Genomic DNA, 120,409 nt, shown 5'->3' with positions numbered 1-120,409 from the left:
AGATGATTGTGAGCCACCATGTGGTTGCCAGGATTTGAACACAGAACCTTTGGAAGAACAGTCAGTGCTCTTAACCACTGAGCCATCTCTCCAGCCTGTTTCTCTACTTTCAATACATGGGTCTTAGTGACTCACGGAGCCATCTTGCTGGCCCACAACTGAGGTTTGGTTTTGTTTCTGCCATCTCAATTTCTCTTTCTCTACATTGCCTGAGCGCTTGACAGATTTTCACTGTGCACGTGCTCCGGGACCAGCACTCAGATGACTTCAGAGCCTGCAGAGGTAACCTTAGAACTTGTCCTCAGGGGCCCTCGTCCAGGTGGGGGCAGGTAGAGGGTTAGGGATTGAGTAGGGAGGTACAAGAGGCAATTGACTGTAACTCAGAGAGGGCATCTAACATGTGGCCTCTGCAGGCACTGCATGCAGGTGGTACAGACACATTCATATACACAAAATTAAATAAATCTTAAAAAGTTAAAGAACAATAACTGGTAAATTATTCTCTCCCAGTGAAATGAGCCAATTCAAGCCAGATTAGAGTATATAAAGGCAGGTTTACTGGGAAGCTGCTCTTGGGCAGGTGGTCCCAAAGAAGGAGGCCAGAGAAGTCACCATGGAAAGGAAGACTCAGGAGAAGGAGGGAGGGGAAGGAGGAGAGGGAGGGAAAGATAGAGAACAGAGGGAGGGAAGGAGGGAGGAAGAGGTAGCGAGGGAGGGAGAGAGAGAGAGAGAGAGAGAGAGAGAGAGAGAGAGAGAGAGAGAGAGCGAGCACAGAGCACAAAAGACAAAAGTTTGGATTATATAAGGATGAGCCTCTGGGGGAGGGGAAGCCCAGCCCCTGGTCCAGAAAGTTCAGGGTAAAGGGCAGGGGTAGGCCAGGTAGGCACTGAGGGATGCTGGGAGAACCTGGAGGCCAGGTCCACTTCGGTATGTTAAATATGCACCTGAGCTGTTTGTCCTGGATCTGAATCCAGGATGGCATGGACCAACTGTGGTCAGAAGGCTCTGGAGTCTAAGATCGCCTACCTATGCATATCACGGTCCAGGGCTGTGGGGGTAGTAAGTGAATAAAGGTGCTTTGCCACCAGGCCTGATGTTGCATCCCTGCCTCCCATGGGCTGGAAGGACTCTCTCAAATTGTCACCTGACCTCAACATGCATGTCACGGTACACATAAACCCAAAATAATACGTTCTATTTTTAAAATAAATAAGTTCCTGGCCAACCTGGGCTACATGAGACCTCAACTTGAAAGCAAAACAAAGAGTTGGAGAGAGGGTTCAGTGAGGACCCAGGTTTGATTCATAGCACCTACTTGGTGGCTCACAACTGTCAGTAACTCTCCCGGGAGATCTGATGCCTCTGACTTTTGTAGACACCAGGTATGTACATGGTGCACATACATACATGCATACATGCATACATACATACAGTCAAAACACACGTGTAAAATAAATTAAAAAAAAAAAAAGCAAAACCAAGAGAGTGGTGGTGGCCCCGTGCCTTTAATCCCAACATTTGTGGGACAAAGGCCAGTCTGGTCTAGAAAGTAAGTTCCAGGACAACCAGAGTTACACAAAGAAACTGTCTCCAAAAAAAAAAAAAAGCATTAAAAACAAACAACTAAACAAAGCAAAATCAAGAACATTTGAAGAACATCTGAGAGTCTGGCTGTCTCACTGTTGAGAGTGTGCCTTGAATTGGACCCTTGCAATAAGATAAGGGAGAAAAGCCCTGTGTTTATTTCTTAGGAGGTATTGGAAGCCATCTTAGAAAAACTGAAAGCAAGCTAGACAAGCTGGTAATGCCTAAATCCTAGCACTAGAAAACCGAAGCAGGAAGATGAAAGATTCCAGAACAGCTTAGGCTACAGAGCAAAACCCTGTCTCAGAAAACAAACAAAAAAGTGGCTGGGGATGTAGCTCAGTGATAAGAGTACTTTGGCTAGCACCACCTCGGTGTTCCGTCCCCAACACCACAAAAACTAAGCAAAAGGAATTTTCCGAAGGGACACACCTGCAGCTCCAGGAATAGCGATATGGAAGCCAAGCCTGATTAGAATTTCAAGGCCCTTGTCTACACTGCAGTCCTGCTTCACGAGACTGCCTAAAACAAAAAGAATCCGAACGTGATCCTAGAAAACAGGAAGGAGGGTACCAGAGACCAAATAGTGAAGAGCAAGCCAACCCTTCACTACGAAACGAAACCGTAACACAAAATAAAAAAACACACACACACACAAAATTTTGAATCTTAGCTCAGTTCTACGGTGTTTGTTCAAAAAGCTCAAATGTTAAATCCCCAAAACTAAAAAAAAAAAAAAAAGTTTGAGTTTGTTCCCAGAGTTGTGAGAAGTCATTAAGAGAGAGCAGCAACGGGCAGACAAAATGCGGAAAACGAAAGAGTTGCCTGGGATCCAGGAGGTTCCCCCAAACAAGCAGCAGACCCCTCTAGGTTAAGCGCAGGCTCCTCCTACAAAACGGGTTGGGGGTGGGGAGGCAGAGCTCCGCCAGCTAAGGGGCGGGGCTGCGGTCGTTCAGGCAACGCGAACCGCATCATGCTATTGGCTGCTGTCCAGTGCGTCATTCCCCCCTCCCCCGCCCTCCGGTTTGACCCAGCCTTCGGAACTCCGGGGGGCGTGGCCTCCACCATCTGCCCAGCCTGCAAAACCGCAGGGAGGGGAGAATGGTGTCACCCGGTGTCACTCTGGGGTCTGGTATAAGGGGTCTGCAGTGAACCAGAGGAGTGAGAAACACAGCTGGGTCCAAAGTAGCAGTTCTGACGGCGTTACCAGACTCCACCATGGAGACTCCGCCCCGCCCCCTAACCAGTAGCCAACCTAAACCGGACCCGGCCCAGTGATGGACGGGGCCTAGCATCCGTGGCTCCTCTTAGCCAATGGCGCCCCGCGGCGGGCAGGATTCCAACCAATCCTGGCTTGCGACTGGCCTCCGGGGAGGAGCCGAGTGGCCCCCAGCCAGACCCAGAGGCCCGGGGAAAGTGAGCCCGACTTCTACCCAGCACTGGTGGAACCCAACGCTGCAGGCTTGTCGGAGGTAGTCGTGGCGACCCTGGCAGCCGAGGTGAGGAGTGGCCGCCTGTGTGAGATTTCCCTGGAGTTAGAGGAGGAGGGGGGCGCGCCCCCGCGGTAGGCGGAAGCGGGGTATCCCGAGTGGAGAGAGCAGATTGGTGTGATTGATGGACATTGGAGAGTGGAAGGCTGAATTCCAGCATCAGCACCGAAGGGGAAGCAGGATTACTCAGGAGTTGGAGTTTGGAGAAGCCAGGAAAACGGAGAAAGAACTTTGGAGGAGAGTGTAGGACAGCTTGAGTCTCGAAGAATGGGCTGAGTTTGGAGTTCCACGGTGTTCTGGACAAAGTGAGCGTTTTAAGGCTAGGATATGAAGCATTTAGAGGAACCCGGGAACTAGAGGAACCGAGTATTGGATTCTGAGACGCCGTCGTGAGAAGGGAATGCCGGGGAAGAGTTCACTGACGGGGTCTCGGAGCGGGACTGGGTATTTGGAAAGTAAAGGCCAGAGTCATTTGAAAGTGGAGTCGAATTAGGGGAGATTTGGGACGAGGTCTCAGAATTGCGATATCCAGTTTCGCCGGCGGAACTATGTACCCGAGAGTTATTTGTCGTCTTTGGGCGATGTGATGGGATTTGGATCTCTGCACACCGAGGACAGTTTGGGGAAGAATCCAGAACTTCCCGGGGTGATAGGGACCCAGAGAAAACAGGTTTCTGACTGAAGCCTGGTGGGGGAGGGGCGCTCGGGGCGTGGAGCTCGGATTCACCGCCCCGAAGGCAGTAGAGGGCGGGGCTCGGCGGCCGCTGGGCAGCTGAAGTCCGGGTTCCCTTCCCCCACCAGCCTGAGCTCCCGTACGCATGCTCTCAGGGAGGGAGGGCGTGTCCAGTCTCTTGGGTGTGCTCGGCCTTCTGGGGATTGTAGTTCCAACGCGACCGCCGAAGCTCTGCCTGGAGCCTTTGGGTCCACAGTTCCCAGAAGGCCCTGAGGATACATTGAGGTGTTCTTGGGTCTGGTCTAGCGACCCAGGGAAGGGCGGTGCCTATAAAAAGAGATGATTGGGTTGGACTGGTCGCTAGAGGGTGCAGTTTGTGGTTAGTTTCTCTCTAGCTGGCTTTCCTTTGGGTCGGAGTTTGGGAAATGCTCCCTCTCTTTTGAGAGGTCATAGACTTAATTGTAGGAAGCAGGTATGGACAGAAATATTCTTGTTAAAAAAGAAAAAAAAAAAAAAAGAATTTAAACACACACGTCCCAGCCTCGTCTCACACACATTTAATCCCAGCCTTCAGGGAGGAAGAGGCAGTACGATATGAGTTCGAGACTCAGCCTGATCCACATAGGGAGTTCCAGAGCAATACAGAGAAACCCTGTCTCAAATTTGGGTTTGGTCCATTACTCTGTACTCCATACCTTTGTCCTGTGACCTGTTGGGAAAAAAGTATTGTGGGAAAACAATAACAAGATCTGTTGAGACCAGAGTTAGGATTTTCACTTTCCAAATGTTGAAAATGATTACCATAATGTAAATTCAACGTTGTGCCTACCACAGACAAGTGATACTCAAGCCATGCCCGGGTGTTTTGGTGATTTGTTTTATGGCTTTTTTGTTTTTCTGAGACAGGTTTGTCTGACCATATTACTGTGTCTGGCCTGAAACTGGCGATGAACAAACACCAGACTGGTCTTGGCTTACAAAACTCTACCTGCTTCGGCCTCCTGGATGGGTGCTGAAATGAATGGCATCGAACACCATCTGCAAATTTTTTTCTGTTCATTTTCCTATTTTAAATTTTATATGTATGGGTGTTTTGCCTGAATGCTTGTCTGGGCACTACTTGTGTGCCTGGTGGCAAAGGAGGCCAGAAGCAGCCATGGATCCTCTCAAAGTGGAGTTTTAGGCAGTTCTGAGCCATCCATGCAGGTTCTGGGGATCGAACTTGGATCCTCTAGAAGAACAGGCAGTGCTCATAACCACTCAGCGATTTTTTCCAACTCCTTTTATTTTTGAGACACTGCCTAGCTGAGGGTGACCTTGAACGTCTGAACTCTCTGCCTCCTTAATACAGAGGAGGTGACAGCTGCAGGCGTCTCTCCACCCTCACTACTGCCTGCTCCCACTCTGTGTCCTGTGCACCCCTCCTCACACTCACTTACCAGTCCCAACAATCCTATCTACATCTTGTTCTCTCAATCACATTGCATGCATTAATTTACCCATTCTTAGCCTTGGGGGATTCTGTGTGCACTTTAAATGGAGGTTCTGATGAACAAACACACACACACAAAAGCTTCCCATAGCTACACAGGCTTGCTTGAAGTAAGACCCCAAGGTATCTGACTCCACTTTTTTTTTTTTTTTCCACAGGACATGGGAGGCTTAAAGAGGAAACATTCTGATTTGGAAGAGGAAGAAGAGGAGAAGTGGGACTGGAGTCCAACAGCTCTTCGGAGCTACCAGCAAGCCCTGCTCCGAATCTCTCTGGACAAAGTCCAGCGCAGCCTAGGCCCCAGAGCACCCAGCCTCCGCAGGCACGTCCTCATCCACAACACGCTCCAGCAGCTCCAGGCTGCCATTCGCCTAGCTCCAGCACCAGCCCTGCCCCCGGAGCCTCTCTTCCTAGGTGAAGAAGATTTCTCCCTATCTACCACCATCGGTTCCATCCTCAGGGAGCTAGATACATCCATGGATGAGATGGAGCCGCCTCTGAATCCAGCAGCTTCCTCGAGTCCCCAGAATGAGATCATGTCCCAGGCTGATCCTGTATTCTTAGAAGCTCTGAGCTCAAGGTACCTGGGAGACTCTGGCCTGGATGACTTCTTTCTGGACATTGATACATCTGCGGTGGAAAAGGACATTGCACTTCCACCTCCGGAGCCGCCTCATAGCCTCTTCTGTAGCCCAGGATCCTGGGAGTGGAATGAACTGGACCACATCATGGAAATCATCCTGGGATCCTAAAGCTGATGGGATCCTTCCAGGCGCCAGCCTCAGTGGGCCTGGGGCCTTAGATGGGACTCTTGTATGTGTGTGTGTGTGTCGGAGGCGCTAGACAGAGACTGTGTGGCCTCCTTTCCTCCTATGTCAGGATTCCACAAACTGTCCTGCATGTGTGCGTGTCTGGTGGCCACAGCCTTCCGTGAAGGTGCGTCTTCCTCAATTAATTTATCTCTTCCAAATGCCTTAAGGAGACTCTGTTTCAGGGAGTCTAGATTCCTCGCTTACACATTTCTTCTGCCTCCAGTTCCCACTGTTCTTATGACCACTAGGGTCTCAGGGAAGATAAAACTGAACCTGTCAAGGGGTGATGGAGGGGCTGGTCTCCAGACAGACTCAACCTCTTGGCAGGACCCCAGTACCAGCAGCCTCCTGATTCATAACCAGGCCGGACCATGTGCAATAGGGCAGAAGTCTACCAACTCCATGCTGTGCTACTTAAGAAGAAAGAGGAGGTGGGGTTTGCAGAGGTGTATGTTTGAGGCATATGTTTGTTGGTTGGTTGGTTGGTTTTGGGGGATTTTTTTGAGTGAAATTTTTTGTTGTTGTTGTTCTTGTTTTTTGGGGGGTTTTTTTGTTGTTTTTTGTTTTTTCTAATAAAAACATTTTGGAAAGATTGGAATTGTAATTAAATCTGTAAACATCTCTGGGGTGATCTGGGGAAGAGCCTGCTAAGTTTCTCCAATACTTAACATCCTTTTCTTAACAAAAGTAGAGCAGCTGGGTGGTGGTGCCATTAATCCAGGCACTTGGGAGGCAGAGCCAGGCGGATTTCTGAGTTCCAGGACAGCCAGGACTGCACAGAGAAACCCTGTCTCGAAAACACAAAAACAAGTAAACAAATAAACAAAAGTAGAGCAAGTGTAACATTGTATAAAGTGTAACAGTTGCTGGTTGCTTAAGGATATGGTCAGAACCACTTTATGCAAACTAAACCCTTTAATCCTCAGGATTAGAAAGAAACATATACTGTGTCAAATTCTACATTTACATAGGGAAAATCTCAAATTTAAGGGCTTAGAGTACATAGTTGAATGAAGTCTCGCTTAGTATATGTCCTGGGGTTGAACCCCATCTGCAAAAACAACTGTTTGTTTTGTTTGAAATGGTCTCACAGTGTAGTACCAACTGTCCTTAAACTCACTGAGATCCAATTGCCTCTGCCTCCCAAATGATGCACACCAACACCTTGCTACAATAGCGTTTTGAAGCCTGAAGTTTAGAGACAAAGAGGAAAGGAACAATAGGGGTAAGATTCACTCTTTGCTGGCCCCTGCAGCTAGTTCTTCCTTTGAATACTAGCCAGCCCATGGCTAGTGGACAGCCATGTCAGACACCATACTGCCGAGCCATTCCCTACAAGTGAACTTTAGGCAAATACCCTTCAGGTGAGCAGTGCTCTCGTCCCCTCACTAGAGCTCACACAGGTGCTCTGCTACAGTGCTGGGGCCTCAGTCAGAGCCCTGTTTACCCACAGTGTTTACGATCCTCTCCAGTGGACTGCAACCCAGTCATATGTGTGTAGGTGTGCGAGTGGAGCATGTGTCAAAGGCTGGGGCTCTTGGGAACTGAAAAGTCAATCTTTTATTTTGGAATGTGCTCTTGAGGCCCTAAAGGGAAGCAAAAGGCCCAAAGACCCTCTAGGACCTGTGAACATAAATCTCTAAAATGCTGTTCTTGAAAGCCACATGAAGTTTGGATTCAGGAATTCACATCTGGCTTGAGAGGTGCAAAGCAAGGCTGTGGAGAGTGAGGGTAAGAAAAAGGAAGGCCAGGGAAGGAGTGTCACACATCAATGCCCTGCCCCTGCCAAGTGAACGTACCCTGCATTAGGGACTTTTCTGGAAGGGTTTCATGGCAAAGATGGGGATTTCTGTTTGTGGTTTCTTGGCTTTCCGACAGAAATCGCCTTTGAGGGAGGTGAGGGCGTGGCCTTGTATCTAAGAAAGTGCACAGGTTATCTGAAAGTAAGACCAACCCAAAGAGAGATAAGGACACTATAGGAAAGTGGCATAAAAAGTCTGTATCCTGGGCTGGACAAATAACTCAGTGGCTAAAGGCACTGACTGCTCTTCCAGAGGTCCTGAGTTCAATTCCCAGCAACCACATGTTGGCTCACAACCATCTGTAATGGGATCTGATGCCTTCTTCTGGTGTGTCTGAAGACAGCTACAGTGTACTCATATGCATAAGGTAGCCTGCAATATGTACAGGTGGACAGCAAGAGATTCTGTCTTGTCCGTGGACAACAACAAAAAAGGGTGCTAATTAAATAACATCTTTCTCTTCTTGAAACTTCTCCCACTCAAAATAAAAACAAGGGTCTGATTCAGTCTCACACTCTACAACTTCCTCAGTTTCAGCCCCTACTCTCCTTCACTCAACTCTATATTCAGGTTGGTCTCCAACCTTAAGCTCATTTCCACCCCAGGACCTTTGTCTAGGATAACTTTCTTCCCAAAGGGTACTTCTCGCCTAGCTTCACCAGACCAAATGTTCCCTGCTTTTGCTGGCTCAATGTCCCATGAGTGCCACTATCCTGTTACATCCTGATTGATACTGTTGTTGCTATCAGTAACAGCAGTGGCAGTAATAGGTCTGGAACCCAGAGCCTTGCACATGTGTAGCAAGGGTTTTACCACGAAGCTACACTTTAGCCTTGTTTGCCTTTCCCCCCCCCAAAATGTTTTATTTTATTTTACTTTATTTTGAGTGTGTATGGGTATTTTCCCTGCATGCATGTCAGCGTACCACATGTATGCCTAGTGCCCTGGTACTGTGGTACTCTTGGAAGCTGGAAGAGGGCGTCAGATCCCCTTGGAACTGAGTGACAGATTGTGAGCCACCATGTGAGTGTAGAAATGGAACCCTGGTTCTCTGGAAGAACAGTCCTGTTCTTCACCACTGAGCTGTTGCTCCAGCCCCGTTTGACTTTTTCTCTTTTTTGAGATGGGTCTCTCTATGTAGTTTGACTGCCCCAGAACTCATTCTATTGGCCAGGCTGGACTCAAACTCACTCACACAGATCCACCTGCCTCTGTCTTCTGAGTGCTGGGATTAAAGGCACGAGCCAACACAATAGGTTGTTTGACTTTTTTTTTTTTAATATCACCTGTGCAACTCCAGATTATTTATTACCTGTTCATGGTTAGCCTCCAACACTACCAGAAACTCTCAGAGGGACTGTGTGGGACTTTGCCCAGTTGTACTCTCACCACCTCTGGTGCTAGACACTGGTGGGTGCTGAAAAACTGCTGGGGTGAGAAACTGGCTCAGGAAGTTAAACACTTGTCATGCAAGCATAAAGACCTGAACTTGGGGCTGGTGAGATGGCTCAGTGGGTAAGAGCACCCGACTGCTCTTCCAAAGGTCCGAAGTTCAAATCCCAGCAACCACATGGTGGCTCACAACCACCTGTAATGAGATCTGATGCCCTCTTCTGGTGTGTCTGAAGACAGCTATAGTGTACTTACATATAATAAATAAATAAATAAATAAATAAATAAATAAAAAGACCTGAACTTGGATCTCCAGAACCCACAGAAAAAGTTGGGATGGCATACCACCTGCCTCTTCTCCCAACATGCAGGAGCTAGAGGTGCGGGACCCTCAAAGCAAGCTGGCTAGCCAGATTAGCCAGGTTCAGTGAGCTCTGGGTTCAGTGAAAGGCCCTGGGCCCTGGAGAGTGACAGAGGAAGACACCTGCGCTGACTCCCAACTTCCACAAGCATGTGAACACAATGTTTGTACACCCTGTGCACATAAACACAAATGCAACATACACACAAAAAGGAAAAACCGTTAACATAAAAATGAACTCCAAAGGGGCTGGAGGGAGGGCTCAGTGGTTAAGAGCACTGACTGCTCTTCCAAAGGTCCTGAGTTCAATTCCCAGCAACCACATGATGGTTCACATCCATCTGTAATGGGATCCAATGCCCTCTTCTGAAATGTCTGAGGACAGCTACAGTGTATTCATATAAATAAAATAAAATAAAATAAAATAAAAGAGACCTTAAAAAAAATAAAAGAGCCGGGCGTGGTGGCGCACGCCTTTAATCCCAGCACTCGGGAGGCAGAGGCAGGCGGATTTCTGAGTTCGAGGCCAGCCTGGTCTACAAAGTGAGCTCCAGGACAGCCAGGGCTATACAGAGAAACCCTGTCTCGAAAAACCAAAAAATAAATAAATAAATAAATAAATAAAAGAACTCCAGGCTTAGTAATGGCCATGCCTCCCTCTCCCCTCTTTGGATATACACCCTTACTCCAGGGAGTCACTGCACACCACCTCTGGACCACTTCCAGATCTGAATGGTTGGAGCTGGGGTGAAGGTGTATGCCTTTCAGTCAAGCGTATTAGAAACTGAAGCAGGAAGATCATGAGCCCTAGAAGGGAAGAGACAGTGTTTGGGGAGGAGTCGGGGTCCCTATTTAGAGGAGAGGACAGAAGATAGGCTCATGGACGGGGTGACATTTGGATAAAGTCCTGAAGGATAAGCCATGCTGGGGAAATAACCTCTGCAAAAGGCCCTGAAGTCAGATTGTGCCAGCACGGCTCAGTGTTGCTGCTGCAGCATGAGCAAGGGGCCTGAAGCCCAGGAGCAGAGATAGAGAGAGGGTGGGTGCCTCCATGGAGGGGATGGAGGCTCTGGGACTGGGAAGACTTGAGCTATGTTTCCAGCTAAGGAAGGAGGGAAGACTCTAGGAGGGCGTTCAGCAAAGGCGATGAGATCTGACTCACCTTTTTCTTGGAAGTCTTTTTACTTCCCTAAAGCAAGTGAGAGAAGCTGGGCATGGTGGCACCAACCTTGTCCATCCCAGCACTTGGGAGACCGGCAGGAGGATGGCCAGTAAGTCTTGGTTACAAATACAGAACATGTTCAGAAAATAAATACATAAATAAATAAATAAAAACAAAAAGCAAACAAACAAACACCAGAGAACCAAAAACCAACAAACTCCTCCAGGAGGAGGTGGGAAAGAAGGAAGATGAGGAGGGGAGCTTGACAGTAGTAGCAGCAACCAGCCAGTCTAAGAAACACCCCCAATTTCCAGGTGAACATACAGAGGCTCAGAGCGGCCCGGCTCCTTCCCTAATTAAGAACTGGCCCCAGAAGTGGAAAGGCTGGCCTTGCAGAGGGACAAACCCCAGAAGCCAGAGTCCACCTTTCCCCAACCCGCCCTCCCCAACGGGACTACAGTGGGGGGATGGGCCGCGGAGGCCCTGGGCGTGGCCCTAAGGCTGAGTCCCACCCACCTGCCCACCCTCGGAACGTGCTGGCCAGCGGGCAGGAGACCTGGGAGGCAGCAGCGGAGGCCTGCAGCCCGCCTGGCGCCTCCTCCCTCCCCAGGGGCCGGGTGGGGTGGCTGGCTAGGGGCGGGACGCTCCCCCTTCCCTCCCTCTCTGCCTCCCTCCCTCCTCAGCTGGCGAGGTTTCCTCGTTTCTCTTGCCTGCCAAGCCCCGGTGGCTTAGCCTCTAGTTTCATTTTTCAAGGCCCAGTCTCTCTCTCTCTCTCTCTCTCTCTCTCTCTCGATAAGTCCCTGCCCCAATGTCACCTCCCACAGACCACTAAGGAGACAGGCCCCCCTCTCCCTAGGACTCTGACATCTCACCCTGATCAAGTTGCTTATCAGAGGCAGAAATTATTTTCTTTTCCTTTCTTTTCTCTCTTTATTTCATCTTTCTTTCTTTCTCTTCAAGGGTCTTGTCACCTTACTTTGTTGAATGTGGACACAGGTTTAAAACTTGTATCGCGAATTCTTCCTTCAGCGGTCTTCCTCTCTCACTTTGCTGACAAGTCTCTGCTTAAATATCACTTCTTAGTCTGTGGGTCAAATGACCCTTTCATAAGGGGCTCACCTAAAACCATCAGAAAATAGATATTTACATCATGATTCACAACAGCAGCAAAATTCCAGTTATGAAGTAAAAAATAATTTTATGGGCCGGGCGGTGGTGGCACACGCCTTTAATCCTAGCACTCGGGAGGCAGAGGCAGGAGGATTTCTGAGTTCGAGGCCAGCCTGGTCTACAAAGTGAGTGCCAGGACAGCCAGGGCTACACAGAGAAACCCTGTCTCGAAAAAACAAAAAAAACAAAAACAAAAACAAAAAAAATAATAATTTTATGGGCAGGGCAGTGTTGGCTCTTTAATCCCAAGGCTTGCTCTGGAGGCAGAGGCAGGTAGATCTCTGAATTCAAAGCCACCCTCATCTACAGAGTGAGTTCCAGGAAAGTTGGGGCTACACAGAGAAACCCTGTCTTGAAATACCAAACCAGACCAGATCAAACCAACCGAATTCAAACATAAACCAAACCAAAATAAGAGAGAAATTTTTATGTCTGGGGATCACCACAACATGAACTACTGTATCAAAGGGTTGCAGCATTAGAACCACCATCTTAGTCTGAGATCCTAGCACTAGAGAGCTAAATGCAGGGGGGTCAGAGTTTAAAGGTAATTCTCCACAACACAGTTTTAGGCCAGCCGGAGCTTCAGGGACCCTTTATCAAGCAAACCATCAAGCATCATTACTTGAGACATCCCGATTCCCTTCTCCTAATTGCATACCTTTTATTGTTTGTTTATTGGGGGGGGGGCTTTAAAAACATCACTGTGTATCTGAAGCCAGCTTTGAACTCCTGCACCTCCAGTCTCCACAGTGCTGGGGCTACTGGAGTTCTCCACACCTAGTTTATTTTAGACTGTGATGTTTGGTTATGAGACCAGACTTTAATGGCTAAGCCATCTCTCTAGTACTACGTTACTTTATTTAGTTTGTTTAGTCGGGTTTTTTTTTTTTCTTCTTTTTTTGAGATAGGGTTTTTCTGTATAGCCCTGGCTGTCCTGGAACTAGCTAGCTTTGTAGACCAGGCTGGCCTCAAACTCACAGACATCCTCCTGCCTCTGCCTTCTGAGTGCTGGAATTAAAGGCATGTGCCACTATAAATCTTGTTTGTTTGTTTGTTTGTTTGTTTTTAAACAGTCTAGCTGTCTAGTTTGAGCTTACTTTAAACTGTGCCTTAGCTTCCTGGGTGGTAAGTCAACCTAGCTAAGTTTCCTTTCTGCCTTTGCCCTTTCCCCCTGACCCAAGAAATACAAGACCATGTAGCCTATGTCGGTTGTTATGTTTGTTGTATACAGTCCACCCATAAGACATAGTCAATAGATGTATATTAAAGAGGTGGCTCCTGTCTTTAGTTAGGGTTTCCGTTGCTGTGAAGAGACATCATGACTGAGACAACTCTTACAAAGGACATTTACTTGGGGCTGGCTTACCCGTTCAGAGGTTCAGTCCAGGATCATCAAGGTGAGAACATGGCAGCATCCAGGCAGGCATGGTGCTAGAGGAGGAGCTGAGAGTTCTACATCTTGACACAAAGGCAGCCTGTCTTCTAGGTAACAAGAGAAGGGCCTCAGAGCCCACCCCCACAGTGACACACTTCCTCCCACGAGGCCACATCTCCTCATCATGCCACTCCCTGGGCTAAGCATGTTCAAGATCTCCACAGGTTCCACTAGCTGTTCAGTATGTGGTCTGTAGTGAGCCACTTGAACTGTGAGCAGACTCTCAGCTGTGTTTTTTAAAATATTTTATTATTTTTAATACTATTAATGAAAAACACCTTTGTGCTGCTATAAAGCCCACGCTAACCTTGAACTCCCGATTCTCTTGCCTCTGCCTTGTACATGCTGGGATGACAGCAGTCATGACTGCCACCATGCTGAGTGCTGAGCTCTTCCTAAGCCTCTGTGATTGGTCAGGCCATAGAAATAGACTGTAGAGAGAATGGAAATAGACTGTAGAGAGAATTATGTGCATTTACCTTCCAGAATCCCCACTCCAATTAGAATTGTTATCTTCCTTTCACAATAAACCAAAGGCCAACAGGCAACTACTAGTCTCTTTTTTTGTTTTTGTTTTTTTGTTTTTTTTGTTTTTTCGAGACAGGGTTTCTCTGTGTAGCCCTGGCTGTCCTGGAACTCACTTTGTAGACCAGGCTGGCCTCAAACTCAGAAATCCGCCTGCCTCTGCCTCCCAAGTGCTGGGATTAAAGGCATGCGCCACCACGCCCGGCTTACTATTCTCTTTTTTATTTTTATTTCATTTATTTATTTTTAAGACCGAGTTTCTCTGTGTTGTACTGCAACTAACTCTGAAGACCAGGCTGTCCTTGAACTCACAGAAATCTGCATATCTCTGCTTCCCAAAGGCTGGGATTAAAGATATTCGCCACCACACCCAGTTTAGTTTGTTTTCTAAAGAAAGATAATGCTTAAGGATTGAAGAGATGGCTTGCTGGTTAAGAGCTCTGACTGCTCTTCCAGAAGACCTGGGGTCAGTTCACACCTGTCCTTAATTCCTGTTCCAGGGTTTCTGAAACCCTCACATAGATAGACATACATGCAGGCAAAACACCAATGCACATAAAATAAAAATAGTTAAATAGGGCCAGGCAGTGGTGGCTCACGCCTTTAATCCCAGCACTTGGGAGGCAGAGGCAGGCGGATTTCTGAGTTCCAGGCCAGCCTGGTCTACAGAGTGAGTTCCAGGACAGCCAGGGCTACACAGAGAAACCCTATCTCAGAAAAAAAAAAAAAGTTAAATAGAGGATAGTGATTGAACCTTTATTGGTTACATAATAGCTCTTCTAAAAGATTTATCTTACTTTGTATACATGGGTGTTTTACCTACATGTCTGCCTATGTACCACATATGTGCCTGGAACCCACAAAAGCCAGACTAGGGCATCTAGAATTATAGATTATCGTTGGGACTCCTATGTAGGTGCTAGGAATCAAACCCATGTCTTCTGGAAGAGCAGACAGTAGTCTAACAGTTTGACCACCTCTCCAGCTTCACAGACTAGCTCTTTGTTGATTGTTTGTTTGTTTGTTTGTTTGTTTCTCCACACACGGTTTCTCTGTAGCCCTGGAGACAGAACTCAGTTTGTCACTTAGCAGCACAGGTGTCTTTACCCACTGAGCCACCTCCTCAGCCCAGCATTCTACTGTTTGGATTTGTGTTTGTGCTTGCTTGGCTGTTTATGTATTATGTGTATCCAGTGCCTGAGAAAGTCAGAATAGGGTGTTGGATCTCCTAAAACTACAGTTGTAGGCAGTCATGAGCTGCCATGTGGGTGCTGAACTGAACCTAAGCCAGAAACCGAGCCTGGTCCTCTGCAAGAGCAACAAGTACTCTTAGCCACTGAGCCGCCTCTCCAGCCCTTAATGTTCTACTCTTAGTAACTCATCAGGCTATTTTATTTTATTTTATTTTATTTTATTTTTCAGTGCTGTAACCAAGTGCAGGTGCTTAACACACTGGAGTGTGAGGCAAGCACTCTTTCACTAAAGTGTACCTTTCCAGGCATATTTTAAGAATTGCTGAAGGCCAGGTGTGGAGCGCAGGCCTTTAATCGCAGCTCTCAGGAGGCAGAGGTTGGTGAATCTCTGAGTTAGAGGTCGCCTGGTCTATAGATTGAGTTACAGGACAGTCATGGCTGTTGCCCAGAAAAACCCTGTCTCAAAAAACGAAAACCCAAAACCAAGACAAAGAGACAAACAAAAACATACACATGCACAAAAACTAAACTAAAATCCAACTAACCAACCAAACAAACAAACATACAAACAAAAAGAGTATTAGGTGTGGAATAAGTCTCTGCTTCCAGTCTCTGATAGGCTGAGGAGGGATGATTGCTGTTTCCAGGCTAACTTGGACAACTTAGTGAAACTGTCGCAAAAAAAAAAAAAAAAAGTTCGTTGGGTTTGTTTGCTTGGTGTTTGTTTGTTTGTTTGTTTGTTTGTTTTGTTTTGTTTTAAGACAGGATCTCACTCTAAGGTCCAGGTTGGATTGAAATCCACTAAGTAGTCCGGCTGCAAACTCAAAGCAATCCCCCATACTTTAGTTTTCCCATACTGGGGTTATGGGTGTGAACAACCACGCCCCGCAGGAAATTATTTTCAGGGACTTAAACTGCTGCCCAGAGTCACACAGCTCCTCCGGAACTGATGCCCAGGACGTGACTCCGGTGTCGTTCCGTAGTCTCCCCACCCCCCTTACTCCCGTCTTTAATCACAGCAGAATCCAGTTGTCTCACTGTATTGAGTCCAGTATCCTAAGCCCTACTGAGAAAACTGTTAATTTTGTAACTCTCAAGAAGTAGGTCCTCTTCCAGAAGTCATACAGTTTTCTAAAATAACACATGAAGTGACAGGCCTGTACTTTTTAAAGTACAAAACCCCTACCTGTCATCGCCCCACAAGGGAAATCGCTACCAGAGCTGTCCCTTCGCTCAGGCAGTCCGCCTGGGCATGCGCTTTAGGGACAACCTCCCCCCTCCCTCTGGAACGGCCTCGCTCAGGCTCCGCCCACCGCCACCGACGAGAGCCGATCCCTGAGCTGCAGGGCGGGGCTGCCACGCGAGTGGGCGGGAACTAGGGATAGTCGAGTGTCTGGAGTCGTGCGCCGGAGTCAGAACTGCGCCTACCGTCCCAGGTGTCGGTTGCTGGAGCAGAACGAGCTAGCGATGCTACGGCAGCCGCTTCCTGATTGGCTGCGTGTGGCTCCCTCTTCGTTCTGATTGGCCGCGAGTGATCTGTGTATGTAAATGAAGGGGCCTGGTGGGGAAAGACTGGGGTACGGGGGGCCGGGTTCTTTAGGGTGTTCGATACCTCAGCTAGGTAGATGGTCGCCGGGGCTGACCGGGATCGAGCGCCCAGGGCCTGTATGTGTCGCCCGCCCGGGCCGGGCTGGGTGAATCACGTCCGAGCCCGAGAAGGGGGCGGAGGCGCCGGCTCCCTGGCTCCGGCTGCGTGACTCACCCGCCCCCGCCGCCGCCGCTCCGGGAGGAGCCGCCTCCGCTGCCTTCCGGAAGCGAGGGAAGGCCGGGCTCACTGAGCGGCCCGCGGGGGTCGCGGCTCGCTGTGGCCCGGGAGGGACAGGCGGGACCCTGGGGAATCCAAAGGATCCCGGGGTCACTGGGGCCGGAGTCCCCGGGGGAGCCCAGGTCGGAGTACCGCTAGGGGGCGCCGGGACTCAGGGGGGCGGAGTCGGGGTGGGGGCTGAATTCCTGCGGTTCCCGGCTCCCGGGTCTTCAGCGAAAAGGGCAAAGACTGGATTTTTAGTGTCTTGCTAGGTCTAGGCAGCGTCTCCGGGACTGAGACCCTGCGGCCTTTATGCCCCCGTTAGATTAGGCTAGGGGCTCCAAACTCTAGTCCTCTTGGAAGAAAGTACCGATTTTCAAACTTCTGTCAATGACTTACTCCCGCGGCCCTTCAGGGTTTCCCTTGTCTCTCTCTTTCCTCAATAAGTTCGGGACCCTTACTTCCTTGAGTGACTACTAACAGCTTAGGCTTTAAACTCAAGCGGTCAGCATCCCAGTGAGTACAGCAGTCGGAAGGCAGGCATTCAGGCCCACTTCTATCTCCAAACCTACACACACACACACACACACACACACACACACACACACACGATGCTGCCCCGCCACCAATCTTTCCCCAGGCAACAGCTACCGGGGATCCTCCAGAGACCTTGCCAACTAACGTCACCATTCATCTTCCTGCCTAGACCCTCCATGACTCTGTCCTGACACTCTGAAAATCCAAGCCTCCTATTCCTGCCCGCGCCTCCTCCTGCCTGCTCCCCACCCCCACCGGGACTCCTACTGTGTCACTCTATGCGCCTGCTCCTAGTGTGTGGTGGCCTTTTTTTTTTTTTTTTTTTTAACTCCCCAGTTCAGGTTTACCTCTCTCTCCGTCTTCCTTTGGCTCTTTCAGGAAAGCCTGGCCCTGCTTCTCCATAGCCAACACTGCAAACATCAGGACTCAGTTTCAATGTACTTATCTTTCTTAGAAAAACCTGCCTTGACTACCTCCCAGGATGGCATCTTCCTACCACTTTCTGTACATTTGACCATAGAGTTCCATGCATAGCAGATTCTCTGTATTGAACTGTGTAAGATGGATGCATTTGTAATCAAGGAATGGAACACACCTGTAATCCTAACCCTTGGGAGACTGAGACAGGAGGATTGCCTGGAATGGCTGGTCAGCCTGGACTACATACAGTGTGGGGCCCTGTCTCAAAAGAGCAAAACCAAAAAGTGCTTATAAATAAGAACTAGTTATGTGGTTTTAGAGCTTGCTGTTCCTACAAAGGACCTGATTTCAGTTCCCAGGACTCACATCTGATGGTTTGCAGTTACTTTAAAACCAGCTCCAGGGATTCCAGCAGCTGGCTTCTCTGGACACCTGCACTCTCATGTGCACACACACACACACACACACACAAACACAAAAATTTAAAATAAAAGTAAAATTTCAAGTACTAATGACCATGTTGCAAGGGCTTTTTGTTCTTTTAATCTAATCTGTAGTAGCAACTTATAACAGATGCTGTCTGTATCTCAGAAGTTCACTGAGGGAGCTGGGGATATAACTCAGTTGGTAGAATGTTTGCCTTCCATGCAGGAGACCCAGGAAGTTCCATCCCCAGCATCAAATACACCAAGTATGGTGGCACACACCTGTGATCCCAGCACTGGGAAGGGGAAGAAGGGAAGAGCAGAAGCTGGCTACATAGCACATTTGGGGTCAGCCTGAGTTACCCGGTACCCTGTCACATTAGAAACATAAGAATTTGCTTAGAAAACCTAGACCTGGGGGTTAATTGACTGGGCAGGATCCCACTGACAGCAGTTGTCAGAGCTGGGTGTGAACTGAGTATTGGCTTCCCATAACTGAATGGCTCCTTCCTCCCTGCAGAGGATGCTGAGCAAAGGTCTGAAGCGCAAGCGGGAGGAGGAGGAGACGATGGAAGCCCTCTCCGTGGACTCGTGCTGGTTGGATCCGAGCCACCCGGCAGTGGCACAGACCCCACCGACAGTGGCTTCTAGCTCTCTCTTTGACCTCTCAGTGGTCAAGCTCCACCACAGCCTGCGGCAGAGCGAGCCGGACCTCCGGCACCTGGTGCTTGTGGTGAACACACTGAGGCGCATCCAGGCGTCCATGGAACCTACAACTGTCCTGCCACCTGAGCCCATCCAGCCCCCAGCCCCCTCTGTGGCAGACAGCCTTCTGGCTAGCTCAGATGCTGGCCTCTCAGCCTCCATGGCCAGCCTCCTGGAAGACCTCAACCACATTGAGGACCTGAACCAGGCCCCCCAACCCCAAGCAGATGAGGGGCCTCCAGGCCGCTCAGTCGGGGGGATCTCACCCAACCTGGGTGCCTTGGACTTGCTAGGCCCGGCCACTGGCTGTCTGCTGGACGATGGACTGGAGGGCCTGTTTGAGGACATTGATACCTCCATGTATGACAGTGAACTTTGGTTACCAGCCTCTGAGGGTCTCAAGCCTGGCCCTGAGAATGGCCCAGCCAAGGAGGAAACTCCAGAGTTGGATGAGGCTGAGCTGGACTACCTCATGGATGTACTAGTAGGCACACAGGCACTGGAAAGGCCACCAGGGCCTGGGCGCTGACCCTTAAGACCCAGGGAGGAATGACTTGGATCTGAGTTGAGCCTGGTGGTTACACCAATCCACTTTGACACGACACAGGTGGCGTCCCCTCACAGAGGAGAGCCGGGGTCACTTTGGAGAGACAGTACTGAGTCCTGGGAAATTCACATCCATCCACCTGTCTTGACCAGTGAGGGAGTTGGAAATGAGCCCCGACTGGTGAAATGACAGGACCCAGTGACAGTAATGGTGTTTGGGCCAGGCTGGGGTTGAACTGGGATAATAGTTTGGGCTATCCCATCCCATTATCCCCAGTGTGGGAAGAGACCTCATAATTTTTTGAAATTAAAACCAGCTTTGGGAAATACTAAGTGTGTGTGCTTCTTTGCATCCGTGCCGATCAAGGATAAAATAACATCAAACTTGTAATCCCGTGACACTCCCACGGTTATAGTGGAATAAATTGCACTCCCGGTATGAGATATCTTTGAGCAAAGGGTGGGAGCTTTCAGGAGGTCTCCCAAAATAAAACCACTAAGTTTAGTGGAGAGAAGGCAGGACCTTCAGGGGCAGGCAGCTGGCTTTCCATCTAGAAACTATCCAGGTCCGGGCAAGCCGGGGCCACCTGCCTGCCTGAGCGGAGCATTGGGCCTGGCCGGAGCCGGGTGTCTGCGGCCGCCCCCGCGGTCCAGCTGCATTCCTGGCCTGGCTGGGAGGGGCCGCACACTCACAGCCCTGGCACGGGACCCAGGCTGCGTCCTTCCTGGCGGCCGTGGGGGCAGGGCAGGGCAGGGCCCTGAGAGCGGAAGGATGGTGGGGAGGGCAGGGAGGGAGGAGCCGGGGCGGGGCTGGGGGGGGGCTGGACTGCCACCCAAAGGGCAGGATGGGCCCTGAATCTGGGGACTGTGACACGGGAGGGCCACTCCTGGGCCTCCCCAGGGGCCGGAAGCTCCAAGACTGCGGACGGGGTGGGGCTGGAGAGGCGGGAGCTGCTCGCAGCCCCAGGGGCCTGGAAGGGGTAGGCGGAGCTTGGTTTCCTGGAGGAACAGAGGAAGCTGTGCCCATTTCTGGAAGTGACTGAGGCGGGCCACCGAGAGAAGCAGATGGGCATGGCTTCAGGCTAGCTGGTGCCAAGTTAAGGACCCTCCAGGCTCCTGAACCCAAACCCTCTTGGAGACTCCTGTGCCTAGGCCACAGGACATCGACGGCCCCTAGCTGAGGCTGAGACCTAAGGAGCCCGGGCTGAGCTCTGCGGCGCCCCCTTGTGACTGGTTAGGAAACTACGATGTAACCGTGATCAGTCTGGTGCCGGGCCTCTCGCTTTTTATTTTCTTAGAGGATGCTTCTGTATCCTAGGCTGGCCTCTAGCTCACTCTGTAGTGGAGGCTGGCTTTGAACTCCTGATCCTTCTGCCTTTACTTCCTTACAAGCTGGAATTACAGGCATGTGCAACTGTGGTTTTTGAGACATGCTTTCACTACGTACACCAGCAGGCTGGCCTTGAATTTATTATGTAGCCCAGGCTGGCCTTGTTATTGCTTTGTGCCCCACTAGCCCAGGTATTAATTATGCTTTGTTGTTGTTGTTGGGTTGTTTGTTTGGGTGGTTGTTTTTTCTTTGTTTATTTGGTTGGTTGTTTTGGGGGGGTTGGTGTTTTGTTTTGTTTTTTGGTATTCCTGATTGTCCTGAAACTCCCTAAGGATGGCCTTGAATTCATAGTGCTTTACCTGTCTCTGTCTCCAGAATGCTGGCATTAAAGCTGTGTGCCACCACAGGTGGCTGTTTGCTTTTTGAACAGGGTGTCCATAATGGAGTCTAGACAGACCTTGAACTCATGTCAGTCCACCTGCCTCAGCCTCCCGCTAAGATGTACCTTTCACACAGGGTCAGGTACACAGCAGGTGTTCCTAACTACTGAAATAAAGAGGGAGGAAAAGGTGGCTGAAGACAGTTTATGTTGGTGGCGAATGCCTGTAGAGGGGAGCTGCCCTGGGGTGTCATAGCCTGAATACACAAAGGCTGCCTGAAAAGAAGCCACAGCACCAGCCAAGGCTGGCACTTAGCTTGGAATGCAGTGGGCCCTGGAATCTGCTGGCTGAGGAGGCGTGTCCTTCTGGAGTAGAACCTGGGCATCAGCTGTACCAGAGTCCACACAGGCATCCTGAGCTCAGATGTCTGGAGAAAGGGATGGGACCTTAGATACAAGCATATCATAAAGGCCCCAGGATGACGGTACTGACACAGTGCCTTTTGTACAGAACTTGAGCTTTTTCCTTTTGGCACTTGACCTTCATCGGCAGAGATGTAAATGCGTGGTATCTGGGACATGCCTCTTAAAAACTGAGCACATGCACAGCATGCAATGCACAGCATGCAACGCAGTCTGGGCAGCTATAGGTAAGAGGCACTGGGGCCAGGGAAAAAACAGGGAGCACCAGCCAGCAGGGGAAATGTAACGATGGCACAGACATTGTCGAAGTGATGAGTTTCAACCAAAGTGCAGGAAAGACAGGAGGTGATTAAAAGCTGGATCTCTTAGGTCTGCTTATTAATCTGTTGATTGTGGTGTTAGAAGCCTAACCTAGGGCTTTGTACATGCTCGAAATAACACTGTACCACTGAGCCATACTCTCAGCCTCCCATGCCCTCCTCCCCACTTTTTGAGACAGGCTTTCTCTGTGTAGCCCCTGATATCCTAAAACTCACTCTGTAGACCAGGCTGACCTCAAACTCAGAGATCTGCCTGCCTCTGCCTCCCGAGTGCTAAAATTAATGGTGGCTGTCATCATGCCCTATTTTACCTTTTATCTTGAGACATGCAATAGTCTTTGTAGTCTCGGCTGCCATTGAACTCTTAATCCTCCTGCCTCAGCCTCTCAACCAGTTGGAATTACAGTCCTGCACCACTAGACCTGGTTCCCACCTGGGTTTAAACCCCAACTCTGCCTGCCACTCTGGGGCTAAGTGATCTAGCCTTGCTGAGCCATCCAGTTCTCTGTAAATTGGAATAGTTAGAGGGTTACTGCTCTAGAGAGAAAGGGAGCCACGTTTGTAAGTGCTGAGACAATGGACCTTAACGTTTTCAGGAGTCTCTAAGCAGCTGGGTTTGGCTAGAATGAGGAAGGGAAGCCACCAATTCAATGAAACTAGGAAGAGAGAGAGACAGGGGCCAGGCACACCGGCACAAGCAGGAACTTTACTGTGAAAGTGGCAGGGAGCCAATAATTTCCTTATTGGATGCTGCCAGCTACAAGTGGACATGGGATATGAGTTCACAGCAGCCTAGGGTAGAGGCCCTAGGGAGGAGTGGAGCAGGCATAGGGAGGGGAGGGTGACAAAGGGACAGCAAGGACACCCATGGGGCCAGCTGTAGGATGGTGATACTAGGAGACTGTAGGAAGAGTAAGTACCAGACGTAGGTCTAGGGTTGGTGCTGAGCCCATGAAGAGACACCATGTGTGAAGGAGGCTATGAAAACCAAGGAAAGGCATTGGGCCCCTGAGACTGAACTCTAAAGAGAGTCATGGGAAGGTAAGGGTCCGACGGATGGCTCAGGTTGGGTCAGGAGAGGGTAGTCCCAAGAGGGCCACTTCTATCTCACCACATCCCTTCCGTTCCACCGGACGTCCTGTGTTTATGGAGGTGGCCTGGGCTGGTGCCACCCCCATAAACTCAGCTTCCCATGACCACACCCCTGTAGGGCATGGAAAACAAAAGAGAGAGAGAGGAAGACACGGAGCTGGACAGACAAGAACAGAGGAAACAGGCATGGAATAAGGACAGACATGAAGGACCATGATCTAGACAGACACAAAGGCATCATTCAGAAGTCACAGCAAGCCAGGGACAGATTCAGACCACTGTAGGACAGATGGACTGACAGTTACCAACACAACAATCCCAGGGCTCAGGAGGCTGAGACAAAAGGGTCACAAGGTCAAAGTCAGCCTGAGCTACACAGCAAAGCCCTCACTCAGACACAGATAAACATCTGGATATGGTGGCTCATGGTTGTAGTTGCAGAATTTGCACTTTGAAGGCCTAAGCAGGAGGATTGCTGTGGTCTTGAGGCTAGCCTGGGCTACATAGTGAATTCTAGGAAAGCCTAAGCTAACAGAGACCCTATCTCAAAAAAAAAAAAACAAACCAATAACAAAAATGATAGCTGCCACTAAGTCTTTTTATTCAGGGGCATTTACTTATTTATTCGGGAGGGTGTATATGTGTCAAGGTGCATATGTGGATGTCAGAGGACAACTTGAAATGATTCTTGCCTTCAACCCTATGGATCCTGTGGATCCTATGGATCCTGGGAATCAAAACAAAGTCACAGTCTTTACCTGCTGAGCCATCTTGCTGGTCCAAGCACCAAATCTTTTTGTTGTAGCTTGCTTTGTCTTATTTATTTATTTATTTATTTAGTCATTTGTTGAGCTAGAATCTTGCTCTATTGCCCAGATTGGTGTCTAACCCCTAGACTTGGCCAAGTGACTTGACTGCCCCAGTCTCTGCAGTGCTAGAACTATAAGATGATTGAGTGGACTCACCATTAGCATAATTTCTATTAGTTAAAGACAGAATGCCAAGGATTAGAAGTGGAGCTCAAGCCGGGCCCTGGTGGTGCACACCTTTAATCCCAGCACTTGGGAGGCAGAGGCAGGCGGATTTCTGAGTTCGAGGCTAGCCTGGTCTACAGAGTGAGTTCCAGGACAGCCAGGGCTATACTGAGAAACCCTGTCCCCTGTCTCGAAAAAAAAAAAAAAACAAAACAAACAAACAAACAAACAAAAAAACCAAAAAAAAGAAGTGGGGCTCAGCAGTGGAGCCCCTGCCTAGAATCTCCCAGTGAGGGGCTGGGGGCGTGGCTCAGTGGTAGAGCCTATACCTAGAATCCCCCAGTGAGGGGCTGGGGTGTGGCTCAGCAGTGGAGCCCCTGCCTAGAATCCCCCAGTGAGAGAAGGGCTGAAGGCTCAGTGGTAGATTACCACCTGCCTGTCATGTTTAAGGGCCTAGATTCCATCCTCATTATCATGCAGGTTGGAGGCAGGCAAAGTGTTGAAGTGTTGCACACCCTTGCCTGTCACCCCAGAACTTGAGAGGCAGAGACAGGAGGATCTTGATTTCAAGGCCAGCTTACACACTAAGAGAAACTAAGTGCCTTTGTCTGAGACTGAGAAAGGATGTTCTGCTGGGATGGTTCAGCAAGTAAAGCCACCTACCCTACCGGTGAGCCTGACCTGACGGCCTGAGTCGGGGCCCTCAGGTCTGCAGCAGAAGAGAACCGACTTCTGAATGTTGTACTTTGCCTTGTCCATGAACATTGTAGTGCATGCGCGCGTGCGCGCACACACACATACACCCCACAGAGTACATACAATAATAATAAATACACATCTTTAAAAACATGGAGGGGGGGAAGCTGGAGAGATGGCTCAGAGGTTAAGAGCATTGACTGCTCTTCCAGAGGTCCTGAGTTCAATTCCCAGCCACCACATGGTGGCTCATAACCATCTGTAACGGGTCCGATGTCCTTTTCTGCCCTGCAGGCATACATGCAGGCAGAATAATAAATAAAATATTTTTTAAAGATTTATTTATTTATTTATTTATTTATTTATTTATTTTATACATATGCGTACACTATCACTCTTTTCAGACACACCAGAAGAAGGCGTCAGATTCCATTACAGATGGTTGTGAGCCACCATGTGGTTGCTGGAAATTGAACTCAGGACCTCTGGAAGAGCAGTCAATGCTCTAAACCGCTGAGCCATCTCTCCAGCCCATAATTAAAATCTTAAAACAAAAACAAACAAAAACCAAAAATCTTGAGGTGGCTGGGAGGTTTAGCACACATTTAATTTCACCACTTGGGAGGCAGAGGCAGCTGGAACTCTGAGGCCAGCCTGGTCTACAGAGTGAGTTCAAGGACAGCCTGGTCTACAGAGTGAGTTCAAGGACAGCCAGGGCTATACAGAGAAACCTTGTCTTGAACTTCCTACCTCATCCTGACCCCAAAAGCTCTGTAGAGCAGGTTGGCCTCGAACTCACAGAGATCTACCTGCCTGTGCCTCCTGCGTGCTGAGATTAAAGGAATGTGCTGGGTTGGAGAGATGGCTCAGCAGTTAAGAGCACCGACTGCTTTTCCAGAGGTCCTGAGTTCAATTCCCAACAACTACATGGTGGCTCACAACCATCTGTAATGGGATCTGACGTCCTCTTCTGGTGTATCTGAAGACAGTTACAGTGTACTTCCATAAAACAAATAAACAAATCTTTAAAAATAGGTAAATAAATAAAGGCATGTGCCACTACCCCCAGGCTTAAAACCCTGTCTTGAAAAACCAAAAAGAAAGCAAACAACCGTAAGGAAAGTGATAAATCTGAGTGTGATGGCCAATGGCTTTATTTCCAGCACTAGAAGCAAAGGCAGATGAGGATCTGAGTTTGAAGCCATAGTGGTCGGCGGGGGTTTTGGGGCGGGGGGAAGCTCCATTTTTGAGCAATGGAAGGGAGGTCATGTCCTAATTTCTTTCATTTTTTTGTTCGTTGTTGAGGTTTTGGAGACAAGGTCTCATGTAGCCTAGGCTGACCTGAAACTTGGAATATAGCTGAAGATGATCTCGAACTCCAGACCTCCTTGCCTTCACCTTCTAAATGCTGGGACCGTAGGTCTCCACCACTGTGACCGCTTCTTGGATGAATAAATGCACCACTGAATAAATACACAGTGTTTCTCTGAGTACGTACGTGATAGAGTGGTGTAGTTAGGTAGGGTCTTATGCTCAGCAGCAGCCACCCCCCTCATTTCCAGGATGGTGCTGGCTATGTCCTGGCCACACCCTATTGCTTGGTGCCTGCCAGAGCTGGAAGGCATTTCCCGGAGCTCAGCGCATTCCAGCCTTCCCTGGTGGCTCAGAGTGGGCAGGGGGCATTTCACAGAGGAAGGGGGCGGCCCCAGCATGTTAGGATCCTGCCACCCTGTCCCTGACCCCATACCCTCAGCAGAGGTTCAGATCCCTCAATATGGGGTGACAGGAGGGTCCACAGAGAGGCCACCCAAGCCAGTGTGAGGGGCCGGCGTGCAGCCCTTGGTCCTGGCCATCCAGGACAATAGAGCAGAAGCTGCTGACTATAGCTTTGGGGGTAATCCCCCAGCCTCAGCCTGGCCCCAGCTCTAGGCCTCTGCTCAGAGAGCTGAGAGCATCTGAGGCAGCGGCCTTGTGGGTGACAGAGGCATGTGGGGGTACCTGTGTTTCCTCTGCCGCTCCCCGGGGTCTGGTGAGTCAGGGCAGGCTGGGGGCTGGGCCAGGGGGTCAGGAGAGTGGGAATAAGGCCTTGAGACATTGGTTTGACTGCTGAGCAGGAGTGGCTCTAAGTGTACGATACTGTGCCTTGCTGTGTGATCTTGTGAAAGTTACCGTCCCTCTTCCAGTCTCAATTGAGAGGCCCGTAGGGGACCATGGCATCTTTGGGGTCTGGCTGAAGTGAGGTTGGCGGTCAGCTTCACCACCTCTTTCTTGAGTAGTTATGAATTGAACATAATGAGCCCTCCCTAAGGCAGAACTTGCAATACAGTGTCAGTGATGGTGATTTTGTTGAACAATAAGCAGGAGTTCTACCGAGCCCAGCAAAAGTTCAAAGTCGCCCCCCCCCCCCGCCGCCCCCCCCCAGGAGAGGCCTGTCCCGCCCCCCGCCCCCCAGGAGAGGCCTGTCCAGCCCTCTCATTTTGGTTGCTGTTGCTGTTTGTGTTTTTAAGGCATTATCCCATGAGCCTGGCCTCAAATTCAGTAGATAGCCAAAGGGGCTACACAGAGGAACCCTATCTCACAAAACAAAACAAAACAAAACAAAACAAAACAAAAGGGTAATTTATCCCTTTTGCCATTTATTTATGTACTTTTGTGAATGGCTTTGGCTTGTTTGTTTGTTTGTTTGTTTGTTTGTTTCATTGGGTAGCCTTAGTTGCCCTAGAACTAGCTTTGTAGACCAGGCTGGCCTCGAACTCAGAGATCTGCCTGACTCTGCCTCCCGAGTGCTGGGATTAAAGGTGCATGCCCCCACCACCTGGCCTGCTTTTGTCTTTATTATTTTTATTTGTCTTTATTATTTTGAATCATGTGTAAGTAAGAGTGTCTGCATGTAGACATGTGAGTGCAGATAGACGCCTGCTGAGGCCGGCGGAGGTATCTGGCATCCCGGAGCTGAGGTTGCTTACTAATGATTGTAAACCACCGGAGCTGGGAATGGGAACCAAACTGGGTCCTCAGGAAGAACAGGAAATGATCTCAGCTGCTGAGTTCTCTCTCCAGTCCCTGCCTTAGTCTTTTTTTTTTTTTTTTTTTGTAGTTTTTTGAGACAGGGTTTCTCTGTGTAGCTCTGGCTGTCCTGGAACTCACTTTGTAGACCAAGCTGGCCTCGAACTCAGAAATCCGCCTGCCTCTGCCTCCCGAGTGCTGGGATTAAAGGCGTGCGCCACCACGCCCGGCTGTCTTTTTTTTTTTTTTTCAAGTACATTTCTTTATTGTGTGTGCGTATGTATCATAGGATATGCACATGCATGTGTGTGTGTATGTACGTACATGTGTGCCCTTGTGTGTGTGTGTGCATGTGTGTTGGACTGTGTGCCTGTGTATGTGCACTCATGTGTGCCTGTGCATGCGTGCATGCCTGTGTGTGCTCACGTGTGTGTGTGTGTGTGTGTGTGCACATGTGTGTGTAAATCAAAGGACAATTGGCATGAGTTAGTTCTCACTTCCCATCACATGGACCCAGGGACTGAATTTAGGTCCTCGGGCTTAATGGTAAATGCCTTCATCTGCTGAGCCATCTCACTGGGCCCCACCATAGATTTTAAAACTCATCTGACTCCATTACAACCTTCAAGAGGTAAGCATTCTTACTACTACGATTTCAAAGACAAAGAAACTGAGGCCCAGTGATGCCCTGTGATTGCTGAAGTTCCCGGAGCCAGGAATGCCTGAGCTGGGACTTGAACCCAAATTATCAAGGAGACAGTGTTAAGAGGTTGTTTTGAGAGTCTCAGGGACTATGTGAGTTAGGCCTGGGTCCAGGAGCCCACAGATGATGGGGGTGGGGTGCTGAGTATTCGAATGGGGGTGGTATGCAAATTCTTGAACTAAGGCTGGGGTGGAGGTCTGGGCTCTGGCAAGGGAGAGGTTCGAGTTTCCAGATCCCCACCCCCTTGCAGATGGATGTAGTGCACAGAAGGGGATGTTTGTTTCCCCACCACCCACCCTTTGGGTGACATCACAGCAGGACAGCCAATGGCCAGGGTCCCCCTTCTGCCCCCCCCTTCCCATTCCTTTTCCCTCCCAGCCCAAGGCTGGGACTAAACAGACAGACCAAGGAGCTCTGGAGGTGTCTGGAGGCCCACCGGTAAGAAATGATCAGCTGGCCACTCTGGTGTGGACTGGGCTCAGCAACCCTAGGAACGCAGCCTAGGGTTCTGGGAGGTCTGGGAAGGGAGATTAACATAGGAGTCAAATTCATGGACTTCAGAGCCAGGCTCTGGGTTCAAATTCTATGCTCCCATGGGGTGGGGGTGGGGTCCTTTGATCTCTTGTGGTTCAGGATGGGCTCCAGTTTATGTAGCTGGATAGAACTGAGCTTGTAGGCTCCCTGCTTTCCACGCTGAGTATTAGTGTGCTGGAGGTGGAACCCAGGGCCTCATGCATGCTAGGCAATCCTCTATCTACCCAGTCTACGTTCTCTGTAGCCCTTCCTTTAGTGCTTTTGGAGACACAGTCTCAGGTTCTTTCTATATAACCCAGGCTGCCTTTACACTCCAGGAAAGCCCCTGAGTTTAGTCTCATGAGTTCTGGCATTATAGGTGTGCCCACCTATACCTGCCTGGGCAGCTTCAGGCTATCCCTTTGTCTTCACTTTCCAATATGTAAGATGGGCAGATAAAGGCCCCTTTGGTGGAATATGTGAATTGCTGAGAAAGGGTTCTTGGTCTTTGAAGGTGGATGCTGGAGAGCTAGCATTGATCCCATTGGTAGGAGACAGGACTCAAAATTTAGTTGCTGCCTCAACTTGATGTTCCCTTTTGATTGGGAGGAATTGGGGGGCTGCTGTGGTACAAAGGCTGGGTATTGAAGATAGGTGTGATGGGTCATGCCTGTAACCCCAACATAACAGAGGTGGAGAGAGGCAGAAGGATCAAGAGTTCAAGGTCACCCTCAGCTACACAGGGAGTGTGAAGCCAGCCTGCACAACCAGGAAACTTTGTCTCAAACATACAAAGATGGCTGAATCTGAGAAACAGGTGCATAGCCCCTGCTCTCTGCACTCTGATGTTGCCAGAAATTAGTTTATAACTGAACACTTATATGATGAATAGTCAAAGTACCTGTTGGTGTGTGTGTGTGTGTGTGTGTGTGTGTATTGAAGACAGACTCCAGGCTGGCCTCCAACTCACAATCCTCTGACCCCAGCTTTCCAAGTGTTGGGATTACAAGCTGGCACCATGCCAATGAAACTACTTTTATTGGATGCATACTTCTTACTGGTAAGAAAACTGAGGCCCCAAAGAGAAGGTTTTTTCCCATGTACTCAGACTGAGGAAACACTGGAGCTGGGCCAACCTAAGGGGCCATAGGCTACACTACCTGGGCACCTCCTCTTAGACTCATTACATGGTCTTAGATAGTGTCCAGGGGCCAGGCTGGGCTGGGCATTGGTGAGGGCTGCAGACCATAGATGGCTTACGGAAGTCGAGGCTCTGAAAGAGCAGAATTCACACATGAGGTAGACAGCAGCTCTTGGGGGGAGGGAGCCAGAAGAAAAGAATCCTTAGCTGGGTCATGGGAAGGCCCCAATGATGATATATGCCTCTGAGCCACACTACGGGTTTGAATGGCACCTAAAACAGACAAGTAGATCTGGGCCTGATGGTGTTAGCCTGCTAAGCCAACTCAAGGCCATTCTAGGCAACTTAGTGTGACTGTGCCTTAAAATGAAAGGGGGAAAGAAGGCTGGGATATGTTAGAGAACACAGACCAGTTGGTAGAGAACTTTGCCTAGCATGGGAGAGGCCAAGGGCTCCATGTCCAGCATCCCATAAAGCCTGCTGTGGTTGAGCCTGTAATCCCAGCACTAGGGAGTGAGGTAGATGAAGGAGGCTCAAAGGCTCAAGGTCATCCTGAGCTACGTAGGGAGCCAGAGGCCAGCCTGGGGTACGTGAGACTTTGTATCCCCCATACAACAAATAGAGTAGAGGGATCAGAGGGCAAACGCTCAGTGGTAGAACACTTGGCCAGCAACTATGAGCTCCTAGGTTCAATGCTCAACATTAATAAAAAGACATTACATTTCTGTTTTGTTGCTGTTTTGTTTTGTTTTGTTTTGCGAGACAGGGTTTCTCTGTGTAGCCCTGGCTGTCCTGGAACTCACTCTGTAGACCAGGCTGGCCTCGAACTCAGAGATTTGCTTGCTTCTTGCCTCCTGAGGCCAGGGATTAAAGGCGCTCGTCACCACCGCCTGCCTAAGACATTATATTTCCAGACCTTAACACATAATAAATGTGTTTTAGAAACAGGGTCCTTGAAAAGTTTGGATGAATTTCAGGCGTATGCTAGGGTAGTGTCTCAAGAAATGAGCTGTCAGCCTCCAGAAAGTTCTGCCAGGCCACAATTCAACGGGAGAACCTCATTCCCTCTTCCCGTGACACAAACCGGGGACTCCCCGGAAGCCTGTCCTCCACTTCCTTACCTAGTGGGATGGGCAGGTCTGAGAACAAAGGGTGACGGCAGAGGGAACATTTCCTTCGGAAGCTGCCCCCACCCCTGCCCAGGAGCTGGGCACGTGGCTCAGGAAGGGCTCAGAGGCCTAAATATAACCTGGGCTGGGCAGCTGTTCCAGGGACAGATGAAAAGGGGAGGGATGAAGAAGGGGGACACTGTGTTGCCCGTCCTGCCTAGGCTTCCTGTGTCAGGTTCTAGGTGCTGCCTCCTTGCCTGGGATCAGAGCAAGAGTGTGGCCTTCAGCATCCTCCTTGGTATCTGCCACCACGTCAGGTCAAGGTTCTCCACCGAGGTTCCCCACAGACCTTATTGACTCCCTTTTTTTTTAAAAAAAAAATCTATTTTTATTTTATGTGCATTAATGTTTTGCCTACATGTATGTTTGAAGATGCCAGATCCCCTAGTACAAACAGTTGTGAGCTGTTGTGTGGGTGCTGGGAATTGAACCCAGGTCCCTTGGAAGAGCAGCCAGCACTCTTAACCGCTGAGCCATCTCTCCAGGTCCCCAGCCCTTTTGTTGTTTTTGTAAATTTTTCTTTTCTTTCCTTTTCTTTTCTCTCTCTCTCTCTTTTTTTTTTTTTTTTTTTGAGATGGTCACATGCTATAGCCTAGGATGAAGCCAGAACACGTTGGCTGGACATAAAGCATAAATCTCCCTGCCTTCCAGTATTTTTTCAGTATTTTTGAGACAGGGTCTCATGTAGCTCAGGCTACATTTTAACTCATAATCCTATTTGATTACAGGAGTCTCTGACCACACCCAGTTTACGACAGTCTGTCTTTAACTTTCCTTTACTTGTCAGCAAACTAGGGTCCCGCGGCCAGGCCTGGCACCGACAAGGTCCTCTGGAATTTATTCAGTTTGACTCCTCTTGCTCACCTCAACTCTCCCCCAGCAGCTCTGCAAATGAGTTAGGTATAGAACAGAGGTCAAGGGTACTCTGCCTCATCCTGGCTTTGTGACTCTGGACAGGAAACTTCTCACCAAGCCTTAATCTCTGCCCCTGTGCCAGGGCCTGGTTCACAGGGAAGCCATCTTAGGAGAGGTGTTCAGCTTGTGTGCAAGAGCCAAAAGGGTTCACAAGGGAGGCTGGGCTTAGAGACAGAATCTAGGATTCCTAGGAGTTGCTGACAGGAGCTTTCAGCTACTGGGGGCCAGTGGTGGGCTTCAGGGGGTGTGATTACAGCATGTGTGGATGCGTCCAAAGGGTTGTCTAATTCAGCCAATTGTGACCTAAGTTTGTTGTGTTGCATAGACCCATTTCATGTAGTTGGCCTAGGGAGCTAAGAATGGCCTTGAATTGTTTCATCTTCCTGTCTCTACCTGCCAAATACTGGGATTATCGTTGTGTGCCACCATGCCTGGTTTAGGAAGTGGAGAACTGACCCCAGGGCCTTTGTGCATGCTAGGCAAGCACTCTACTGACTGATCTCCTTTGCTCCAGGGCCGAGCTATGAAGGGCCATTGTATGGCAGTGGGTGGGTGGGCGGGTGGGCAGGGGCAGAATGTGACTGGCACAGCAGACGGGCCATTGTGTGAGGGAATGTGCCGCATGAGCCTGACCTTTTCCTGTGTGGCAGGGGTTGGCGGGCTGGCATGCCAGGTGGGGGCCAAAGCTCAGAGACAGTCACCTCCTCCATGTCCCCAGGAGGGCCCGGCTGGAGGCTGACTTCTCTGTGCCTTCTTCTTGGGTTGTGTGCGCCACACTGGTACAAATTTGCATGACTTCTCTGAGACGGCATATTTTCAGTAAAGTAGCTTTCTGGTAAACTAAAGACAGTGACATTTGCCTGTGACCCCGGTATTTGGGAGGCTGAAATGGGGTGGGAGGAGGACAATAGTTCAAAGTCATCTTCAGCTACCTAGAGAATTTGAGGCTAATGTGTTCGAAAACCCTGTCTCAAACTCAAAGCAAGGCCTGGGAATATAGCTCAGGTGGTAAAATGGTAGCTTTGCATGTGTAAAACCCTGGGATTGACTCGCTAGCACAGAACAAACCAGACACGATGGGACTGCCAGTGTGTACTACTGGGCAAGCGTTCCTGGCTCTGCATTCAGGCTTTTGAGGCAGTGTCTCACTACAGAGGCTATCCAGGCTGGCCTGGGAAATAACTGTAAGGCACTTGAGCACAAAGAATTGTCAGAACGAGCACAGGGGATATGAGGTAATACTGCTATGTGTGTTGTTCTTCCTAGAGCCCCAGACCCAGGAGGCCCAGGGAGCTGGAAGTGACCCTCAGGTGAGAGCTGGCTGGTTCCACATGCCCCTCTCTATCTTCCCTGGGTCTGTCTGATGTCCCACACCCCTTGTCTCTCCATGGCAGGCAGCAAGACCTCAAAGGAAGAGTGAGATTCCCGCTTACAGCTGTGCATCACCCCGAGTGGGGCTCCTATCAGGAGAAAAGGCCATCACTCAAGAAGCGGTGAGGGGCCCTACTCTCCGCCCGCCTGATGCCATCCCTGCACTTGCACTTGACCTCTCTGGCAAGCCCCATCTCTACCCGACAATCCCTCCTTGCCTCAGGCCTCCATCTTATACCCCCAGGCTCAGTGGCAGCTGCTCCATGAGGAGCTGAAGGTGGTCTTGCAGCAGAAGGAGGAGAGGACACGGGAGCCCGAGCCCCAGGTGACTCTCTGCAGAGCTATGGAGGCCAGGAGCCGCAGCGCTGAGGTGAGTATCCACAGGTTAGGGTGCCAAGAAGGCATGTCCCGGCTTCTCTGGGCCTTGGTATTCCCACCTGGAAGCTGGAAATAGAATAAGTGAGGGAGAAATTAACATGTCAAATGCTCAACACAAAGCGGGGCCTACTGATGGGTGTGGTGGCTTAGGCCTATCATTTTGGCTTTCAAGTTCAAGGTCAACTTGGGCAATTTAGTAAGGTCCTATCCCAGAAAGATTAAAAAAAGTGTGTCACTCAGGGGTAAAGTACCCTAATATGCACAAGATCTTGGAGTCAGTCCTCGATGATGATGATGATGATGATGATGGTGATGATAACGATGACAAAACCCAGCAGAAAGAGGGGTCAGCAGATGGGCTCAGTGGGTACAGGTGCTTGCTGCCAAGCCTGATGATCTGAGTGCAATCTTCTGGAAGCTACATGGTAGAGGAGAGGACCCGGATCCTAAAATTGATTCCTTTGACCTTCATACATATACACATACATAAATAAATGTAAACAAACAAAACAAACAAACAAAAGGAAACCTTGGCTGGACAGATGGCGAAGTGGTTAAGAGCACTGGCTGCTTTTCCAGAGGATTCATTTCAATTTCCAGCAACCCCATGGGGGTTCAAACCCCTTAGAGATCTGACACCCTCCTCTGACCTCCACTGACACTAAGCACGTATGTGGTGCACAGACTTACACGCAGGCAAAGCACCGATGCACACAAAATCCTTTGTTTATCTTGTTGTTTTGCTGCCTCTCTCCTAACTTTTTTTTTTTTAATAATAGGGTTTCTCTTTGTAGTCTTGGGTGTCCTGGAACTGTCTCTGTACTCTGTAGACAGAACAGGCTGGCCTGAAACTCAGAGATCTGCCTGCCTCTGCCTCCTGAGTGCCAGAATTAAAGTGCACCACCACTGCCCAGCTCCCAAGTCATTTTAAAATAAATTTAAACATACCTGGGTGTGATAGCACAGGCTTTTAACCCTAGCTCTTGGGAAGCAGAGGCAGGTGGATCAGTGAGTTCAGGGTATTCATAGTGAGCTTCAGGACAGACAGACAGTGCCTTGAGACCCTGTCTTGAAAAACAAAAACAAAAAATTCAACAGAAATATTTAATCAGAAGAGACTAGTTATAACCAAGCATGGATACATGCTTATGATCCTAGCACTTGTACTCAGGAGGCTGAGGCAGGGGGACTACTGTGAGTTAGAGGCCAACCTGAAATACAGAGTAAGACCCTGAGTCAAAACACCCCACTACAGATAAGAGCTGACAAAGTACAAAGTCACTGTAGAGGACCCCACAAGGCAAATCCAGTCCTTTCCTGCTTTATGTACAGCCTTAAGCAGGTGACCTAACTTCTTGGAGCCCCAGCTTCCCCACTGGTGAGGTGGGGTGATGGTCCCCATCTCTGGGAACTCCGATGGTTCACTTTTTGGACTACTGCATAGTCTGGTACCAAGAGAACACCCTCAGTCACTGCCACAGCTTTCAGATTCAATGTTAGCAGTTTTTTAACCTCTTCTACTGAGTACCAGGCTGGGTGGCTCTACTTACAAAGGAGCCTCATTAAGGCTGAGGGTGACAGGCAATGGGGTCACAGCCTATAGAGTCCTGGGGTGGAATACCTAAGACAAGGCTTGGCTGTTAATGTGCTTTGAGGCATTAAGTAACTCACTTTAGCTTCCTAGGCTTTACTGCCTTCCTGTGACTTCCCAAAAAACACGGGGAGACACAAGATGCTGTCCAAAGGGGAGTGGAAGGACCCTACTGTTCCAAGAAGCTCCCCCCACCCCAACTAATGTTTCATATTCTCCTGCTCTAGTCCCACTGCAGTAGGGCATCTAGTCTAGGCCTGATTTTCCCTCTCCTGGCTGGTCGCAGTGCCTTGCATTCACCCAGGTCCAGCCATGCTTGGTCAGGTCTCAGTTCACAACCAGACTTTCCTTTCACACCACCCAACTTTGCAGTACAGCAACAGGCCCAGAAGTGCAAGGTGCTCCACAAAATCTTGTGGTTTCCTAGACAGAATCAGACCTCTTGCTTCCCCTTCTGGGAAGCAGATGTGAACCCTCTAGCGTGTTTCAGAGCCAGGGCCAGCAAATACCATGAATGCCACTTCTGCTGCGGTCACCATTCATTACCCACGCACCCCCCCCCCTTCATTGGATTCCCTTTCCCGGGGGAGTTATGCATGTCTTGGAGTTAGAGTTCACAACAGCATTCTCACACATATTCAAGCCCACAGAGGGCAAGACCCCATTCTTCCATCCCGCATGGCTTATGGGTGCCTCCCTTTATTAGAAGCATGCCTTTGTCCTGTAGGAATAACTATTATCAAGTTGAATATTTTATATAAATGTTTTGGTTTGTTTAGTTTCGTGTTGGGAATGGAACTCAGAACCTCGTGCGTGCTATGCAAGACTTTTACCACTGGGTTAAATCCCTAGGCTTGTTGTGTAGTTATTAAAGCCCCATTTGGTCTTTCAAATATAGATATTGGAATTGGCATTTTGTCTTATGACTTTAGTCCCAGTACTTGAAGGAGGATCTCGGGGAATTCGAGGCTTTCTAGGACGTTCTGGGCTACAGGAGTCTCTGTCTCAAAAATAAAATGAAAAAAAGGAGCCGGGCGTGGTGGCGCACGCCTTTAATCCCAGCACTTGGGAGGAAGAGGCAGGTGGATTTCTGAGTTCGAGGCCAGCCTGGTCTACAGCGTGAGTTCCAGGACAGCCAGGGCTATACAGAGAAACCCTGTCTCGAAACCCCCCCCCAAAAAAAAATGAAAAAAAAGGAAGAAAGAATGGAAAATTAATAAGCTTCTCAAAATCACCTAATTTGGCACTCCTAGTCCCGCCCCGTGATCTTGCCCCGCCTACTCATCCCCTCTTCTTCCAGCCCCGCCCCGCCCCTTGCTTTTCCGACCGCGACCCTCCCAGAGAGCGAGCGGGAAAGGAGAGCTGTTTAACCACAACGCGGGTCCTAGAGAAGGAACGCCATGGCGAGCTCTGGGCGAGTTGCCGTCTTGGAGTTCCATGGCGACCCCTTGCTGCCCCTCGCAGGAGCTGAGACGGGCGGAGTTGGTGGAGATTATCGTGGAGACCGAGGCACAGACCGGGGTCAGCGGCTTCAATGTAGCAGGCGGCGGCAAAGAAGGAATCTTTGTCCGCGAGCTGCGAGAGGACTCACCCGCAGCTAAGAGCCTCAGCTTGCAAGAAGGTAGGCGTGGTCTGCATATGGCAAGGCGGAGCCGGCCTATGGGGGCGGAGTTAAGAATCTGCCTTGGCCACCGCGCTGGGGGCGTGACTGGGGGAGGGCGGGGCAAAGCCGGACTGTGGAGGCGGAGTTAGGAATCTGCTTTGGGTCCCGGGCCTGGCGGGGGCGTGGCGGGGTGGGGCGGAGTCTGAAGGCCTGGTGGGTCAGGGTTGACCTGCAAGGGTGTGGTTAGGTATCCGCCTAAGCGTGCTGGCAGGATGAAACTGAAGTTGTGCTTATTTGCTAGGAGGCGGGGTTAAGAGGTTGTGGTGAGGCTTTCCTTGTTCTGAATCTAGCTCCTCCAGCATGCCAGGCCCTCGCTCTACCACCGAATTACATCTCATTCATTGTTTTGGGGGCTCGGGCTTGCCTGAACTCGCTGTACAGCTGACGATGAACTTATTCCATCAACCAAATGCTGGGATATAGGCATGCACCCCCATGCCCGTCTTTCTATTCTTTTTTAATTTTTGAGTCTAAATTGTTCGAGTTGGCCTTGAACTTCTTGTGTAACCCTGGCTGGGTTTAGACTTTAAAAATAATTAGTTTATTTGTATGGATGTTTTGCCACCAACTATGTCGGTGTGTGATGTATCTGTTGTACCCCTGGAGGCCAGAAGAGGGCTCGGAATCCCCTGTGCGCCACCAAGTGGGTGATAGATCCTCTGGAAGAGCAGAGAGCAATCTTAACTGCTGAGCCATCTTGCCAGCCCTTGGCCTTGAACTTTTGATCCTTCTGCCTCAGCCTCCAGGGTAGCTGGGATGACAGGCCTGAGCGACCATGCCCAGCTGGCACTATGATTATTTAGGGCCGGCTCATTGTCTGTGTTGGACTCCCAGAACCCTCGTGATATTTCTGTGTCTCCATATTTTCATCTTTAAATGGGAATAATTAGCACTGACCTCATGAGGTTATTATGTAGCTTAAATGAGTCAGGTTTTGAAAACAGCACACAGATAAGTGTCACACAGTAAGCACTATGTAAGTGCTAATTAATGTGTTATTGGGACAGGAAAAGGGGTGGAGTTAACTTGAGATGGAGAGAGGAACTTAATTAAATGAAAGATGAAAGATGTTTTTAAGAAATATGGATAAAGCTGTTTTACCTTATGCATTGCATGTAACAATTATTCTTTCTTTAATTAATTATTTTAAAAATGTATATGTTCTTTTTTGTCATACTGAGGATGGAACCCAGGGCTTTTTGGATGAATGCTAGGTGAATGCTCTATGAACTGTGCTCCCAGCCTCTCACTCGTGAGCTCTAGGCAAGCATTCTACCAATGAAGTACATCCCTGTTCCATAACAGTTATTTACTAAGCATCTTACTGCTTTGGCTACAATGGTGAACAGAACACAGAAAGGTCCCTACACTTAAGAAACTTACAGAATAGTGGGGTGAAACTAGTGAGAAGGTAGGGGCAAGGGCAGTTTTGAAGGGCTCATAAGGACTATGACTTTTATTCTGTGACATAAGCAGAAGAGAAGCAGAAATGAGTCTTGTTTAGCTGCTTTATTTACAGTTGGCTGAAATGTAAGAGGCAGCATCAGGGACAAGATCAATTAGCCTCTAAGAAGTGATGGATGGGCAGGCTTAATATGGTGTTGTTGGAAGGACTTGACTCTCAGATATTCAGGACTAGGTGTGGGGTACCATAGAGAGGGAGGCCTCAAGGATGCTTCTAGGCATCACTGTTAGGTGATAGAGTGACTGGCTAGGTTTCCCTTCGTTGGTTGTGGGGAATCTCCAAGGAGATTTTACCTGAGGACTGAGTGGCCTGCTGATACCTGTTTGGAGAAAGACAAGGTGGGAGTGTTTTTAAAAAAAAACAAAAACAAAAACAAAAAACCCAAGGACAATTTTATTACAACAGACTGGGAGAAAAACCCCAGTGCAGGCAGTAAGTCTTAGCAATTGCTGAGTGGGGGAGAGGAAGAGAGAGAGCCAGGTCTTTTAAGTTAGGGTCCAAGAAAGCAATGGAGAGTAAGTAGTCACATGGCTAAAGGGATGGGGGGAGGGGTGTGGGGAGCCTCAGAGAAAGAATAAGAAAACACAAAACACTGTGCCAGGGAAAGCATGTCCAGGCTCTGAGCAGTATCCAAGAGAAACAGAAAGGGATAAGAAAGAAGGGGAACAGTTGCCAGGCTTCAAAGTGCTACCTGATAGAAGCTTGGCAAATGTGGCCTTTAGTCTTTCTTGTTTGGTTGGTTGGTTTGGTTAGGTTTTTCGAGACAGCCTTTCTCTATGTAGCCCTGGTTATCCTGAACTCCCTCCGTAGACCAGGTTGGCCTCGGACTCACTTACTACTGCCATTTGCCTCTGCCTTCCAAGTGCTGGGATTAAAGGCATGTGCCACCATGTCCAGCTTGTTTTCTTATTTTAATTTCTTGAGACAAAGTTTCCCTTTGTGGTCCAGGCAAGCCTTTGATTCTTCCTGCTCCAGCCTCTGGAGGGTTGGGATCGCAGGCAACCTGGGACCCATCAAATGCTGCAAATCAAAGCTGTCTCTTGCACACTGACTAGGGGTGTGGAAGGGCACCTAGGTAGACAATCTACCCTTCACATTTCTGAATTCTGCATCTGAGGATTCAGCCGATCAGAGACTGAAATTATTTGTGCCTGTGTTGGGGGGAAGTGCCCATACTGAACATGTCTGGACTTTCTTCTTTCATTATTCCCTAAGGGGCTAGAGATATGACTCTGCAGTTCTGAGCATTTGCTAGCCGTGCAGAGAACCGGGGTTCAGTTCCCAACACCCACACTGTGGCTCACAACTGTCCCTTACAAGGGTCATATGCCCTCTTCTCGGCTCTGCACTGTCATGCATGGAAACAAAGTACTCAAACACAAAAGAATAAATCTTAAAACACAAAGGAATGACTATTATATAGTATTTACATTGTATCATATATAATTTGGAGTTTGTAGTGCTCGCCTATCATTCCAGCAGCCCTTGGGAGGCTGGGGCAGGAGATTCTTGAGTTTAAGGCTAGTCTGGACCACACAGGGAGATTTTGTATCAATCAAACAAATAAACAAAATTATTTAAGTGTCTAAGGCAGGAGAATGGAAAGTTCAAGGTCTGCCTTGGCAACTTAGTAACATCCAGTCTCAAAGATAGAGAAAAGAGGACTAGGGCTCTGGCTCAGTGGTAGAGCACTTGCCTAGAGTTCAGAAGTGAGAGCCTTGGGGTGTGGCTCAGTGGTAGAACATTAGTCTAGAATGCATAAGGCCCTGGGTTCAATCTCCAGCACCATTTTAAAAAAAAAAAGCCCAGAAGTTAGAAAGTTAGACTGAGAAGATGGCTCAGCATTTAAGAGTGCTGGTTACTCTTCCAGAGGACCCAGATGATGAGGAGGAACATGATGACGGTGATGATGATGATGATTCTTTTCTTTTTCTTTGGAGACAGGGTTTCTCTGTGTAGCTCTGGCTGCCTTAGAACTCACTCTGTAGACCAGGCTGGCCTCAAACTCAGAGCCATGCCTGCCTCTGCCTCCCAAGTGTTGGGACTGAAAGCATGAATCACCATGCTTAGCTTTAGACCCAAATTTTATTCCTAGTGGCCACATGGTAGTTCAAAATAACTCTGTGACTCCAGTCCTAGGGGATCCAACACCTTCTTCTGGCTTCTATGGGTACCAGGTGCACATGTGGAGCATAGACATGCATGTAAGCAAAATGCTCATACATTAAAAACAAACAAACAAAAAATCCCCACTAAAATATAATAATAAAACTCCAAAATTTTACCTAGAGATGAAGTACAGGGAATGCAGGGTGAATGTATATAGGTTTTATGCAAATATTATGTTTACATGAGATTTGTACATTCACAGTTTTTAATACTTGGGTGAATAGTGCTCAAAAACTTCCCTGCAGAGATTGCGGGACCACTTATAAGTGTAGAGGGGAGAATTCAAGGATGGAAGCATAAATGTGGGTACCTTACTAAGCTTCACAAAAATTCCCCAAACTGGGGTACTATAATCCTAGTACTCAGGAGGCTGAGGCAAGAGGATTGATAGTTTGAGGCTAGCCTTGGAGTCATAGTGAGAAAAAGATCAAGACTAGCCTGAGCTACACAGGGAAACCCAGCTTCAGGAAGCAAAAACAAACAAACAAACAAACAAACAAACAAACAAACAAGGTTGGAGAGCTAGCTTAGTGGTTAAGACACGAGCTGAACAGAGGACCTGAGTTTGTCTCTGACACTGACACCCTTTTTGGGCAGCTCACAACTATCTGTAACTCCAGTTCCAAGAAATCTGAAGCTCTCTCTGGTTTCTGTGGTAGCCAACATACATACATACATACATACATACACACACACACACACACACACATACACACATACAAATATACATACACTTACACACACATACAAAAACACACATACACACTAAGACAAACATAAACACATATACTCAAACATGCACACACACATACACACTCACACATGCACACATACAAACACACACAAACACACACACACACAAACATACACATACACTCACAGTCACATACTCACTTAAACAAAAATAAAATAAATATTATTATTTTATTTATTTATTTTTTAAAGATGTATTTATTATATGTAAGTACACTATAGCTGTCTTCAGACACACCATAAGAGGGCATCAGATCTCATTAAAGATGGTTGGGAGCCACCATGTGGTTGCTGGGAATCGAACTCAGGATCTCTGGAAGAGTAGTCAGTGCCCTTAACTGCTGAGCCATCTCTCCAGCCCCGTATTTATTTTCGAAACAGGGTTTCTCTGTGTAGCCCTGGCTGTCCTGGAACTCACGCTATAGACCAGGCTGGCCTCGAACTCAGAGATCCGCCTGCCTCTGCCTCCCAAGTGTTGGAATTAAAAGGCATGTGCCACCATTGCCCGGCAATAAAATAAATATTAAAACAGACACAATAAAGAGATTACCAGGCTGGAGAAATGGCTCAGCGGTTAAGAGCACTGACAGCTCTTCCAGAGGTCCTGAGTTCAAGTCCCAGAAACCACATGGTGGCTCACAACCATCTGTAATGAAATCTGATGCCCTCTTCTGGGGTGTCCGAAGAAATCTACATTGTACTTCCATAAATAAATTAATTAATTAAAAATTAAAAAAAAAGAGTATTACTAGAACCTGGAAAGATGGTTCCATGTTTAAGAGTGCTGAGTTCAGCAGGGCTTGGTGGCGCACGCCTTTAATCCCAGCACTCGGGAGGTAAAGGCAGGCGGATTTCTGAGTTAAAGGCCAGCCTGGTCTACAAAGTGAGTTCCAGGACAGCCAGGGCTATACAGAGAAACCCTGTCTCGAAAAAAACAAAAACAAACAAACAAAAAAAGAGTGCTGAGTTCAGTTTCCAAAACCCATATACACACAGACATACATTAAAAGCAGGGGAGAGAGCAAGTGTAGCAACACACTTCTGTAATTCCAGCACTTGGACAGCAAAGGCAGGTAGATCTCTGTTAAAGTGAGGCCAGTGTCTAGGCAAAGCCAATTCACGGCCTGAATCTTCTGTCAGCCTGTCTGTCATATGGACAGACTGAACATACTGGAGACTGAACCCAGGACACCCTTCGTACTAGACAAGTGTGCTCTGTCGCAGAGCTACGTCTCTAATTTCAACAGTGTATTCTTATGAATTCAAGAAGCTGGGGAAGGAACCATCCACAGCGGGTAAGGTACCTCCCTATAGGTTATCAGCTTCATAACCCATAGCAGGGTGTGGTGGCAAATGCCTGTAATCTTAGCCCTTGAGCTGGAGGAAGAGGGTCAAGGGTTTAAGATCATCCTTGGCTATATAGTGAACTGAGTTACATGAAACCCCTGTGGGTGCTCAAGGATGCTACTTTTTGATTCTGATCTCACAAGGAACCCTCTGCTTGAATGATGAGGATGGAAAAGGAGAGTGAAAAGACAACCATAAGTGGCCCGAGTGGATCGGTTCCTTCCGGAAAGGGGCGGGGCTAAAGCCAATGGGACCAGTTTCGCTCTTCGAGCCATAACCTCTGAAATTTCCTCTCAAGTTAGAGGCCTATGATATGCAGGGTCAAAATCTGGGACTGGGCCTCTGCTTACTCCTAAGAAGTGGGTGGGCCCAAGTGTGGGTGGAGTCAGGAGACACTCACTCCAGACCCACCTCCACCTCGTTTGCAGGGGACCAGCTGCTGAGTGCCCGTGTGTTCTTTGAGAACTTCAAATATGAGGATGCACTTCGCCTGCTGCAATGCGCAGAGCCCTACAAGGTCTCCTTCTGCTTGAAGCGCACTGTGCCCACCGGGGACCTGGCACTGAGGCCCGGGACGGTGTCTGGATATGAGATGAAGGGCCCGAGGGCCAAAGTGGCCAAGCTGGTACGCGTGCTTAGCCCAGTCCGGGTCCAGGACAGCCCCAGTGACCGGGTCGCTGCTGCGCCGTAAACCCTACTCCCTTTCACCGTGGCCCACTTTGGCCCTCTGTATGTCACTAACCTGACACTAATTCGCCCTCTGCCCCTTGTTCTCTGCTCCTAAACTCCACTCCTGTCAAAGGGTGCACCTATCGGCAGGTGGTTCTCACCCATCCCCACCATGCAACCCGGGCTCATTAGGGGTCATGGAGTCCTGGAAGGCCAGATTCTAGCCCAATGGCTGTTGAGTTACTGAGTGACCCAAGTTTCTTTTCCTCTCTGGGTCACAATTTCCCCAACTCTACAATAAAGATGTTGGGGGAAATTCCAGAATCAGGGCCTGGTATTTTTGGGTTCCCATTGCCACATCCCTGTCCACTCACTGTGAGATTCTGAATGTCTGTCATTGCCTTCCTGAAGTGACAGGCAGGAAGGTGGATGTGTTTTGGGATATACTCTACCCCAAACTTCTCCCAGCCTGGTATACTAGGTGGGTTATTTTTCTATCTACTCCCAGCCTCCCACTGTCCCACAGCCTCCTGCCTCTCTCCTCTCTCCTCAGAACATCCAGAGTCTGTCCCCTGTGAAGAAGAAGAAGATGGTGACTGGGGCCCTGGGGACCCCTGCAGATTTGGCCCCTGTTGACGTCGAGTTCTCTTTTCCCAAGTTCTCCCGACTGCGTCGGGGTCTCAAAGCCGAGGCTGTCAAGGGACCTGTCCCAGCTGCCCCTGCCCGTCGCCGCCTCCAGCTGCCTCGGCTGCGTGTCCGAGAAGTAGCTGAAGAGGCCCAGGTAGCCCGAATGGCTGCTGCTGCTCCTCCCCCAAGAAAGGCCAAGGCAGAAGCTGAGGCAGCCACAGGAGCTGGGTTCACAGCCCCTCAGATAGAGCTAGTTGGGCCTCGGCTGCCTAGTGCCGAGGTGGGTGTCCCTCAGGTCTCAGTTCCCAAGGGGACCCCATCAACAGAGGCAGCCAGCAGTTTTGCCCTTCACCTGCCAACCCTTGGGCTAGGTGCCCCAGCTGCCCCAGCTGTGGAGCCCCCAGCCATGGAAATCCAGGTTCCACAAGTGGAACTCCCCACCCTGCCCTCTCTACCCACTCTTCCCACACTTCCATGCCTAGACACCCAGGAAGGGGCTGCAGTGGTAAAAGTCCCTACCCTGGATGTGGCAGCTCCGTCTGTGGGGGTGGACCTGGCTTTGCCGGGTGCAGAGGTGGAGACCCAGGGAGAGGTTCCTGAAGTGGCCCTCAAGATGCCCCGGCTCAGTTTCCCCCGTTTTGGGATTCGGGGGAAGGAAGCCACTGAAGCCAAAGTAGTCAAGGGCAGCCCTGAGGCCAAAGCAAAGGGTCCCAGACTTCGAATGCCCACCTTTGGGCTTTCTCTCCTGGAACCCCGGCCCTCTGGCCCTGAAGCTGTTGCTGAGAGCAAGCTGAAGCTACCCACCCTCAAGATGCCCTCTTTCGGTATTGGTGTGGCTGGGCCTGAGGTCAAGGCACCCAAGGGGCCTGAAGTAAAGCTCCCTAAGGTTCCTGAGGTCAAACTCCCTAAAGTGCCCGAGGCAGCCATTCCAGATGTGCAACTCCCTGAGGTACAGCTGCCCAAAATGTCAGACATGAAACTTCCAAAGATCCCTGAGGTGGTTGTACCCGACGTTCGCCTTCCGGCAGTGCAGCTGCCCAAAGTCCCTGAGATGAAGCTCCCGAAGGTGCCCGAGATGGCTGTGCCCGATGTACACCTTCCAGATGTACAGCTCCCGAAAGTTCCAGAGATGAAGCTACCAGAGATGAAGCTTCCGAAGGTGCCCGAGATGGCTGTGCCCGATGTACACCTTCCAGATGTACAGCTCCCGAAAGTTCCAGAGATGAAGCTACCAGAGATGAAGCTCCCGAAGGTACCCGAGATGGCCGTGCCCGATGTACGACTCCCGGAAGTTCAGCTGCCCAAAGTGTCTGAGGTGAAGCTCCCAAAGATGCCTGAGATGGCCGTGCCCGATGTCCACCTCCCGGAGCTGCAACTTCCCAAAATGTCTGAGGTGAAGCTCCCAAAGATGCCCGAGATGGCCGTGCCCGATGTTCGCCTCCCGGAAGTTCAGCTGCCCAAAGTGTCAGAGATGAAACTCCCTAAGATGCCGGAGATGACCATGCCCGACATTCGCCTCCCGGAAGTTCAGTTGCCCAAAGTGCCCGACATTAAACTTCCTGAAATGAAGCTTCCAGAAATAAAACTCCCCAAAGTGCCTGACATGGCAGTGCCTGATGTCCCCCTTCCAGAGCTGCAGCTGCCCAAAGTGTCGGACATCCGGCTGCCTGAAATGCAAGTGTCACAGGTCCCAGAGGTGCATCTTCCCAAGATGCCAGAGATGAAGTTGTCCAAGGTTCCTGAGGTGCAAAGGAGATCTGCAGGGGCGGAGCAGGCAAAAGGGACTGAATTTAGTTTCAAGTTGCCCAAGATGACCATGCCCAAGTTGGGAAAAGTGGGCAAGCCTGGGGAGGCAAGTGTTGAGGTTCCAGACAAACTCATGACACTTCCCTGTCTGCAGCCAGAGGTGGGCATTGAGGCGTCCCATGTTGGTGTCTCTTCCCTCTCTCTCCCCTCTGTGGAGCTTGACTTGCCTGGGGCCCTGGGCCTGGAGGGACAAGTCCAAGAAGCTGTCCCAGGCAAAGTGGAGAAGCCAGAGGGCCCCAGGGTGGCAGTGGGTGTTGGAGAGGTGGGCTTTCGTGTGCCCTCTGTGGAGATTGTCACTCCTCAGCTGCCCACAGTTGAAGTTGAGAAAGAGCAGCTAGAGATGGTGGAGATGAAAGTCAAACCCTCTTCCAAGTTCTCTCTGCCCAAATTCGGACTTTCAGGGCCCAAAGCTGTCAAGGGAGAGGTGGAGGGGCCTGGGCGAGCCACCAAGCTGAAGGTTTCCAAGTTTACCATCTCACTTCCCAAAGCTCGAGCAGGGACTGAGGCCGAAGCGAAGGGAGCTGGGGAAGCCGGGTTGCTGCCAGCACTGGATCTGTCCATCCCACAGCTCAGCCTGGATGCCCATCTGCCCTCAGGCAAGGTGGAAGTAGCTGATAGCAAGCCTAAAGCGTCCAGATTTGCTCTGCCCAAGTTTGGGGTGAAAGGCCGGGACTCTGAGGCTGATGTACTGGTGGCAGGGGAGGCTGAGCTTGAGGGAAAGGGTTGGGGCTGGGATGGGAAGGTGAAGATGCCCAAGCTGAAAATGCCATCTTTTGGGTTGTCCCGAGGAAAGGAAGCAGAAACTCAGGATGGACGTGTCAGCCCCGGGGAAAAGCTGGAGGCCATAGCTGGGCAGCTTAAGATCCCTGCAGTGGAATTGGTCACACCAGGAGCTCAGGAGACAGAGAAGGTCACCAGTGGAGTGAAGCCGTCAGGCCTCCAGGTGTCCACCACTGGGCAGGTGGTTGCAGAGGGCCAGGAGGGTGTGCAGAGGGTGTCCACACTAGGCATCTCTTTGCCCCAGGTGGAATTGGCCAGCTTTGGGGAGGCAGGCCCTGAGATTGTAGCCCCTTCTGCAGAGGGCACAGCAGGCTCTAGGGTCCAGGTGCCACAGGTGATGCTGGAGCTACCTGGAACCCAGGTGGCAGGGGGTGATCTGTTAGTGGGTGAGGGCATCTTCAAGATGCCCACAGTGACAGTGCCCCAGCTAGAGCTGGATGTGGGGCTGGGCCATGAAGCCCAGGCTGGTGAAGCAGCCAAGAGTGAGGGTGGGTTAAAGCTGAAGTTGCCCACACTGGGGACCGGAAGCAGAGGAGAGGGCGTTGAGCCCCAGGGCCCTGAGGCCCAGCGGACCTTCCACCTCTCATTGCCCGATGTGGAACTCACGTCACCAGTGAGTAGCCACGCTGAGTACCAGGTGGTTGAGGGCGATGGGGATGGTGGGCACAAACTCAAGGTTCGGCTGCCCCTGTTTGGTCTGGCGAAGGCCAAGGAAGGGATAGAAGTTGGAGAAAAGGTTAAGAGTCCAAAGCTCAGGCTACCCCGAGTGGGCTTCAGCCAGAGTGAGTCGGTCTCCGGAGAAGGCTCTCCCAGTCCTGAGGAGGAGGAAAAAGGCAGTGGGGAAGGGGCTTCGGGTCGCCGGGGAAGGGTAAGGGTCCGCCTGCCTCGGGTAGGCTTGGCTTCCCCTTCTAAAGTCTCTAAGGGACAGGAGGGTGATGCGACCTCCAAGTCCCCAGTTGGGGAGAAGTCACCCAAATTCCGTTTTCCTAGGGTGTCCTTAAGCCCCAAGGCCCGGAGTGGGAGTAGGGACCGGGAAGAAGGTGGATTCAGGGTTCGACTGCCCAGTGTGGGATTTTCAGAAACAGCAGTTCCAGGCTCCACCAGGATTGAGGGAACCAAGGCTGCTGCCATCTGAAGCCCCAGGACAGCTGTGGATTCCCCCTCTTGTCTTTCCATTCCCCAGCCTAGCTCTCCATTTTGTGTGTGACATTACTAGCACTAATCCTCAGAGGGCTTAAAGGTGGGCAACTGACTCAGGCAGGAGCCAGTGGCCTGTGTCACCTCATTGGCCAAAGTGCCTGTATATTATGTCAAACTATGGGAATAAAATAATTCAAAAGTTGTCATGTGTCTTGGTTCTCGTGTGGGACACAAGGTCTCTTTATGTTTCCTTCATCTGGCTTGTGCAGTGTTACCTCAGCTTGAACTTAAAATCTTGCAGCCTTGGGGGCTGGAGAGATGGCCCAGAGGTTAAGAGCACTGGCTGCTCATGCAGAGGTCCTGAGTTCAATTCCCAGCAACCACATGGTGGCTCACAACCATCTATAGTGAGAACTGGTGCCCTCTTCTGGCCTGAAGGCACACATGCAAACAGAAAGCTGCATACAGCCTCAGCCTCTCAGTGCTGGAATTACAGGCAAGCGCTGCCCTTGCCCTTCACAGTTCCCAGAGGCCTTTGCGAAGCAGAGCACAGCAGGGCACAGCAGGGCCCCTCTGTGGAGAGCCAGCTGTCCTCTGCAGTGAACTCCTGTCCATCTTCCCTTCCCATAAGCAAGACTTGACTTGACTTCCGGTGGAGTGTGCCACCATGCCTGGTTTACATGGAGCTGGGAATTTAGCTTGTGGTCTCATCCATGCTAGAGGAGTGCTTTCCACCACCCGAGCTACCTCCCAACTCCATAACTTTTCATTTCAAGTTCCACAAAGTTCCGGGAGCTGGCTTTGATCTCACTCTAAATTCCCTTTCAGTTGTTTTCAATCCTCCTGCCTCAGCCTTCTGAGATTACAGATTTCTGCCAGCAAGGCCACCAGGCTAGGTTACATGCCCCCTTTCCTGTCTTTCTGGTTTGACTGCCCTGTGCACTTAGGGCTCCGCCCCAGGAGGCTGGCTCTTCCTGCTTCCTTCTTTGGAATCAACATTTCAGAGCCTCGGCTTCAAATACTTGGCTGCCTTTTAGGACCAAGCCCCAGGCTCCAGAGCAGCCAACACTGCTGGGCCCTCAGTTCCCGGGGATGGTAGGCCACACTTTCTCTTGGCTTCTTGGTACTGGCAGGGATCTAGGTCTCCAGTCTTCAGTGTATGTCTGTCTGTGACATCCACTCCAAGTTCAGCCCCAAGTCTTTTCTACATGTGTCACTGCCATTCTCTGCATACACCACCACCACCACCACACACACACACACACACACACACTCATGCAGTTGTGAACTTCCATCATAGAAAAGGAGAGTAAGGGGCTCTCACCCACTCCCGCCGTGGCTCCCCACTCAAGTCACTGGTCCTTTGTGTCCGTCACACTTTACAGGTCTTCCTCACCTTTGGCGGACTCCCCCACAGCATTTGGACTTTCGGCACCAGTACTTTAAAAAAAAAAAAGTCTCACTATGTCTCCCTGACTGGTCTGGAACTCAATCTGTAGACCAAGCTGGCCTCAGACTAACAGAGCCACACTGACCTCGGTCTGGTCCTCTGGCTGTTGGGATTAAAAGCATGCACCACCAACATGTGCCACCAAGGTCACTGCCACCAAGCCTCCCTCGGCATCCCCTGAGTGTTTTTCTTCCCCTCTGACTTCTCACCAAAATGTCAAGCTTCTTTTTATTTTATTTTTATTATTTATTTATTGGTTTTTCAAGAGAGGGCTTTTCAGCCTTGGATGTCCTGGAACTCAGTAGACCCAACTGGCCTTGAACTCACAGAGATCTACCTGCATCCCCCTCCCGAGTGCTGGGATTAAGGGCATGTGCCACTACTGCCTGGCAAGCAGCCAAATCTTCTATGGTTTCCATACCTAGCTTCAGAGCTGACAACAATCAGACAGATCTCCATTCCTGGGGGTGGGGGGGTGGGGGGGAATCAGACATCCCTCCATTCCTGGGGTGGGGGGAGGAGCTTCTGGGGATGCCTCCATACACCATATATGCCATATACACCATATACATCATATACACCATATACACCATATACATCATATACACCATATACACCATATACACCATATACATCATATACACCATATACACCATATACATCATATACACCATATACACCATATACACCATATACACCATATACACCATATACACCATATACACCATATACTGGAGCTGTGTGTATGGCAGTTCCCATCCTGTCTCTGAGTCTCTGGCTCCCAAATGACTGACTTAAGCATAAGCGCTCTAAAAAACTTTTTGTTCCCTGCTAGGTAGGGCTTGTGCTCACCTTTAATCCCAGCACTCTTTAATCCCAGCAGTCAGGAGGCGGAGGCAGGCAGATCTCTGTAAGTTTGAGGCCAGCCTGGTCTACAGAGTTCCAAGATAGCCAAGGCTACACGGAGAAACCTTGTCTCGGGGGGAAAAAAACCCAAGAGAGCATTTATTGCTTTTTCAGAGGACCCAGGTTGGATTCCCAGAACCCACCTTGAAGTTCACAACCGTCTGTAACTCTAGTCACAGCGGATATTTTTTTTTATAGCCTGGGAATGGGGCAGTAAGCGGGATGTGAAGTGAAAAAATAAAAATTAATTAATTAATTAATTAATTAGGGGGCTGGAGAGATGACTCAGCAGGTAAGAGCACTGACTGCTCTTCCACAGGTCCTGAGTTCAATTCCCGGCACCCACATGGTGGCTCACAACCATCTGTAATGGGATTCTATGCCCTTTTCTGGTGTGTCTGAAGACAGCTGACATGCAGTCATATAAATAGAATAAATAAATATAAAAAAACAAAACAAAACCATATATTGAATAGAAAAACATATGGAAGAGAAAAACCAAGACAAGGAGAAATGCCTTTTGTTTAACATCCATTTCCGGAACCTGATCTCAGTGTCTTCTCCCAGCTATTGTCCCTTGTCCATGTCACCTTCTCAGGGACTGTTCTACACCTTGTCGTAGATGGTTTCTTCCCTCCCTGATCTTCTCAGGACCTCAGCCTGCCCTCCTGCCTTATGGAGGGTCTCACCCAGTCAGGGCCTGAACCCCTCACCAGCCTCATCTGCCTGGGTCCTGCCTTAGCCTTCTTGCTGGGGTCTGGAGCCTCCACCCTTGCCTTCTACAGTTTGCCTTTCTTCATGTCTGACTGAGTGGTCGTTCCCTTACCTGAAGCCCTCATGGCTCCCCAGTGTCCGGTTCAAATGTTTTAGCCTGCATTCAATGCCTCTCACAACCTGGATCTTACTTTATCTACATATCCCCTCCATGCTTCACACACACACACACACACACACACACACACACACACACACACAGAGTCTCTAACTTTCTTCACTCTCATATGCCTGTAGGTATGTCCCACTTCTGAACTCCCAAGGTCAACCATTAAAATCTCACTCAGTCCACCCTGTCCGTGCTTCTCCAGGATTCCGGTCAGCGGGTGGGGGAGGGGTCCCAGCCTGGTACCCCACCCCCTCCATTCCAGCCTAGGACTCGGGTCTCTAACAACAGAATCAAAGCCACTTAGCAACGCTGGAACCCATTCAGGGGGGCCTGAGCCCCCTCGTCCCAAGCCAAGAGGGCTTTGGGGGAGGGGTGCAGCCCCTGGTAGACTCACTGTGTGGCCAAGGGGGTCAAGGGGCGTCAGGGAGACCGGGGCTGAACTCATATAAGGAGAGACACGAGTGTGGTTATCTTTCCCCTGCTAGGAGGACTAGCTAGGGGCCATCATCAGGGTGGGAGGTCTAGGCAACCAAGCCAGTTGTTGTAAAGGCAGAGTAGTGACTGGCAGCCAAGGTACCATGGCCACCATCCAGTCAGAGACTGACTGTTACGACATCATCGAAGTCCTGGGCAAGGGCACTTTTGGAGAGGTGGCCAAGGGCTGGCGTCGGAGTACAGGTGAAATGGTGGCCATCAAGATCCTGAAGAATGATGCGTACCGAAGCCGCATCATTAAGAACGAGCTGAAGCTGCTGCGCTGCGTGCGAGGCCTGGACCCTGACGAGGCCCACGTTATCCGCTTCCTTGAGTTCTTCCACGATGCCCTCAAGTTCTACCTGGTCTTCGAGCTTTTGGAGCAAAACCTCTTTGAGTTCCAGAAAGAGAACAACTTCGCACCCCTTCCTGCCAGGCACATCCGCACGGTCACACTGCAGGTACTAAGAGCGCTGGCCCGGCTCAAGGAACTGGCCATCATCCACGCTGACCTCAAGCCTGAAAACATTATGTTGGTAGACCAGACCCGCTGCCCCTTCAGGGTCAAGGTGAGTGAGGCTGCCTGGGAAATGGCTTTGCTTAGTCCTGGGATGCTCTGCTAACACATGGGTCTCCCTAGTCAGTTCCGTGACACAGCTCTGGGTGTCCCTGAACCCCAAGCTGCCCCTCCTTGCTGCTCTCTGGCTGTCTTCTGTATCCCATCCCAATTCTTGCTTTGTTTTGTTTTCGAGACAGAGTTGATGTGGCACAGGCTGGCCTTGAACTCGCTGTGTAGCTGAGGACGACTTGAACTCATGACCTATCTGCCCTCCCTGCCTCCACGACCTAAGTGCTAGTAGTCACCTAAGTCACCACAGCCAGCTCGCTTTGTTGTGTTTTGTTTTTTGAAGACAGGATCTCAGGGAGTCCAGGCTGGTCTGGAATTTGAGTGGGTTTCCCTTCCCAAGTACTGGGATTACAGGTATTCACCATCATACCTGGCTTATCCATCTCAACTCTGAGGTCCTTTCTATCGAAGACTGGAGGTCTTCTGTGCCTCCCCTCTAGGCCCTGAGTCTGCCCAACCCTGCCCATTTGGTTTACTTCTTCTGGCTCAGGTCTGGGCCTCGTGGGTCTGGCATTCTAGTGGGGGAGATGGTAGCAGGGTAAGAAGTAAAGTGTGTTGTGGATGTGAGACCAGAGAAAACAGGAGAGAGAGGCTGTGGGGAACTGCTCAGACATGGGAAGTGGTAGACAGGGAGGTCACACTTCAGGAGGTCTTGAGGGGAAGAGAAGGCCATGGAAGAAGGGATGAGTTTCCAGGATGAAGGAGGAACCAGCACAAAGGCCCGAGGTAGGAGCATGTCTAAGTATTCTAGCAACACACATGGTTTCACAATGTATTCCTGGCTGGCCTTGAACTTGCTATGTAGACCAGGCAGGCTTCAAACTCATGGAAGATCCTCCTGCCTCTGCCTCCCAAACAATGGGCTCAAAGTTACACACCAACACGCTATGCTTGCAGAAGAATTCAGAGCAGCAGGATGGGCTCTGACTTAGGGGCTCATCTTGGGGGGAAGTAGGACCAAGAAAGCAGATGGGGTGATCCAAGAGGAGTCCCAGGTAAAAGATGTTACTGGGGCATTCGTGGATTCCGGGCAGATTTTAGAGCTAGAGGCAACAGAGTTAGAATTGGTTGATGGGTTTCACAGTGTAAGGGAGAGGGGCTGGGGAGATGCTCAGATAGTAATGTCCCCGCTGAACAAGCATGGAGACCTCAGTTCAGACCCCTACCCTCCCCATAAAAAGACAGCTGTGGCAGCACATCTGTAATATCAGTGTAGGGGAGGTAGAGACAGGAGGATTCCTAGAGCTTGATGGCCAGCCAGTCCAGCCAATCAGCAGGCTCAGTGTTCAAGGAGGGAAGGGATCTTATCTCATATATAAATTAGAGAGCGATAGAAGACATGCGATGCATGTGTGATGACACACATGTGCACACGCATACAAACATCTACACACACACATTTAGAAAAAGAAGGGCCAGCAAGATGGCTCAGCCAGTTCAGGTGCTTGCTGCCAAGCCTAAGGACTTGAGTCCAGTAGCCAGAACCCATATGGTGGGAGCAGAGAACTGACTTCCTGACTCTGGAAGTTGTCTTCTGACCTCTCCACATATACCACTGCATTTGCATATCCCTCCCCCCACTAAATTCAGTTTAAAAATGAAAAAGTGTGAGGGGCAGCTGGGCATTGTGGCAGCCTCCTATATTTCCAGCACTGCACAAGTGGAGGCAGGAGGATTAAAAACTTCAAGGTCATCCTTGGCTGTTAAACATGTTCAAGGTCAGCTTGCATTTTCAAGGTCTGTCTTGAATTACCTGAGACCCCGTCTTTAAAAAAAAGATGTGAGAGAGGTAGAGTGGACTCAAGTTGAACCAGAGCCTGTGGATCTAGACAAATGCAAGGTGGTTCTAGCCTCTGTTCCTGACCCTGGGTGGGCACCTAAGCTGTCCCCTGTTCCCCCTAGATCCCACTTCTGCTGAGCCTCTGTCTGGGCCTCATCAACCTACTCGGACACCCCTCTTGTGCCTCCTCCATCAGAGCTCAGACTCCTCTGCCTGCTTATCTGTCAGCAAGGCACTGGTGATGACTGGGCTGGCAGCAGCACCCAAGGGCGGGGCTGGACCAAAGCTGCCTATACTGTGCCTCTCCCCGTGCCCCACTGAATGTTAGAGACACAGAGACAGGAAGAGATGGGTATTTCTGCCCTGTTGGATGGAAGGACAGTGAGCCGAGAGGAAGAGAGCGCTGTAGACCTAACAGGGCTCACACAACACCTGGGGGTCGCTGGCTCCCTTCAAGTGCTTTCAGAATGAAGGGACTCCACATACACTGGCTCAACTCTCAGTGTCACTGAAGTCCTAGGGGGCGTTGAGTCCAGACTAATAACTATTTCATGATTGGCCTTGTGTGCATGGAGGTAAGGGGTGGCTAAATGAAAGGCTGAGAGGAAAGCTGCGGCCTGTCACAGGAATTCACAGTGAGACTGGAAGAGCGCCACCTGGTGGCGAGAGGAAAGACGGGCGCCTACCCATGGCCCATGGATTACCAAGAAGCTTGGTAATTACATGCTGAAGGCCTTCGGGTGTTGTCAGTGTCTGATGGTAAAGATCTTAGAGGACTTGGTTTTAGGATGGTACCTTTCCAGTCCATGACACAGAAACAAAGACAGAGACGCTGGAAGATGAGGATTAGCTGAAGAGGCAGTTGGAGAGAGAGAGAAAAAGAGAGAGAGAAGAGCCACTGGGTGGTGGCGGCACATGCTTTTAATATCAGCACTTGGGAGGTTCAGGTAGAGGCAGAGAGGCAGAGAGGCAGAGAGAGAAGCAGAGGCAGGTGGATCTCTGAGTTCTAGGCCAACCAGGTCTACAGAGTGAGTTTAAGGACCACCAGGGTTACACAGAGAAACCCTGTCTTGAAAAACCAATACACACACACACACATATACATATGCATACATACATATATATATATGAAGGCTGAGAAGGGAGCCAGACCTGGTGATACACACCTATAATCCCAGATTATTGTACCTTCTACATTTCCTTTCTTATGAATGACCCTGCCTGAAGTTCAATCTCTAGGACCATGGAAGACAGACACACAAATCAAAGGGAGGACAATACTGATTGGTGTAAAATGCCTACTAGTCCCAGGCCTCCAGAGACACAGCCTTGAATAAAATACAAAGCTCTTGTTGTCATAGGACTGGAGTTCTATTTTTTTTTTCATTTATTTTCTTTTTATGTGTGAGTGTAAATGTATGGATGTATGGTGTTCCAAGAGGCCAGAGGGCTTTGGATTCCCCCTGGAACTAGAGTTCCAGACAGGTGTGAGCTGCCATGTGGGTGCTGGGAGCCAAACCTGGATTCCCTGCAAGAGCAGCCAGTGCTCTTTACCACTGAGCCATTTCTCAGCAGGTTAAGTGCTTGCTGCACACAAGCAGAAGAGCCCAAATTCAGATCCCCAGGGACCCCATAAAAGCTGGGCTTGCCTTTATAATCCCAGGGCTGAGGGGTTGTAAGGGAAGACAAGAAGATCCTGAGGGCTCAGTGGCCTGGCTATCTTGCCAAAGTTGTGAGTTTCAGGTTCAGTGAGAGACCTTGCCACACAAAATAAGGTTACAGCGGTAGAGGAAGATAGAGGACCTTTGGCCTTATACATGCACACATGGGGGATGACACCGACATATGCCTATAACACCTCCAGCACACACAATGCCCCTCCTCCCCAAGGGAAATATATAGTATGTGAAATGATGTTAAAATCATAGCTGGGAGCTGGGTGAAAGAACAGGAGTTCAAGGGCATCCTTGGCTACATAACCAGGTTGAAGCCAGCCTGGGCCATATGAGACCCTGTCTCAAAACTAACCAACAGCCGGGCGTGGTGGCGCACGCCTTTAATCCCAGCACTCGGGAGGCAGAGGCAGGCGGATTTCTGAGTTCGAGGCCAGCCTGGTCTACAAAGTGAGTTCCAGGACAGCCAGGGCTACACAGAGAAACCCTGTCTGGAAAAAACAAAAACAAAAAAAAAAAAACAAAAAAAACCTAACCAACAAAAAGGACAGAGGATATGGGTGAATACTTGCCTACTATGCACTGCAGCAGGGGGAGGGTCCCAACTATTATAGGCACAAGTTCAAGCAGAGAATCAGACAGAGCCAGACCTGATACCTGACACAGAAGCAATAGCTAGAGGACAGAGGCAGGGCCATTCATAAGAAAGGAAGTGTAGAAGGTACAAGAGCTAGGCAGACACAGGAGAAACACGGGGGTAAGTCCCAGGAGGGGCCTATCCTGTCATCTCTACCACTCCACCAACCCAGCTGCCCTGTGCTCCCTCCCCTCTGCCCTCCACAGGTGATCGACTTCGGCTCGGCCAGCATATTCAGTGAAGTACGCTATGTGAAGGAGCCTTACATCCAGTCCCGCTTCTACAGGGCCCCAGAGATCCTGCTGGGGCTGCCCTTCTGTGAGAAGGTGGACGTGTGGTCTCTGGGCTGTGTCATGGCCGAGCTACATCTGGGCTGGCCTCTCTACCCAGGCAACAATGAGTATGACCAGGTGCGCTACATCTGTGAGACCCAGGGCTTACCCAAGCCCCATTTGCTGCATGCGGCTCGCAAGGCTCACCACTTCTTCAAGCGTAACCCCCACCCCGATGCCACCAACCCCTGGCAGCTGAAGTCCTCTGCTGACTACCTAGCTGAGACCAAGGTATGGGGGAGCATGCAGGGTGAAGACAGTCTGTGCTGGGGGGCGGGGACGATACTATATCGCCATGTCTCTTTGGCTGGTCTGAAGGTCTAGGTGAAATGTGGAGCCTGAGTTGGGTCACGTATCCTCCCTGTAGCAGTGGGAGAGGGATGGATTGGAAATCAAGAATCTGCTATGAGGGGGAAGACTGGAGAATTGAAGTAGCCAGAGAGCTTCCATCATATCATGGGCACAAGTCAGGGGGTGGTTTTGAGTCTAGATACATGGCAGGCTGGTGTCCCCCACCCCCCACCAGGTACGTCCTCTGGAGCGCCGCAAGTACATGCTCAAATCCTTGGACCAGATTGAGACAGTGAATGGCGGTGGAGCTGTGAGCCGGCTGAGTTTTCCAGACCGGGAGGCCCTGGCGGAACACGCAGACCTCAAGAGCATGGTGGAGCTGATCAAACGCATGCTGACATGGGAGTCGCACGAACGCATCAGTCCCAGTGCGGCCCTGCGCCACCCCTTCGTGTCCATGCAGCAGCTGCGGAGTGCCCACGAGGCCACCCACTACTACCAGCTCTCGCTCAGAAGCTGTCGGCTGTCCCTGCAGGTGGACGGCAAGCCACCCCCACCTGTCATAGCCAGCGCAGAGGATGGGCCTCCCTACTACCGCCTGGCTGAGGAGGAGGAGACTGCATGCCTGGGTGGTGTGACAGGCAGTGGTTCCTTCTTCAGGGAGGACAAGGCTCCGGGAATGCAGAGGGCCATCGACCAGCTCGATGACCTGAGTCTGCAGGAGGCCAGACGGGGGCTGTGGAGCGACACACGGGCCGACATGGTCTCCGACATGTTGGTTCCACTCAAAGTGGCCAGTACCAGCCATCGAGTCCCTGACTCAGGCCCAGAGCCTATCCTGGCCTTCTATGGCAGCCGCTTGACCGGCCGCCATAAGGCCCGCAAGGCTCCAGCAGGCTCCAAATCTGACTCCAACTTCAGTAACCTCATTCGGCTGAGCCAGGCCTCACCTGAGGATGCCGGGCCCTGTCGGGACAGTGGCTGGGAGGAAGGAGAAGGCCGCACTACCTCCACAGAGCCATCTGTCATCCCTCAACGGGAAGGAGATGGGCCTGGCATCAAAGACAGGCCCATGGATACTGAGGTAAGTGGGGTGCAGACTGGCACCCAGAGCTTAATTGACGGCTGACGGCGCACAGGTGACAGGGCCGTGCTTCTTACAGCTGCAGCATCTGTCATCTCAATACGGGCCCAAGATTCAGTAAACACTGACCTCCTGCACAAGGTGGCAGGGCTCAGCTCACACCAATACCCTCAGGACTGGACAAGGCTCATACAAACTCTAATTAAGGATGGCACAGAAAACAGGCACCTAGTGATGGGCTGGTTAAGAAATGGGTGAGGTGCTGGGTGGTATGGTACATTATCTGTAATCCTGGGGAGCTCAAACAGGAGGGTCATCTCAAGGTCAAGTCTAGTTTGGGCCATAACAAGACCCTATCTCAAAAAGCAAACAGTAATATTCCCTCCCTACCAAAAGGGTTACAGATTTAGTTGTGCAGTAGAGTTCTTGCCTAGTATCTACCAGTGAGAGAATGGGGACTCTCCTACACAATGCTTACCAATGTGAGGGGCTGGGGGCGTGGCTCAGTGGTAGAGCCCCTGCCTAGAATCCCCCAGTGAGGGGCTGGGAGTGTGGCTCAGTGGTAGAGCCCCTGCCTAGAATCCCCCAGTGAGGGGCTGGGAGTGTGGCTCAGTGGTAGAGCCCTGCCTGGAATCCCCAGTGAGGGGCTGGGGGCGTGGCTCAGTGGTAGAGCCCCTGCCTAGAATCCCCCAGTGAGGGGCTGGGGGCGTGGCTCAGTGGTAGAGTCCCTGCCTAGAATCCCCCAGTGAGGGGCTGGGGGCGTGGCTCAGTGGTAGAGTCCCTGCCTAGAATCCCCCAGTGAGGGGCTGGGGGCGTGGCTCAGTGGTAGAGCCCCTGCCTAGAATCCCCCAGTGAGGGGCTGGGGGCGTGGCTCAGTGGTAGAGCCCCTGCCTAGAATCCCCCAGTGAGGGGCTGGGGGCGTGGCTCAGTGGTAGAGTCCCTGCCTAGAATCCCCCAGTAAGGGCTGGGGGCGTGGCTCAGTGGTAGAGCCCCTGCCTAGGATCCCTCAGTGAGGGGCTGGGGGTGTGGCTCAGTGGTAGAGCCCCTGCCTAGGATCCCCCAGTGAGGGGCTGGGGGCGTGGCTCAGTGGTAGAGCCCCTGCCTAGAATCCCCCAGTGAGGGGCTGGGGATGTGGTCCAGAGGCAGAGCATTTGTCTGGTCTGCCCAGGCTTCCTCCCTAAACCTTATTGCAATGTGGGAAGGCCTACACAGGGAGTGAGGGCCTTCATACCTGCTCACTCCTCCCAGTAGACAGGTACACACCTCAGCAGGTACCCATAATTCTTGCTGACATTCTTTTCTTTTCCCCTCCACAGAGGCCAGGCCCTGAGCTCTTCGATCCCAGCAGCTGTCCTGGAGAGTGGCTGAGTGAGCCAGAATGGACCCTAGAGGGCATCCGGGGGTCTCGAGCTCAAGGGCTCCCAGCTCGCCATCCCCACCCGCACGGGCCACCCAGGACCACCAGCTTTCTGCAGCATGTTGGAGGGCACCACTGATGGGGACTCACCCCTATCGTTTCATGGGGTCTGAGCTAGCTGGGCTGGCGTTCCCCCTCTTGATCTGAAATGGCACCTTAGAGCCATCCTCTGAACCTACAGATTATTCTTACAGAAAAATAGAAATCCAGATGTTCCTATTCCCCTGCCCCTGGCACATGCCTGTATCCCACCCTAAATGTTTGAGGTCTTCAGGGTCTGGCCTGAGGCCCTGAGGCCAGTGAGTTGGGAAGAGGCTGCACCCTGGTGGCCATGAGTGTGCCTGGGCCTGCCTGCCCCTGTGTATTTCAATAAATAACTGTTCCAAACCCTGCTCCTGCCTGTTACCACTGGGTGAACCTGCACCACCCATATTGGGCCAAGGGGGCACTCAGGGCCTGCCTCGTCCCTGCTGTGACTGGTTGGCCACTGGCTGAAGCCAGAGGCTCAGTCAGTGGCAGGGAAAAGCTGCTCAGGGCACAGTAACCTGTGCTCTGTATACACTAAATTAAACCTGGTATGGGGGAGTGGGTTTGTAATTCTAAGCACTCAGGAGACTGAGGCAGGAGAATTACAAGGTCAAGACCAGTTTGGGCTTATGGTGAGACCTTGTCTCAACACAGGGGTTGTAGGGGAGACGGGGTGAGGCAAGGGCCTGGCTCCTTGGGAATCTACCCTCAGGATGTTCACATGTTGGACAAGCACCCCTGGCTTCGTCCTCTATGTCTGTGATGGACAGGCCATGATCGCTCGCTCACACTCCGGACATGCTAAGTGTAAACGCACTGGTGGGAATAAATTCAGACCTCGCACATGCTGTGTTGTTCACATACGCACATGCTCCGGTGTTCAGATATGTTAGTCCAGCTTCCACTTCTCCCCTCCCCCCCCACTCCCCCCCCCCCGCCTCCCATTCCCACCCCCCCCAACGGCGGTAAATGACATTCAGCACTGATTCTGCCCGCACTGCTCTGTGGAGCATACTCAGTACAAACATGCTGGTTCTACGCATGCTCGGCCCATGCTTGCCAGTGCAGTCACACACTGCATGCCCAGCCCACGCCAGCCTTCGTGCGCATTGCATGCTGTCACCAGCAGAAGTCCATACCCCCTCCCCACTAACAAACATACCATCTCATACCACTCAGTTAAGCACAGGCTATACAGACAATTATTTACTTATAATCTTGGCCCCTTTGGGGGTGGGCCAAAGGTCTGGGCCCAGCATGCACCCCCACTTCTTTGGGGCCCAATCCTTCCCCAGCTCTGCTAGGTCCACAGGGGCCAGAGTGTCAGGCCAGTGGCGGTGGAGGTAGCAGCAGGAGTATAGTGGAGAGTACAGAGCCACACGGGATAGACAGAGGCAAGGGCATGGGGACAGCAACCAGGACCCAGAGCTGAGTCCAAGGAGGCCTGGAAGGCTTTAGCCTGTCCGTCGGGCTGAGCCTCAAAGCAGGCGGCACGCATTGCCCACACTGTTGGCTGAGGTGTCAAGATCGTGGCTGTATGGGGATTCCCAGTCTCTCAGGAAAACAGCCTCCAGCTGACTGCGCAAGCCACCATGCCCGTTCTGTGTCACCAGCAGGGAGGTGCCTGCTGTCTCCGTGAAGTAGCTTCCAGACCAGTTGGAGGTTCCTGGGAGCAAGGGGTGGAGTGAGGGTCTGATGGGTGGGGCCAGACCCTGGTGCCCAGGCCCTTTGATATGGTACTGGGGGCACTTACCAATGTATGAAGCACGTTCAGTCACCATGTACTTGTTGTGGTTGACACGGGCATAGGGGATCCGGGCCTGGGACTCATCCGCAGGGACCACAAACAGTTTCTGCAGGGGAGGGGAGGATGGTGAGGCGGGGGCTCAAGGTGCAGGGGGGGTGTCTCTGAGAAGTCCTGGGATGGTAGGATGGCATGTGAATGGTATCTCCAAAAGGCACTTGGCTGCTTCTCTGGGATGGGTGGATCCTGGGACCAAAATAGGTCCCAGTGCAGCTGGGCCTCGGTAAACACGAGCTGAGGCGGGGTGGGGGTGAGGATCCAGACCCGCGACGGCTCTTATTCGCTTGTTCCACCCTGAAATCTCATCTCTGATGCCCCTGTTTCTAGAGAAAGTCTGTTTCTGCTTCTGTCTCTCTCCCTTCTGTTTTATTTTTAAAAATGTTAAATTTATGTGTAGGGGGGCGGGGAGAATGTGTGCACGCACTCATGCTCACAGGGGCCAGGGGAGGACATGGGATTCCTTGGAGCTGGATTTACAGGCAGCTATGAGTTTTCAGACATGGGGTGCTGAGAGCCAAAATCTGGTTCCCTGGAAGAGCAGCCAGTGTTCCTAGCCTCCGAGCCATCTCTCCAGTTCCAGAAAGTCTTTCTTTCTCTTTTTCTTTGGGGGGGGTGGGGGTGGGGGGAGGGGCTCAAGACAGGGTTTCTCTGTGTAGCCCTGGCTGTCCTGGAACTCACTCTGTAGACCAGGCTGGCCTCGAACTCAGAAATCTGCCTGCCTCTGCCTCCCGAGTACTGAGGTTAGAGGTGTGTACCACCATTGCCGGGCCCAGAAGGTCTTTCTTAAACACCAGTGTATGGTAGGTGCTTTCCCTGTGTCAATCTCACCCTACCCCACCCCTCTGCCTGCCTGTGACTCCCCACCTCAATGATAAACCTCTGTCTGTACCCTGCCCCCCATCCCAGCCATGACTCAGTTTCTCCTCACGGCTGCACACTCTGGGGCATCCTTGCTGTAACATTTATGGTTCATGTGGGTGTGTTCCCAGCGCGGTGGAGAAGGGCACTCTGGGATGGGTGCTTACCACCTGGATGTCGGAGTGAGTGTGATTGTCATGGAGCGCAGCCAGGGAGAGCAGGAAGGATCGCATCGATGGATCAGAGTGTCCCCAGCAGCTGATGAGCAGGCGCACTTTGACGCCTCGTTCATACGCAGCCCGTCTCAGCCCATCATCGATCGCTGGCCAGAACCTGAGGGGCAAAGGGGAGGGGTTCGGGGGAAAGAGGCAGATCTTTCTGATATCTTTGTTTTGTTTCTTTTGATACAGGGTTTCTCTGCATCAGCCTGGCTGCCCTGGATTTTGCTCTGGCTGGCCTCAAATTCTACAGAGATCCAGCTTCTTCTGCCTCCTGAGTGCTGGGATTAAAAGCATGTGCCACCACTACCTGGCTTTTTCTTATTAATTTTAAAAAGATGTACTTTTTAAAAAAATTAATATTGCCAGGTGTGATGGCACATGCCTTTAATCCCAGCACTCGGGAGGCAGAGGCAGGTGGATTTCTGAGTTTGAGGCCAGCCTGGTCTACAGAGTGACTTCCAGGACAGCCAGGGCTACACAGAGAAACCCTGTTTCAAAAATACCACCCCCCCCAAAAAAAAAAGAATATTGTTTTAACTATGTGTGCCCCTATGAATACTAATGCCCCCATGAGACAAAGGCATCAGATCACCTGGGGATAGAGTTTTGTTTGTTTGTTTGTTTGTTTGTTTCTGAGACAGGGTTTCTCTGTGTAGTCCTGGCTGTCCTGGAACTCACTCTGTAGACCAGGCTGGCCTCGAACTCAGAAATCCACCTGCCTCTGCCTCCCAAGTGCTGGGATTAAAGGCATGCGCCACCACTGCCCAGCCTGGGGATAGAGTTAGAGATGGTTGTGAACCACTTGACACGGGCACTGGGAAGCTTTGAAAGAGCAGCAAGTGCTCTTACTGCTGAACCACCTTTCCAGCCCCAAAAGATGGACTTATCCTCCAGAGGTCCCCAGCCCTGACCTCCAAGCCCTCTGCCTCCATTTCCCTCAGTTCCTGCTTCTGGCTACCATTTGGGTACCCCAAAACTCATCTCCCATCGTTTGATTTGTTTTGAAAAGGTTTCACTTGGTAACCAAGGCTAGTCTCCATCATCCCACCTCAGCCCTTCTTCAAAGGATGGGGTTATAGGCATGCACAGCCATGCCTGATTTCCTCTCATCTCATACATGTGCATGTGTGTGGTATATCTGTGGGGTGTGTGTGTGTGTGTGCTTATGTGCATGAGTGTGTATGAGTCTATGTGTGTGCATGGGGGTGTGTGTGCTTGTGTACATGTGTGTGTCTGCGTGTGAGGGATGTGTGTAAGTGCATGTGCATGCATGTGTGTTTGAGCCACCTGGCATGAGTGTTAGTAACTAACGTAGGATTTGGGCAACAAACTAGGCAACAACCATTCTTAACTAGTAAGCCATCTATCTCTCCAGCCCCAATCCACCTTATTTTTCGAGACGGTCTATTGTTGAATGTGACATGGAATGACCCAAGTCAGAAAGGGTGGCTGGCCAGTGAGTGAGCTTTGGGATCCATTTGTCTCTGTTCCCCTGTGTTGGCCATGCCTACCATTTTTCTGAGGTGCTGGAGATCCAAATTCAGGTCCTCACAATGGCATAGCAAGCACTTTACCCACCCGGCCTTCCTATCTTATCTTCTGACCCCACATTCAACCATCCCTGCCCCGCCCCTTTTTGGTGACATTAGCAACTGAGCCTGGCGCCTCTAGTATTTTAAGCAAGAGCTCTGTCACTGAGTACAGCCCTTGTCTCCATACCTTCCCTTGTATCTGCTGTCCTGCCTGGGCCCCCTGCTTGCTGTCAGAGCCCCCTCAGCCCTCCCCTCACAGGGGTTCCCCGTCCAAGTCCTGCCCCTTCTTAGAGTACCTGCGTGGATGGGAGAACTCCATGGTGGGCAGGTAGTTCATAACCGCAATGTAGATGAAGCTTCGGGCACTGTCCACCACGTTGAGCAGAGCCTTTAGGTCTGGGGTGCGGCCACTTGGACACAGTGGTGGGGGTGCACTCTGGGATGAGGGGACAGTTAGAGGCAGTGTCACAGGGGATCCCAAGTGAGGACAGTTCACCATGAAGCAGGCAGGCCCTATGGAGATCACTAAAAATAGCCTCCATGAAAGGGAAGGATATTTACTGTATCTGTTTTGCAAGTGAGGGACAGGCTCAGAAAGGGTAAGCTACTTGCTTAAGGTCACACAGCAATCAGTGCAGCATGGACTGACTGCTTGGTTCCAGAATTCATACTCTTGGGTGGTTCCTGATCCAGCAGCAATAGGGGCACTCTGTTACTTGGAGACTCATTTAAAATGCAAATTCTTTTCTTCTTTCTTGATGTATGCATATGTATGATGTACAGTATGTATGATAAATGTGTGCACGCATGTTACACACGTGCCACAGAGTGTGGGTGGAAGTCAGAGGACAGCCTTGAGTGTTGACCCTTGCTTCTCATCTTGTCTGAGGCAAATCTCTGTTTGCTGCCATGCCCTGGGGTGCTGGGATTGTAGACATGCACTATTAGACCAGGCGTCACATCAGCTCTGGGGATTTGAACTCAGGTCCTCATGCTTCCACAGCAAGGTTGGGTGGTTGTTTGGTTTTACTGGAGACAGGGTCTCACGTAGTCCACTTTGGTCTCTAACCCACCGTGTAGCCAGAGTGACCTGGAACTCCTGATCCCCCTGCCTTCACTCCCTCTAGTGCTAGAGTTACAGACATGTCCCACTTCACCTGGCTCGGGACAGGGTTCTAGGGAGTCCTCCAGGCAAGTGGTGGAGACCTTTGCTGTATTCACACTTTTCTGTCACGTCAGCTCTGACCAGACAACCCCTCATGTGTCAGGGGTCACAAGAGTCCCTTCGCTCGGGTCCCTGAGGAACTGCAACTCTAAAAGTAGAAGTAGCCACGGAAGGAGGAAGCACTCATCTCTAGGAAAGACTGCTTACAAAGGGCACCAAATATCACACTTCCCTGCACCCACAGTGCCTGGCACACACTCCAGGATCTCTCGAGAGAGGCCTGGTTACCTTGGACTTTGCTATATAGACCAGGCTGACCTTGAACTCACAGAGATCCTCCTGCCTCATCCTTCTGAGTGTTGGAATTCAAAGTGTGTACTACCAGGCATGGCCAATAAATAAATTTTGGAGAAAAAAAAAAAAAAAGACTTGGAATGATGGGTCCTACTTTTAATTCCAGCACTCAGGTGGCAAAGGCAGGTGGATTTCCAGAGTTCCAGAGTAGCCAGAGCTACACAGTGAGACCCAAGACAAACAAAACAAAGAACAAAAACCCCTTTGAAATTGTTTGAGGCCATACTCGAGTATATAATTCAAGGCCAGCATGGGATGCATGAGACACTGTCTCAGACTAAGTTCAGGAACACACAAGAAGAGCTGCCCATGGCTGTATTAGACATTGCCAAGGGTGGGGAGGAGCTGAGCCCACGTGCACCTCACACAGAGGTTGGAAATGCCTGGATATCCGTTTTCCAGACTAATCCAATGCTGAGGGACCTTGAGACACAGCCCAGGCTTTTGAGGAAGCAGACTGACTAAGAGTGAACTTCAGACTCCCTCCCTGACAATCAACAGGCCGGCTAGAGGAAGGCCTCAAGTGATGCTGTATGGCCAAAAGCGTGAGGCCCCATCTTCCCCAACTTACCGCTAGGTAGGCCAGAGCTGGGGTGCCATTGAGGCAGATCTCCATTGGTGTTTCTTGATTATATCGGGTGTCAAAGGACCGCGGCCAGGTTGATGGGATGGAGCTACCGGCCTGGCCCAGGAACCAATAGGCTTCAAAGATCTTGGTGAGGTCCCGGGCGAGGCAGCTGCAGTTGTACATGACCACGCCCAGCTCCTTGACCTGAGGAAGAACAGTGCTGAGCCTGGGCATGCTGGCCTGGTGCTCACAGAGGACAGGGGTGTTCCTGTCCTATCTATTCCACCAGCCAGCTCCTTTCTCCGTCCCTCAGTCCTCCCTGCACCTCTACTCTGAAGAGCTTACATCCTAGAACTTAAACGTACAGCTATAAACTTAACTTACATTTGGAAAAGACATTCAGCCATTGCAAAGGTCCTGGGTTTTTGTGCTACTGGGTATTGAAACGAGGGCTTTACCCCAGTAAGGTGCACTGCCATTGAGCCACAGCCCAGAGTCTCACTAGGGGACTCTAAGCAGGTCCTTTACTACGAGGCACATGCAGCCCCTACCCTTTAAATCAGACAAGCTCTCACTGAGTTCTTCTGGCTGGCCTTGGACTTTTAATCATCTGGCCTCGGACTCCTAAAGATTTGGGAGGACAGGAGGCCCGCAGTACCAGGTCCCGTGAGCTGTGTGTCTCCCATGCCCTATGCCAGCTCCGGTTCAGTCTCAGGTGTTGGATCTTCAGATTAAACCAGGTATTCCCCACTGGGTGGGAAGCCAGGCATATAGGAAGACTGTGTCTTCAGCATATCATTGTTGAGTCTAGGAGTCTAGGGAAGTATTTATTGGGGTAAATTAGGGTCACATTCTTTTCTTCACAGCACTGCTGGAGTTGGTCCCCCTTGTGCTAGTACCTGCTAAAGCTTCTGGCAGATAAACCATGTCCTTTGGGGACTCTCCCTTGAGACCCCATGTTGGATCAGATGTCTTTGGACTGCTACAGTCAGCCCACCGTGTCCCCCTACTCCAGCCCTGAGCTCTGTTTGTGGCTCCTTATTCCACCCTAGATCTTCCATGTCAACCTCCCCATTCTATCCTTGACCCCTCTGCCCTTGCCAGCTTCCAACCTCACCTCCAAGCTCTTGCCTATACCCCCCCTCCCCCTTACATCTTCATTCCATCTCAACTTTGATCCTCTATCAACTTACACCCCCATCCTGGCCCCGCTCACTCTCAGTATCTCCATCCCAGTTGGCTCCTCTATACCCTCTTCCCACTCTACATTCTCTGCCTTTACTTTCTAATCCCATCCTTAACCATCCCTCATATTCCCCCCCCATCCCATCCCTCCCTCCGTCTTCTATCTTTGCCTGAACCCACACCCTACTCATCACCCACATCCCTCCCTGCTGCAGGGTGTACTGTTATCTCAACCCAGTCTTCTGCCCATTTCTTCCCTATCCTGGCCCGGGAGCTCTCTGGGATGTGGCAGCCTGATGACAGGCTAGGCTCCACACTGAATTGCATATTCAGGAAACCTACCTGTTATCCCATCTTCCCAGAGTTCCTGAGGTAAAAGATGGGCTTCAAATACACATAAGAAATGTACAGCGAGGGCCAGGTAAGTGGACAGGACCTTGAGTACTCTGTTAGTAGCTGCTAACAGGACCCAGGGGGAAATCTAGCTGCAGCAGGAACAAGGCAGTTGAGGACCGAATTGCAGGGATACAAAGGGAAGTTCAGGAGGAGGTAAGGAACTCGGGCAGGGGACATACAGACCTGGGTCAGCGACCGCCAATCCATGTTGGCACTGCCCAGGTAAAAGTGGGTCTGATCCACCACCCAGAACTTGGTATGCAGGACACCATGAGTCAGCTTCTGCATGTCCACCATGCGGACCTGGGCACCTGTGGTCAACGGGGGCAGCAGTCAGGGGCCAGCTTGGGCAGCCCCAGGCCTGCCAACCCCGCTGTTGCCAACTTACCACTCTGTAGCAGAGACTGCAGATCAGCCAGAGGCCCATTGGGTTTGCTCACAGCGATGCGAACCTTTACACCTCGAGGTGCCAGTGCCTGAAGCTGCTGAAGAACCTCTTCACCCTGTGGGAGACAGCTGCTGAGGGGCTGGGCTAGCCAGGGCTCTAATATCACCCTCACGGGGGCCCCCTAAGAATGAACAGGCTTCACCTTACACTAGAGGACTCCTAGATCACAATACAAAACCCCTTCACCTTTCTTTGTGTGTGTGTGCATGTGCTGTAGTGCTGGGGATGGAACTCAGATACACTCTCCCATATATATATATATATATATATATATTTACTTATTATATGTAAGTACACTGTCCTTGTCTTCAGACACTCCAGAAGAGGGCGTCAGATCATTACGGATGGTTGTGAGCCACCATGTGGTTGCTGGGATTTGAACTCCGGACCTTTGGAAGAGCTAAGAGCTGTCGGGTGCTCTTACCCACTGAGCCATCTCACCAGCCCTACACTCTCCCTTTTAATAAGGGTTTTATTTGTGTGTGTGTGTGTGTATGTGTACGCATGCTCACATGTGCGTGTGAGTATATGTGTGTGTGCATACACGTGCACGTGGACATCAGAGGACAACACTCAGGAGTCAGTTCTTTCCTACTGTGGGTTCCTGGGATTGAACTCAGGCAAGCAATTTTACCTGTGGAGCCAGTCATCTGCTTTCTATTTAACACAAGGTCTCCTTATATTGCTTGGACTGATGACAAACGTGATTTGTAGCTGCAGCAAGACTTGAACTTGAGACTCTCCTCTCTCAGCCTCTGAGTAGCTGGGACTATCTATCACCCTGCAGCACAGGGCCCAGCTTGTATCTGTGCTTTGATGTACTTTAATGGGAGCCTAGAAGAGGTGTGAGCTTATTCAGTGTGTGTGTGTGTGTATACATGTGCAACTTTGTATGTGTGTATGCGCATGTGTGTTGCCTGCTTGTGAAAGGTCTTGCTATGTAGCTCGGAATGGCCTGGAACTTTATATCTGCTCCTCCACAACCCTTCAGCTTCCAAAATGTTGGGATTGCAGATGAGCACCCTCATACCAAGCTTTATAATCGCCTTGCCTTGCCTTTCCTTTCCTTGCCTTTTTTTTTCTTTGGAATTTCAAGGCAGGGTTTCTGTGTGTCCCTGGCTGTTCTGGAACACACTCTGTGAACCAGGCTGGCCTGGACCTCACAAAGATCTGCCTGCCTCTGCCTCCCCATTGCTGGGATTAAAGGTGTGGACCACTGCTGCCCAGCAACAGTAAACCTTCAGAAAGGGTGGAGTCTGTGCCGGGCACTGACTAAATCTGCAGATTAACCCATGGCATCCTCACAGGAGCCCAGCAGTGGGGCGGGTGCTGTTTGCAGTTTTCAGATAAGGTGGCAGGAAGCCTGGGAGGGGAGGGAACTTGCCTAAGGTCACACACAGCCTGGCTTGGGCTGGGTTATAACTTGTTCCTTCTTTGTGTGACGGATTCAAGGTGATATCTGTAAACCTAACTCATAACCAAAGTCGCTCCTTGACACTCAGAGACTTCCAGATAATCAGGACACAAAAACATCACCCTTACTTCAGAAGTTTGTGTGAAGACAGCTGTTACTGAACACCTGCGTCCACCTGTCTCCAGGTTGGCAGGGACCCCTCCCCCTCCCTCTCCACTGCCACCATTCCCACAGCCATGGGGGCGGGTGGGGAGCTGGGTGAGAAGTGAGGCTTCCAGGTACCTGCTGGGCAGAGGGCTCTTGCGTGTGGGTGTCATTATTTGTGAGGGTCCAGTAGAAGGATGCGATGTCCAGGCTGCTGTGAGCACTGGCAAGGAGGCCCAACCAGGCCTGGCTAGTGGAGGGGTTGCTTGTGGTGGCATTGGGAAACTCCAGACCCTCAGGAATGCTCTCCACCAGCACCGCCCTGAAGGTATAGAGGGATATCTGTCAGTCACAGAGGGCCAGAGAGGATAGGTTCAGAAAGAAGAACTCTGCAGGTCTTCAGATGTGTATCTCACTGGTCTGTCTAGAGGTGTGGGAGGTGTGTGTGTGTGTGTGTGTGTGAGCATGTGTGTATCCACAGATGTAGATGGGATACAGTACCCATGTGTTCACAGACCTGTATAAAGGATGATGACGCTGTGGCTGCCATGGAAACAGAAAGGAGGGGGTAGAGTGGGCACGGATGTGGGCACCCACAATCCCCTCGTCACAGCACTGCGTGCAGCAAAGCACCGGGTGCTCTTGCAGGCTTAAGTGTCCCTGGGCTGGCAGGACCCTCCCACGCACAATCCAGCTGCCTTTCACTTACTCGCAGGGGTCATAGCAGGGGGCTGGGCGCTGATTTGGTCCAAATAGATGTAAGTCCCCGTATTCCCATAGAAACAGCTGAGTCATCAGGGCACCGAAGCCCACTACCGCCAGGATCAGGACCAGGAGGACCCAGCGGGCTTTCTGTGGAGTGGGGCAGGAAGCTGTCAGCCTATACAAGGTGGTCCCAACAGTTTGAGATAGTTCAAGTGGAGCAGTGTACTCCTACCTTCTCTGCTGCCTTCCATGCCTCGATTTCATTCAAGGGCAGTTCTCCCGCAGGCTCCTCAACAGGCACCTTCAGCTGTGGGATCAGGGATGATGGCGGAGTGGAGATAATAGGGCGGTTTGGTGGTTTCCTACCCTTCAGTACCCCCAAGCCCTCCCCACTAAGCATCCCGTCCTCCTACCTCCTGGTACATCAGTTTGGGCTTCATATTGCCTGGCCGCTGGGGGACTCTGCAGAACGAAGGTGGCTAGGTGGGTGTGTCAGGGACTGGAAACTGGGGGAAACAAAAAGCAGGCACTGTGTGGGGTGTTCTGGGCTTTTAAGGGGCATCGAAAAAAGTGGATATCTTTGGGTTTATGAGATCCACTAAAAGCCTCTTTCTTCTCCCATAATCAAGTGGACCCTTAGCCCCATGACCATCACCCCAAAAGGAGGAAACTGGTTGCTGGTCAGCTGGGATGTTGAAATCCCTCGAGGTCCAACGCCTCTGCTTTTTTTTTTCACTCCCGTGTCGCCTTTCAAAGCGTCCAGCATGTCCGTCATTAGCACCCACGTTACTCCCTATGAGAACCCCTTTTTGTTGCCTGCTGAGCTCGAATCTAAGTAATTTCACAAAGACAGTCCTAGCTGGGGGCCAGGGGAGCTCCGAATCTCTGTGCCTGGTTTTTCTCAGTCTTGGATGACTCACGGAATGTTCCAGGTGGAGCGTCTGCCCAGTCCCAGGTACTTACCTGACCAGACATCTGAGGCTCATACCCCAGGGCCATCGCAGCCTCCCAATCCTACCCCCCGTCCCGCATCGCAGCCCCCACACCCTAAAACGACACCGGCCTTACTCAGACGTTGGCTGCTACTTCGGTGGGGCTTCAGCTTCTGTCTGAGCAGCTGAGTAGGGGCGGGACCTCCACGGATCACGCCCACTGCAGCGAGGAGTCTGCGCAGTGCGCGCGCGTCGCCTGACTCCCCTCGAACCAGGAAAGGGGTGGTCCTGAGCAACCTGGTTTGGGATAGAGAGGAGCACAGGACTGAAGGATGGGCTTCGCGTAGCCACCCCAGTTTCCTCGCTTCTCCCCCACCCCCCAAAAGGGACCGAGAAGTCACAGAGAAAAGGGTATTCTTATCCCTTCTCTGATCTACAAATGTGAATTGTTGTTGTTGTTGGTGGTGGTGGTTTTTTGAGACAGGGTTTCTCTGTATAGCCCTGGCTGTCCTGGAACCAAATGTGAATTTTTTTTACCACGGACTCTTTAGTGATAAATCCTAAGATTAATCTTGAAGGCGCTTGAAGATAATGTAGGGAGATCAAGATTGAATAATGTAACTGAAAGAGAAGGGCAAGCTCAGGAGAAGACAGCCCACGCAATGGGATGGGAGAACAATCGGGGACGGCTGGCCATGGGGGTGGTGGGTTTTCTGGTAGTTTGCTGGGATGACGATATTTCCTTTAAGTCAATTTTTATTTTTAGAGATTAAAATTTAAAAAGGAAAATCCGAGGCTTCTGATCTCATATTCTATCCAAGCAGGATTTTTTTTTCCTTTAAAGTATGCTACTTATTTATTTAGGTCTTATGAGACAGGATCTCCTATAGCCCGGGCTGATGCACTGTACGGATTTAAAGCTAGAGAAATAACAGGTGGTCCTTCTCATGACTCTCCCCTTAGCCTATCTGAATCACAGAGGAAGTACAGAGCCTGCATTGCTACTGAGCCGCATAAACAGCCCTCTGCTGCCTTTAGGGATGGCTCTCTTGGTTTGTGTGTGTGTTATCCACCTAGATTGAGGGCTTTGCAAAGGCCCTACCAAGGGGGCCACATCCCCAGCCTGCTTTCTTTTCTTTTCTTTTCTTTTTTTTTTTTTAAAGATTTATTTATTTATTATATGTAAGTACACTGTAGCTGTCTTCAGACACTCCAGAAGAGGGCGCCAGATCTCGTTGTGGATGGTTGTGAGCCACCATGTGGTTGCTGGGATTTGAACTCTGGACCTTCGGAAGAGCAGTCGGGTGCTCTTACCCACTGAGCCATCTCACCAGCCCCCCCCCCCCCCCAGCCTGCTTTCTTATTATTAACTTTTTTGGGAGGGTAGTTCCCCAAGGTCTCATACAATGGCCCAAGCTGGCCTTTGAACAATCCTGTCTCAGTCTCCCAAATGCTGTTATTATATATAGCCCCTCTTCCTGTAAAACCAGGGAGACTGAGGCAGGAGGATATCTAAGAGGTCCAGGCCAGCCTGGGCTGCACTGAGGCTGTCTCAGAAAAGAAAACCAAAAACCAGGATCCAGCAGGTAAGGACAAGGACGGAGGTTAACTGAGGTTTCTGAAAGGAAGGGTCCCACAGAGCAGAAGATAGCAGCCTTAGAGTGGGTGAACTACAGGGTGGGGGAGGGGAGGAGCGAGACCGGGCTGACTCTCATTATTCCTGAAGGCTTTGATGAGAGATGTTTTCTTGGAAGAATATGAAGCTGGAAATAGGGCGTGCTGGCACTAGTCTGTCATCTTAGCTCTCTGGAGGTGAAGGCAGGGATTTCTCAGGAGTTCAAGGTCATGAAATTCAGCTACAAAGAGTTTGAGACAGCACGTAGCTGCTCTTCCAGTGGGGCTGAGTTGGGTTCTCAGCCAGCCACCTCAGAATAAGTCCACACAACCTGTAAACTCTAGTTCCTGAGACTCCAATGCCCTAATACAGCATACACACACACACACACACACACACACCCCTACCTGGTTTTGTTGGCAGTATTTCTCTCTGGAGCCCTGGAACTCACTCTGTAGACTAAGCTAGCCTAGTCTCTTGAACTCAAAGATCTGCCTACCTCTGGCTGGCTCCTGAGTGCTGGGATTAAAGGCATGTATCACCATGGCTGGGCATAAATAAATCTTTTAAAAAATTAATTTAGCAGGACATGGTGGCACCCACTTGTTATTTCAGCACTCGCTAGTTTGAGGCAAGAGGACTGATGGAATTTGAGTACAGTGTAGGCCACATAGACCCTGTATCTCAAAAACAACTAACTGTTAAATTATTTTAAATACTATTTTTTTTAAAAGATTTATTTATTTATTATATGTTAAGTACACTGTAGCTGTCCTCAGACACTCCAGAAGAGGGTGCCAGATCTTGTTATGGATGGTTGTGAGCCACCATGTGGTTGCCGGGAATTGAACTCAGGACCTTCGGAAGAGCAGTCAGTGCTCTTACACGCTGAGCCATCTCTCCAGCCCTTAAATACTATTTTTAATTTCTTTACAATTTTTAATTACACATATTCTGTGTGTGTCATTTGGACATCAGAGGGCAATCTATAAGCATCAATTCTTTTTTTACCAGGTAGGACCAGCAGATGGGATTCAGGCCATCAAGCTCACTGACAAAAACCTTTATTCTTGGAGCCAATCCAAAGGCTCATCCTGTCTATGATAACTAAGCTGTGATTTGGCTCAGGCTCCTACTTGGGGTGTCCCTTCCCCCATTTCTTTCGCCCTAAGACCTGCAGCTTCAGCTGGAGCAGGAGTCTGACCCGTCCTTGGGTTTCAGGGGTCAGGACAATATGAAGGAGGTAGCCAGCCATAGGTATTGTTCCATGGCCACGCCACCTCTCTGCAGGCATTCCCAAGGCCCCAGTTCCTTCATCAGGCTCCAGCACGACCAACACGACCGATCCTCTTGCTTGGTTTCACTTATATATGGGGTGCACCGCAGCCAGGAAACATACCTTCTTCCTGCCCACAGAGCAGCTTCCAGTTCCTTAGCCTGTGGGCCTGTCTGTATTCAGGTGTGACATCACAGCCTGCAGACAAGGAGGAAACAAAACTGGATGGGGTTTAAAAAAAATATTTCATTCGTATGGGTGTTTAGCCTACATGTGTGTCTGTGCCCAAGAAGCCTAGAAGAGGGCACTTCTTAGAACTGGACTTACAGACAGTTGTGAACTGCCATGTGGGTGCTAGGAATTAAAACCCAGTCCTCTGGAAAAGCAGCCAGCAGCCAATGGTCTTTGTTTGTTTTGCTTTGTTGTTGGTTTTTTGGTTTTTCAAGACAGGGTTTCTCAAAACCCAGTATAGCCCTGGCTGTCCTGGAACTCAGAAATCTGCCTGCCTCTGACTCCCAATTGCTGGAATTAAAGGCACGTGCCACACTGCCTGGCTTGTTGTTGTTGTTTTCTTTTTTTTTTTTAAAGATTTATTTATTTATTATATGTAAGTACACTGTAGCTGTCTTCAGACACTCCAGAAGAGGGCACCAGATCTCATTACGGATGGTTGTGAGCCACCATGTGGTTGCTGGGATTTGAACTCTGGACCTTTGGAAGAGCAGTCGGGTGCTCTTACCCACTGAGCCATCTCACCAGCCCCTTGTTGTTGTTTTCTAAAACATAATTTCTGTGGAGAGTTTGCAAGTGGATCAAGCTGCTGCTGCTGACCTGTGAACTCAGCTGTTGATTTCTTCCTGACAACAGAGATGGGAGTTGCTCCAAAGAACCATTTCTAAACAAGTTCACTTCCCCCATGTCCTTTCTTTTCCACTACATTTGGTGGGTGGTGGGCTACAATGGAGGTTAGAGCATTTAAGAACCATCATTAAAAGTAGGCTTTGAAAAATTAAAGTTACCTGGGTCCTATAGGGACCTATAGGGACCTATAGGGACCTGGGTCCTGTAGAAAATACCTACTACTATAGTTTTAGTTCCCCTCTCTGATTCTGAATCCTTGTCTCCAGTTCTCTATGTCCCCTTGTAACTTTAATTTTTTCAAAACCTAATTTTAATGATGGTTCTTAAACATTTTAGCCTCCCTTCTAGCCCACCACCCACCAGAGGTAGTGGGAAAGAAAAGATGGGGTGGGGACAGTGGGGAAGTGGGCCTGTTTAGAAAGGTTCTTTGGAGCAACTCCTGTCTGTGTTGTCTGGAAATAAACAGTTCAGATCATAGATGAGCAGGCAGCAGCGGCAGCAGCAGCAGCGGTAGCGGCAGCAGCTCCATCCACTAGCAAACACCTTACAGATACACCAGTAATCCGGTTTGGTAGAGTTGGGATAGCAAACACGATTCAGCATGGGTGGCACTACCTAGCAGAGATAGCCAGGCTTCAGCCTCGGCTCAAGTCAGCAAGAGGGACAGGAAAAGGGCTCAGCTGTGCCTGTCTCAGGGAAGTGAAGATCACGAGAGACCAACAAGTGTTGCACAGCTAGCTCTATAGTCGAGCCAAGCTCAGCCTTGGCCACTGTCCTACTTATATCCTCCACGCATCACCTGTCCTCCACAGGGGTCTTGCCTCAGCACGTGTGTTTGTCTCAGCTGACATCACTCTGCTAATCAGCCCGAGTCCTTTGAAGCAGCAAGAAACTGCAGCACACCCAGAGTCTTTTGGTGTGTTTCTCTCTATGGATAGCTCAACTACACACTGTAAGGTGGGCCAAGACATGCATATCCTTAACGAAGATTCCTTCATCACATGTCCTTTCACATGCTTGTTTCAGCAGAACATCCTTTCTTCTGTGTCCGTTTCATGAGTCTGCCTTAGCCTTTCGCCTGTGTCCACTTTAACAGTACGTTCCTTCACGTGTTTGCCCCAGCAAATACCATCCAACTAACTTTCCAAAGAACCCTTAAATTTCCTCTTCATCCCTGAACTCCAGCTCTGCAAGTTTCCTGGCCTACTGTGTTCCCACAGACCTTCCATTCACCACGTATCTGGCTCTCCTTAGCATCTCTCCTAAATCTGCTCCTTTTCCAGGAACCTTTTCTTTTCCCTTTAATTTTGGACCAGATCTTCCCCCAGGGAGCAGGGCAGCTTACTCGCTCACCACCCTTCACACCTCGGCCACACAGCTCCTTGAAAGAGACTACACAGCCGGGCGTGGTGGATTTACACCTTTAATCCTAGCACTTGGGAGGCAGAGGCAGGTGGATTTCTGAGTTCAAGGCCAGCCTGGTCTACAAAGTGAGTTCCAGGACAGCCAGGGCTACACAGAGAAACCCTGTCTCAAAACAAACAAACAAACAAACAAACAAACAAAAATGAAGAAAGAAACTACACATTCAGCTCTTGGGTCCTCTACCTCATGCCTCCCTATTCAATCCCCAATTCTCTATCTGGGCTTCCTGTATCTTAGTCCCAACCTCTCTGGGCTGTCCCTGCCTGTTGATGGCTCTCCCTCACTCCTTCAGAGCTGTGAGCCCTATAGGGACAGGGCTATGCTGTTTTAGTCAGCCCTGTGCCCAGCACCTGGGTACCAAAACAGCAGCACAGCCTTGTCCTCCTGCAAGTAAATAATGTCCGCCGACCTTACTGAATGGGCTTTATTCTAGAGGCTCCAAAATGCTGTTATCCCAGCACCAGGGAGGAGGAGGTAGGAGGGTCAGGAGTCCCAGGCCAGTCTGAACTACAGGATGAGGCCTTGTCTGAAAAACAAAACGAAACAAAAACAAAACCAGGGACTGGAGAGAAGGGTCTGTGGGTAAGTGAGTTGGCTATCCAAGCCTGAGGATCTGTGTTTGAATCCTCAGCAACCATATAAAAAGCTGGGTGTGGCACCTGTAACCCTCATACCAGAAAGAGAGAGACAGCAGGGTTGCTGGGCTTGCCTAGCTGAGCTCAAGATTCTGTGAGACCATGGCAAAGAAGGCCACAGGTGGATGCTCTTCTTTGGCCTCTGAGCATGTACACACACATGCAAACACTCTCACATACACAAACAAATCCCAAGAACCCCTCAAACCAACAAAACTACACGGTCTTTTTCATTTTTTGTTTTAGTCAGACAGGGTCTATGTATCTTAGGTTAGCCTAGAATTCTTTTTTTTTTTTTTAAAGATTTATTTATTATTATACATAAGTACACTGTAGCTGTCTTCAGATGTGCCAGAAGAGGGCATCAAATCTCATTACGGGTTGTTGTGAGCCACCATGTAGCTGCTGGGATTTGAACTTAGGACCTTTGGAAGATTAGTCAGTGCTCTTACCCACTGAGCCATCTTGCCAGCCCCTAGCCTAGAATTCTTGATCCTCTTGCGTCAGTCTTTAGACTGCTAGGATTTCTTGTATGCATCACAACATATATACATATATCCCACACATATATGTACATGGGAGAATATATATATATACATGTATATGTATATATATATTCACATACACACACATATATACATGTATATCGTGTATATGTCTTTCTATAAACACATGTGCGCACACACACATGTATGTATGTATGTATGTATGTATGTATCTGGTCTCTCTACGTAGCCCTGGCTGTCCTGGAACTCACTGCATAGCTGAGGATGACCTTGAACTCCAGATACCCCGACCCCATCTCCTAAGGGCTGGCTGGGATTACAGGTGCTTGACCTCACAGTAGACTCTGAAACTACAAATTGACCATGTATTCTGCAGCCCCCTCCCCCAATCCATCAATACTTCACTTACTTACTTACTCATTGTCTCTTATGCCGACTAGACTCTAGACCCCATAAGATCAAGGGGTCTTTGTGCTCTGGCCACTTATCTGTCCCCAGTGCCTGGCAAAGTGTTAAACACACAATAAATCTTTAGGAAATATGGTAAACAAGTAGCTTGTATTTTCTTTTCTTCTTTAAACTTTTTTTTTTTTTTCTTTTCTTTTCTCAAGACAGGGTCTCACATAGCCCAGGCTGGTCTCAAACTCACTATGTAACAAAAGTGAACTCCTGAGCCACACTCCATGTGTTTGGCCCACAGCTGTAATGCCATCACTAAGAAACTGGAGGCAGGAGGACCCTAAGTTCAAGGTCATTCTCCCCAATTACACACAAAGTTCAAGGCCAGCCTGTGCTACAGGAGACAGACATAGCATAAAAACTTAAAAATCACTGCTTAAGACTCTTCACTACAGGAGTTTGATTTTTGTTTGTTTTGAGACAAGGTCCCGCTCTATATACAGTCTTGGCTGGCCTGGAACTCCCTGTGTATACCAGGCTGGTGTTGAACTCCCAGACATCTCAGTTTCCTTAGTGTTGGGATTAAGGACCAGGTTCCTGCTGAGGTTTGACTAAGGGGAGAGAGAGGTTCCTGGTTTCCTCTCTCTGCCTGATGCCCAACCCCCATTCTAGAAGTCCAGGGAGAACTGGTTCTAACCAATCTACAGTCTCCCCTCCCCAAGTCCTCCTCAGTTTCTACTGCACTGGCTGCCTGCTCTCACTGTGGGGCTCGAGGGTCCCACAAGCCAACAAAACAAAAGGACTAAGGGCAGAAGCAAGCTTGCCCATAGGTCCCAGGCCACGTTTTGGGTCCATAACCACGAGATTGCAGGATTAATGGCAACATGGAGGTCCTAGGGTGGGAAGGCTGAGGTGCAGTGTGGGGGGTCAATGAATGCTGACAATCTAGAATAATGAATGCATGCCAGGCTTGGGGATAGTGCAGTGTGGTGTGTGTGTGTGCATGTGCTCATGTATGTGTGAGGATCCTGTGTACACATGTGTGGAGGCCAGAGGTCAAGCGTTTCTCTCTATCCTTCACCTATTATTATCAATGTTATCTTGAGATAGGGTCTTACCCACTAGCTCTGGCTTGTCTGGAACTAGCAATAGCTGTGCCTTAGAACTCACAGACCCTGCCTCTGTCTCTTCAAGGCCACCATGCCTAGCTCGTGTTTTACTTTTTTTGAGACAGCATCTCTTACCGAACTTGGAGCTCACCGACTTGACAAGGTTAGCTGGCCAGAGAGATGAAGAGTCTGCTGGTGGAGAGATGGCTTAGCAATTAGAAGTACTGGCTGCTCTTGCAGAGGACCTGGGTTCAGTTCCCAGTGCCTACCTGGTGGCTCACAACTATCTATAATTGTGGTTTCAGGGCACTGGATGCCTCTTCTAGCCTCTGCAGTCACCAAGCACACATGTGGTTCACAGACATCCATCAAGGATTTTCCTATCTCTGCATCCTCAGTCCTAGGATTGTGGATATGTGCCAGCCACCACATCTAACTTTTTACCTGAGTGCAGGGGATCGGAATGCAGGTCCCCATGCTTGCACATCAAGTGTTACCCACCTGTCCATCTACCCAGGCCCATAGTGTGCAACACAGTGATGACAGCACCAGTTGAAGGCAACGTGGTCAGTAACAAAGTAACAATATTAGCTCAAGTGCCACAGTAAACTAACTGTGTTACAAGAAGTTAATTAGGGCTACTTTGGTGGCCAAGGCCTGTTGGGGGTTATGTATTCATATGCTAAATACTGGCTCCCAAGGTCTGGTTGCCCCCAACTAGACGACCCTCAGCTACACTCTGTGATGCGATATAAACCCTGCTCCCCAATGTAAAGTTAATTGGTTAATAAAAGGCTAGAGCCTGCAATTGGGCAATAGGAAGAAAGAGGCGGGCCTTGAGGATAAAATGAGGGGTCTGAGGAGAGGCCAGGGTAGGAAAAGGAAGGAAGGATAAAGGAGCCCAAGGGAGGAGGCCTTCAGGACTGGAGATGGACCATGAAACATGTGGCCAGGAGAAATAGACCCCAAAAGCAACCCCAGGAAGATTCAAACAGCACGTAACAAGAGACTTATGGCAGAGATGTACAAGAGACTTGTGGCAGAGATGCATGTTAGAATAGTTCCAAAACCTGCCCAATTTAAGTTTACAGCTTGTAAACAAAATGCCAGGACTGTGTATCTTTTATATAGGCTAGCTAGAACATAATAATTCATTTTTACAAACACCTATAGGCAGAGGCAAGAGGATCAGGAATTCAAAACCATATATGGCTACATATGGAATTCAAAGCCTGCCTAAGCTACACAAGGCTCAGCCAACAAATGAACAAATACTCAGAATTCACGTTTTCCTGGTATGAGTGTCCCTATGCGCTTTTGTTGTTGTTTGACAGTTTTGTGTAGCTCAGGTTGGCCTCGAACTTGTATCAGAGGCTGATGTAGAGATCCTCTTGCTTTAGCTTCTGCACATTGAGTTTACAGACACACAAACCTGTTGGCTACTGTGCATTTTACAAATGGGAAAGCAGGAATTGGAGAGGCATGGTTTGGTGGCCAGGGTTTCCCACAGGTTTAGGGGTGAAGCTGGGACCCTGGGATACCATAGAATACCATATAATATCCCACACCATGGAAATATGTGAAATGTGTACCCACGGAGGAGGGAAAGCTAAAAGGCTGGGTGGCTCCTTGTGGGTAATGCTGGATACAGATGTGTTAGTGGAGAGATGGAGACACCAGGGCGATTTGAGGGTAATCTAAGGGGAGATGGAAACAGGAAGTACGGGAATAACTGGTATGAAGAGATTTAGGGGAAATGGGGGTTTCATGAAGGAGATGTGTGGGTGACTAAGACAATGATGACAGAGAGACCCGCTCATCATGCTTGCAATCCCCGCACTCAGGAGGCTGAGCAACTGGATCTAAAATTCAAGGCCAGCCTGAGTTGCACTGGTGACTGAATGCCAATCTCCCGCGCAGGTACCCACCGTCAGTGCTAACAAAGATGGAAGAGTGACCAGCGGAGCACTGGGGACAGCAGGGGCGTGCCTGAGCTGACGTACATTGAGGTTACAAGGAGACCCTGTCACATAAAAAGAGAAAACTGAACATATAGGGCCAATCAGGGCTTAAGGGGAATGAAAATGTATAAAAAGGACAATGTTTGTGCTGAAGAGATGGTGCAGCAGTTAAAAGCACTTGTTGATCTTCCAGACGACCAAAACTAGAAAAGCCAGCATTCACATGGGATGGCTCACAACCATTCGTAACTACAAATCCAGGGAATTAGACGTCTTCTGATCTCCTCGGGTAAATGCAGTCACAGATACTCAATTACTTGTAAACAAACAAACAAACAAATTACTTCTTAAAGGAGGGGGCGATGCGAGAAAGGTCATGACGTCAGAAGGGGAGGGGTGGTGACGATTTAAGTGGGGTATGATTTAAGAGAAGGAATGAGGGCACCTAAGTGGGCCAAGGACGATATAGAAGAGATGCATTACAGACGAGAGGGTGACACAGGGAGGGCAGCCGAGGTGTCGCGCACCAGATCGCACAGTACCTGCACGTCAGAGTCTTCTACTCCAGAACCTAGCCCCGCCTTCCCGCCCACCTGTGCGCAGGCGCAGTCGCGCTAGACTGCGGGTAGGGTGGGGGCTAGACTTGATCCTTTCTGATTGGCGACGTTCTTCGCGACCCAGGCTGCGTGTTGTCACGTGTCGGCCGCCGCCCCACACTCTCTTGCTGGTTGGCGGCTAGGAGGGCTAGAGCGGCTGGTGGGAGGTGCAGTCTGGCTTCCGGTATCAAGGGCAGGACTTCCGGGGCGGGCGGCCCAGGCGGAGGGAGGAGTGTCTGACAGTTGGCGCGACCCGGAGGGCGGGCGGGCGCCTCGTGGGGGTGCGGGCCCCAGAGTGCCAGGTGAGGTGCGGGACTGGGACGGAGGAGGTTAGGGATGGAGATACGGGGTGGCCGGGGGTCTGGAGTTCCCGCGCAGCCCATACTGTACGATCAGATAAGTGATTTCTCTTTCTGAGCCTCAGTTTCCTCTTCTGTACAATGGGGGCCCTGAAGCTGACCGTAGTACCCGTGTAATGGGACGTCAGGGCGTGCACACCCGTGCTGCTCTCAGAGCTCCCCATGTTACTCTTCCATCCTCGTTAGCACTGATGATGCTTACCCGCGCGGGAGCTGCCCGAGCTAGCAGGCCAGCGGGTTTGGGTTCTAATCCCAGCTTCCCTTTGCAGGAACTGGGCCTGTGTCATTACCTTTCTGAGCCCAAGTTTTCTCTGTTTAGTGAAAACCGATAATCTCAGGCTCCTATGTTCGTCGTGTGGATCCTGATGAATGTCTTTGGCATACCAACAGCTCGGTGGATCGGGATTGTAGCTGGGAGTTCTAACAACATAGAGGAGGGAAGCCCAAAGGAAGCAAAACAACAAACAGTCAGGAAGATTGTTTGCCTCTTTCCTGAGTTCTGAAATAGCGATTTAAAAGAATGACTGATGCATGTTCCTCAATTTAAAAGGGGGCATTTTGCATTGTTATCCTAGCCAGGAGAAGGGAACCTTAACTTGAAATACAATAGAAATAGAACATTCCTCTTCATTTGTGGGCAGTAAATGAAAGATACTTGAAAATTTGTTTTGTTTGTGTGTTTGTTTATTATTTTTGAGGCTGGGTCTCTGTTTGTAGCTCTTTCTGTCTTGGAACTCACTACATAGACCAGGTTGGCTTTGAACTCACAGATAACTGCCTGCCTCTGCCCCTCTACCCAGTGCTGGGATTAAAAGCCTCTGCTATCATGCCAGGCTGGCTAAATAGTCTTATATACTTGGTTTCCCCCTCACATCTGCATGCAACTGACATTAGGTCTACAACTGTCCCACTCTGTCACTAGTTCAGATTTAATGAATACCTGTCAGACGTAGTTGTAGGAACTTTGAGTTTACTGTTTTAACCCTTCTAATATTTTTTAAAAAAATTTTTAAATGACATGTTTTATTACACTGTATGTAAAACCAGAGGATAGCTTGGCCTGGTGGCCTTTACCTACTTAGCCTACTTATCTCTCTGCCCCCTCCCCACCTTTCTCCCCGGAGGAGAAAAATAGAGGCACTTGCTTTTAATTTTTTTCCCCATTGATGTACCTGCCCATGCATTTCTGTGGAGGTTAGGAAAACTTTTGGGAGTCAGTTCTCTTTCTCCGTGTGGGATGCAGGTTCAGGCGACAGAACTGTTGTCTGACTTGATGGCAGGCACCTTTGAGTAGGTTGTCCTATCATTTACTTTAAAGTAAATGATACGATGTAAAAAAATGTAAAGTAAATGGCGATGGAACCCAGGCCAGGCACATGCTGGGCAATTGCCCCCCCACTAAGCAGTTTCCCGGCCCTCGGCTTTTTGAGGTAAGGTCTGTCCACGGAGCACAACTGGCCTGGAACTCAAAAGTCTAGCCTCAACTTCCCAAGTGCCGAGACTGCAGGTTCCTGCTGCTGTGATGAGCAGCAATGGGACCGTCCTTAAATGGCTCCAAGAGGGTGAGTCCCAGAAAGCAGAGCTACCTGCCTGAGATCAGGGTTAGGAAGTGGCAAAACCAGGGCTAGGGTCTAAGTTCCCCTCCCCCCTTCCTCCCCACCTTTCCACCCCTTCTTTGGCTTTTTTGAGACAGGACCTTAGGCTTTTGCCTTGACTGTCCTCAAGCTCATGGTGCTATTACACCCACCTCCTAAATGCTGGGATTCTAAAGCTGTAAGCATGGTTGGTGCTTTGGATTCAAGACCTCTAAGGACATAGCATGTGGATTCTGTAAATGGTATTTCTAGAATTGAGTTTTGAGAGCTGTCTTTTTTTTTTTTTTTTTTTTTTTTTTGGCTTTTCGAGACAGGGTTTCTCTGTGTAGTCGTGGCTGTCCTGGAACTCACTCTGTAGCCCAGGCTGGCCTCGAACTCAGAAATCCGCCTGCCTCTGCCTCCCGAGTGCTGGGATTAAAGGCGTGCGCCACCACGCCCAGCCTGTCTTTTTTTTTTTTTAAGATTTATTTAATTATATGTAAGTACACTGTAGCTGTCTTCAGATGCTCCAGGAGTCAGCTCTTGTTACGGATGGTTGTGAGCCACCATGTGGTTGCTGGGACTTGAACTCAGGACCTTGGGAAGAACAGTTGGTGCTCTTAACCACTGAGCCATCTCACCAGCCCCGAGAGCTGTCTTTTTTAAAATGCTAATTTTGTCAATTTCCACTATTCCGAGAGTCAGTGCAAGAGATGGACTTTTAAAAACACTCCTCTGTGTTTGTGTGTATGTCCGTGTGGCTGAGCATGTGGTACACGCCTGCAGATGCTAAAGTTGGATGTCTTATTCAATTATTCTTTATATTTTAAATCAGGGTCTCTCACTGAACCTGGAGCTTACCCATTTGGGCACACAGGGTGGCTAATGAGCTCCAGGGATCCTCCAATCTTCACCTCCCCAGTGCTTGGCTTTATAAAAAGTGGGTGGTGGGGATTTGAACTCAGGTCTTCATGCACAGTACTGACTGAGCCATCTCCCCAGCTGGGGACATGAACTTTTAAGATGGTCTCTTTCTTTTTATGTGTATGTGTATTTACCAGCCTGTACATATTTTGCACCACGTACATACCTGATGCACTTGGAGCCCAGGCATGTTGGACATGGAATTACAGGTGGTTGTGCCTTGCTCTCAGAGTGCTGGGAACTAAACTGGGTCCTCTACAGGAGCAAACCTTGTCCTAAGCACCGAGTCATGTCTCCGGCCCCCAGAAATGGATTTTTTACATCGTAGGGAGAAGAAGCTTGGCACCTGGGAGGTGGAGACAGGAAAATTGTGAATTCATGGCCATCTTGACTAATTCAGGAGAACTAGCTTCACCATGGGACCAAACCAACCAACCAACCAAAATGGCGTTAGGAGCTGAAATTGAGTTTAGCAGTGGTGACTTCAAGGCCCTAGACTTGTGGTTTAGTATTAACGGAGGCCTTCCAAGGAGAGACTGGTTATGCCCACTTCATAGCAGTGTCTCACTCCCCATTCATCACACATTGGACTAACCTGAGTTCAAGTCCCGGCCCTGCCTTACATGCTGTGTGTTCCCAGGCTTACCATTCTCTTTCTATCTCTGACTTTATTTCTTCTTTTTGCTCATTTTCCTTCCTCCCAGGATCATCATGGAAAGCCACTGAGGTGTGCTTACCTCAGTCCCTGGCACAGAGTGAACACTCGTGAGGACCTGCTCCATGGGCTTCAGAATCAGAGAGAACGTGCTTTTCAATCTCAGAAAGGTCAGTTGCTACACGTGACACTTGACAAGTGCCTGTTCCTTGCTGAGTGAGTCATGTGTGACTTTTTAATTGATGGGAATGGAGCTAATAATGGTCTTCCCTGCGAGGCTGTTGCAAGGCATCTTTGTGATGCTCTGGCCTGGTGGCTACTTGGTACTTGGTATGTGCCATGTCCTGACCGTTTCAGAGCTCTCTATTGTCTGTTGGTGCTAGATTCAGAGATTGCTGTCTAGCTAAGGACAGCCTTGAGCTTCTTTCTGCTCATGATGCCTCTGTCTCCCAGGTGCTAACACTGGGATGTGTACCTGGTGTGTATTGTCCTGAGACTGTGGGATGTGTACCTGGTGTGTATGATGCTGAGACTGTGGGATGTGTACCTGGTGTGTATGATGCTGAGACTGTGGGATGTGTACCTGGTGTGTATGGTGCTGAGACTGTGGGATGTGTACCTGGTGTGTATTGTCCTGAGACTGTGGGATGTGTACCTGGTGTGTATGATGCTGAGACTGTGGGATGTGTACCTGGTGTGTATTGTCCTGAGACTGTGGGATGTGTACCTGGTGTGTATTGTCCTGAGACTGTGGGATGTGAACCTGGTGTGTATGGTGCTGAGACTGTGGGATGTGTACCTGGTGTGTATTGTCCTGAGACTGTGGGATGTGTACCTGGTGTGTATGATGCTGAGACTGTGGGATGTGTACCTGGTGTGTATGATGCTGAGACTGTGGGATGTGTACCTGGTGTGTATTGTCCTGAGACTGTGGGATGTGTACCTGGTGTGTATTGTCCTGAGACTGTGGGATGTGTACCTGGTGAGTATTGTCCTGAGACTGTGGGATGTGTACCTGGTGTGTATTGTCCTGAGACTGTGGGATGTGTACCTGGTGTGTATTGTCCTGAGACTGTGGGATGTGTACCTGGTGTGTATTGTCCTGAGACTGTGGGATGTGTACCTGGTGTGTATGATGCTGAGACTGTGGGATGTGTACCTGGTGTGTATTGTCCTGAGACTGTGGGATGTGTACCTGGTGTGTATGGTGCTGAGACTGTGGGATGTGTACCTGGTGTGTATTGTCCTGAGACTGTGGGATGTGTACCTGGTGTGTATGATGCTGAGACTGTGGGATGTGTACCTGGTGTGTATGATGCTGAGACTGTGGGATGTGTACCTGGTGTGTATTGTCCTGAGACTGTGGGATGTGTACCTGGTGTGTATGATGCTGAGACTGTGGGATGTGTACCTGGTGTGTATGGTGCTGAGACTGTGGGATGTGTACCTGGTGTGTATGATGCTGAGACTGTGGGATGTGTACCTGGTGTGTATGGTGCTGAGACTGTGGGATGTGTACCTGGTGTGTATTGTCCTGAGACTGTGGGATGTGTACCTGGTGAGTATTGTCCTGAGACTGTGGGATGTGTACCTGGTGTGTATTGTCCTGAGACTGTGGGATGTGTACCTGGTGTGTATGATGCTGAGACTGTGGGATGTGTACCTGGTGTGTATGATGCTGAGACTGTGGGATGTGTACCTGGTGTGTATGGTGCTGAGACTGTGGGATGTGTACCTGGTGTGTATTGTCCTGAGACTGTGGGATGTGTACCTGGTGTGTATGATGCTGAGACTGTGGGATGTGTACCTGGTGTGTATTGTCCTGAGACTGTGGGATGTGTACCTGGTGAGTATTGTCCTGAGACTGTGGGATGTGTACCTGGTGTGTATTGTCCTGAGACTGTGGGATGTGTACCTGGTGTGTATTGTCCTGAGACTGTGGGATGTGTACCTGGTGTGTATTGTCCTGAGACTGTGGGATGTGTACCTGGTGTGTATGGTGCTGAGACTGTGGGATGTGTACCTGGTGAGTATTGTCCTGAGACTGTGGGATGTGTACCTGGTGTGTATGGTGCTGAGACTGTGGGATGTGTACCTGGTGTGTATTGTCCTGAGACTGTGGGATGTGTACCTGGTGTGTATGATGCTGAGACTGTGGGATGTGTACCTGGTGTGTATTGTCCTGAGACTGTGGGATGTGTACCTGGTGTGTATTGTCCTGAGACTGTGGGATGTGTACCTGGTGTGTATTGTCCTGAGACTGTGGGATGTGTACCTGGTGTGTATGATGCTGAGACTGTGGGATGTGTACCTGGTGTGTATGATGCTGAGACTGTGGGATGTGTACCTGGTGTGTATTGTCCTGAGTCTGTGGGATGTGTACCTGGTGTGTATGATGCTGAGACTGTGGGATGTGTACCTGGTGTGTATTGTCCTGAGACTGTGGGATGTGTACCTGGTGTGTATTGTCCTGAGACTGTGGGATGTGTACCTGGTGTGTATGATGCTGAGACTGTGGGATGTGTACCTGGTGTGTATGATGCTGAGACTGTGGGATGTGTACCTGGTGTGTATGGTGCTGAGACTGTGGGATGTGTACCTGGTGTGTATGATGCTGAGACTGTGGGATGTGTACCTGGTGTGTATGGTGCTGAGACTGTGGGATGTGTACCTGGTGTGTATGATGCTGAGACTGTGGGATGTGTACCTGGTGTGTATGGTGCTGAGACTGTGGGATGTGTACCTGGTGTGTATTGTCCTGAGACTGTGGGATGTGTACCTGGTGTGTATGGTGCTGAGACTGTGGGATGTGTACCTGGTGAGGATTGTCCTGAGACTGTGGGATGTGTACCTGGTGTGTATGATGCTGAGACTGTGGGATGTGTACCTGGTGTGTATGGTGCTGAGACTGTGGGATGTGTACCTGGTGTGTATTGTCCTGAGACTGTGGGATGTGTACCTGGTGTGTATGATGCTGAGACTGTGGGATGTGTACCTGGTGTGTATTGTCCTGAGACTGTGGGATGTGTACCTGGTGTGTATGATGCTGAGACTGTGGGATGTGTACCTGGTGTGTATTGTCCTGAGACTGTGGGATGTGTACCTGGTGTGTATGATGCTGAGACTGTGGGATGTGTACCTGGTGTGTATGGTGCTGAGACTGTGGGATGTGTACCTGGTGTGTATTGTCCTGAGACTGTGGGATGTGTACCTGGTGTGTATGATGCTGAGACTGTGGGATGTGTACCTGGTGTGTATGATGCTGAGACTGTGGGATGTGTACCTGGTGTGTATTGTCCTGAGACTGTGGGATGTGTACCTGGTGTGTATGGTGCTGAGACTGTGGGATGTGTACCTGGTGTGTATTGTCCTGAGACTGTGGGATGTGTACCTGGTGTGTATTGTCCTGAGACTGTGGGATGTGTACCTGGTGTGTATGGTGCTGAGACTGTGGGATGTGTACCTGGTGTGTATGGTGCTGAGACTGTGGGATGTGTACCTGGTGTGTATGGTGCTGAGACTGTGGGATGTGTACCTGGTGTGTATGGTGCTGAGACTGTGGGATGTGTACCTGGTGAGTATTGTCCTGAGACTGTGGGATGTGTACCTGGTGTGTATGGTGCTGAGATGGAACTCGGAGCTTTGAGTATGCTAGGCGAGCACTCTTCCAGCTAGATTACACCTCTAGCCCTACCCACCGGCTTGAGACTGGGTCTTGCTGTGTAGCCCAGGCTAGCATTGAACGTATTATGTGGCTTGGGCTGGCCTCCACAGTTCTTTAACGCCTTTTAAACAATCGCTCACTTAAGTGAAAATTGGTTTTCTATTTCTTTGAAGCCTGTTGGAGTCTGGTACCCCACCTCTCTTACCCGTCCCCTCCCAGTCTGTCTCTTAGACTCACCAGAGGAGTTTCTGGCTTAGGGCACTAGACTCCTTGTCCCCTTTCCTGGAATACTCTCTGAAGAGCCATACACTCATTTTCCCTTCCCTAGGTGTCTACTTAACACCGCAGTCTTTGCAGATCAGCCTTTTGAAAATGGGCTCCCAGGTTGCCCTTGTCCCCCACCTCCCCGGCTCCTCTGCCCCCAACTAGGCAATGGTTTTTTCCCCCTTGGTATTTTTTTTTTTTCCCGAGTCAGGGTTTCTCTGTATAGCCCTGGCTGTCCTCGAACTCAGAAATCCGCCTGCCTCTGCCTCCTGAGTGCTAGGATTAAAGGCGTGCGCCACCACGCCCGGCTCCCCCTTGGTATTCTTTTTTTTTTTTTAACATTTATTTATTTATTACATGTAAGTACACTGTAGCTGTCTTCAGACACTCCAGAAGAGGGCGCCAGATCTCGTTACAGATGGTTTTTAGCCATCATGTGGTTGCTGGGATTTGAACTCTGGACCTTTGGAAGAGCAGTCGGGTGCTCTTACCCACTGAGCCATCTCACCAGCCCCCCCCCCCCCCCCTTGGTATTCTTAAGTATCGCCCACATTGAAGGCTCTCAGGAAATCTGGTTTGCTTGCTTGTTTGTTTTACTGAAGACCCAGCCTTGCACGTGTTTGACAGAAATCCTGTTACTGACCTACATGTCAATCAAATCTTTTATGTTTGATGCAAAGCCTTATACAGCCCAGGCTGGCCTCAAACTCGAAAACCTCCTGCCTCAGTCTTCTGAATGCTGAGATTTCATACACTACTATGCCTGGTTTCTGTCTTGGTTGAGAAAGGGCCTCATACTGGGTCGGGTGCTGTACTCCTTTAATCCCAGCATTTGGGAGGCAGAGACAATCCCTGTGCATTCAAGTCTAGCCTGGTCTATGTACCAAGTTCCAGGACAGCTAGGGCTATAAGCATAGAAACAAATAAACGAAGACAGGGGGCCTCACTTTGTGGCCTGGGCTGTTCTCCTAATTTAGCTTGCTATGTGGTGGGACAGCCGGGGTATGCTGCTGCGCTCGACTCGTGTAGGAAGTTGCCTTAAAGTGATGAATGGTTCACATGCTGTGATTTGGGGGGCTGCTATTCCAACCAGACCTGTCAGAGTGTGGGGAGCAGGAGTGTGGACACTCGCCATCTGTGCTGGGACTCTCATGACAACTTGCTGCGGTAACATTTTTGAGAATTATGGAATTTTGGTTTCGCTAAAAAACACAGAAATATTATAAGACTGTGCTTTCATTTTAGATTTGTTGTTGTTGTTTTCTAAGACAGGGTTTCTCTGTGTAGCCCTGGCTGTCTGGAACTCACTTTGTAGACCAGGCTGGCCTTGAACTCAGAAATCCGCCCTCCTCTGCCTCTCAAGTGCTGGGATTAAAGGCGTGCGCCACCACCGCCCAGCTTGTGCTTTCATTTTAATCCCAAGTGTGGGGTTTGGGCTGCTTCGGCTGTCTGACTATGATGTGCCTCGTGCTCTAGCAGAGGCATGGTTTTGCCAGCAGCAGATAGTTTCTGCGATTGTATGACTTTTGGAATTCTGGGAACCTTTCAGAGGGTACATAAATTTGAGGGTCCCAAGAGGTGAGGTCAGTGTTGGTGGTTGTTTAGGGAGGTTGCTTGTGGTTTGTTAGTAGCTGTGGTCGAAGAAACTAGAGGCAAGAAATTAGATTCAAGGATCTCTTCTCTCTCCCCCCTCTATCCTTGTTTTTCTTCTAACTAGTGCTGGCAGGTGCAACTGGGGAAATAGAGTGGGAAAAAGAAGAACCCACAATGTAGCAAAGAACAGCTACAACTTGCCTGCCACAAGCCAGGGTCATCGGGGTCATCTGGGAAGCATTGAGAAAAGGCTTCCATAAAATTGTAGTCATTTTCTTCATTGATGTTTGATATTAGTTGGTGCTACCCCTGGGTCATGCTGTTAAAAGGAAGCAGGCTGAGCCAGCCAGTAAGCAGCGCTCCTCCATGGCCTCCGCATCAGCTCCAGTCTCCAGGTTTCTGCCTTGAGTTCCTGCCCTGACTTCCCTTTTCTCTAGAAGTTGCTTCTGGTCATGGCATTTAATTACAGTAATGGAAACACTACCTAGGACACCATCTCTGAGTTCCTAACCAGGCAGAGTAATAGCTGTGATGGCACCCCTTCCCAGGCGCACCACGGCCTGCCAGCTGCTGCTTCGGGCTATTCTTGGGTCCTGACCCCCTAGTTCAGGAATGTTCCTCTAACAGGCAGGCTGGCAGCCCCGGGAGCCTGAGGCTCTCTGGGGCGACTGATGGGCCCTCTCCCTTCTCTCTTCCAGGCTCCAGGAAGCAGGGTCAAGGCCAGGAAGACAATGGTCTCAGTGACTATGGGTGAGTCTGGTGTCCCTACAGGGCAGGGCCCCTTCTGCTGGTGGGTTGGTTTGGGTCTAGAGAGATAGAGGGGGAGGGCTGGTAACAGACGGGAACAGCTGGGCTCTACTGAGGTGGGGGCGGGGCTGGAGCCTGTGCAAGGCTGTGTATTCTCTTCCCGAGATGGGCCTCCCGAATTTAGAGTGTGGCCTAGAGAACTTGGTAAGGTCCATGGGTGCACAACCTGCCTGGCCTGCTAGAACTTCAGTTTTTCTTTTTTAAAGATTTATTTTTTATGTGCATTGGTGTTTTGCCTGCATTTATGTCTTTTGTGGATGCCAGATCCTCTAGAACTGGACTTAGAGACAGTTTGAGCTGCCATGTAGGTGCTGAGAATTGAACCCTGGTCCTCTAGAAGAACAGCCTGTGCTCTTAACCACTTACCCCTCTTACTCCAGCCCCAGCCTTGGTTCTTCTGGCTGTGAGATGGAGATGATAATCCTGCAACCTGGATTGAGGAGCTCACCACATGTAGACTCCTAGGCACAGTCCTTAACAGATGTTAGCTGTGCTTGCAGGAGACAGCTGGAGGTAGTTCTTCCACTCTTCTGTCCTGTGATCAGCCACAGCCTAACCTGGGCTAACTCCTTAGAGCCAACAATGACCTTGAACTCTCTCTACCTTCCTGCCTCTACCTCCATGTGCTGCGATCACAGGCTCCCATCATCCTTGCTCTTTCTTTTTGTTTTGGGGGTGGGGAGAGATGTAGCTTGTTACCCAGGCTGCTTTCAGCATTCCTGCCTTAAACACCTGAGTAGTGGGGCTGCAGGGGTATGCCACCACATCCGGGTCTCCTGTCTTTTGGGATTGTCAGTGCACAGAAATCACACGGTGGCTTAGGAAAATGTTGACACTTATTGCATGTGTAGGAAAATCCATAAAATATATTTATTTGCACGGAATTAAGAGGAACTAAAACACAAGCATCTAGCAGGGCTGGGCTTTGAATTTATATAAACAAGTCCTGTAAGATGCCACTGTGTTGCATGAACTGCCTTTCTGTAGCATGATGGTTGAGAGTGGGACTAGGCATAGCTAATGTCTTTTTAGGGCTGGGTAGTTTTCCCATGGTTATGGATGTCCCTGACAAGGGATTGCTTAGGGCTTGAGACCTCTGTAGCTAAGCGGTAGAACATTTGCCCAGGACTCAGCTGTGAGGGACTTAGGGGATGGTTCAGTCAGTGTGTGGTTTATGAAGGGCCTGAGAAGGTGGCTCAGAGCTAGAGTAGAGGAACTAATCCCGAAAGGCATGCTCCATCCTCAGCACTGCAAACAGACAGACAGACAGACAGAAAGGGATATTGCTTCGTTCTGGGAAACACATCACAGTGTATGCTCTTCATTTCTCCTGCTGTGATTTTAAGATACATTGTTATACTATGTAACATTTCGGAGTAGAGACTACAACGGCTGTGTTTACTTTTGGAGACAATGCCTCACTCTGTAGTTGTCCAGATCTTTCACTGTGTATCCCACCCTGGCCTCAAACCCACAGCCTCAGCCTTCTGAGTGCCAGGATTGAAGGCAGGCACCACCACCCGTGGCCCAAGTATTTCTTAATAACCAGCCATTGGTTTGTGACAGCTTAATTGGTCACACATTTGCCTTTTCTCAATAATGCATGGCATGACGGTGTGCGCCTGATGCAAAGATTCTGCAACTCCTTGGACACCAACCAGCCTCTGTAGGGCCTTTGTAGGTAGAGCACGCTGGAGAGTCAGCACAGTAAGGCAGGAGGATCAGGAGGTCAAGGTCGTTCTTCGCCCTGGTGAGTTCAAATCAAGCCGAGGATACATCAAACCCTGTCATTTTTTGAGAAAGGGTTTCTCCGTGTAGCCCTAGCTGGCTTCAAACTTGATATGTAGATCAGATTGGCCTCAAACTCAGGGATCCACCTGCCTCTGCCTCCCAAGGTGTGTACTACCATTCCAGCTGAGACCTTTCTTTAAGAAAGGAAGAAAGGTGGGCTGGTGAGATGGCTCAGTGGGTAAGAGCACCCGACTGCTCTTCCAAAGGTCCAGAGTTCAAATCCCAGCAACCACATGGTGGCTCACAACCATCTGTAACAAGATCTGGCGCCCTCTTCTGGAGTGTCTGAAGACAGCTACAGTGTACTTACATATAATAAGTAAATAAATCTTTAAAAAAAAAAAAAAAAAAAAAGAAAGGAAGAAAGGGCTGGAGAGATGGCTCAGTGGTTAAGAGCACTGACTGCTCTTGCAGGGGTCCTGAGTTCAATTCCCAGTAACCACAGGGCGGCTCACAACCATCTGTAATGGGATCTGATGCCCTCTTCTGATGTGTCTGAAGACAGCAACAGTGTACTCACATACAATAAATAAACAAATCTTAAAACAAACAAACAAAAAACAACCCGTCTTTTAGAGGGGGAGGGGGAGGCAAAGAAACAAAGATTCAAGAGAAGTAGCTTGGAGCTTGGTTAGCAGAGTTTGCCTGGAATTGCACAAGTTTCTATCCCCAGCACTACATAAGCTGAGCATGGTGGCAGCACAACCTGTTAATTCCAGCATTGGGGAAGAGGAGGCAAGAAAGTTAGGAGTTCAAGGTCATCTTCAGATACATAGTGAGGCCAGCCTAAGCTCTACTAGACCTTGTCTCATCCCATTAAAGGCTGTCTGGATTCAGTCTGCCCAGTAACCTGAGGACATGGGTGTTTTAGTATTGAAACGTCAGCCAGGTGAGGGCAGATTTCTTATTTCTGCCCTGAGGGTCTAAGGCATCCCAGGTGCTAGGAACAGGCTGGCACCTGCCTGTGCTGCGTGCCCAGAAAGTACTTGGTAGAGGTATAGTACTACTACAAATGTACAGATAAGGAAACTGAGGCACTGAGCATTGACTTGCCCAAAGCCCTGAAGGCAGGAAATGGCACAGTGTGTGCTTCTGCTTGAGGCCGTCCCCTGCTAAGGCTGATGGGCTGGCTCCTGAGCCTGGGCTCCCACTGCCAGGTGCTCAGAGGTATAATTAGCCCAGGTATGTGGGGTAAGGCATCAGGACAGGAGGAAGCCATAAGAGAACAAGGTCAAAGGACTGAGAACTTGGGAGCATTGTGCCCTGGCATGTTAACCAACCTCTTGGGTCCCAGTCAGGGGACTCAGTGCCTGCAGACTCATAAGTGGTCAGGGATTCTTACTCCATTGAGAGTTGAGAGCTCACAGTGCAGGGCTGGCATGCACTGGCTTTTAATTCGTGGAAGCCATTGCTGCTGTGGTTTGCTATGAATGACTGTCTTGTCTAACCCCAGCCACTTCCGAGTGGATCCAGTTCTTCAAGGAAGCCGGCATTCCCCCAGGACCTGCTGTTAATTATGCTGTGATGTTTGTGGATAATCGGTGAGGAGGCTGATGGGACAGGGTAAACTGGGCAGCGGGAGGTGGGAGCTGGCTGCATGGGACCTCACCACCATCCCGCCCGCCCTGCAGGATCCAGAAGAGCATGCTGCTAGATCTTAATAAAGAAATCATGAACGAGCTGGGTGTGACTGTCGTGGGTGACATCATTGCCATCCTCAAGCATGCCAAGGTGGTACACCGCCAGGTAGGTGCTCCTGTGCCTCTGACTTCCTGGGCAAAGTGTGGGGCTGCAGGGGGCTGCTCTGAGGCAGGCCAGTAGGAGGCCTGGCAGCCAAGGAAGGTGCAGTGTTCAGAGGCAGGTTTGTCACTTTGCTGTATGACACTGGGCATTTGTCTGACTTCTCTGAGCCTTGTTTTCTCTGTCTTCCCGATGCAGTGAGGCAAACTTTGAGTTAGTCTTTCTGGTATCCACACAGATGGAAGGTGCATGTTCGTGTGTGTGTGTGTGTGTGTGTGTGTGTGTACACGCGCACGCACATGGAGGCCATGGTTGATGCTGGGAAGGATCCTCAGTTGCTCTGCCACTGTACTCAGTGAGGCAGACTGTCTTAATCAAACCCCTATGCCCTGAACTCATACAGTAAGGTCTAGAGACAGGCTTTGAACTATTCCTATCCAGGACCGTGCAGAAAGAACTTTCTCAATCAAGTTAGAGGCACAACTCAGCTGCAGAGTCGATGAACAAAACATTATTTTGTTTTTTAAATTTCAGATTGAGAATTAAAATCTATATTGGATAGATGTGTGTGTGGAGGATGTGTGGTCATATATATGTGGAGATCAGAAGACAGCTTTGGGAGTAGGTTCTCTGTTTCAGCCACCTGAGTCCCAAGGTTTAGCTCAGGTCTTAAGCCACGTCAAGTGTCTTTACCTGCTGAGCTGGCTAGCCAGCCTAGGGTGCTTCCTTTTAGCCCAGAGCAGAATAGTACTAAGTTGAGCCATGGCTCAGACGTTAAGTGCTTGCAGCTCTGCAGAGGACCCATGTTCAGTTCCCAGCACCAGTGCTGGGAAGCTCACACTGTGCGCGCGCGTGCGCGCGCGCACACACACACACACACACACACACACACACACAGAGTTCTCAAGGTCTTCTGTTCTGTGCTCACCCCTCTACCTCTCCTTTGCAGGACATGTGCAAAGCAGCCACTGAGTCAGTGCCCTGCAACCCCAGCCCGCTCCAGGGTGAGCTTCGCCGAGGCGCTTCTAGTGGTGAGTTACATCTGTTCAATCTCTCCTTTGTGTCCTGTTGCTGAAGGAATACAGCTGGCCAGCCCACCTTATAGTTTGCAGAGGTGGAAGCACAGCCACTGAAGCCCCCTGTAAGGGACAGAATAAGCCAGTAAGGGAGTGGCTGCTCATAGAGCTCTTCCTCACGCTGATAGCAATAGGTTTTATAATCTCCCTCTCTCTCCCTCTCTCTCTCTCCCTCTCCCTTTTCTTTTCTTTTCTTTTCTTTTCTTTTAAAGATTTATTTATTTATTATATGTGAGTACACTGTAGCTGTCCTCAGACACTCCAGAAGAGGGCGTCAGATTTGGTTACAGATGGTTGTGAGCCACCACGTGGTTGCTAGGAATTGAACCTTCGGAAGAGCAGTCAGCACTCTTTTTTTTTTTTTTTTTTTTTAAGATTTATTTATTTATTACATGTAAGTACACTGTAGCTGTCTTCAGACACCCCAGAAGAGGGCGCCAGATCTCGTTACGGATGGTTGTGAGCCACCATGTGGTTGCTGGGATTAGAACTCTGGACCTTCGGAAGAGCAGTCGGGTGCTCTTACCCACTGAGCCATCTCTCCAGCCCCCAGTCAGCACTCTTAACCACTGAGCAATCTCGCCAGCCCCTCTTTTCTTTCCTTTCCTCTTCTCTTCTCTTCTCTTCTCTTCTCTTCTCTTCTCTTCTCTTCTCTTCTCTTCTCTTCTCTTCTTTCTTCTTTTTTTTTTTTTTAAGATTTATTTATTTTATATATGAGTACATTGTCGCTGTCTTCTGATACACCAGAAGAGGGCATCAGACCCCATTACAGATGGTTGTGAGCCACCATGTGGTTGCTGAGAATTGAACTCAGGACCGTCAGAAGAGCAGCCAGTGCTCTTAACCATTGAGTCATCTCTCCAGCCCCTCCTTATCTTTTCTTTTCTCTTCTTTTCTTTTCTTTCTTTTAAAGACAAAGTTTTATATGTATATAGCCCAGGCTGGCCTTGAAGTCACTGTCCTCCTACCTTAGCATCTTATTGCTGGGATTACCACACCTAATGTATTTCTTTTGGTGGTGCTAGGGATGAAGCCCAGAGCCTGTGCAGGCTGCTTGTGGCTGGCCCTTCGCTCTGCCATTCCATGCAGCTACACCTCTGCATATTGTCTCTGTCCTAGGGTTTGTTTGTTTGTTTTTTGTTTGTTTGTTTGTTTGTTTTTGAGACAGGGTTTGTCTGTATAACCCCAGGTGTTCTGGAATTCATTCTGTAGGCCGGGCTGGCCTCAAACTCAGAGCTCTGCCTGCCTCTGCCTCCGAGTGCTGGGATTAAGGGTGTGTGCCACCACTGCCTGGCCTACTTTGCTTTCTACTGCAGTGATAAAGCATGACTAAAAGCAACTTGGGGAAGAAAGCGTCTATTCAGCCTGACCACGGCCTTGAGGCAGAAGCCATGGAGGAATGCTGCTCTTTGGCTCTCTCTCCAGCCGTCTGCTACCTTCTCTTTTCTTTTTTTTTTCCTTCTTGAAAAATGGCCTCACTATGTAGCCATGGTGAGTATTGGGATTAATAAGCATTGTACCACCACACCTATCCAGGTATGGAGACCCTCCCAGGATAACCACCTGTCAGGAATGGGGCTGCCCACAGTTGGTGGACTCTCCTACCTCAGTTATCAAGCAAGAAAATGTCCCCACAGGCTTGTCTCCAGGCCAATCAGACGGAGGCAGTCTTCCCAGCTTCCTTGATGCCTCTGGCTTGTGTGAGGATGACAAAAAACTAAACATACTTTAGAAAATGTTTATTTACATTTACTTATTCTGTGTGTGAATGTCTGGGGAGTCCTCATGTGCCACAGCACAGGTATTGGTTAAATGATAGTGTGTACAAGTCAGCTCTCTACTTCCACCGCATGGGTCCTGTGGATGAAGTGCCACATGGAGGTCAGGACCTTTCCCCAGGCTCATGTCTCTCCTCACTGAGCGAGCTCAGTGGCCCCCACAGGTCCTTTGTAAGGACGTCATGTTTACTGTGTGCTGTTGGGTGACTGGCTGAGCTCGTGGCCAGCAGCACAGTGACTCGTTCCAGAACAAAGCTTTTAAGCCACACAAGTTTTTCTTTTTTCAAGATTTATTTACTTAATATATATAAGTACACTGTAGCTGTCTTCAGACACACCAGAAGAGGGCGTCAGTTCTTCAGATGGTTGTGAGCTATCATGTGGTTGCTGGAATTTGAACTCAGGACCTCTGGAAGGACAGTCTTAACCACTGAGCCATCTCTCCAGCCCTGCTCTACAAGTTTTCCATGAAGCACATCTTGGCCTTTCTGTGGAGTGCGGTGCCACCCAACACCTTAGCACAGGGCTTGCATCATTTAAAGCTGCACAGTCACCAAGCAAAAACAAAAAAGAGACCAGTTTTTCCATTTCTAGCAGGAAGTTAACCATGGAAGGAAACTTACAGGAGCCGACACCATAAGGCCACAGGATCTCTTTGACATAAGTTGGGAGCAGATGTTGGGTGATGGGTAGGAGCTGTAGCCGCACCACACGTGTTGGTGTAGGGTTTTGATGAACTGTAGTCAGAAGATGAGTCTGTACACACAAACTCTTAAAAGGCCTGGGCAACAGAATGAGACCCTAGTTTAAAAACATACAGGGCCGGGATGGAACTCAGTTGGTAGAGTGCCTGCCTAGTATACTAGGCCTTGAGCTCCATCCCCAGCTCCAGACAGTCTTGACACTGTGGTACCCACCTCTAATCTCAGCACTCAGAAAGAGGTAGCCTGGGGATTAGAAGTTCAAAGTAGGGCACTGGAGAGATGGCTCAGTGGTAAGAACACTTCCTGCTTTTTCAAAGGATCTGAGTTGAATTCCTAGCACCCATATCAAATAGTTCACAGCTGCCTGTAACTCCAGTGCCAGGGTGTCTGACACACTCTTTGAGCCTCCAAAGGCACCTCTATGCATGTGGGTTTTATACACACACACACACACACACACACACACACACACACCCCTAAATAAAAATAATACATCTATTTTTTTTAAAAAGTTCAAAGTAATGTTTGAAACCAACCAGGAGTACATGAGATCCTGTTTCACAGGGGAGGGGGGGAGGGGGCCTTATGAGATTGCCCAGTGGGCAAAGGCTCTTGCTATGGAAACCTTGTAACCTGAGTTGTCTAGAACTCATGGAAGTTAAAAGGAAAGAACTGACTCGGAAAATTTGTCCTCAGATATCTACATGTGTCCCTTGGCATATGAGCCCCCTCCCACACAATAAAACTTAACAAGGAGCTGTACACCTTTAATCCCAGCACTCGGGAGGCAGAGGCAGGCGGAGCTCTATAACACGACTTCCTAGGTCTGCCAGTTCTCGGAGAACAACATGGAGACTCTTGACTAATTATGAAAGCTTTAGGCCTTAGCTTACTTGTTTTCAGCTAGCTCTTATAACTTAAAATAACCGCGTTTATATTAATATCAGTCCTGCCACATGGCCTGTTGGTTACCTGTCCTTCAGTCCTGGCCTGCATCATCCTCTGTCTCGCCGGGGAGGCTCCTTGTCTCACAGATGAATCTCCTACCTCTGACTCTTTCCCAGAGTTCCGGTTTCTGTGACGAAATCCTGCCTAGTCTCTCCTGCTTGGCTATAGGTCATTCAGCTCTTTATTAAACAAATCAGAAGGTGTTGGAAGGAGTGTTTACAAAACACTAAGACAGGTAAATAGACACGCACATGCATGCATGCACACACAAAGATAAACAATCAGAGACACTTACTTCTCACAGTTTTATGATGGATCAACTGGTCTTTGGGCTCTAATCTAGCTCAGCAGGTCTCTGTGGGTCCATGACATCTTGGTTGAAGGATGGCTTCATTTACATATGTGGTTACTGGCTTGATGCCAGCTGGGATAAGTCACCAGGTGACTTGGTGCCTTCTGTCATCCAGCAGGCTAGCATAGGCATGTTCTGACAGGGAGTCACAGGGTTCCTAAAAACAGCAGTAGAGGGCAGGTCCCAACACTAGGGCCTCTGGAGTCTGGGCTCCTGTGCCGTTGGCCAAAGTGAAGTCACAAGGCTGAACTTAGAGCCAGTGTCGGCAGGGCACACCCAAAGGTGTTGCTGAAGGGAGGGTGTAGAAATTGGGCTTCATTTCTCTAATAAGCCCACAACACATATATACAGAAGGGTTTGATCATGCTGGCTTTGCAGGCTGGGGGTGTAAATAAGCTCTAGAGTGTATACTTAGCCTGTGTTCTAGCCTCAACACTGAATCATTTACGGCTCTGCTGAATGGCATTCAGTATAGGCTATCCGAGAGCCAGCATCCAAGAGCAGAGACAAGCATGGCTATCTTTCCAGAGTTCCCTCCTCCTCCTTTCCCACTCATTGTCTCCTCTCAGGGTACCCACAACCTGGGCTGCCAATAGCATAGATGAGCTTTGCCAGTCTTTCAAGTGCCCAATGATAACATTTTAATACCCTTTGGATGCTTTTTTCTTCCTTCCTTCCTTCCTTCCTTCCTTCCTTCCCTCCTCCCCTCCTTCCCTCCTTCCCTCCTTCCCTCCTTTCTTCCCCTCCCCCCTCCCTCTCTTCCTCCCTTTCTGCCTTTCCTTCTCTTCCTCCCTCCCTTTGCTAGACAAGGTCTCACTATATCAATATAGCCCTGACTAGCCTAGAACTCATGTAGACCAATTTAGCCCTGAATTTACAGAGTTCCATCTGCCTCTACCTCCCGAGTACCTGGATTAAAGGTGTGCTCCATCATGCCTGACCTAATGCCTCTTACAGTGTCAAGTAACTCTCAAAATGAAACCAAAGCTGAACATGGTGGCTCATGTATATAATCTAATACTTTGGAGACAGAAGCAGGAGGATTGCTGTGAGTTAGCTAGCCTGTTGTGAGGCCCAGCCCAGCCCAGCCCAGCCCAGCCCAGAGTGAGATAGGTCTTTTTAAAAAAAAATCGTGTCAAGCAGTCATAAGGCCTGTAGAAGAAAGTGTGCTGAGGGTCCTGGTGGTCTGGGTTGTCAGAGAGACATGGTAAACTAGTTCCTGGGAAGATAAAGCTGCCTTCTGGATTCCTGAGCATACCCAGCGTGAGGACAGAGTAGCCACGGGGCTACAGCAGCTGTCCTCCTTCATTCCGTCCCCTACTTGCCTTCCCCATCCTGGGCTGGCACTGTTGGGTTGAGAACTTGTAGACTATGCTTCCAGAATCCTCCTCACTGCCATTTCCCAGACCCCTCTCTAGGGCACCCAGCACAACTGGACTCCCTCCCTTCCTCCCACAGCCGCTTCTCGAATGATTGCCAACAGCCTGAACCGTGACTCTCCACCCCACACCCCCACGCGGCGGTCAGACAACAGCACCTCCAAGATCTCCGTCACTGTGTCCAACAAGATGGCAGCGAAGAGTGCCAAGGCTGCCGGTGAGGGCACTTGGGCAAGTGTTGGGCAGAGCTGCAGGGGAATATGGGTGAGCAGAGGGTGTGAGTGCGTGCGTGTGTGCGTATGTGTTACTTCTAAATGTGGCGAGGTGCTTCAGAGACCATCGGAAAGTCATTGATCTCTGAATTTGATCAAGTCTGAGGGCTTCAATTTGTTTCTCTGTTTTATTTAACTGGAAAGTTTTATTTTTTCTCAGTTATGTGTCTGTATGTGGGTGTGTGTGTGTGTGCACCGGCGTCCATGGTGGCCAGGAGAGTGGGGTCCCCTGGAGCTGGAGCTTGTGAGCTGTCTGATGTGGGTGCTGGGAACTGAACTTGAACCCTGCAAGAGCAGTACTTAATCTTGAGCACTGAGGCATTCTCCAGCCCCATGGTACTGTTTCTAGAAGGGCAGTGCTGATATCTTGGTTTTCGAGACCTCGAGAAGCTCTCCAGGATGGACTAGAGACCTGTCTGTCTGTGTCTGTCCCACTTCTCTTTGAGATTGTTTTGTAGCCAAGGGTGGTCTGGAACTCCTCCTCCTCCTGCCTACTTTATGCACATTCAGGTCACAGGCGTGGACCACCACACCCTGTTTATGTAGTGCTAGTGCTATTGAACCCAGTGCCTGTGCATGCTAGGCAAGAACTCAACCCACTGAGCCACGCCCCAGCCCTCATTACTTCCTCTTGCCTGCTGTGTCCAGCTCCTCTGAGCTTATTATGGTCTTCAGCCTGCAGCTGGCCTCTTCTTGAGTGTTTTGATGATCTTCTGCCCAGGACTTAAAGCTGGGGTGGGACTCAGCTTTCCTGCCCTCCTATATTCAACCCATTCCCAATTCCTAGTTTCTCAAGGCAACTATGGAAACGAGGCCGAGGGCTGTGGGGAGGACTTCATGTTCTGGTTGCTCAGTAGTCCCCATCACAGGCTGTCTGCTGCCAATGCCTCTGCTTTATCTTTGCCTTGTGTGTGTTGTGGAAGCACCTTGAACTAGAAGGTAAATCAGTTGCTGAGTGTAGTGGTTCACACCTATGATACCTGTACTTGGGAGGCTAGGCAAGACGATTGCTGTGAGTTTGTACCTAGCTAGGGCTTCAAGCATGAACTTGTCTCATACAAAGGAAAAGACTCTGGGGTTAGACTATAGCTCAGTGGTTAGAGTGCTTGCCTAGCATGCACTAAGCCCTGGGTTCAATCCCCACCACAAAAATTTATAAACATAAAAATAGTTAAATGTAAAGCCGGGCAGTGGTGGCGCACGCCTTTAATCCCAGCATTTGGGAGGCAGAGGCAGGAGAATTTCTGAGTTTGAGGCCAGCCTGGTCTACAAACTGAGTTCCAGGACAGCCAGGGCTACACAGAGAAACCCTGTCTCGAAAACAAAACAAAACAAAAAACAAAAACAAAAAAATTAAATGTAAAAAGGTAGGCAGAGTGGCACACACTATAAGTCCAACATTCAGAAAGCAGAAGCAGGGGGATTCAGACTTCAAGGTTGACTTAGTTTATATAGAGAGTTCCAGGCTAGCTAGAGGTACAGCAAACCAAAAAAGAGAAACAGAAAGTTAAACCAGTTTCTAGAGAGCTGAGATGACAGTGCCCTGAGATGAGAGACTGGTGCACCTACCTTCTGACACTCTGAAGGGGAGTCTTTAGTTTCGTTGAAATATAAAGTAGGTGTGGTAGATTATGCTGTTAATTCTAATAATGGGGGTGGGGGCACTGAGCCAGGAGAATTACATGTTCCAAACCAGCTCAGGCTACACAGTGAGACCCTGTCTTAAACACAAAAAAGAAGTATAATTTAGGGTTGGCTACATGGCTCTGTGAGTAAAAGCTTTTGCTGCCATGCCATTTAAAAAAAAAAAAATTTTACATGTTTTATGTATAAAGTGTGAATATTTTATCTGCATTAATGTCTGCATCACAGGAATGCTTTGTGGCAGCAGAGACCACAGAGGGCGTCTGATCCCTTGGAACTGGACTGTGAGCCACCATGTGGGTGCTGGGAATTGAACCCAGGTCCTCTGCAAGTTCTCTATAACCACTGAACCATCTCTCCAGCCCCAAGACAAATATTTTAGAGTATAATTTAATTCTGCGCCAGGCCAAACCAGTATGGCCCTTGATTACTGGTTAAAAACTGAGTGCCCAAAACAAAAAGTCAAAAAGGGCAGGCATCCACAACTCCAAAGGCAGCCTATGGGACTCGAGGGTCCACCCACCCCATGGGTTCCACATTTTAGCCATTCAAGCAGGGTGTGGCATACCTCAGAGAGTCTGGGAAGACATCACTCTTGTCAAATCCCCAGCACATCTTGTGGTTTAGTCACATCAGATGACTACTGTCCTCAGTGACTCAGTCTGGTGATGGGGCAGCTGTGCACATGAAAGCCAGGCACACCAGTGAGCAATGAGAAACTGGGCTGCAGCTGGGCAGTGGTGCATGCGCATAAGCCCAGCCCTTGAGGGGCTGAAGCAGGAAGTTTGTGAGTTGAGACCAGCCTGGGCTACATAGTGAGACTTTATCTCAGAATTGAGGACAGAAACAGAGGTAAACTGTCCTGACCATAGCTAGGTGTCTCTCATCCCAAACTCAGAATATCCATTTCTAAGGGAGCTGACCCCCTGTCTCCTTACCAGCTCTGGCCCACAGGGAGGAGGAAAGCCTGGTTGTTCCCACGAAGCGTCGGCGGGTCACGGCTGAGATGGAGGGAAAGTATATCATCCACATGCCCAAGGGGACCACGCCCCGCACCCGGAAGATCCTGGAGCAGCAGCAGGCAGCAAAAGGTACAGGCTGTGTGGGCTCAGAGGGGAGCCGCTAACAGTCCACAGGGGGAGAGCACTCGCCTCTGCTCTGCCATCATTCGGGTTATACGCTGGGCTCATGTCCTTCTTTGTCCTTGGAGGGCAGGGGCAAAAGGGCAGTCATGGCTACCCTTGGAAGAAAGTGACCATACCTGGCCAAGGGCAGGACCACAGTGCATACCGGCACTGCAAGCCAAAGCCAAGCTCAAGCTCGTTGAGGCCTGTGGAGGTAGCGGGTTTATGGTTTTAATATTTCAGAAGAGTCTGCTGGTTCTGCTACAACTCCCCGATAGTGCACATCCTTTCCTGGGCGCCATACCCGTGCTGTGGTCTGTGGACCCTGGTGGGTCACTGGGAATATGTCCTTAGAGAGTCTTAGTTAGGGTTTCCTGCTGTGAACAGACACCATGACTCAGGCAACTCTTACAAGGACAACATTTAATTGGAGCTGGCTTACAGGGTCAGAGGTTCAGTCCATTGTCATCGAGGTGGGAGCATGGCAGCGTGCAGGCAGGCATGACGCAGGCAGAGCAGAGGGTTGCTCCTCCTGAAGGCTGCTGGGAGAAACTGGCTGCCAGGCAGCTACCCACAGTGACACACCTACTCCAACAGGGCCACACCTTCTAATAGTGCCACTCTCCGAGGCAAACAGATGCACACCATCACAAGAGGGTCCTTTTTCCTCCTTTCAGGATTTATTTACTCATCCGTTAGTTTTTTTCCAGACAGGGTTTCTCTGTGTAGTCCTGGCTGTCCTGGAATTCACTCTGTAGACCAGGCTGGCCTTGAACTCAGAGATCCTGCTGCCTTTGTCACCTGAGTATTAGGGTTAAAGGCACCATCACCTGGCCAGTTGTTTTGAGGTGCTGGCAGTATGACCTTGCGCATACTAGGGTGGTACTCGACCACCCACCTACAGCCTCAGTCCCTTTTTTTTTTGGCACAATGAGCATTATCTTTTAGGTATTACTATAAAAGATTTCTTCCAGTCATGTCTTTCTCTTTCATTTTTAGTCTTTATTTTTTAATACATCCTTTAAAAGTTACTTTCTATAGGTGCACGTATGTGAGTTCATGTGTGTAACGTGCAGCAGTCTCGAAAGCTAGGAGAGGATGTTGGGAACCTGGAACTGGAGTTGTGTAAAGTTGTAAGCAAACGTGTATGCTGGGAATCATCAAACATGGGTCCTGCACAAGAGCATCAAGTACTCTTATCTGCTGAGCCATCTTTCTAGCCCCTATTCTTTGATAATTTCATACTGTATACATTATATTTTCATTGGATCTTCCCTTATTCTTACCAGATAACACCAGTGTATCCCTATCTCATTCATGTCCTGTCTTTTTTTTTTTTTTTTCCTCTCACTGTTGGAGCTGCCAGGCAGAATCCTGACTGAGTTGGTTGGCTTGATCTGCAGGTCCTGATGGGTAACCTTGAGTGCAGCATTTTACAGCACTTCTTCAGCCCCTATGTCCTTTCTGCTGCTCCTCTGCAGTGTCCTCCGAACCTTGGAGGGTTGACATAGATTTAGGGCTGAGCACTCAAAACACACTGACTGTCAGCACAGTTGAGTCTTTCAGTGACTGCTGCCCACTGTGGAAGAAACTTCTCTGACCAGTTGAGAGTAGCACTAGTCTATGGATGTGTGTGTGTGTGTGTATACATATAAATGTATATGAGATGTATACATATAAATGTATATGAGATTATATATATATATATATATATATACATATACATTTATTATATATATATAATAAATATATATATATATATATATAAAATCTCATATACATTTATATGTATACATATGAGTTTATGTGTACCCCATTCATGTAAGAGCCTGCAGTGGCCAGAAAAGGGTGACAGATCTTCTGGAACTGCAGTCACAAGTGATTGTGAGCTGCTGTTTGGTTGCTAGGGACTGAACCTGCCCTCATCTCCCTACACGTGATTATTTAGAAGATAGTTTGATACCATGTCTATTTAGTAAAATGGCAGTATTAAATTTTCTATTAGGGCCTATGACTTCCCAAGGTGCAGACACTTGACCAGGATTTCCATAGCAAGCATGTATTCCCCCTGTAGCGCAGCCTCAACTCTAAGCAGAGAGCTGTTGGTTAAGTGTGTGGCCTCCATGCCGCTGTTACAGCGGTGAGCACATCTGGCCTGGCAGGTTGCTGTTGTAGTGTTGGGGGCTCACTGCTGGTAGGTGACACCACTGGCGACTTCTCCCCGTGGCCTGCAGGGGCCTTTCAACACTGTGAAACCAGCCACCAGGGAGGAAGTGGTCCTTCTAGCCAGTTCCAGCTTGATTTTCTCTGTCCTACAACCAGAGCATGCTGTACCTGGGTCAGTAAGGTCACTAGTGCAGGCTGTCATGGAGCTCACGCTGTAGACCAGGCTGGCCACTGAATTACAGAGATCTGCCTGCCTCTGCCTCCAAAGTGCTGAGATAAAAGGCATGTGCCACCACGCCTGGGCTGGTAGTTTATTCTTTTTTAGTGATTGTTTCCATAGTATTTTGGGCTTATCTTTCAGTGAACACTATATTGGTGATGTAGGGCTCTTTCCTTTGGTTGAGGCATGGTTTCCCAGTGTAGTCCTGGCTATCGTCCTTAGACTCTCTGTAGACCAGGCCCCCAAGGCCTAGGGTCAACAGTGTGCACCACTTCCACCTGGCTGGAGTGTGTGCTTTATTTAGTAGTGGGCTCATCCCGGTGCATTGCATCCTGCTGATGCCCAGAGTCGCAATCGGGAAAGGAGCAAGTGCAGGTTAGAACTCTATCTGTTGAAAAGCTGGCTGTGATAGCACCCAGCCGCGATCTAGCCTCGGTTACATAGTGAGTTCACAGTTAGCGGAGGCTATGGGAGACCCATTGTTTTAGTTAGGGTTACTGCTGCTATGATGAAACACCATAATCAAAAGCAGGCTGGGGAGGAAAGGGTTTACTTGGTTTACACTTCCACATCCCTGTTCATCACTGGAAGAAGTCAGGACAGGAACTGAAACAGGCCAGGAACCTAGAGGCAGGAGCTGATGCAGAGGCCATGGAGGAGTTCTGCTTACTGGCTTGCTCCCTATGGCTTTCTCAGCTTGTCCTCTTATAGAACCCAAGACCCCCAGTCTGGTGTTTGTGGTCCCTGCTCCATCAATCACTAAGAATCATTAAAAAGAAAAAAAATGGGTCTGGAGAGATGACTCAGCGACCACATGGTGGCTCACAACCATCCGTAATGAGATCTGATGCCCTCTTCTGGGGTGTCTGAAGACAGCTACAGTGTACTTACATGTAATAAATGAGTAAATCTTTAAAAACCTGATCATTAAGATTTTAAAACAATTAGCATGAAGGTCTGGGCGTGGTGGCGCATAACTGTCGTCCCAGGACTCGGGAGGCAGAGGCAAAGGGATCTCTGAGTTTGAGGCCAGCCTGATCTACACAGTGAGTCCGATGATAACCAGGCTCCACAGAGAAAGCATATCTTGAAAAACTAAGAAATAAAATAAATCATTAAGAAAGTGCTTCCAGGCTTCCCTATAACCCCTGCTTTGGAGGCATTCTCTTCACTGAAGTTTCCTCCTCTTAGATGACTTTAGCTTATGTTGAGCTGACATGAAACCAGCCCGCACATTGATTTCCCAGATTTGATTCTCACCATGTGTTGTGTGAAGATCAGAGCCAGTAGTCTAGTTGCAAAGTCTAGGGAGCAAGCGTGGTCTGTCCCTACTAGGACAGTTCTCACTGGCACGGGGCTGGCAGTGCCATCCCTCCTTGGCATCTGCTGTGTGGTCAGCGGAAACCTGATCCCATGAGACCACCAGGCAGCTGCTTCATGACGTCACTTCCCTCCCAGGTCTCCATAGAACATCTGTGTTTGATCGCCTTGGTGCTGAGTCCAAAGCAGACACGACCACAGGGACTAAGGTGAGTATAGCCTGCTGGAGCAGCTCCTGTGGGCAAGTGCTGGTAGGTACTCTCTGTGCTTACACACACACACACACACACACACATCTGTGTCCCACATGTCCACACTGTCTTCCCAAGTTTTGAACCTTTTTTTTAAAAAATATTTATTTATTTATTTATTTATTTATTATATGTAAGTACACTGTAGCTATCTTTAGACACTCCATAAGAGGGCATCAGATTTCATTACGGATGGTTGTGAGCCATCATGTGTTTGCTGGGATTTGAACTCAGGACCTTTGGAAGAGCAATCGGTGCTCTTAACCGCTGAGCCATCTCACCAGCCCTTGAACCTGTTTTTTTGTTTTTTTTTGTTTTTTTTGCTATGGTGGATTTCCTGTCTGCCCTTTGTCTTTCCCCAGCTGACTTTTAGCCTAGCCCCAGTCAATTTGGCTGCTAGATTTCTTTCTGTAATCTTCTGCCCCCATGTGTCACCTAGTCTCAGCATCTTTTACCACAGCAGCTCTGGGTAGCTACTCCCCTCTGCAGTCCAGTCAGCTGAATGCATGGTGTGTGTGGTTAGGAGAATACACCAGCACTCACTCTGACTGTCTGTGTGGCCTTCCTGAATTTGTGTAGTGTCAGTTCATAGAGTGGCTGTGGCATATCAGCAAGTGGGGAGGCAAGCATGGTAGACAACTGTGGCTCCCACTGAGCCGCATGCTCACCAGGGTGGAGATTCCTGTCTACCTGTCTCTCACCTCCCAGAATCTTACCATGATGGGGATGGTAACACTTAGGGTCGGAGGACTGGTGGTCCAGCCATGTGAGTGCCCAGAGTGTGACTATTACTTCTGCCTCAGGGCTCCAGTGTATGCTTTTTTCTCAGCTGTCTTTGGAGAGCCTGACTTCAGAGTTTGGATCTCAGAGACAATCCCTGGCATCTCTGAGAAGACACGGATTGTCCCTGATTGGATTTTTTTTCTGACTCCTGTCCTCCAGCCTGCTTCTCTCCTTTGCATGCTGGTAGTGTTGGCCCACATCTGTCATCCTAGCACCTAGGAGATGAGGCAGGAGGATCTCACGTTTGAGACCAGCCTATTATGCTATGTAGTAACCCCTGTCTCAAAAGTAAAGGAAAAGAAACTCCATGAAGACATGCTCTCTTCCACCCACGGAGCTTGACTGACTGCTGAGCTTACACAGTCAGTGGAGTTACCTCTGACACTGCCTCCTCCTGTGCTAGGATTCTAGGAGGGCATGGCCAGGGTTGACCTGATCATCGTGGTTTTCCCCAGCACTCGTCCTGGGCTGGGGTACAGGACTGAGGATAGTGCTGAGGCTCACACACGCTCTGCGAAGTGAGCGGCCGAGGAAGGGGCTGGGCTGGGGCTCAGTGGTAGAAAGAGCACTTCCAGCTGTGTTGTGTATAAGGCTATGAGTTCTAGCTGAGGTGTGAGAAAATGAACAGCCAAAATGACCTGGGGAGCTTGCCAGTGCACTCCTGTCTCTGTCTTCACACAGCCATGGCTCTTCAGCTTCTAGGGCTCCCATGGTCAGAGCTGTTTTCTTCCTGAGTCCCTTGGCATAGTCAGGTCTTCATTTTGGCGCCCTAGTCTCTGGTCCCCTTCAGTGGTGCTGTGACCATTACATAGGATGTCACTGAATGTCAGCTGACTTCTTGGCGGCCGGCCCAGAGCAGGTAGCATGCTGAGGGAGTACATGAGGATTGTCTTTTCTCTGCCCTCTGCAGCCCACAGGAGTGTTCAGCCGCTTAGGAGCCACCCCAGACATGGATGAGGATCTGGCCTGGGACAGTGACAATGACAGCAGCAGTAGCTCTGTCCTGCAGTATGCTGGGGTCCTCAAGAAACTAGGACGAGGCCCAACCAAGGCCAGTGCCCAACCAGCACTGACTGTCAAAGCCAAGGCCACAAGCTCTGCAACCACCACAGCTGCCACTCCAAAGCTGCGGCGCCTGGCACTTCCCTCTCGCCCTGGGCCGGAGAAGAAGCCGGATTCCCTGCCCAAAGTCAGCATCCTTCAGAGACTGGGCAAGGCTGCCGTTGTGTCCGAGGCACAGGACAGCCAGGTCACAAGCACCAAGAGTAAGTCCTCAGCTGAGGTCAAGTTCGCCATTAAAAGGACTCTGGTAGGGCCCCGGGGGAGCAGCTCCAGCGAGAGCCTTGGTGCCCAGATGGACCATGCAGGCACTGTGAGCGTGTTCAAAAGACTGGGCCAAAGGACTTTCTAGCCACATGCAGGGTGGGGTGCAGCAGGGAATGGCAGGCCGGCTCCTGCTTTCATCCCTTCAGCCTTTCTTGAGGGCACACCTGCCCTCCCACGGAGCTCTAGAAGGCACAAGGCTTGGCTCTCTCCAGCATTTAGCTGGTTCCAAGCACTCGGGGACACAGCCATTTTTCCTGGTTTTTGATGTTCTCGCAGCCTGACGGTGCCTGCTCTGGGACTTTCCCTTCTTCCCTGCCCTCTGTCCTCTGCACAGTAACTGTGGCCTTGGCATAGTTCCCTTTTCTACCTCTTCCCAAAGCCAAGGGACCTGTTTCTTTCATACAGTCCACCCCTGATAGCAGCATCTGCTGCCTTAGGCCTTCCTGTTGTGACTGCCCCAGCACAAAGGTGTCACCTGGAGGGTCTCCCTCAGGCCCGCCCTGTGCCTCCCCTCCCTCTTCTCCCCCTTCCCCACCTACTGTGCTGTCTCTCTCCCTCTCTTCCCTCTTTTCATTTCTCTTCTGTTTTCTGTCCCTGTGGCAAGGCCCGACCGTCCGCTGCATCCTGCCTGACCCTCCTGCACCTCTGGCCTCCCAGCGGCCTCGTCGACGGTGGCGGCGAACCTGTAAAGACTGTTAGCTGCCTTCCATTCCCAGGCTGGAGGGACTTCCCCAGACCTGGCCTGCAGCCGGGGCACCTCCGTTTCCTTGCCCTGACCGTCTTTTTCTTTGATGGGTGGTGGGCAGCAGACATGGGAAGGGGCGGTGCTGAGGAAAGGTGACTGCTGTTTTAATATATTTTTGAGACTGTTTCCTTCCTTCCTATTCCTTCAGTGGAATCACAGGTCTGTGGCTCACACCGACACTGTGGGGCAGTAGGCACTGGTGAAGGATGGGGCTGAAGGGGATGATGGCAACAATTCTCATGGTGAGGCCTTCTCTTCCCCTACAAGCTGCAGTGCCTCTCACCACGGTGTCCCATCAATGTCACCATTCTGCCACTCTGAATGTTGGTAGCTTGCTTTTATTTTGAGACAGGATCTCACTCTGTAGCCCTGGCTTCCCTGGAACTTGCTGTGTAGATCAGGCTGGCCTCCAACTCTGAAGAGCCCCGCTTCCCTCTGCCTCCCAAGCCCCCAAGTGCTGGATTAAAGGCGTGCACCACAGCCAGCTTCTTGCCTTCTTTTTTTTTTTTTTGAAACCCAAGGTGGCTCAAACTTGCTATATAGTTGAGGAAGACTTAGAACGTCTCTCTTTACAAATAAATTTATTTTGTGTGTATAAATGTTTTGTGTCTGTGTATGTATTAGGCACTAAAGTGCCTGATGCTCATGGAGACTTGGAAAAAGATGTTGGATACCCTGAGACAAGTTAAGGATGGTTGTGAGACCCTTTGTGGATTCTGGGAACAAATCTTGTGTCCTCTGTAAGCAACAAATGCATTTAACCATTGAGCCCATGCTTTGAGTTTGAGTCTGATCTAGGCCGTGAGATTTCTCACATTAGAGGCCTGTGCCACAATGTCAGGGCTTTATGTGTGCAGGAGACTAGGTCCAGGCCTTCTGTGAACATTCTGCTAGCTTCCACCACTCCCACCCCCCTTTTTGAGACGGTGTTACTATGTCACACAGGTTAGCCTCAAAGTCAAGATTCTCTTGCCTCTTCCTCTGGAAATGCCACAGTTACAGGTGTTAGCTAGCACCTGACAGCCCCTAGATGTCATGACATTGTATTGCCCAAAGAAAAGCAGTGAGGCATGGTTGGCCGGGACACTTCAGTTGTATGGTCAGCAGATTCTGAGGTGACCTCATGGGGTGAACTGAGAAGAAGAGGCAAGTTTTTAGAGTTGAGAACATTCTGAGGGAAGGACAGCCACAGGCAAAGACCTTGAGGTGGGGCCATGACCAGGAAGGTGACTGGCTATGCAAAAGACATGGCTGCTGGGTAGGAGGAATAGCTGTTGGCAGAGGCTGGAGAGTGAATGGGAAGAAGAGGGTGGGAGCAGTTCTAATAACTGTTAGAGTAGAGGTGCCTGGTGTGGTCGGCTATGTGTGCAGTCCCAGTATTCGGGAGACTCAGGCTTGAGAGTATCTTACTTCGAGATCAGCCTGAAATATATAGCAAGATCTTGCCTCAAAAATGTAAAGATTTTAAAAAACAAAGCAAAACAGGCTGGAGAGCTGGCTCAGCAGTCAAGAGCACTGACTGCCCTTCCAGAGGACCTAAATTCATTTCCCAGCAACCACAGGGTAGCTCACAGCCATCTGTAATGATCTGATACCCTCCTCTGGTGTGTCTGAAGAGTGACAGACACTGTACTCATATACATAAAATAAATAAATCTTTAAAAAAACCCACAATCCCCCCACCCCACCCCCATGCGAAAAACAGACATAGTGGTGCACACCTTTAATTTCAGCACTTGGAAAGCAGAGGCAAGAGAATCTCTGAGTTTGAGGCCAGCCTGGTCTATATAGGGAGTTCTAGGACAGCTAGAGCTATATAGTGAGATCCTGTCTCTAAAAAGTAAAAACAGTGGGGCCTGGTGTCAAATACGTTGAATGCCAGCACTTGGGAGGCAGAAGCAGGTGAATCTCTGAATTTGAGGCCAACCTGATCTACAAAGCAAGTTCCAAGACAGCCAAGACTAGAGAACCCTATCTCAGAGCTGGGGGCTGAGGAAAAGACAAGAGACTGAAGAAACAGCTCAGTGGTTAAGATCATTGGCTGCTCTTCCAGAGAACCTAAGTTCTGTTCCCAGCACCCACATGTGGATTACAACCATCTGTAACTAAAGTTCCAGGGGGTCTGGTACCCTCTTGTGGCTTATGAGGACACCAGGCATGTACATGGGGCAGAGACATTCATGTAGACAAAACACCCATACACATGTAATATATGTGTATACATTATATACATTTATACATATTAAACAATTTTTTATGTAAAAGATAAAGGGAGAACTCCAAGTGAACCTTTTTTCCCTTCTCTCATATGTTACATCCTGATGTTTCCCCTCCACTCTCTTCAGTTCTACCTTCCCTGTCCCCCAGATCCACTTTCCTCCATTCCCTTTAAAAAAAATAAAAAAAAATAAAAAAGACAGGCACCCCAAGGGATATCAGCTGAACATGGCATAACCAATTACAGTAAGACAAACAAAGCCAGGTGCTCATGTCAAGGCTGGATGAGGCAACCCAGGCAAAAGAGTCAGAGACACCCCCTACTCCCACGGTTAGGAGCCCCACAGGAACACCTAGCTACATAAACATAAGGTATATGAAGACCTAGCTGAGACCCATATAATATCTCTGTCCGCTGCTTCAGTCTCTCAGTCCCTATGAGCCCTGGTTAGTTGATTCTGTGGGCCATGTTCTCGTGGTGTCCTCCACCCCTCTGGCTCCTACAGTCCTTCCTCCCCCTTTTCTGAGGAATCCCTCTGACTCTGCCTAGTGATTGGCTGTAGCGTCGCATCTGCTCATCAATTGCTAGATGAAGCCTGTCTGGTGACAGTTGGGCTAGGCACCAATCTGTGATTATAACTGACTATCATTAGGAATTCTTTCATTGACCTCTGCTGAGCCTCCCCCACCCCACAATTGTGTTTGGTTCTGTCCTCAATCTCTGATGGTTTGATCTTCAAGATCTTCAACCACTGCCCCATGTCACCATTATAGCTTTCTTTTTCTTTCTTTCCTTCTTTCCTCTTTTCTTTCTTTCTTTCTTTCTTTCTTTCTTTCTTTCTTTCTTTCTTTCTTTCTTTCTTTCTTCTTTCTTTCTTTTTCTTTCTTTCTTTCTTTCTTGTTTTTTTTTTAAACCAGGTGTCAAGATTCCCAGACCTCAAACTTTTCATGTAAGCAGAGCATGGCTTTGAACTCCTTGATCCTCCAGCTACAACCAGAATGGTTGAGATTATAGGCCTGCCGCCCTCACATCTGGTTTCTGTGATGCTGGCATCATAGATCTAGGCATGCCTTCTACCAACTGAGCCACAACCCCAGCCCTTCCATTTTGGATCTGAAACCTGGCAAGGGGCCCAGGAAGGCAGCGTCCTAGGCAACTGCTTCTGTTACTGCTGTCTGTTTTGTTTTCTTCTTCCTTATTTATGTGTGCATGTCCCCATTGTTGAGGATGAAGAGGGGAATTTCCTCCTGCATTGCTTCCTAACCCCATTGCAGCTGCAGCCTCAGTTCTTAGGCTCCTAAAGGAGCAGTCCCACGGATGCAGCTATCAGCTAGTCAAGTTTGTTTAAGTAGGTAAGTGAGCAAAACCAGCGTTCTGCCGAAGGGAGGGCCAACTGCCACACCTGCCTCTTGAATTTCACCTTCAAAGTCTGGGTCCACCATTTCTCTTTCCTTGCCTCTGGTGGCTGTCTTCTTAGAAGGTATCTTGATCCAGTATTCAGTCTGTTAAAATTGAATGCAAGGAGAGTTACAAGGATGTAAATAGCACGAGGGTGAGGAGTTTATAGGGGAAGAGGGCAATGGTGCTTGGTATGAGGTCCCACCGTGGGGGATAGTTTCTTGGGAGTTGGCCAGAATCTGCTGAGATAGACTTTGTCCTTTGATTAGAGTCCTGTCCTCATCTGTCAAACTGGATTGTCTTCGCTCGTGACCTTGATAATCCTTTTAACCTGGTTTTAACTGTGAGACCCACTGCACCATCAGCCTGCCTCTAAATACTTTGCCGCTCTTTTTGGTTGGTTTTTAAGTTTTAGTTATTTCGCTGGGCAATGGTGGTGCATGCCTCTAATACTACTGGAAAGGCAGAGAGAGAGGAAGGTGAATCTCTCAAGTTGGAGGCCAGCCTGGTCTACAAAGTGAGTTCCAGAGCAGCCATGACGTGACTCAGAGAAGCCCTGTTTCAAAAAACAAACAGAAAGTTTTAATTATTTGTGGGTGGGAGTGGGTATGTGGTGTGGATGAACAATATGTATGCATACCTGTGCCCCAGGCTGGAATTAACGGCATACATTACCATACCTAGTTAGTTGGTTTTTTTGTTTTTGTTTTTTTTTTTAAGATTTATTTATACATGTATGTGTGTATACATATGTATGAATGCCTATGGAGGCCATAAAGGCATTTTCTCCCCTGGAGCTGGAATTACAGGTGGTTGTGGGTAATGGGAAGCAAACCTAGGTCCTCTGCAAGAGCCGCAAATATCTTTAAAAAAAATTATATATATATATATATATATATATATAATATATTAAAATATATATATATATAAAAAGTACACTGTAGCTGTCTTCAGATACTCCAGAAGAGGGTGTTATGAGCCACCATGTGGTTGCTGGGATTTGAACCCAGGACCTCTGGAAGAACAGTCAGTGCTCTTAACCTCTAAGCCATCTCTCTAGCCCCTGCAAATACTCTTTTTCTTTTCTTTTCTTTTCTTTACTTTTTTTTGGGGGGGTGGGGGGGTTGAGACAGGGTTTCTCTGTATAGCCCTGGCTGTCCTGGAACTCACTTTGTAGACCAGGCTGGCCTCGAACTCAGAAATCCACCTGCCTCTGCCTCCTGAGTGCTGGGATTAAAGGCCCGCACAACCATACCCGGCTCCCAGTTTTCCTTTCATTAGTATCTTAAACCTGTCCAAAGTAAAAACTGTTACAATATTTGTTACAGTGTATCAATGAGCTAGGTCTTAATCAAAGCCCAGTGTTAGACCAGTGACTTGTTCTTTTTTCTTTTTTTTTAAAGAAGAAGACCTTTTTTTTTTTTTTTTTTTTCAGTAGCAGTTTTCTGTTTCCCCAATAACCCTTAGAAGGGTTTTGTTTTTTTTAAGACAGGTCTTAAGCAAGGCATGGTGGCGCATAAGGCAGGCAGATTTCTGAGTTTGAGGCCAGCCTGGTCTACAGAGTGAGTTCCAGGAACAACCAGGGCTACACAGAGAAACCCTGTCTCAAAAAACCAAACCCAAAAAAAAAGACAGGTTTTAATGTAGCCTAGGCTGGTTTTGAACTGTTGATTTTTGTCTCCTCTTCCTAAACCTGGTTTACATGGTACGGGGGATAGAACCTTGATCGTTGTACAGGCTTAAGCAAACAATTTACCAGCTGATCTGGATCAGAGGCCTTGAAAGGGGTGTGTGTGTGTGTGTGTGTGCTCATGCATGGACATATTTGAGACAGGCTACCATACCCATTTCACATACATCATTTGGATGTCATATAAGGAAGGACTTCCTTTCGTCCAGCAAGTGTTCAGAATAACACCACAAATGTCCCTTAAATTTCCATAGAAAGTTGTGGGGTTTTTTTGTTGTTGTTGTTGGTGGTGGTGGTGGTTTTTTGTTTTTTGTTTTTGTTTTTGTTTTGGATTTTTGCGACAGGGTTTCTCTGTATAGCTCTGGCTGTCCAGGACAGCCAAGGCTACATGGAGAAACCCTGTCTCGAAAAACCAAAAAAAAAAAAAAAAAAGAAAGAAAGAAAGAAATCTTGCCTTCTATAATTAAAAAAAAAAAAAGAATGACCAGCTCATATATATATGGTGCCATCTTGTGGCAAGAGCATAAATATAACTGATACGTACTAATGCATTTCCTTTCTGGTAAGTAGTTGATTCCTTTTAGGGGGAGGGGCAGAGTTTGCAACAGGCTCTCAATAGGACTCTGCTTGAGAAGAGTTCGCTGTGTAGTGCTAGCTGCCCTGGAACTCACTGTATCCTTGTTGTTCATTTCGTTTCTGGTTTCTAGGAACTGAGTGCAGTGGTGCAGCACTTGAGTTGCTAAGGTAGGAGGACTGTCAAGTCAGCTGCCAGATGGGGCATGGTAGTGCACCTTTAGTCCCCGCACTTGGGAGACAGACGGAAGCAGATCACTGAGTTCAAGGCCAGTCTGATCTACTTACTGAGTTCCAAGTTAGCCAGTTCTACAGAATAAGATACACTTGATTTTCAACTATTTTACATTTTTAATTAATTCTTTTTACTTTTATCTGCATTTTTTTATGCTGAATTTATTCCCATGTGGTACATTTTTGTTTCGTCTGGGATAGCTTTTTATTTCTGTGCGACCTCTTCCGGCTTTGGAACGATCTGTTCCTTCTCAGTGAGGATCATCTCCAAGTGGCAGGGGGAGCTCATGTATGGGTTGATCCGGCCATGAGCTCTGTAGGTACGTCGGGGGCATCTTAGGTGCCTTGTTCACCTGGATGTGTTCAATGACTAGAGAATCCACATCTAAACCCCTAAGTTCAGGGTTACTCTCTGCATTGGTAAGCATGTGCTGCAAACATTCAGCAGTCTATTTTGGCCACTGACCCTGTGTCCAGCCCCATTGCTTGGCCTGGGAATACCTACACTCCACCATTATACCACATTGCTTCTTTAAAGTGACATTCTTCAGACACTTGGTGACTTCCCTGATATGCATACCCTTGATAGCCTGGCAGTTTCACCAGTGTTCTTAAACTGAACATGAAGATTTGAACTTGTTTATTTGCATGATTTTGTAGGAGTTTCTGGGTCAGTAGAGTAGCAAGCCATCTTCGCAGGTCACCTCAGAATGCTTATAGGAAGAACCATTTATCTCTTAAAAAGAATCTGGGGTCTCTTAGTTTAAGTGTTTTGACTGTGTGTGTACCATGTGCATGGCTGGTGCTCTCAAAGACCAGAAGAGAGTTGTAAACTGGTATGTGGGTGTTGGAAATAGAACCAAGGTTATCTTCAAGAGTAATAAGTGGGGGCTGGTGAGATGGCTCAGCAGTTAAGAGCACCGACAGCTCTTACAGAGGTCATGAGTTCAAATCCCAGCAACCACATGGTGGCTCACAACCATCGGTAAGGAGATCTGATGCCCTCCTCTGGTGTGTCTGAAGACAGACAGCTACAGTGTACTCATATAAATATAATAAATCTTTAAATTGAATAAATAAATAAATAAATAAATAAATTAAAAAAAAAGAGTAATAAGTGTTCTTAACTTGTGGCAGGACCTCAGTGTAGCCCTGGCTTGGCTGGAACCCCCAGGGATCCGCCTGCCTCTGCCTCCGGAGTGTTGGGATTAAAGATTTACTGTACTTTATAGTGTGTTTGTGTGCCGTGGTGTACATGTGAGGTCAGAGAACTATTTGAGGGTGTCTGTTCTCTCCTTCCACCATATTAGTCCCAAGGATTAAATTTAGGTTATTAGGCTTGGCAAACAGGTATGTATACCTGCTGAGGCACCTTGTGGGCCCCTCATTCTCTTCCTGATAATGTAAAATTGGATGTTTGGGATATTACCTCCCTGGGTAAAGCGGCATCTCTGTAATCCCAGTACTTGTCTAGGCTGGCCTCAAGGCTGGTCAGGGCTACATGGCTTTTTCCCAAAACGAAAACATTCCCTCTGCTCACAGAAAAACAAACAAACAGAAAAAAAAAATAATAAAAAAGATATGTGGGAGCTGGGAACTGAACTTCAATTCTCTGGGGGAGCAGGGGTTGTTCTTAACTGCTAAGCCACACATTTGTCTTGAAATAAAATAATAATAATAAAAAAGCCTTCAGCTTTTGCAAGGACTTGAGTCTGGCTGTGAGTTCACCCAGGGCGCTGATTACAGTGGTCAGAAGCTGTAGCTGCAGCCTGACTGATGTCCTCCTCGCTTGCATCCATTCCATCCCCAATAGTTAAGGGAAACCTTGACATTTCAAGGTAAGGTCTTACTATGAATCCCAATCTGGCATGGAATTCTTAGTCCTCTTGTTTCAGGATCTGTGAGGTAGGTTACAGGCAGGCGTGCAACCTATATGCCTTTTTTTCCATGTGCGATTTTCTATGGTTTTAAGTCTTACATGGGCTCAAGTTACTCCATATGAGAAATTATAAGTCCCACATTTATTTAGATATATATCATGTGCAGGTGACATTAATATTTTGAAGTTACAGTTTAATAAGAACTGTTTTCGTAAAATAATCCAAGGTTATTTGAGTTTTGAAGATGTGGATTCTTGAGATGTGGATACAGAAGTCAGCCCATAGTTACAGAAGAGGATATTCTAATGTGGGGTTATGTGGCTCAAAGCTTGAGTGCAACTTTTTTTTTTTTTTTTTTTTTTTTTGAGACAAGGTCTAGCTGGCCTGCCCCAACCTCCAGAATGATGCAGTAACAGACCTGTCGCCATACCCTGCTTTGTGCTTAATCTTGACTAACTCGTTTTGGGTCTCTATAAGTAAGCATCTAGGAGCCTGGCAGTGGCAGGCCAGGCCTTTAATCCTATTGCTCAGAAGGCAGAAGCAGGCAGATCTCTGAGTTCAAGACAGCTTGGTCTACAGGGCGAGTTTCGGGACAGCCAGGGCTATACACAGAAACCCTGTCTGGAAAAACCAAAAAAAAAAAAAAAAAGTCGGCCGGGTGTGGTGGTGCACGCCTTTAATCCTAGCACTCGGTAGGCAGAGGCAGGCGGATTTCTGAGTTCGAGGCCAGCCTGGTCTACAAAGTGAGTTCCAGGACAGCCACAGCTATACAGTGAAACCCTGTCTCGAAAAAACAAAAAAAAAAAAAATTGTCAGGCTGGTGAGATGGCTCAGCGGTTAAGAACACTAACTGCTCTTCCTGAGGTCCTGAGTTCAAGTCCCAGAAACCACATGGTGGCTCACTACCATCTATAAAGGGGATCTGATGCCCTCTTCTGGCCTGCAGATCAGAGCACTCATACGTTAAGTAAAAGAAAAAAAGAAAGTCTAGGACAGTGTTTCCAGTCTACCTAATGTGACTCTTTAATACAGTTCCTCGTGTGGTGACCCCCCAAACATAAAATTATTTTCGTTGTCACTTCATAACTAATTTTGCTATTCTTATGAATCATAATGTAAATATCTGAATTTTCCGATGGTCTTAAGCAACCCCTGTGAGAGGTTCCCAGGTGAAGAACCGCTGGTCTAGGAACTAGGAAGGCAGGAAAGAGAAGAATAAAACAAGATCAAAGCATATGTAAATAAAGTCCTTTGATTGCCGGGAAGTAATCACTGGGCCTTCGGGGAAAGCCAACTTGTTGATGTCCTACTGCGC

General features: G+C 49.5%; 6 protein-coding genes and 1 long non-coding RNA gene across 13 annotated transcripts; 5 read left to right on the top strand and 2 right to left on the bottom strand.

Annotated features, from left to right (window-relative positions):
• The first annotated feature begins 2,722 nt into the window (after window positions 1–2,722).
• Sertad3 (SERTA domain containing 3) lies at window positions 2,723–6,643 on the top strand. The gene is made up of 2 exons (XM_021168223.3): window positions 2,723–3,083; window positions 5,398–6,643. Exon 2 carries the CDS (start codon window positions 5,401–5,403, stop codon window positions 5,989–5,991), a length of 591 nt encoding a protein of 196 aa, XP_021023882.1. The 5' UTR covers window positions 2,723–3,083; window positions 5,398–5,400; the 3' UTR covers window positions 5,992–6,643.
• A 4,989-nt stretch (window positions 6,644–11,632) lies between these two features.
• Window positions 11,633–16,343, bottom strand: LOC110297264 (uncharacterized). 2 transcript variants are annotated; one of them, XR_002378260.3, is made up of 4 exons: window positions 16,281–16,343; window positions 13,684–13,807; window positions 13,308–13,423; window positions 11,633–11,887 (listed from the first exon to the last, which is right to left on the bottom strand). It is a non-coding gene; the product is annotated as an uncharacterized LOC110297264 (long non-coding RNA). The 2 variants fall into 2 exon arrangements; XR_015047759.1 differs by lacking the exon at window positions 13,684–13,807 and having other exon boundaries at window positions 11,652–11,887.
• Window positions 16,344–16,464: 121 nt separating this feature from the next.
• On the top strand, window positions 16,465–19,864 carry Sertad1 (SERTA domain containing 1). Its single transcript, XM_021168145.2, has 2 exons — window positions 16,465–16,634; window positions 18,801–19,864. The coding sequence occupies exon 2, from the start codon at window positions 18,804–18,806 to the stop codon at window positions 19,512–19,514; it is 711 nt and encodes a 236-aa protein (XP_021023804.1). The 5' UTR covers window positions 16,465–16,634; window positions 18,801–18,803; the 3' UTR covers window positions 19,515–19,864.
• Window positions 19,865–26,731: 6,867 nt separating this feature from the next.
• Window positions 26,732–47,996, top strand: Prx (periaxin). Of its 2 annotated transcripts, XM_085840957.1 has the most exons (7): window positions 26,732–26,774; window positions 33,459–33,502; window positions 33,587–33,685; window positions 33,808–33,933; window positions 36,997–37,153; window positions 43,358–43,554; window positions 44,152–47,996. In XM_085840957.1, the coding sequence occupies exons 1-7, from the start codon at window positions 26,732–26,734 to the stop codon at window positions 47,944–47,946; spliced, it is 4,461 nt and encodes a 1,486-aa protein (XP_085697083.1). In that variant the 3' UTR covers window positions 47,947–47,996. The 2 variants fall into 2 exon arrangements, with proteins under 2 accessions (XP_085697083.1, XP_085697084.1); XM_085840958.1 differs by lacking the exons at window positions 26,732–26,774; window positions 33,459–33,502; window positions 33,587–33,685 and having other exon boundaries at window positions 33,907–33,933; window positions 44,152–45,765; window positions 45,796–47,996.
• Window positions 47,997–51,517: 3,521 nt separating this feature from the next.
• On the top strand, window positions 51,518–59,892 carry Hipk4 (homeodomain interacting protein kinase 4). Its single transcript, XM_021167701.2, has 4 exons — window positions 51,518–52,233; window positions 56,589–56,945; window positions 57,241–58,089; window positions 59,406–59,892. Exons 1-4 carry the CDS (start codon window positions 51,769–51,771, stop codon window positions 59,583–59,585), a joined length of 1,851 nt encoding a protein of 616 aa, XP_021023360.1. The 5' UTR covers window positions 51,518–51,768; the 3' UTR covers window positions 59,586–59,892.
• Window positions 59,893–60,712: 820 nt separating this feature from the next.
• On the bottom strand, window positions 60,713–81,797 carry Pld3 (phospholipase D family member 3). 4 transcript variants are annotated; one of them, XM_085841995.1, is made up of 15 exons: window positions 81,589–81,765; window positions 81,014–81,108; window positions 74,274–74,348; window positions 71,396–71,556; window positions 70,741–70,833; window positions 70,560–70,634; window positions 70,332–70,474; window positions 69,761–69,944; window positions 68,005–68,119; window positions 67,800–67,927; window positions 66,039–66,239; window positions 64,245–64,384; window positions 62,363–62,528; window positions 61,287–61,386; window positions 60,713–61,199 (listed from the first exon to the last, which is right to left on the bottom strand). In XM_085841995.1, the coding sequence occupies exons 5-15, from the start codon at window positions 70,765–70,767 to the stop codon at window positions 61,012–61,014; spliced, it is 1,467 nt and encodes a 488-aa protein (XP_085698121.1). In that variant the 5' UTR covers window positions 70,768–70,833; window positions 71,396–71,556; window positions 74,274–74,348; window positions 81,014–81,108; window positions 81,589–81,765; the 3' UTR covers window positions 60,713–61,011. The 4 variants fall into 4 exon arrangements, with proteins under 4 accessions (XP_085698121.1, XP_085698120.1, XP_085698122.1 ...); XM_085841994.1 differs by lacking the exon at window positions 81,014–81,108 and having other exon boundaries at window positions 81,589–81,797; XM_085841996.1 differs by lacking the exons at window positions 74,274–74,348; window positions 81,014–81,108 and having other exon boundaries at window positions 81,589–81,694.
• Window positions 81,798–81,832: 35 nt separating this feature from the next.
• Window positions 81,833–111,700, top strand: CUNH19orf47 (chromosome unknown C19orf47 homolog). 2 transcript variants are annotated; one of them, XM_021167509.3, is made up of 11 exons: window positions 81,833–81,944; window positions 85,204–85,324; window positions 91,374–91,425; window positions 94,727–94,814; window positions 94,905–95,019; window positions 95,963–96,044; window positions 101,330–101,467; window positions 104,108–104,257; window positions 108,135–108,205; window positions 109,941–110,295; window positions 110,961–111,700. In XM_021167509.3, the coding sequence occupies exons 2-11, from the start codon at window positions 85,280–85,282 to the stop codon at window positions 111,053–111,055; spliced, it is 1,191 nt and encodes a 396-aa protein (XP_021023168.1). In that variant the 5' UTR covers window positions 81,833–81,944; window positions 85,204–85,279; the 3' UTR covers window positions 111,056–111,700. The 2 variants fall into 2 exon arrangements, with proteins under 2 accessions (XP_021023168.1, XP_021023167.1); XM_021167508.3 differs by having other exon boundaries at window positions 109,941–111,700.
• Window positions 111,701–120,409: the final 8,709 nt, after the last annotated feature.

Source organism: Mus caroli, unplaced genomic scaffold (assembly GCF_978045245.1).
Source record: "Mus caroli unplaced genomic scaffold, Mus_caroli_1 scaffold_8, whole genome shotgun sequence".
NCBI classification, from domain to species: domain Eukaryota; kingdom Metazoa; phylum Chordata; class Mammalia; order Rodentia; family Muridae; genus Mus; species Mus caroli.
The sequence above is the reverse complement of the archived record's forward strand: the minus strand, read 5'-3'. Positions and strand labels throughout refer to the sequence as shown.

Excerpts from the sequence above, each read along its gene's own strand:
- Pld3 (XM_085841994.1), bottom strand. The coding sequence starts at position 70,767 with ATGAAGCCCAAACTGATGTACCAGGAG. Across the intron at positions 69,945-70,331 it reads CCCTGCTATGACCCCTGCGA|GGCGGTGCTGGTGGAGAGCA; the intron begins GTAAGTGAAAGG and ends CTATACCTTCAG. Across the intron at positions 64,385-66,038 it reads CAGCTCTGGCCTACCTAGCG|AGTGCACCCCCACCACTGTG; the intron begins GTAAGTTGGGGA and ends CCCTCATCCCAG.
- Hipk4 (XM_021167701.2), top strand. The coding sequence starts at position 51,769 with ATGGCCACCATCCAGTCAGAGACTGACTGTTACGACATCATCGAAGTC. Across the intron at positions 52,234-56,588 it reads GCTGCCCCTTCAGGGTCAAG|GTGATCGACTTCGGCTCGGC; the intron begins GTGAGTGAGGCT and ends TGCCCTCCACAG. Across the intron at positions 58,090-59,405 it reads ACAGGCCCATGGATACTGAG|AGGCCAGGCCCTGAGCTCTT; the intron begins GTAAGTGGGGTG and ends TCCCCTCCACAG.
- CUNH19orf47 (XM_021167508.3), top strand. The coding sequence starts at position 85,280 with ATGGGCTTCAGAATCAGAGAGAACGTGCTTTTCAATCTCAGAAAG. Across the intron at positions 94,815-94,904 it reads GTGATGTTTGTGGATAATCG|GATCCAGAAGAGCATGCTGC; the intron begins GTGAGGAGGCTG and ends CCCGCCCTGCAG. Across the intron at positions 104,258-108,134 it reads GCAGCAGCAGGCAGCAAAAG|GTCTCCATAGAACATCTGTG; the intron begins GTACAGGCTGTG and ends CTTCCCTCCCAG.
- Sertad1 (XM_021168145.2), top strand. The coding sequence starts at position 18,804 with ATGCTGAGCAAAGGTCTGAAGCGCAAGCGGGAGGAGGAGGAGACGATG.
- Sertad3 (XM_021168223.3), top strand. The coding sequence starts at position 5,401 with ATGGGAGGCTTAAAGAGGAAACATTCTGATTTGGAAGAGGAAGAAGAG.
- Prx (XM_085840957.1), top strand. The coding sequence starts at position 26,732 with ATGTGGGGGTACCTGTGTTTCCTCTGCCGCTCCCCGGGGTCTG. Across the intron at positions 33,934-36,996 it reads CCAGGAGCCGCAGCGCTGAG|GAGCTGAGACGGGCGGAGTT; the intron begins GTGAGTATCCAC and ends TGCCCCTCGCAG. Across the intron at positions 43,555-44,151 it reads GGGCCAAAGTGGCCAAGCTG|AACATCCAGAGTCTGTCCCC; the intron begins GTACGCGTGCTT and ends CTCTCTCCTCAG.